Below are 122,571 nucleotides of genomic sequence, written 5' to 3'. Positions count from 1 at the left end.
TGCACCAGGCAATGACCATCCCCCATGAGAAAAATCACATCGCCCCATGACATTCAATGGCATTATCTCCCCACTATCAACATCTGGAGTAACCATTAACCGAACTGGATTAGCCATATAAACACTGGCTATACAAGGTCAGATTCTGGGAATTCTGTTCCGAGTAACTCACCTCCTGACTCCCCAAAGCCTGTCCACCATCGACAAGGCATGAGTCAGGAGTATGATGGAATACTCTCCCCTTGCTTGGATGAGTGCAGCTCCAACACTGAAGATCAACACCATCCAGGACAAAGCAGCTCCACTTGATTGGAGCCCCATCCACAAACATTCACTCCCCTCCCCCATCACTGATGCACAGTCACAACAATGTGCACCATCCACAAAATACATTGCAGGAATTCACCAAGGCTCCTTAGACACCATCTTCCAAACCTACAGCTGCTACCCTCGAGAAGGTTAAGGGTAGCAGATTCATGGGAACATTAATAACTGCAAGCTCCCCTCCAAGTCACTCTCAATCCTGACTTGGAAATATATTGTCATTCCTTCACTGTCAAAATCCTGAAGCTCCTTCCCAAATAGCACTGTGGGTATACCTGCACAACATGGCAGTTCAAGGTATGAGCTCACCACCTTCTCAAGAGCAGTAAATGCTGGCCTATTTAAGAGGATAACTACACAGTATTCCAGTCTGGTTTCACTAACATCCTGTACAGTTGCAGAAAGACTTCTCTCTTATACTCCACCCACCGTGCAGTAAAACCCAACATTCAATTTGCTTTCCTAACTACCTGCACACTGACTTTTGTGATTCATGGACAAGAACACCCAGATTCTTTTATCATTCTGCTTCCCTCCCCACACAATGTACTCCATCTGCCTATTGTTTTTCCATTAACAGAAACCATCCACATCCATTTGTGGGTCTTTGCAACCTCCCAACTTGATACAAAGGTAGGAAAGCATCAGCAAATTTGGCTACAGTACATTCTGTTCCTTTGTCCAAGTCACTCACATCCGTGGTAAATTGTCGAGTACCGTCCACTGATCCCTGTGACGGTCCACTCAGTTTGCCAACCCAAAAACAATCGAGGTGTGAAAGACCAGAATGAGGAGTGGAGATCTCAGAACATTGTAGGACTGGGAGTGTTGAGAGCAGCAAGACAGGCACATAGCGTTAGGGCCTGCCCACATGAACAGACTGGCTGGGTCCAACGGTGTTTCTATGTAATTCTATGATTTATTTTGTAATCAGTAAACTTTACTTGGATCATGCAAGTCAATGTCTTCTAAGGAATTAATGAATACATACAAAATAAAAAGAAGAAAATGTGGAGGAAAATGTGCCATTAGCATTTTATTTAGAATGAGTAAAAATAAATTTGAATTAAATCACCCTTAACCATGCTTAAAATATTTTAATTAAATTGTTTCAAATTATATGGGTCCCTAAACTAGTCCTAGAAAATGAAATGGTTAGCATGCCTGATATACTGTAACTGTTTACGAAACTTTCTGGAGAAAAGAACAACCCACCAGCATCCAGATGCACAGTTTCTAAAAATCCACAAAAATAAATGAAATTCACTTGTAAAAATGTCACCTGTTTCGAGCACCTCTTCAATGAGCAATGTCTCTGTGCTCACATACGCAGTTTATAAATACAAGCCATTTTCCAAGGCAAATGGGAATCGTAACAACCAGTGATCTACATATTGAAAACTGTCATCCACAACCAAATCTACATTGAGATACAACAAATGAGATATATGCAGAATAAATAATTAAGACATTTAAAGCTCTGCAGCAGTTTAGCCCACTTTGCCTTGCAGACCATGAAGCTCTGTGTGTGGACCATTCTGTGCCACCATGTTAGTTCTAAGTAATTCTAGCAAGTACAATATTCATTAAACATTTCTTCAGTTGTTTAATGTTACATATGTGCAACAAGTTACAATATCCTGCAGCCACAAGTTATATGCAGAGAATATGAAGGTAATGCAGTGTAATTCTCTCGTATCTGCACAAAGTACTGGGAAAATCAGGTCTGACACATAACATTTCACTAAACTTTATTGATGTCAATGAACATGACAAAACACTTGTGCTGCTTGATGCAAAATGGCTAAACTTCATCTTCAGAGGAGATCCAATGTTGACATTTAAAACATGCCATTATAAACAAAATCAATTTTTATAATAAACCGACCGCAGGAAAATCTGATAACGGGTATGAGATTTATGCACATTATTAATGACCTGCGCGCTTTAAAGTTTAAAACCGTTCTGAAAATGAAGTTAGTCTCAAGTTGGAAATTGTAGCCAAGAGTGGCTTTTTCAGTCCCCGATTGTGTGTCTGGAAGGGAGCAGGAAAGGGGCGAGTCTGTAGTAGTGTGGCTACATACAGTACAATTCAGGCAACGTTTCTTACTTTTGGGCCTATTAAATCAAATTTATTAGGAGAATGTGAAAACTTTAGCAGCAGCCCCCGCTGGATGGCTTCACTGGTGTGCTCTGGATATTTACATTTGACTTTTCAGAACCACCAGATGTGGCTCCAGGACCCATTCGCTTTTTAATCTCAGCAGCCATTGTCATGAAGGCTTGTTCTACATTTGTTGCATTCTTTGCACTGGTTTCCAAAAATGGAATCCCAAGGGAGTCCGCAAATTCCTGTTGACCAATAAAAGAAGAATTAATCAGCAAGAATAATACACACCAGGTGCTTCAAGCTTCTCTTGTGTAATTTACTACCTTAATCAAAGTTTTTCTGTAACCGAAATGTGTTAACACACATTGTAAGTAGTCACAACACCAGGTTAAAGTCCAACAGGTTTATTTGGTAGCACGAGCTTTCGGAGCCTGATGAAGGAGCAGCGCTCCGAAAACTCGTGCTACCAAATAAACCTGTTGGACTTTAACCTGGTGTTGAGAGACTTCTTACTGTGCTTACCCCAGTCCAATGCCGTCAACTCCACATCATGGTTAACACACATTGGTCAAGAATATACAACGGCATTATAACCCAGTTTTGGATTAGTGTTGCTCAGAGCTACAAATGTCCACAGAATCATAAATATTGCCTTCAGGTTGCAGTTTACACCAGTTGCTACTGCCTAACCACAAGTTTTCTATTCATTTACTGCAAGGACAACTACCATGTAGGAATGAAAGCTATTAAATGACGTAAAAGGGAGGGTGGGAAGGCACTCCTTACCTGCATCAATAAGCCAACTGTTTTGAAATACAACTTGTGTTTTTTTTTAAAAACTGCTTTTAACAGTTAGGTAAACAGTGGAGCATTAACAATTTGACACTAAGCCAAGTAAGGAGATACCAGGAGAGGAGGGCTTTAAGGAACTTTTTAAAAGGAAGACAGTGAAGTGTGATATTTAGGAGTTAGACAATGGAAGGTATGGCAAGATGCTAATTCAATACTTTGCCTCAGTTTTCACGGTGGAGGACACTAGTATCATTCCTATAGGAACGGGCAAGTCAGAGGTAATAGAAAGGATAAAACTTAGAATAATCAACATCGATAGTGAAAAGCTACTCAGCAAACTATTGGGATTGAGGCAGACAAGTCCCCCGGGCCTGATGGCCGACATCATAGGGTATTAAAGGAAGTGGCAGCAGAGATAGTAGATCCATTGGTTATAATATTCCAAAATTCCCTGGACACAGGAAAGGTTCCAATGGATTGGAAAAATGCTAATGTAACGCTCTTATTCAAAAAGGGTGGGGGGATGGGGCAGGGGGAAAAATGTGGGAAATTACAGACCAGTTAGTTTAACATCTGCTGTTGGGAAAGTGTTAGAATCATTCAAGGAAGCAATATCAAAGTCAAAACACTATCCAGAGGCAGCATGGGTTTATGAAAGGCCAATCATGTTTGACTAACTCGCTGGAGTTCTTCGAGGATGTAACAAGCAAAGTGGATAATGGGGATCCTGTAGATGTAGTATATCTGGACTTCCGGAAGGAGTTTGATAAGGTGCCGCACAAAAGGTTAATTCACAAGGTTAGATCACATGGGATTTGGAGTAATTTATTAGCTTGGATAGGTGACTGGCTGATGGGACAGAAGAGAGTCAGGATAAATGGTTTTTTTTCTGGATGGCAAGTAGTAACTAATGGGGTGTCACAGGGTTCGGTCCCTGGGCCCCAGCTATTTATAATCTACATTAATGACTTGGATACTGGGATAGAAGGCTCTATAGTCAAATTTGCAGATGACAAAAATAGGCAGGACAGTAAGTTGCAATAAGGAAATAAGAACCTTACAAATGGATGTATATAGGTTAGGGGAGTGGGCCACAATGTGGCAGATAGAGTTTAACGTGGATAAGTGTGAGATCGTAAATTTTGGTCACAAAAATGTGAAGGCGAATTATCTAAATGGAGAGAGACTTCGGGGTGTTCCAGTGCAGAGGGATCTGGGGTCCTCGTTCATGAGTGACAGAAAACTAGCATGGGGGTACAGCAGATAATAAAGCAAATGGAATGTTGGCATTTACAGCTAAAGGAATAGAATATAAAGGTGAGGAAGTATTGTTGCAACTATACAAGGCATTGGTGAGGCCACACCTGGAGTATTGTGCAGAGTTTTGGTCCCCGTATTTGAGGAAGGATGCGGTGGAATTGGAGGCAGTTCAGAGAAGGTTCATGGAGATTGATTCCAGAGATGAGGGGTTTGTCGTATGAAGAGATTGAACAGTTTAGGCCCATACTCTGGAATTTAGAAGAATGAGGGGAGATCAAATTGAGGTTTACATGATGATAAAAGGTCTGGATAAAGTAGATGTGGAGCGGATGCTTCCTCTTGTGGGGCATTCTGAGACGAGAGGTCATAGTCTTAGGATAAGGGGCAGCAAATTTAAAACAGTTGAGGAGAAACTACTTCTCCCAAAGGGTTGTGAATCTGTGGAATTCGCTACCCCAAAGTGTGGTGGATGCTGGGACAGTGAGTAAATTTGAGGAGGAGTTAGAGATTTTTAATTGGTAATGGGTTGAAGGGTTATGGGGAGAAGGCAGAAAAATGGGGATGAGGAGCATATCAGCCATGATCGAATGGCAGAGCGGACTCGATGGGCCGAATGGCCTAATTCTGCTCCTATATCTTATGAACTTACAAATGCCAATGGTGGAGTGAGTGAAATCGCGGAGTGCCAGGGGCTAGAACTGGGACGTAAATGTCAGAGGGCCGTGGGGCTGGAGGTGGTTACAGAGGTCGGGAGGCCAGGCCTTAGAGTGATTTGAAGATGAGGATTTTAAAACTGAGGCAATGTCAGCCCAGGAGCTAACACAGTGCATCGAGCACAGGGGTGGATGTGCGAATAGGACTTGGGCAGCAGAGGTTTTGGATGAGCTCAGCTTAATGGCGTCAAAGCCTTAACCACAAAAGGCCGATGTTTAAAAACGACACAGCAATCATAACTGCACATTAGCATGAGTGATGATCACATTTGCAGAAATACTTCACCAAAATGCTTTAATTTCACACTGATACAAGTTTAACGCTCACTGAAAACCTTGATGGAGAAAAGTTTAAATTAAGCACTTTAACTTTTTAAACAGTATTTGTGCTCAAAAAGGAAATTCAACAACCCTACATCACAAATGAAGATCTTGCCCACAGGCTTGCAGGTTGCTTCTGCAACAAGCACCAGACAAATGTGGCCTAAAGATGGATCTGCCTGGAACCTCCCAGCGCACACACGCAGCTGGCACAGACACAGAAAATGCAAGTCTAGGAATGGATCACTGTGCTCCAACTAAACTCCGGAAATTCAAAAATATCTCTCCATATAAATCCCAGGCAGGTTTGTCCCCACCTGAACATAACAGCAGACAGGTGGCAACCTCAAAAAATAACGAAAAAACAAACCATGATATATTTAAGTTTTCACTCATTTAAAACATATTTTCATAGAATCCCTACAGTACAGGAGGCCATTCGGCCCATTGAATCCCACTCAGGCCCTATTCCCGCAACTCCACACATTTACCCTGCTATTCTCCCCGAGACTAGGATTAATTTAGCATGGCCAATTCACCTAAACCGCACATCGGTGGACTGTGATTTTAAACAAGTATTTATACTTGTGAATTTTGCTTTTGATTTTTTTTTTCTATATGCCTAAAACTGCCAACATTCTTTTCCTCATTAACATTTGTGGATACACAAGAACATAAGAAATAGGAGCAGGAGTAGGAATGGACGAATTGGAATGTTTCCCATCACCAGTTCTGGGAAAGACAAGTACATTAGAGTTTGACATTCACACAACATACCTTTGCTGTTGTATAGTCCACCACTTTCTTTGTTGTCAGGTCACATTTGTTCCCTACCAATAACTTGTTAACATTTTCACTGGCATAACGATCTATCTCCTGGAGCCACTGTTTTACATTGTTGAACGACTCCTGGAGGGAAAGAAACAGGTAAGATTCAAACTGTGGTCTACCCACCCCTTCCTTCCTCCTCTAAAGATATTCCGGAAGTTTTAGAAAGGGTAATTATTCTCCAGTCTCCACACCCCAGCCCTGGTTTCCAGCCTGAGCAGCCAACGCCTGCAGGCTTCAGCTGGCAGCAGTGTAAATCTATCACCAGCAGGCATCCCATTTGATAAGTTTCTCCAGTAAAGATTCAGGGAGGGATACGCATTCCAAACTCATTTTTAAACAGAAGCTAAACAAAACCAAAGATGCAAAGCTCAAAAGGGGAAATCAAAGATGTTATCTGCAGAGAGCAGCAGGTCATGGCACACAAGGATCATGTGAAAGCAAGTCACATCTACTTTAATCTGTTGTTTGGGGCTAAAAAGATGAAGGGATGAGAGAGGAGAAGGTGGGATCGGGATATTGAATTTGATCAGCCCTGATCATAATGAAATGGTAGAGCAGGCTCAAAGGGCCGAGTTTCTATTTATGTTTATTTGAAAGGAATATTGGCCTGGACACTGTCCTTCTTGAAGTGCCACGGGATCGGTACATCCAGTTCAACGGGTAGATTTGGACCCGAAAGGATACCACCTCAGACAATCAAGTAGTTAAATGTCCGAGATTATATCCTCAAATCCCAGAGTGGGATTTAAATCCTTATTTTGACTCTGGTAGCAACTGCATCACTAACCAGGCTGAGGGCCAAGCTGATGTCATGTCCTGTAGAGGTCAAACAGGAAGCAGGGGACTGCCCATTGAAACATATCGTCCCAGAGTGGTAAGGAAAGGTGGATGAAACTAACTGTAGTGACTGTACTGGTGCCAATTAACTCTACACAGACCTAGAACCTACCCATTACCTTCCCTGAACACCATGCCTATTTATCCACCGAATCACCAGGGAGTGTTGCAGTATTGTTACCCTACATTTAATTAATTATCACCACATACAGCAGTACTTCCAAACCCTACACTAGAAACAGCAAAGCATTATTGGGGCCATTATTAGTTTTTAAAAATTTAGTTATTAGTGTCACAAGTAGGCTTACATTAACACTGCAATGAAGTTACTCTGAAAATCCCCGAGTCGCCCACACTCCGGCACCTGTTCTGGTACACAGAATTTAGCACGGCCAATGCACCTAACCAGCACGTCTTTCAGACTGTGGGAGGAAACCAGAGCACCTGGAGGAAACCCAAGCAGACACGGGGAGAACGTGCAAGCTCACACAGACAGCGACCCAAGTCCAGAGTTGAACCCAGGTCCCTGGTGCTGTGAGGCAGTGCTAATCAGTGCACCAGCCACACTTTTACACTTGGACGATTGACATGACTAACAGGTTCTAACTATATATATTTCCCGTGTTAACTTCTTTCACATACATTCCCATTTATAACAGAAACTAGCCTCGTTAACTTATCAAACTGATCGCATACTCCCATCAGCTTGCCTTTGTTTTACAACACCCAGTACCACAATCCATGCTTTAAGAAAAGCTTATATGTCCCCAAAATGATAAAATAGACTTCTGTAAAATACTGCAGTGCAAACCAGCTTTGCAAATTAGACAATTAAATAGAATGGGGGGGACGGCAAAATAGCCATATCTGTATTTCTATTTACCTGCATCTGTCTATAAACATCGCTGGACAACAATAGCTAATCATTTCGGGGAGTAGATTTGGTTTTAATTGTGTAACTATATCTGCTCTATGTGCTCTCCTTCCCCACACCGCCATTGTGTTGTGTTTAGGTTCACAGTACCTGGTCTGTAACATCGTACACAACTATGATGCCATGCGCTCCTCTGTAATAACTGGACGTGATTGTTCGAAACCTCTCTTGACCAGCTGTGTCCCACTGGAAGCAAGGAAAAAAAAGAGAAATTCCCTTCAAATCAGGGTTGATGCAGTCATAGCGTGCACGGCACTTCAATCTCAAAACAGACAGCTAATGGCCCCAGAGCTTGTGTGTGTTGCTCTCCATCTCCCAGTTCAATCCATAGCTTTTGGATCATTTAAGAATGAGTAGTTGGAGCTAAAACAGTGCATATATATATTTTTAAAAGACACTATTTTGTTCAAGTTCTGTTAACAACTGCATTTCCACAGCACCCTTAATGTTGTAAAACACCCCAAAGCTCTTCAGAGGAGCAATCATACACATTCTGATACACAGCCACGCAAGCAGATATTAGGCAAAGTGACCAAAAGCTTGGGGAGAGGTAGGTTTTATGGAGATGGACCAAATGGCCTCCTCCTGCACCCCGTAGGGATTCTATGGATGATATCTCAAATGGAGGCAGGTTCACAAATTGATGTTTTTAAAAAAAAATAAAACAATGTTGGAAATTTCCAGCTTTTTAACTTTATAATCAAGTCTGGATTTTCCCATTTCAATGCTGCAGCATTTATAAACACTTACAATTTGGAGTTTTATGGTCTTGCCGTCTAACTCTATAGTTCTGATTTTGAAGTCCACACCAATTGTACTGATATAGCTTTCTGTGTACGTATCATCCTGGAAATGAACAGAAAATTCAAGTTTTACATTAAGTACAGTAGAACACAACATTACAGCGCAGTACAGGCTCTTCAGCCCTCGATGTTGCGCCGACCAGTGAAACCCATCTAAAGCCCCTCTAATCTACACTATTCCAATATCATCCATATGTTTATCCAATAACCATTTGAATGCTCTTAATGTTGACGAGTCCAATACTGCTGCAGGCAGGGCATTCCACATCCTTACTATTCTGAGTAAAGAACCTACCTCTAACATCTGTCCTATATCTATCACCCCTCAATTTAAAGCTATGTCCCCTCATGCTAGCCATCACCATCAGAGGAAAAAGGCTCACTATCCATCCTATCTAATCCTCTGATCATCTTGTATGCCTCTATTAAGTCACCTCTTAACCTTCTTCTCTCTAACGAAAACAACCTCAAGTCCCTCAGCCTTTCCTCATACGATCTTCCCACCATACCAGGCAACATCCTGGTAAATCTCCTCTGCACCCTTTCCAACGTTTCCACATCTTTCCTATAATGCGGCGACCAGAACTGTACGCAATACTCCAAATGCGGCCGCACCAGAGTTTTGTACAGTTGCAGCATGACCTCATGGCTCCGAAACTCAATCCCTCTACTAAAAGCTAACACACCATATGCCTTCTTAACAACCCTATCAACCTGGGTGCCAACTTTCAGGGATCTTATGCACATGGACACCCAGATCCCCCTGTTCATCCACACTACCAAGTATCTTTCCATTAGCCCAGTACGCTCTATTCCTGTTACTCCTTCCAAAGTGAGTCATTCACACTTTTCCGCATTAAACTCCATTTGCCGCCTCTCAGCCCAGCTCTGCATAGGGAATTCCCATTGTAAATCTGTCACAGTGAGGGCTTTACATTGGGAATTCCCATTGTAGATCTGTCACAGTGCTGCGTTTACACAGCAAATTTCCTCAGCTAACCATTGTGTCACCCTGTCTGACTTGGAACATCATAGATAGCTAGCTGTTAATATTTGTACAGTATGAGGTTTGAATCTTATTGGTAAATGTTATTCTCATTCTTTTTATTATATTCCAACTGTCTTCTTAAACAAACTTAGTTTGATAAAAGCTCCCTAGTGGGTCACTGGAATCATACCCGGACTGAAACATCTCAGGCGCACCCTAATGCCAAAATCAAATGTAAAACGTAGCGTCTAGGCTAACTTCCAAAACACCTTGGAGTTTCCGGCCGAGGTCAGAACACTCGGCCCCAATTCCCCTCGGATACTCACTGTCTTCGGAGGGCTTGATATCGACTTTCAGCTGCAGCTGGGCTACTACAGTAGGACCACAATGAAACCATCGACTATTGACACTGACATATTCCCCATCATCCACGATGTGTGGGTTGGCCATGCTAAATTGACCCTTAGTATCAGGAGGGTTAGCTGGGTAAACACGTGTGGTGATGGGACTAGGGCTTGGGTGGGATTGCTGTCGGTGCAGGCTCGATGGGCCGAATGGCCTCCTTTTGCACTGCAGAGATTTTATGATCCTATTCTATGAACCTGAAACATTCTTAATACTGAGATGGTGTCCATCTGCTGGGCGGTAATGTCTGTACAACCCAGCTTTGAATGTGTTTCTTTTAAAACTTCTGCAATACCGAGGAATTTATGCTAATCAGCCACTGCCCAAAAGTGCATACATCAGTTGTAATAGAGTTTTTTTTAATGCTGCTCTTCTTTAATTGGAATACTTATACACATTAGCTTTAATTTTTAATTGTACCGCCTTCTGCAGTTTGCATTAAATGAATTGAAAACTTGCCCATGAGCAGAAATGTAATCAGTTTGAATCAGGGATTGAAAATGACTCCTGGGTTATAATCAGAGTGTAATACATGACTCAGGAAGCAATCCCAGATGTTGCTCATGCTGAATACAGAATGACAATCTGACAATCACATGAAACCATGACACATGCATTGCTCAGCATCCATCTGCCATTTACAAGCAGTGCTCATATGGGTGGCACAGTCGCACAGTGGTTAGCACTGCTGCCTTACAACGCCACGGACCCAGGTTCAATTCCCGACTTGGGTCACTGTGTTGAGTTTGCATGTTCTCCCCCCCTGGCTGCGTGATGCTCCGGTTTCCTCCCACAGTCCAAAGATGTGCGGGTTAGGTGGATTGCCTATGCTAAATTGCCCCTTAGTACTAGGGTAAATACATGGGGTTGTGGGGATAGGGTCTGGGTGGGATTGTTATTGGTTCAGGCTCAATGGGCTGAATGGCCTCCTTCTGCACTAGGAATGTGAGAAAATATTTCCAGAAACAATCCTGATAACTATTCTTGGCTATTAGGTTGCTCCTGGTAGTTTTTAAACTGGGTCAGCATCACCCCAAAGTCAAGCCATATGCTTTGGTCACGGGGACAGGAAAGCGAAGATCAGAAAATTACAAAATGTAAAACTTATGAACTGCTGCTGTGTGAATCAGCTCATCGTCACAGAACGGTCCACTCAGGAAAACAGCTACTCATTGTTTAACACCAATGGTGTTAATCAGTAGGCAGTTTCTAAAGAAGTTTCATTCCCATTCATATTACTCTGAAGAAAGCACCAATGTAAGGCAACAGTTATGCAGCAAATTAATTTCCAGAAACAATGCCTGTTATATTGCAAGGTGGTTTATAAGCAGATTGATTCAGTTTAAAATTGAGAAGTGTGATGGGGGCAGGGGGAAGAGGAGAGAGAGAGACTGAACATTAGCATCTCTGGGTGTGGTAACTTTGCTTCATCTTCCTGTGACAGCTTGGTTAAGTGATCAGTTCAAACTTGCCTCCCTCTAAGGCAAGGAGAATGGTGAGACAAGTTAGCACAATACGCTTCCACTCTGCCTGCCATCAATAAGTATATGGATTTGTCATACCAAGAACTGTAAAAAGATCACCTCTCCCTCTGGTCTTATCTGGTATATATGTTATGACTTGTAATATTCTTTGTTTCTTTCTAATGCAGTTGAACAAAATAACCTTTATTTTCCAGTACTGGAACTCTGAGGAACACTCAAGTACAATATTCTAAATGGATTCAGGACACAATGTTCTGTAATCAATGTTATGCATGGACAGGCTCATCTACTTTCAACTAGTACTGAATGATTGCAGGAATTCATCACAACTCCTATTATGAATACAGAAGAGTCTGCTCGCTGGCCTGAGTTTTAGATTTTATTTTCACAGGACTGTATGCTGCAAATAGGCTAACAAGGTCAAGCCACCATTTTGTATCAACATCTTATCTAAAAGAAGCCATTTTGTATTTGACCACTTCCTGCCAGACAATGCAATATTTTAGTACACTAGCTAGTAAAGTAGCAATTGACCAACAGTTAAGTATTAGAAGTACTAAATTGCTCCAATTGAAGTTACTCATCTGGAGTTGGATTCTACACATTTCTGTTTTCAACTAACATTATTCATATTTTAAACATGCTGAGAGTGTCTGTGGGAAGTAACTGCACTATTCCTTCAATGCTCCTATCAAAACAAACTTACCACTTGTCTGGTAAGTGCCCCTAATGAACGAGTATGCTCATTTTAAGCTAAAGAATACACCTTGTAATTGCCCCAGTCAGAAGACAATGGGTTATGCGCAAAACTGGCCAACTCCAATGAAATAAACTTATACAACACTGACCAATAGGCTTCGAACAACAACTTTGGGTCAAGGCGATGTGATGCGAGAATTAGGTATAAAACAAGGTTATGAACTATCTTGCTCTGTGTACACTTTTTAAATTCTTCATTCATTCATTCGTGGGATGTGGGCGTCACTGGCAATGTCAGAATTTGCTGCTCATCCCTAATCGCTCTTGAACTGGACGGCTTGCTTGGCCATTTCAGAGGGCAATCAAGAGTTACATCTAGGGTTGGAGCCTCATGGAGGTCAGACCAGGTAAGGACTGCAGATTTCCTTCACTAAAGATGAGTTTTTACAGAATCGACAATGGTTTCACGGTCATCTTTTACTTCCAGATTTTTGTTTTTAAAATGGTGGGATTCGAACCTGGCTCCCTGGAGCATTACCCTGGGTCTCTGGATTCCTCCCCCAGTGACAATACCACCACATCAACTCCCTTCCCTCATACTGAGCAAAGGGACCATGCATTGTATTTTCTCATGGCAGAGGTAGAATTCATGTCAGCACGAGATGGAATAGTATAGCACTGAGCCCAGAGGCACAGGCAGAATTCCTGTTAGCACGGACCTTGGATAGTACAGGTCCTTCTGAGATAGAGGCAGAATTCCTGTCAGCAAGAAGGGTTCGGCAGCTTCCTGCTTGGGCCATCCATTAAGTCTGCAGTGTACCTTTTTGTGCTTTTCATTGAGTTAATTGATCAGTGCATTGCTTATTTCATCTTTTGTTCAGTAAGCTTTGATACTACTAGTTAATTCAGTGTCTGAGTCTTTGCCTAATTGGTCTGTCTGTTGAACTAAGGGTTGTGATCCAATAATTAAACTGCATGCAATTAAATCAAGTTTAAATTTAACACCTTGTTTTAAAAAACACATACTTCCCTCTGCCCCCCCCCCTCCCCCGCAACCTACGCCTGTAGGTTGCCCTGTTATTGTACAGTACAATGCCCAAGTGATGCTCGATCTAAACAAGCAAAGACAACGATTTCCAATTGAACCACAGTTCTGTTCAGAATACAACTTCACACCAGACCATCGCTATTGACATCAAAAGTTTGAACTGACTGTAAAAGGGAGAAGCTTTCATATTCAAACTTTGTAATGCCACTCAGGCCTGAACAAACATTCCTGTACGTTTAGCAGCAGCAGAAACAGCACTTTTGTGGCAACACAGAAAACTCCAATTCCCACTTTGCTTTACTATTGTTGCTGATGATTGACTACATTTCGGGTGATGTTGCCTGACCACAGAAGATTTAGCACAGGAAGGAAGGTGTGGCAACGTGTTCGCATCAGAGCTACATCCACATTTAACCATGTACTCCAATTCTGCCAGCATCTCTTCATTTGGTCACCTTGATGAAATACTGCTGAATGTTTTAGCAGCCATCTGTCATATCCTTCACAAAATTGAAATGTGCCAGTCTCCATTTGTACACTTTCATGACCAATGCTCGGTTTAGTACACTATTCTGAAATTAGCTAGTGGAAATAGACTCAGCAGCTGCACAAAGCTTTTTCAACACATCTGAACTTGACAACGCTTCTCACTTATAGGTGCTGTTTCTGGCATGTAGAAAATAAAATTCCAAAAATGTATACTAAAAACAAAAGTACACCTGTAACTGAGGGGGTGGGGGGGTGGTAAGAATGTGGAAAACCGGTCTTGAAAGCCAAAATGCACACATTAAAACAGACAAATGAACACGAATCTGAAGGATCTCACTAAGATGTTATCGACAATACAATCTACCTATACTTCATCATTTCAAACTATTAGCAAACTAGATCATTTTCCCAGAAACACACAATTAGGAAATTACAATTCTGCAATGACTACCTCCCACATGATCAGTGAGTTTTATCATTCTAAGAACATGCTGCTCCAATGCCATCATCAACATTTTGTCTCTATTAGGAACCAAATCATTCACATCAAAAGGTAGAAACAAGAATTGAAGTGTGACTACAGGCCACAGACCTGTTTGCAACAATTCAAAAGACAACCGTTGTAATTTAACAGATCGAGCTAACAAATAGATTTGTTCCACTGTTTTTGTAGAGGTATTTGTCGTCTTTTGCACCATTTACTGCAGACCTTGGGGAATCTGAAAATTCAAGTTTGCTCTTTAGCTGGAGAGATCAGTATGCATAAAACTGCACATCAGCAAATACGTACAACTAACAGGCTCAGAGCAATGCTATAATTTCAAAATGCAACTTCACTACTATCTGTTTAAACTGAATTGCAAAAGTGTCTCTTGTGAAAAGTGAATTGAACATTCTAGATTTTTGCACTGGGTAGTATATCGAAAAGGTGGTTAGCAGGCATAAAGACCAAATTAACTTCGCTTCCAACCTGCGAAACAAAGACACAATCATGAAAAATCATTGGCCAGCAAGATTAAGGAAAATCCCAAAGTTCTTCATACATATATAAAGAGCAAGAGGGTAGCTAGGGAGAGGGTTGGCCCACTCAAGGACAAGAGAGGGAATCTATGCGTGGAGCCAGAGGAAATGGGCGAGGTATTAAATGAGTACTTTGCATCAGTATTCACCAGAGGAGGACTTGGAGGATGAAGAATCCAGGAAAGGATGTGTAGATAGTTTGAGTCATGTTGAGATCAAAAAGGTGGTGGTATTGGGGTTCTTGAGAAACATTAAGGTAGACAAGTCCCCAGGGCCTGATGGGATATACCCCAGAATACTGAAAGAGGCGAGGGAGGAAATTGTTGGGGCCTTGAGAGAAATCTTTGTATCCTCACTGGCTACAGGAGAAGTCATGATGTGGAGATGCCGGCGTTGGACTGGGGTAAACACAGTAAGAAGTTTAACAACACCAGGTTAAAGTCCAACAGGTTTGTTTGGTAGCAAATGTTTATTTTGCTACCAAATAAACCTGTTGGACTTTAACCTGGTGTTGTTAAACTTCTTACAGGAGAAGTCCCAGAGGATTGGAGGATAGCCAATGTTGTTCTTTTGTTTAAGGGTAGCAAGACTAATCCAGGTAATTACGGGCCGGTGAACCTTATGTCAGTGGTAGAGAAGTTATTGGAGAGGATTCTTCAGACAGGATTTATTCCCACTTGGAAACAAGTGGACGTATTAGTGAGAGGCAACATGGTTTTACGTTTCACTAATTGAGTTTTTCGAGGAAGTGACAAAGATGATTAATGAGGGTAGGGCAGTGGGTGTTGGCTACATGGACTTCAGTAAGGCCTTCGACAAGGTCCCTCATGGCAGACTGGTGCAGAAGGTAAAGTCGCATGCGATCAGAGGTGAGCTGGCAAATTGGATACAGAACTGTTTCGGTCATAGAAGACAGAGGGTAGCAGCGGAAGGGTGCGTTTCTGAATGGAGGACTGCACTTGGAATATATAGTGTTCAATTCTGGTCGCCACACTACCAGAAGGATGTGGAGGTTTTGGAGAGGGTACAGAAAAGATTTACCAGGATGTTGCCTGGTATGAAGGGCATTAGCTACGAGGAGAGGTTGGGGAAACTTGGTTTGTTCTCACTGGAACGACAGAGGTTGAGGGGCGACCTGATAGAAGTCTACAAGATTATGAGAGGCATGGACAGAGTGGATAGTCAGAAGCTTTTTTCCAGGGTGGAAGAGTCATTTACTAGGGGGCGTAGGTTTAAGGTGCGAGGGGCAAGGTTTAAAGGAGATGTACGAGAAAGTTTTTTTTTTTTTTACACAGAGGGTGGTGGGTGCCTGGAACTCGCTGCCGGGGCAGGTAGCGGATACGATAGTGACTTTTAAGGGGCGTCTGGACAAATACATGAATAGGATGGGAATGGAGGGATATGGTCCCCGGAACGGTAGGGGGTTTTAGTTCAATCGGGCAGCATGGTCAGTGCAGGGTTGGAGGGCCTGCTCCTGTGCTGTAATTTTCTTTGTTAATTGACAACTCAAAGCCAAATGTGAACAGTTTTCAAACACTTGTGTGGTGTTGAACTGTTTAAAAAAAATTAGATGGACAAGAGGAACTTCTCAGAGGTGAGAATTCTGATCAGCAAGGACAATGGGCATCACAGCATGATCCCGTTTTCACCCACAAATATTTCCTATCTGATCAGTAACTAGCAAATTGGATGCAGAAACCATGGATACGACCCTATCCTCCAGAGTACAGAAAGGTAAATTTCTCATGTCCTTACTCTCCCCATATCCACTGCCCCAAACATCATCCTGACTGAGGGGCAGCAAATATCAAGGTCCAAAGCAGAGTTGCACCACCATGACATTCAGGGCAGTAACTATGACAAAATATAGACCCACGCTTTTCATTTATGCAATTCTCTACTACTTAGCAAAGGCTTATGACTCTTTAGTTAAAAGAGGGAGGAGTACGAATATCTAGATGGAATCACTTCAACAGCTATCCCATTCAAATATATCCACTCAATGTCTCCCTTATTTAGAGGTGAACAGGCTGAAGTTTTCAACTCCTGCCCTGGTCATCAGCTGACCAAAGTTGAAGGGTAATTTCTACCTTGCACGCTCAATCTAATCCTAACCATGCTTCTTCTCAGGCTTCATCTCAACAAAAACACCCACTGGCATGAACAATGCAACAGATTGGAGTGTTTTCATTTTGGAAGATTGGTGAGATTACAATATGAAACAGATAATCTGCTACTTCATGGAACAATTTAAGCATTGTGCAGAATGTTTCTGCTCCCACCTAAGTATCATAAAATCATTAAACTAGCAGTCAGCAGTATAAATTGGTCGGACTAGATATTGCCAGATAATAGGTATGTTTGCACTAGTGAGCAAATTACACTGAAGATTGCTTCTTTTCCAAAGAGTATCAAGTATCAAAACATTTTTACAAGCTGCACATTTTGAATTTAATTAATAGCCGATGATTCATACAAACCATGTATGTTTCAAAGGGCAATGGTAATTGCTTAACTTCTTACTAAAATAGACATGAGCACGTTTATCAGGGTTTGCTGGGTTGCGAAAGAAGATAGCCAATCCCACTGCAGAGTAGACTGCACCATTTTAGAGTCATCTAGGTTTAAGTTAGACCTGGCAGCCAACTGGCCACGTCACCACCCTCCCTCGCACGATTAGAGACTGGTCAAATAATTTTAATTTCTGATCTCACGGGCCAGTTATTTTTCTGGACACTGTTCCCAAACGGATAGCAGGACACAAACACCTGAACAGGACTACACTAAACCCCAGCTTAGGGTTGTGGGTGGCTCTCCAGTTCTGGGAATTAGCATATTTGTTTGGCCGGGGGGGTTGGGGGGGGGGGGGGGGGTGCGTGCTAGAGCAGTGGATTCATTTTATGCACACTGCCAAGACCCTTCACTCCGAATCAGAAAGTAGGAAACTGCCCTGCACCTCAGTATACAAGTACCAATACCCTATCTGGAAATTTACACAAGACAACACACTTCAATATGATACTCTTATTCTTCACCTTAATAACCTCCTCTTGGTGGTGAGAAATCTTAATACCAAAACTCCAAACTAGTGACATATCATTCATAATACCCTCCTCAGGCACAACCCAAATTTGGAAGTTCAAGATGTTATATACCTTGTGCTTTTTCCACTCGAAATTTCATTTGCTCACCCTAACTGCCTGCATGTGTGTATAGCACACACCACTCATTACCCGCAATGGCTCATCCTTGCGGCAACAATGGGAAAGGCAAATTTGGATTTTGGTGTGCCATTGTGAAAATATTCGAGACCATGAGTAACGCCGCAAGTAACGAAGTAGCCTGTCTTCATGGCAATTATAAAGCTGGCATAAAGATTGGCGTGGAGATGCCGGCTCAATAAAGATTGACATCAGGGTTACCATTTCAATAAGTGAATGTTGTACTTACTGCAAATCTGAGGAGGAGACAAGATTTCCCAACACCAGAATCTCCAATCAGCAGCAGCTTGAATAAATAGTCACTGAAATAGATAAAAGTTAGAGAAGTTATCAAACATTTGAATGAGGTACTTCATGCTCTTTATCAATACATGACGACAGAGTCACCTTTCATTATTGTGGCTGTATGAATACAGAGCTCTCTCCTCGCCTGAAAACAACTGCGCTCCTGTGGGCACCAACAATCCTCTGTTGCCTCGCCCAAATGATCATTCTTCATGGGAGCTTGGCAGCTTCCCACAATGGGGTTGAGTGAATAGACTTAACTGAAGTCAGTACTGGACACCGATACCCATATTTAACAATGTGCCAACCTTGTACATTTCCTCCCAATGCAGGGAGGTAAACTGTATCAAAAACTTCCATTTATATTGTGCCTTTAATATAATATTCCAGGGTGCTTTGTGGGAGCGTTACAGAACAGAATATGCCACTGAGCCACACAAGTTATTAGGTCAGGTGACCAAAATCAGGGTTGAAGAGGGAGTTTTTAAGCAGCGCCTTAAAGCAGGAAAATGAGAGAGATAGGCAGAGAGGAGAGAGATAGGCGGAGAGGAGAGAGATAGGCAGAGAGGAGAGAGATAGGCGGAGAGGAGAGAGATAGGCGGAGAGGAGAGAGATAGGCAGAGAGGAGAGAGATAGGCGGAGAAGCGTCACAGAAGTGAAATCAAACAAAAAATGTATGTCAAGCCAGAGATGAGTTCAGGAGGAATAAACAAAAGCTTGGTCCTGGAGGTGGGTTTTAAGGATGGCCCTGAAACAAAAAGGCTGGAGGAAAGTTGGAAGAGTTTACAGGGAACACTCCAGAATGTTGGGTCCAAATAGCTGAAGATACTGCCAGCAATGCTGAGTTGGGCGTGGGGGATACATGAGAGACCATTGCAACAAGAATGCAGAGCATATGAATATAGGAGCAGTGGGCCATTCAACCTCTTGAGCCTGCTCCGTCATTCTGATTGTGTCCTCAATTCCACATACCCCCAATAACATTGGACTCCCTTGTTAGTCAAGAATCTATCTACTTTTGCCTTAATATTCAATGACCCTGTCTCCATCACTCTTTGGAGAAGAGAACTCCAAATTCTCACTATCCTCAAAAGAATTCTCATCTCCATCTTGTATGGGAGACTCATTTTTAAACTGTGTCCCCTAGTCCTAGTCTCTTCCACAAGGGGAAAACATCCTCAGCATCCACCCTGTCAAATCTCCTCAGGATCTTGTCCGTTTCAATAAGATCACACCTCAAGTCTCCTAAACTCCAATGGATACAGGTCCAATCTTTTCTCAGAACACTCACCAGCCCAGTTGAGTTAATCTTCTCTGAACTGCTTCTAACATCTCTAGATCCTTTGTTAATTAAGATATCAAACCTACACAGATGTGGTCTCACCAATGCCCTGCTAAACGGTAGCAAAACAGGCTTCCCTTCATTCCCCTTACAATGAACAACAACAACATTCTATTTGCCTCCCTAATCACTCGCTGGCTTAAACACAAGAATAAAAATATAAATTTGGGAGGTGACCAGGTGGGGAAGATAAGTCGGCACGAGAGGAGTGATGGGACGGCAGGAAAGTGCACAACTTGTACTGACAGCTTCAAGGTAGTAAACTGTCCAAAGTGCTGTACAGAAAGAAGCATAATCAAACAAAATACAAGATGGAGCCACCAAGGCAGATGGTCACAAGTTTGGACAGTGGTCGGCAGGCTCTAAGGAATTCCAGCTCAGGGCCCAGGAAGCCTAAAACACCGCCAGCAATGGTGAAGTGATTAAAATCAGATGTTCATGAGCCCAGGACTGGAGCAGCGCGGAAATCTAGATGAGTTTTGGGATTAGACTGGGAGGGGCCGAGGCCACAAAGGAATTTGAAAATAAGGATGATCATGGCATTGCTTAATCAGAAACCGTTCTAGGCGCGGGATGAAGACAACTTGGACAAGCTAGCTTCAGCAGCAAAGGGGCAAGGGCACGGACTGAATGTGACAATGGTGGTGGTTTTTACTGGAGCGCGTAACTGAGCTCTGTTACAATCAAACAATGTCGATGCTGCTGACAGCACAAAACACTGGCTGAAGAGTTCTATGGAATCAGAGTCAAGGATCAAAAATCATACTTTCCGATGCTTAAATGGGGGAAATGGAGACTCACAGTACTCAAAGACAGGCAAGTAGACAATGGAATTGTCAAATAAATTCTTAAAAGATAAGGTAAATCAAACAGAAGTACAGGGTATCAGAACATTCCAGTATTAGTACCAGGGTTTGTAAAACAGTTGCAAAAGCTTTTTATTTGGGTTGAGGGAGGGGCTGGAGAAAGGAAGAGGATGTAGTGACAAAAAGGAAATAGAAAATAAGTTGTTGGCTACATTATACTGGAACTGAGTGACTAGCCCACAGGATAGCTATGATGCTCCACTCTGCTCCCGAGGCCCTTTTGAATATTTAGCCTCATTAGCCACTATTCTCAAGCACATCTTTCACCATCCTCTGCAAAACTGAGGCATCTCCGCTACTTCACTCAAGTACAAGATAATCACTCCAACCCCAGTGGCTCAAACAACAGACGTATATTCTAACACAAACCGGCATCAATTAGAAAATAATTAATGGGAACAGGAGTAGGTCATTCAGCCCTTCGCGTCTGCTCCATTTGATAAAATCATGACTCACTGAGTCCACTTTCCTGCCTTCTCTCTGCAACCCTTAAATTTCCGACTGCTTAAAATCCTCTTAATTTCAGCGTAGAAATGTTCAAGGACTCAGCCTCCACAGCTTCCTAGGATAAAAAATTCTAAAGATTCACCACTCAGAAGAAATTATGCCTCAAATGTGTCTTAAATGAACACCGCCCCATTCTGTGACTATAACCTCTGGTCTGCACTATATCGAGCGGGAACATCCTCCATTTACCCTAACCTTCTAAGAATCTTATATGTTTCAATTATATCACCTCTCGCTCTTCTGAACTCCAAGGAGTATGGACGCAATCTGTTTAATCTTTGCTCAAACAGCAGTCCCTCCCTACCCAAGATCATCTTAGTAAAGTAGAGTGGCACGGTGACACAGTGGTTAGCACTACTGCCTCACAGCGGCAGGGACCCAGGTTCGATTCCCGGCTTGGGTGACTGTCTGTGCAGAGTCTGCACGTTCCCCCCGTGTCTACGTGAGTTTCCTCCCAGTCCGAAAGATGTGTTGGTTAGATGCATTGGCCATGCTAAATTCTCCCTCAGTGTACCTGAGTGTGGCAACTAGCACATTTTCACAGTAACTTCATTGCAGTGTTAATGGAAGCCTACTTGTGACTAATAAACTTTAAACCTCATCTGTACTGCCTCCAGTGATAATATACCTTTATTTAAATAAGGGGACCAAAACTGTACACAGTATTCCAAGAGTGATCTCATTAGTACCTTGTATAGTTGCAGAATTTTATACTCCAGCACCTTTGAAATAAAAGCCAACATTCCATTCTTAAGGGCCCATATTGGCTTATCACAAGTCCAGGAGTGAAGAGTGTCCAAACAATTGAAATAGGAACATATGAATTAGGAGTCGGCCACTTGGTCCCTTGAGCCTGCTCTATCATTCAATAAGATCTGATTGTAACCCTAATGCCACATTCCCATCTACCCTCAATAACCCTTCACCCTTTTGCTCATTAAGAATCTATCTACCTCAGCATTAAAGCACTTAAATGTCGAGTATGCAAAACTATAGCAGTGTTTAACTTAGTGATGACTGAAAAGGCAGTTTGGTTCTGTCACAGCAATTCAGCTGTAACTGGAGATTATAAACGCACAGGTGAGTTCAGCACCTGAGTTGGTATGAATTGCTGTTAACTCAGGATTAGGTTCTGTAGATAGTCAGTCTGTGCTAACCATGGACATACAGGGGACGATTCTCCCATCCCGGTGTGGAAGTCTCCAGGCCTGCTGGCGTCTTTCCCCCGGCAGTAGCTCCCCACTTGTGGGAACTGGTGACCCGACACCACTGGAGTGAAGGGGAGTAATTGAGGCCCCCAGAGGGTCGGACGTTGAAGTGGTGCCCCCTGGCATTGCCAGCCTGGGACCCCTGGCACTGCCCAAAGGGCAAAATGCCAATGCCCAGGAGGCATCTTTGCACTGCCCATCGGCCATGGGCAGTGCCAAGGGAGTCGAGGCTACAGGGGCTGTGACTGGTCCAGACATGTCCGGGAGACCAGCGATCGGACCGTTGGGATGACACATGGCTGGCATTGCAGGGGTTGCGAAGCTGGCCAGCCATCGGGAGGCTGGCAGACAGGGGCCACTGCACATGCGCCGATCTCGGCACTGACAGATCAACACATGCAATGGCCCACTCAGTGCTGTGCTGCAGGCCTCTCCAGTGGGAATAGGCCACGTCCAATTTTTAGAGTGATTCACGCTAGTGCACTCTGCAGTGCACTGAGTGTGGGAGATTCTTTTTTAAATTCCTGCTGAAAAAAACCCAGCGTGATTTACTCCAGTTTTCACACTTAGAAATTTTTTGGTAGAATCGCCCCCATAGATTGTTTCCAGAACTGATGCAAGTTTATATTAATGAACCGGTGGGGGTGAACTGGTTACCTTTTCTTCTGGGAGACTGATGCTAGTCTACGACCTCTTGACTAGCGTGACATAGTTAGATCGTGCAACATCCAGACACGAACTAGCTAAAATTCCCAACAATGATGGGATCAAATAAATTGTCTTTAATCTCCACCACACCATTCCCTCACCAACTCCATCCTCTTCCCAAGCCACTGAACCAGATTGTTTACAACCCAATACATCCGACATGAACCCGATCCTCTTCATCTCAAAGCCTGCCTCTGTAAACTCTTACACTTACCTTTATGCTAGACTTTCCTTACTGACTTCCCAGCTTCCACTGGAAGTTCACCAATCTGAGTGCAATTTTGTGTTGTGTTACAAATATTACATTTAGCCATGTCAACAAGCCTGGGGAAAAAAAAGACTGGTGGCCACCAAGCAATCTGAAAATTATAGGTGCGTGAATTTTCTGGTTCTAGATTGTTAGGTCTGGAATAAAAGGTTTTTGCTGATGCTCCTTACTTGATTAATGATCCCATCTGTTTAGAGAACAAACACCATTTAGCCAAAGAAATATCTTAACCAGCTAACATGTTTAAGGGTTGTAGAAATTTGAGCCAACTGTCTTTTTGTCTCAAACTCACTTTAAAAGCTTGGGCGCTATTGAAATCATATCTCACTGCTCAAAGCTGTATAGTCGGTGGAAAGGAGACACGAATGATTGTGGTGGAATCATTAATAAATAACCCATGGTCAATATCACAATTTACTAATGTAATTTCTTTATATTCTCCCTCGTAGACAACACAATTTGTATTTTTCATTTCAAATCTTTTTTGCTTAACTTTTACCATTGTCCCTTATCTTTTTTCCATGCCCTTTGTACAAAAAAAACTTTCAGGGACAAAACATTGAATCAGTGCTAAAATCAGAGAAAATGAAAGGTCAAAAGATAATTTGGAAGCTGTGCAGAATCATTGACACCAGAGCTAACTTGATGTTAGCATATCCCATCAGGGGACCGTATCAGTAGATACTTTCCAATTAGGCCCAGACTGCCTAGATTAAGATGCACCAACTCTTCATCACATAATTCCAAAATCAGTTTAGTAATTTAATCTCCCTCCTGGAAATGAGATATACATTTTATTCCACGGCACAGATGGAAACTACACGGTCTAGCGTGCCCCTTTGAAAGAGTAATCCCTCTGTTACAGGGTATACCTGAGAAAACACAAGGGGATTGAGAGAAGTAGGCAAAACTACAAACCCTAATCACACACAACAACAACAATTACCGACACACAACTGCAGTATTTAATCCCCAAAATCCTTTTTGCATTCATATCCATCAACTACCTTTGGGGAGTAACTAAACATCAGCTTTTTGCGAGCTTTATTATTCTAACTACTCCAAGCACTCTGCTCCTTCTTGTAGTTTACAATGTTTAGAATTACACCAAGCAGCTAGGAGAGAGTATATACACGTAACTCAGTAAAATGCCTTGCCCAATATACCCTTTAAAACCAATCATGGACATTGGCTAATTACTTGCGTATTAGATCCTCAAAAGTTATTGAAATACAACCTCCTTAAGTCACAATAAAATCATTCAGCCCCCAGGTTAACACCAACTTCACAAGATAAGGCAATGATTGGGCATTGCAGACAAATCTTGTGATATCTGTTAGGATGTGAATATGTGCACAAGGTCAAACACTAAAACAGCAGCTTTCTGGTAATAAGAGTTCTATCCGCACTTACACCAGGGTTTCAATATTCAACATTTTCACTGAAGACCTTTTAGAGGAATCATTTTAATGTACATAATACTTTGTTCAGATGGAATTTAGATGCAAGAATTATTGTGTTTGTTTAAAAAGATTACAATGTTTCCCCAGTGGAACTTCTGGAAATAGTTTGCTACAAATAAACATAATTAGATTGAGTTTTGAAATGACAGTGCCTTTTTGTTGAATTTAACCAGTAACAGGTCAAAGCTGAATTAACTGAACAGCTTGTATAGCACATGACAACCATTTCCTGCAGTTCCACATACAAAGTCTCCAAAATATACACATTGGGAGCAGTGCCAGATATCAGATAGTAGAAAGCAGAAAACAGTAGGTCAATTTAACTTGTTTGATTTGTCACATTACTAGACAGTGAAAAATTTTGTTTCTTGCCCACTGTACAGACAAAACATACCGTTCATAAAGAGAGGGTGCAGAATGTAGTGTTACAGTCATAGCTAGGGTGTAGAGAAAGATCAACTTAATGCAAGGTAAGTCCATTCAAAAGTCTGATGGCAGCAGGGAAGAAGCTGTTCTTGAGTTGGTTGATATGTGACCTCAGACTTGGGTATCTTTTTCCCAATGGAAGAAGGTGGAAGAGAGCATGTCCAGGGCGTGTGGGGTCCTTGATGATGCTGGCTGCTTTTTTGGGGCAGCGGGAAGTGTAGGCAAAGTCAATGGATAGGAGACTGGTTTGAGTGATGGATTGGGCTTCATTCACGGCCCTTTGTAGTTTTTTGCGGTTTTGGGCAGAGCAGAAGCCATACCAAGCTGTGATACAACCAGAAAGAAAGCTTTCCATGGTGCATCTGTACTAGTTGGAGAGTGTTGTAGCGGACATGCCAAATTTCCTGAGTCTTCTGAGAAAGTAGAGGCGTTGGTGGGCTTATCTATAGTGTCAGCATGGAGGGACCAGGGCAGGTTGTTGGTGACCTGAACACCTAAAAACTTGAAGATCTCGACCATTTCTACTTCGCCCCCATTGATGCAGACAGGGGCATGCCCTCCACTACGCTTCCTGAAGTCGATGACTATCTCCTTAGTTTTGTTGACATTGAGCCTGAATACATGGGGAGGCGATGACCTAATGGTATTATTGCTAAACTATTAATCCAGAAACTCAGCTCATGTTCTGGGCACCCAGGTTCAAATCTTGCCACAGCAAATGTGGAATTTGAATTCAACAAAAAAAAATTTTTTTTTAAAAAAGTTTTTATTTATTAGGGTCACAAGTAGGCTTGTAATGAAGTTACTGTGAAAATCCCCGAGTTGCAACACTCCGGCGTCTGTTCGGATACACTGAGGGAGAATTTAGGATGACCAATGCACCAAACCTTTCGGACTGTGGGAGGAACCCACACAGACACCATTGTCGATTGTAGTAAAAACCCATCTGGGTCACTGACGCCCTTTAGGGAAGGAAATTTGCTGTCCTCACCTGATCTAGCCTCCATGTGACTCCAGACCCAGAGCATGTGTGGTTGACTGCTCTGTGAACCAGGGATGGGCAATAAATGCCGGAAAGCCAGTGACACCCTTGAATGAATAAAAAAACCTCTCACCAGTGTGTGAATAAGGAGAATAAAACTGGTCGCCTGTCCCCATCTCACCATTGAAGGCAAAATCTAATCCAAACTGAGGGAAAGTGCTAGGTTGAATACCTAGTCAATAGTTTGCTCTCAATATAGTGTTTCAGTCACGCCCAGTTCACAACACCCAGCACTGCTCAATAAAGCAATGTCCATTGTTTGAATCATGAAGCATGGGGATAAAGAGTTGTCAGAAACAGGTCGGGGAAACGCAGATGGAAAGGATGGAAAGTTCCTGATCTCGAAAGTTATCTGAAAACACAAACACCATCTGAGCATCACTCATTACCAATCTGCACAGTTCTCTTTTGCTGGTACATTGATGACGATATTGGTGCAGTTTCCTGCTCTCTTCCCAAACTGGAAAATTTAATCAACTTTGTTTCCAATTTCCACCTTCTCCTAAACTTCACATGATCCAACTCTCCTTCCCATGCCTAACTTTGAGCTCTGGGAACAGGCGAACAACTAACATTCTCTATAAAGCCCATTGATTCTTACAAAAACCTTGATTACACTTCCTCCCATCCTGCTTCCTGCAAGAATCCTATTTCACTCACAGTTTCCCTGCCTTTGCTGCAACTTTCCGAACATACTTTCTATATTTATGCTGCTGACATTTTTTTCCCTTGAGGATTTCCTTCCAATGTGGTTGATAGGGTCCTTCAATCAAGTTTGTCCCATTTCCTGCACTTGCGTTCGAACCCTTTCCCCTTTGTCCCACAAAGAGTTCACTGTATACCACATTCCACCCATCAGCCTCCAATACATCACCCTCTGCTATTTCCACCAATGGCACAATGCCAATACTAAACACATCCTCCCCCCCCCCAGATTCCGAATGGATCATCGCACCTGAAAGTCCCTCGACCACTTTCCAATCACCCTGAAAATGTCTCTTTACTAGCACAGTGCTCTTTCAGCCCGACCCATTCCATCGTTTAGCACCAGTCCAGAATCACCTCCCAGGTAAATTTGCCACTGACTGCATTTACTGCTTACAATGTGGAATCTCTGCACTACAAAGTCCAAAGAAGATCAGATGGTTGCTTTGTAGAACATCTTCACTCATTCTGCCCAAGCTTCCACTATTCAGTATGGTCAGCGTTAACCTTCAGCTTCAACTCCACTTTCCCACCCATTCCCCATATCCCAATTCCCGAAGAGGCCAAAAATCTGTCCACCCCAGCCTTAAATAGTGTAGAATCTCTGGGGCAGAGAATCGCAAAGATTTTCAAATCTCAAAACTGGAAAAGAAATGTCTCCTCATTCTAGCACTAGTTGATCAGTCCCTAATCCTGACACTGTGCCCTCATGCTGCAGATTCCCCAGACAGGGAAAAAAATCCATCTATCCTGTCAAGCCCCTTCAGAGAGTATTCGCTCTCCACTGACACTGCTGGATCCAAGCGCTTCCAGCATTTGTTTTTACTGCATGGAGTACATTAAATTCCAAACTGGAGTGTATAGGTAAAGCAGCTAACTGGGACCAAACTTGGCCCTTGTTTCACTAACCCAGAGTTCACAGCCATTAGAAATATTCAGTAGTCTAAGGAACAACCTAATGTATATTTGGGGAAGGGGGCTGGAGGACAGAAAGCAAATCAGATCAACACTGAATCCTAAGCACAGATTGACCTAAATCTCAAGATAAAAGCACAATACTGCGGATGCTGGAATCGGAAACAAAAACAAAATTCTAGAAAATCTCAGCAGGTCTGACAACATCTGTGGAGAGAGAATAGAGCCAACGTTGCGAGTCTGGATTAAATCTCAATTCATTGCCCTCCTCCAAAATCCAGAGCTGATCAATAGAAAGAAATCCGAAAATATCCCTTAGCCGGTTCCTGGCAGCAAATCAGTAAAGGTGCCAAAACCTTCAAGGGCAACAACGGATGGACAATAAATGGTGGCCAGCCAGCGACACCCATATCCCACAAGTGAACAAAAAAAATTAATCTTCAGGAAATGATTGGCAGGTTAAAATTAAAATAAATATTCCACACTATTAAATGACATGATTGAACCCTATTTACGCCCACTCTGGCAGTATCTCTCCAGTTCCCAGTTCCTATTTGTCATTGTGTATTGCTCAATTGCTTTAACAACTTTGCCAACACAGCAAAAATTGTGGCAGAAATAGAATTCCCACTTCTATTGTCTGCTCAGACTTGAAACATGTTGTCCTCTCTCCTTCCAGTTGTGTGATTGGGTAAATAACCTGTGTACAGCTGACATCATGCCTACTCTTCATTTAAACACATCCTTCTATTCGAGGCTTTCAATAACTCAGTCATGCTTACCTGCAAATCTCAGCACCAAATCCCAAAAGCACTCTCAATCCTCATCTAAATCTCACCAAACCCATTCCAGAATACCAAGTGCCCAAATATTCCAAATGCAGCCTGCTAGAATATGGTTGGTTCAGGCAAATCCGATGTAACATATAATCAAGTGTCCTTGACCTCCATCTCAGCAACTGATGATTGCAGCTTCAGACTGGATACATTAGTAAACAAACACAAATAAATCTTTTTCCAACACTGTCAAAGATATCCATCCACTGTGCAGGGGTTTCATGTTACATCATAAATCTACATTACAATATTTCCTAATCTTGCCAGGGCATTAGCTTCAACATATGGGTCAAATCTTTCTGCGTTCTCTCAGAAGACTTGGACTGTACTTTGGAGCTTATAAACACAATCCGCCAGCACACCATACCAGCTCCATGTGGCACACAGGTCTCTTATGAATATAGTATAGTAGCAACTGGCATGATTAAACCCCTCAGCTCAGAGTAAACGCAATTGTCTCTATTACTTAATTTCTCAGGTCCAATACTAATGTAAAGGTTTGTCGTTATCATACAAAAAATATGGCACATTAATTTAAATTACAAACAAATTAATTGCCCAAATTTTAACTGGCTGTCTTGATTTCCTGCACGATCTATTACTTACAAGTTATTGTCTCAATTTTTTAACAGCATTACTTTATTAAATACAACATTTACATTTTGCTTCACATACATAAGACAATTCCGTGAAATTGTTCCAAACTGCATATGTTGAATGAACAACTTGCATTTATATAGCACCTTACATTGAGCAAGATTTTTCAATGTTGTTCATAGGAGTGCAACCAGACAAATACTGACACTACCAAAGGAGGAAAGGTTTGGTTAAAGAGGCAGACTGAGGCTGATGGAAGGAGGTGGAGGGGATTAGGGAGGGAATTCCAAAGATTAGGGCGCAGACAATTAAAAGCACAGTGGGGAGGAGGAATGCACAGGAGGCCAGAGTTGAAGGAATGTAGAACTCTCTTTGGGCTGCAGGTGGTGACTGAGATGGGGACGGGCATGGGCAGAGAGAGATTTGTACATGGGGATGAGATTTTTAAAATGGAGGTTTTTGTAAATCAGGAATGCATAGCAAAGTGGTGATGGGTAAATGGGACCAGGTACAGGTTGGGATGCAGGCAGAGTTTTGGCTGAGCACAGATCCACATCGTGAAAGTTGGGAGGTCAGTCAGGAAAGCACTGGAATAGTCAAGGTAACAAAAGAATGGATGAGGGTTTCAGCAGCAGATGGACAGAACTGGGGTGGAGATGGTGATGTTATAGAAAAAGGTTAGGATAGATTCTTCAATAAGTTTAATTACACACTTTCCACACAGCTGCACACTCCATCCCGCTGCACTACTTCAAACCAAGTGTGAGCATAACTCCACTGGTAACTGATGAATCAGAAAGTTACAGCTCCAAGCCCTGCCAACTGCATCAAGCACAACCCAAGCTGACAGTTTAGTGCACGGCAGAGAGCGCTACCATAGTCAAAAGTGCCAGAAATAAAATCAGCCTCAACTGGGAATGTTTGCTGATAGGTAGTGTAGCGTGTTTTAATTTGCATTAATTGATGTAATTACAGAAACACAGAACATTTTCAAACCTCAACGCTTAAGCTGCCATTGTTTCACCATGAACTGAACCATATCAACTAACTCAAAGGCCTCAGTTCAAATCTACATTAACTGTCAAACTACTGTCTCATTGTAGGAGACAGTTGATGCAAAATCAGACAAAGCGCTACACTGTAAAGTCACTCAAGGATAGAGGTAAAGATGAGCTCATCTCTCTCACTCATCACTGGCATGAACATTTTATAAGCTCTGCATTTCCCTACAAGGTTGCCTTGTTGTAAATACAAAATGTGAACTATAAATTGACTGATATTTTGGGGCCCAACTCATTTTGAATTAGTAGGCTACCAAAAAGCACCGACAGGACTGGCATTCCAGAGTTGCTTATGCTGTGTGTTCAGTATTTAGCAAAGTCCACGTAATCTACACCTGCCACATCCTGGATGGATCACACTGACTGGGTCAGGAAAGTCTGCTGAAAAACATTCACAGGCAGCTCAAAACGAAAGAAACAGCTATCAAAGTCCTGGAGCCAGGAAGCAGTTCATGCAAATTCAGGCATGAAAGGAGATGGACACAACTGGGGTAGTCAGCAGTTAAACTATCACCGGAGCCAGCCTGGGAGCAGCTTCTTCACTACACACACACAGACACACATAGGACAAGAGGCCAATCAGTCCCTTCTAACCTGTTAAACTGGGACAGGAGGAGGCAAAACAACCTCCTGACCCTGTTACAAAGGGGCAAAAGGTGGTCATTCAGTCCCTTCCAGCCTGGGGCAGGAGGGGGCTTTGGAAGGGGCCTTTCAGCCCCCTTCAGTCTGCGGTAGGAGACCACCATTCAACATCTTGAACCAGTTCCAAAGGGGCAGGAGGAGGAAGCCACTCAGCACCTTCCAGCTTGTTGTGCCACTCAAGGACTGGGACGCTGCTGATGTGTATCGCCATTCCACTTGCCCAGTTTAGCGGGTAACCCTTCACCTCACTGGGCAGAGGGTTGGGAAATGTCCCCCTGTAGCCCCAGCGGGACGGGGTGGGTGGGTGGGGACCCAGATGCCCACTGCCCCTCTCCATGGGGGTGAGGAGCTGCTGCCCTCCAAAGCGGGAAGGCCTGAAGACGGTGCCCTGCCTGCCTCCGGGTGACTGTCACAGACAGAAGGCCGGGGGGGAGGGAGGGAGAGGGCGCTAGGCCCGGGGCCCAGGCCGGGCCGGGGAGCGGCTTCACCTCCAGCCGGCAGAGAAAGGAAAGAGAAAGGAGGCACTTACTACTCGGGATTCATGGTTGACATCTCAGTCTTCACCCCCCGCGCAGTTGGCTGTGTGTTTGTTGTTGTGCTGTCGCTCTGGGGGGATCGCGCTCTCTCTCTCTGGGTTGGATTGTCAGGCACTCCGCTCCCTCCCCTCCCCCTCACTGACTGACCAAAATGGCGGCCCCACCAACCCGGAAATAACAAGCCGCCGCGCGCCGCCCGCCGGGAATTGGAGGCCCCGTGACGTCACTCGTCCCGGCCCCCGCCGCCGGTCAGGCCCCGGACTACAACCCCCGGCGGCCACCGCGCCCGCCCGCCGCATGCGCACTGGCCCCCGCCCCGCCGGCCGCGCCTCTGCGCCGGCGCGCTGGCCGCCGCCCCGCCGGCCGCGCCTCTGCGCAGGCGCACTTCCTCTCTCCGACCCGCCACCCTCCGGATGACGTCACCAATGAACACGTGGCAGCCTGGCTGAGCTGGGACTCAGTGTGTGTGTATTGGGCAATCAGGAAGCCAGGGCTTGCACAAGGGCAGTGTGAGTGTAAAGGGCAGTGAGTGTTTGTGACCACTGGTAACTGAAGAGGCATGTCATGAGACATTCCCAGAGAACTACTTTGTCAATAATAATATTGCAATCATTCATCGCTCATGGGGGGAACAGCAACTTTCAGCTTTGGAACTGAACTTGTATGGGATAAAGTTGCAGTGTTGTGGGAAGAACAACATACAATCCCTACACTGCAAAAGGAGGCCATTCAGCCCATCACGTCTGCACTGACTCTCCAGAAGAGTGTTAGCTAGCCTGTCCCGCCCTATCCCCATAAACCCACACATTTACTGTGCCCAATCCACCCAACCTACACACCTTTAGACACTAAAGGACAATTTAGAATCATAGAATCCCTACAGTGCAGGAGGCGGCCATTTGGCCCATTGAGTCTGCACCGACCACATTCCCTCCCAGCCCTATCCCTGTAACCCCATGTATTTACCTTGCTAATCATCCTGACACTAAGGGGCAATTTAACAGGGCCAAAGCACCAAATTTTTTATAATTCATTCACGGGACATGGGTGTCGCTAGCTAGGCCAGCATTTATTGCCCATCCCTAGTTGCCCTTGAGAATTTTTTTTATTTTATTAGTGTCACAAGTAGGTTTACATTAACACTGCAATGAAGTTATTGTGAAAATCCCCTCAAAATGGTGGTGGTGAGTTGCCGTCTATAATCGCTGCAGTCTGTACTGTGGATTGACCCACAATGCCGCTCACATGGCCAATCCACCCAATTTACACATCAGTGGACACTAAGGGGCAGTTTAGCACGGCCAATCCACGTAACCAGTACATCTTTGGAGTGTGGGAGGAAACTGGAACACCTGGGGGAAACCCACACAGGCATGGGGAGAATGTGCAGACTCCGCACAGAGTGACTCAAGCTGGGAATCGAACCTGGGTCCCTGGCACCATGAGTGCTAACCACTGTGCCACAGGGAGTGGAGGTAATTGGATAGGTCTTTTTAAAGGGTACAGCAGATACCCTGAATGGCCCTCCTTCTGTGCTCTATGATTCTATGATGTAAGATCAGTGCTGACGATTTCAACCTCTGATCAATCTTGCAACATGAGTGTTACACCATGTTCCACTCTCAGCAACTCACTATTCTTAAAAGTTTATTATTAACCAGATGGTGCAAGGAAGCAAGTGCACGTTATCAGCATCACCTGCACGTTTGCTTTCGTATCACATACCACACTGACTGGGAAATATATTCAGCATTTCTTCATTGTCACTGGGTCAAAATGTTGTAACTTCCTCCCCGTAGAGATTACAGTAATTTTCAAAGGTAGCTTACCGCCACCTTTTCAACTCGGGTAATTAGGATTGGGTAATAAATGCTGGCTTTAATAGTGACACCCACATCATGTGAAAGATTGTTTCTTACATGCTATACCGACAAAACATACCGTTCATATAGAAGGAAATGAGAGAGTGCAGAATGTAGTGTTACAATCCTAGCTAGGGGTGGCACGGTAGCACAGTGGTTAGCACTGCTGCTTCATAGTGCTAGGGACCCAGGTTCGATTCCCGACTTAGGTCACTGTCTGTGCAGAATTTGCACCTTCTCCCTGTGTCTGCGTGGGTTTCCTCCCACATTCTGAAAGATGTGCTGGTTAGGTGCATTGACCCGGACAGGTGCTGGATTGTGGCAACTGGTGGAATTTCACAGTAACTTCATTTTGCAGTGTTAATGTAAGCCTTACTTGTGACTAATAAATAAACTTTAACTTTAGGGTGCAGAGAAAGATCAACTTAATGCGAGGTGGGTCCATTTAAAATTCTGATAGCAGCAGGGAAGAAGCTGTTCTTGAGTCAGTTGGTATGTGACCTCAGACTTTTGTATCTTTTTCCCGATGGGAGAAGTTGGAAGAGAGAATGTCGGGTGCGTGCGGTTCTTAATTATGCTGGCTGCATTCCGAGGCAGTGGGAAGTGTAGACAGAGTCAATGGATGGGAGGCTGGTTTGCATGATGGATTGGGCTACATTCACGACCTTTTGTAGTTTCTTGCAGTCTTTGGCAGAGCAGGAGCCAGACCAAGCAATGATACAACCAGAAAGAATGCTTTTGATTGTGGGAGGAAACAGGAGCACTCGGAGGAAACTCACGCAGACCCGGGTAATGTGCAAACTCCACACAGTCACCCAAGGCTGGAATTGAATCCTGGCATCATGAGGCAGCAGTGCTAACCACTGTGTCACTGTGGCACAGGGAGTGGAGGTAATTGGATAGGTCTTTGTAAAGGGTACAGCAGATACCCTGAATGGCCCTCCTTCTGTGCTCTATGATGTAAGATCAGTGCTGACGATTTCAAACTCTGATCAATCTTGCAACATGAGTGTTACACCATGTTCCACTCTCAGCAACTCACTATTCTTAAAAGTTTATTATTAACCAGATGGTGCAAGGAAGGAAGTGCACGTTATCAGCATCACCTGCACGTTTGCTTTCGCATCACATACCACACTGACTGGGAAATATATTCAGCATTTCTTCATTGTCACTGGGTCAAAATGTTGTAACTTCCTCCCCATAGAGATTACAGTAATTTTAGAAGGTAGCTTACCGCCATCTTTTCAACTCGGGTAATTAGGATTGGGTAATAAGTGTTGGCCTTAATAGTGACACTCACATCATGTGAAAGAATAAGAAGAAAATTGCTCCTTCCCATATTTATAATCTGAAATGCATGAGATGCACCTATTGCTTCGGTCAAGTGTTATCTCAATAGGATGGCCAATGGCAGCAACATGACCACGTTCTATAGTTATTGTAACATTCACTTGATCTCCAGTGTTATTGTTGAGAATGGTTTCTGGATCTGATCACGCTTTTTTAAATTACCTCCTGCATTTCAAACATTTAAAATTCTTGTCATTGAGGTTTACAGCATGGAAACAGGCCCTTCGGCTCAACTTGTCCATGCCATCCAGTTTTTACCATTAAGCTAGTCCCAATTAGGGCAGCACGGTAGCTAGCACTGCTGCTTCACAGCTCCAGGGACCTCGGTTCGATTCCCGGCTTGGGTCACTGTCTGTGTGGAGTTTGCACATTCTCCTCATGTCTGCGTGGGTTTCCTCCGGGTGCTCCGGTTTCCTCCCACAGTCCTAAAGATGTGCGGGTTAGGTTGATTGGCTATGCTAAAATTGCCCCATTAGTGTCCTGCGATGCGTAGCTTAGAGGGATTAGTGGATAAAATATGTAGGGATATGGGGGTAGGGCCTGGGTGGGATTGTGGTCGGTGCAGACTCGATGGGCCGAATGGCCTCTTTCTGTACTGTAGGGTTTCTATGATTTCTATGAATTGCCCATATCCCTCTATACACATCTTACCCACGTAACTGTCTAAACGCTTTTGTAAAAGACAAAATTATATCCAGCTCTATTACTGCCTCTGGCAGTTTGTTCCAGACACTCACCACTCTCTGGAAAAAATTGCCCCTCTGGACCCTTTTGTATCTCTTCCCTCTCACCTTAAACTTATGCCCTCTCGTTTTAGACTCCCCTACCTTTGGGAAAAGATGTTGACTATCTACTCATCTATGCCCCTCATTATCTTACAGACCTCTATAAGATCACCCCAAGCCTCCTACATTCCAGGGAAAAAAGTCCCAGTCTATCCAGCTTCTCCTTATAACTCAAACCACCAAGTCCCAGTAGCATCCTAGTAAATCTTTTCTGCACTCTTTCCAGTTTAATAATATCCTTCCTATAATAGGGTGACCAGAACTGTACACAGTATTCCAAGTGTGGCCGTACCAATATCTTGTACAACTTCAATAAGATGTCCCAACTCCTGTATTCAATGTTCTGACCAATGAAATCACCACCTTGTCCACCTGTGACTCCACTTTCAAGGAGTTATGAACCTGTACTCCAAGATCTCTTTATTCTATAACTCTCCCCAACGCCCTACCATTAATTGAGTAAGCCTTGCCCCAATTCTATCTCCCAAAATGCATCACCTCACATTTATCTAAATTAAACTCCATCTGCCATTCGTCAGCCCACTGGCCCAATTGATCAAGATCCTGTTACAGTCCTAGATAACCTTATTCACTGTCCAATATGCCACCAATCTTGGTGTCATCTGCAAACTTACTAACCATGCCTCCTAAATTTTCACCCAAATCATTAACATAAATAACAAATAACAGTGGACCCAGCACCGATCCCTGAGGCACACCGCTGGTCACAGACCTCCAGTTTGAAAAACAACCCTCGACAAGCACCCTCTGTCTTCTGTCATCAAGCCAATTTTGTATCCAATTGGCTATCTCATCCTGGATCCCGTGAGATTTAACCTTATGCAACAACCTACCATATGGTACCTTGTCAAAGGCCTTGCTAAAGTCCATGTAGACAATGTTGACTGCACTGCCCTCATCTACCTTCTTGGTTATCCGCAATTCATGAGACATGATTTTCCACTCACCAAGTCGTGCTAATTGTCCCTAATCGATCCTTGCGATTCTAAATGCCCATAGATTCTGTCTCTCAGAATACCTTCCATCAACTTACCCACTACAAATGTGAGGCTCACTGGCCTGTAGTTCCCAGGCTTTTCCCTGCAGCCCTTCTAAACAAAGGCACAACATTTGCCACCCTCCAATTTTCAGGCACCTCACCTGTGGCTGTCGATGATTCAAATATCTCTGCGAGGGGACCCACAATTTCCTCCCTAGCATCCCACAGTGTCCTGGGATACATTTCATCGGGTCCCGGGGATTTATCGACCTTGATGCACTTTAAGACTTCCAGCACCTCCTTCTCTGTAATATGTACACTCCTCAAGACATCACAATTTATTTCCTCAAGTTCCCTAACATCCATGCCTTTCTCAACAGTAAATACTGATGAAAAATATTCATTTAGGATCTCACCCGTCTCTTTTGGCTCCGCACATTGATGACCTTGTTAATCCTTAAGAAGCCCTACTCTCTCCCTAGTTACTCTTTTGCCCTTTATGTATTTGTAGAAGCTCTTTGGATTCTCCTTTGCCTTACCTGCCAAAGCAATCTTGTGTCCCCTTTTTGTGAAGCCACCCTGAAATGACTTGTTCCTCAATTAGGCTTCTAATGTCGGAAACTTTCATGATTGGCCTGACTAGTGACTCGATTTCAGTCTCACGAAGAAATCTCATTGAGTTTGTGAAGAGCAAAATGATGTAGAATCTACAACATAGGCATTCGCAGAAATAAAGACATCACAAATGGGACTTTTAAACAATCCATATTATTTGGACACAAAAATATTTTTTTAATTTGAATTTTAAATGTAATCTCACATCTACAGGTACCTTAAGATGTCCAAAATTCTCAGCAACTATTATCAGTCCAATGCATCGACAAGGGAGAGAGGCACTGCCGTAGATTAGGCTTTGGCATGACCCCAGTACGAAAGAAAGACTTGCATTTCCATAGTGTCTTTCACAACCTCGACATTCCAAAGTGTCTGCCAATTAAATATTTTTTTATATGTTTCCCATCCAAGTACATCCACATTCAAGAGGTTTAGGCTGGAGGATATTTGATGCACAGCTGGTTCAGACATCTGTTGAACAGATTTGGATTGGTCATATCAAATGCTGTCAGTGCACTCTGACCTCCCAAAACTGCAACATTTTCTAGGATCATCCTGGAAGACAAAGATAACCATGAGATTCTTTTCTCCACCACCAACAGTCTATACACATAAACCTTCACCCCCAAGTACAAGGTTGCAAAAGATAAGAAGCTTGTACACTACCAGAAGGATGTGGAGGCTTTGGAGAGGGTACAGAAAAGATTTACCAGGATGTTGCCTGGTATGGAGGGCATTAGCTATGAGGAGAGGTTGGAGAAACTTGGTTTGTTCTCACTGGAACGATGGAGGTTGAGGGGTGACCTGGTAGAGGTCTACAAGATTATGAGGGGCATGGACAGAGTGGATAGTCAGAAGCTTTTTCCCAGGGTGGAAGAGTCAATTACTAGGGGGCATAGGTTTAAGGTGCGAGGGGCAAGGTTTAAAGGAGATGTACGAGGCAAGTTTTTTTACACAGAGGGTGGTGGGTGCCTGGAGCTCGCTGATGGGAAGCAGATATGATAGTGACTTTTAAGAGGCGTCTGGACAAATACATGAATAGGATGGGAATGGAGGGATATGATCCCCGGAAGGGTAGGGGGTTTTAGTTCAGTTGGGCAGTATGGTCGGTGCAGACTTGGAGGGCCGAAGAGCCTGTTTCTGTAATTTTCTTTGTTCTTTGTAAGTGTTGATGTTCAAAGAGAATTGGGTGTGCTCATACAAGGAAAAGAAGTTAGCGTTCAGGTCCAGCAAGCAATTAGGGAGGCAAATGACATGTTGGTCTTTATTTCAAGGTGATTGAGATAGAGGAATGAAGAAGTCTTGCTGGAGTTGTACACGGTTTTGGTGAGGCCACATCTGGAATACTGTGTGCAGTTTTAGAATCATAGAGTTATACAGTGCAGAAGGAAGCCATTCGGCCCATCAACTCTGCACCAACGATAATCCCTCCCAGGCCCGATCCCCATACATTTTACCCTAGTTAGTTTGCCTGACACTTAAGGGCAATTTAGCGAGGCCAATCCACCTAACCCGCACATCTTTGGACTGTGGGAGGAAACTGGAGCACCCGGAGGAAACCCACGCAGACACGAGGAGAATGTACAAACTCTGCACAGGCAGTGACCCAAGCCGGGAATCGAACCCGGGTCCCTGGTGCTGTGAGGCAACAGTGCTAACCACTGTTCCACCGTGCCACCCATTTTAGAACAGATGTACTTGTACTGGAGGCGGCTCCGTGAAGGTTCACTAAATTGCTCCCTGAGATACAAGAGGCTGAGCCAATTGGGTCTGTTTTCTTTGGAGTTTAGAGTCTCATTGAAATGTACAAAATTCTGAAGAGGTTTGATACTGAGAGATTGATTGGGGAATCTCAAACACGGGGGACACAATCTCAGGATAAGGGACTAATCATTTAGACCGGAGTTGAGGGGAAATTACTTCACACAAAGGGTTGTGAATCTTTGGAGTTCTCTCCCCGAGAGGCTTGAGGTTGTTCCATTGTTGAACACATTTAAGGCTGGGATAGACAGATTTTCGGTCTCTCATGGAATTGAGGGATATAGGAAGTGGATTGAAGCCCAAGATCAGCCATGATCGTATTGAATAGTGCAGCAGGCTCGATGGGCCGAATGGTCCACTCCTGCTCCTACTTCTTATCTTCTCATGGACTTCCTTATTACGATGAGCGGGGTGATCTTTCAGCTGCTTCTCTACTTCCTCGTGGTCATCAACCTCCCGTTTACCTTCATCCTGAATCCACATCTCCCTCCACTTTCTCTCTCATCATGACTTCTTTCAGGTCTTGCTGCTTTTCCCTTAAAAGATAGAGCAGTCCCTACCCCAAACACTCTCTGCGACAAAGCATTCCATACTAAACACCCTGTGGAAAGAAATGTTTCCAAGCCTCACTCTGCTCTGTCTGAGTGACTATCTAAATTGATGCCCCCTTGTCACTGACTTCCCAACTACAGGGAATAATCTTCCTTTATTCACTCCTTCACCTGAGCAGCAATGAACTGCCAGTGTAAGTCAGTCTTCATCCTCAGCCAAGAACATCCCATAATTTCCCCAAGATTACTGTGCGATCATAACCCAGCACATGAACAGGAGTTATATACCAAGTGTCTCTCAGCATAGTGTTCTGTATTCATTCCCAAATCAAGCTGAGGTTATCCCGTGTGAAGCTGCAATGACGGAAGGACTATGTACAAAGGAAAGAAAAGAGTCGATTTCCAAGCATTTTCCAGTCAAGCACAAAGTTGAGTTCAACAAGCCTTGATTCTAAACCCAATGTTTCACTTGATGGCACAGGGCACTAACCTATAAGAAGTGTAGGTTTTTCAATCGTTGCAGTGATACTAATCAATGGAAGTGTGTACTAGGATTGCTCCATCTCTGTTCTGCTGCTTCCATTCCATGAGCCCAGAAGGTATACGGAAAAGAAACAGTTGAAGCCGCTCCAACTTCACCCTGTGTAAAGAATCAAACAATTTAGTATGTCGCTTCTCAGAATATCCCACTCTTCAAAAATTACTTGTCTGTACGTTGGCTGCATATCGCAAATGTAGGTACGCCCTGAGGCTGTGAAAGTTCATTCTTTCCTTTCAATTGTCCTTCCAAGAGTGACCAGATCGATAATAAACAGAATACATTGCTCTGATGTAGCTTACTGGTGATGAACATATAACATATTGTGAAGCTGCAAATACATCACTGAGATTCTGCCTGGTTCAGTTGCTTCTCTGCATCAGAAACTAGTAGATTCAAGCTGCACGGTGGCACAGTGGTTAGCACTGCTGCCTCACAGCACCAGGGACTCTGATTCGATTCCCGGCTTGGGTCACTGTCTGTGCGGAGTCTGCATGTTCTCCCTGTGTCTGCGTGGGTTTCCTCCCACAGTCCAAAAATGTGCAGGTTAGGTGGATTGGCCATGCTACATTGCCCCTTAGTGTCAGGAGCACTAGCTAGGGTAAATATGTGGAGTTATGGGGATAGACCTGGGTGGGGTTGTAGTCGGTGCAGACTCGATGGGCCGAATGGCCTCCTCTGCACTGCAGGATTCTATGATTCAAGCCCATTTCTCACATTTAAACACATCATCTAGGATGACACGGAGGGGTGGGGGTGCTACATTGTCAGAGGCTGTGCTTTTCGAGATGAGACATTAAACAGAGTTGACCCTGTCTGGTGGTTTCCTGTGGTTTGGTAGTTTGGACGTGAAGATGTGGAACTCTCTACCAAAGCCTCCTTGCCTCTCTCTGCCTTTAATACGCTTCTTAAAGTCTATCTTTCTCATCGAGCTTTTGGCCTCCTGTCCAAATAGCTCAATGTTTGCTAATTGCTCCTGTGAAATGCCTTCAGACAATTTTACTATGTTAAGGATGCTGTACAAATGCAAGTTGTTGCTGTGCATGAAGTAACATAGTCCCATAGCACTATTCAAGGAGCATGGGAGTTCACCATGCCTTGCCAGGGTAAACTGCATTGCTGTCCTTTGGGAGAGAGCCGCAGAGAGAACGAAACAGGGTGCGGTGATGCACTTTCACTGGCTTTATTTGCAAACACAAAAATAATTTATTAATAAGTAAACAGCAGTCTCATGGCCTCACCTCGCCCCCTATAGGTCTCCAGCCAAAGAGAGCAGTCCACCGACCTGAGTTTCAATTGGTCCTCCAAACCAGGTGACCCTTACTCTGCTGTGTTGCCCTTAAAGGGACAATCACCACAAGTCACCACATAGGGACACTCTTCAGAAACCACCCCAAATAGCATCAGCCTTCACGAACAGGCACCAAGAGTGCTCAAGTACTGCGTGTACAGAGACTCCTTTCCTTTCCTCCACATTTATCTTATAGGGCACGAGATTCTGGCAACCCCTCCTCCCAGCAACCCCCAGAGCCTCATGAAAAATTGTTCAAAACATTTCAAATATTTGCAGATTTTTCAGAGGCAAACAAAACATGTGACCACTGCCTGTCAAATACTCCTGTCAATTCTTGTTCTTTAGCTCTCACAGGGCTACTCAGAAACAGTCTCCCTCTCTTCCTGTGGTAAAGTAAATCTGATAAATGGTCCGTTAATAACTTTGCAACCGGTGAAGCATTTTCTACTATCAGAGAACATCAAAACAAAATGAAAACTGCAAGTGATGAGAAGATAAAAACATTAACCCAATGCTCCTGCCCAAAGTAATCCTTATGCAAAAACAATATTTGTATCCCGTGGTTAACAATAAAAGTAATCTTTGCGTTAAATAACCATCACACCACCACTGAAGAAAGCTAACAATTTTTTCATACAGAATCAAATGTGCAGTTCTGGGTGCTAGTCTTGAGAAAGATGTGAAGGTTTTAGAGATGGTGCAGGAAAGATTCACAAGAATGGTTCGAGGGATGAGGAACTTCAGTGATGAAGTGTGATTGGAGAAGGTGGGACTGTTTTCCTTGAAGAGCAGGCAGAGAGGGGGATTTGACAGAGGCATTCAAAATCATGAGGGGGTCTGGACAGAGTAGGCAGGGAGAAACCGTTCCCAAGGCAGAAGGATTGAGAACCAGAGGACACAGGTGGCAAAAGCATCAATGGATATGTGAGGAAAAACCTCTTCAAGCAGCGAGTGATTAGGATCTGGAATACGGAGAGTGTAATAGAGGCAGGGTGAATGGAGGCTTTCAACAGGAAATTGCATTATTATCCAAAAAGGAGGAATGTGCAAGGTTATGAGGAGAAGGTGGGGGGGTGAATTGCTCCTACAGAGAACCGACACAAATATGATGGTCCAAGGCCCCCTTCGGTGCTGTAACCATTCTGTGGTTCCAAGAACACCTCCATCATTTTTTTTGCATTTCCTGCTTCTACTTACAACTGTTAACAATGTTAGAATAAGTGAATATTTTGTTTTGGACTTGCTGAATATTGCATTCATTTAGCAGTTTGCAGTGTGACACTGTGCATTGCAGAGGACAATCATATAGAACAATAATATATAATGTTGACATGAAAGGCCATCTGGATATTACAGTGTTCTGCATGTACATATTCTAACTATAAGGTTTTCAGTCAGTGCTGTTTGTGATGGATTAGATTTCAGCAATGTGTTCATGTCATTTCAAAGGGAATTGCCTGGCAGTTACATAGTACATTCATAACGATTGCCCCGATCATTTAAAATATATGCGATTGCTACAGAATGAACAGGAATCTCGATTCAATCTGCAGCCACTCAGAGTTTAAATTCAATCTTGTGGAAGCATTCTCACTTGCTCATCCAGAAACGCACTGCTGTCCACCTGACTGAAGACAGAAAGGGAAGGTTCAGAGCTTTGATCTCCAGTCTGTGCTGAGCTTGGAAGGGTGGGATTAAGCGTGATCCTTCATCACCCTGAGACACGAGAGGAAAATACCAAGCAGCCTGAGCTCTCACTCCAGTCACTAGTCTGTGAGCTTGTTATGCAAACTTTAAAACATGAAGCAGCTATAATAGGTACCTTCATATTCAATGCAATGAGGCCAATTTCAAAGATGCCTTTCTTTCCCACTCTGTGGCAAATATCCTCAATTACAGCCTGACAGGCGTCCGAGGGAGAAAGACCCTGTGAAGATTGAGAGGCAAAGTTAATTCCCACAGAATGGAATATCGTTAGGAATTTTCAATCCTGAAAGCAGTCATTCCGAAGGTTTCAAATCAATGCAAATGATGCCAACATTGGGTAACTGACAGGTTTTAATGAGATGTATGCAAAATTACAATTGGATGCAACTGAATTATATTAATGAAGAGAAAAGATGATTTGTTTGCTCGAAATTAGTAGCAAACTCAGGCAACAATGTTTGCTGAGAGAAACCCACCATGAGGTAGCGTGCTATTAAAAATGTGAATAGTAAACATGAACAGAACAATGCAATGAAGTTAAGGGCAGAACTTTTGCGAATGGGTAGATGTTCGATACGAGCAGGCAGTGCGTGTCACGGGAATGTTCCAACCATTATTCTGTAAATTGAGTTTGTGTCTATATATGCCCTGTTTGTGAACAGAACTCCCACACACCTGATGAAGGAGCAGAGCTCCGAAAGCTAGTGGCTTTTGCTACCAAATAAACCTGTTGGACTTTAACCTGGTGTTGTGAGACTTCATGCTGTGTTTACCCCCTCACATAGCAGAGGGTAAATACGTTGTTAGTACTTGACAAAATGCTGGTGGGCATGAGCCTTTACATATCCAAATTCAAGAACAAAGAACAATACAGCACAGGGACAGGCCTTTCGGCCCACAAAGGTGGTGCTGATGTGTGGTTTCTATCCCTCTGTTCTCTTCCTGTTTATGTGTCTAACAAGATACGCCTTGAATGGTGCTAATGTGCCTGCTTCCACCACCTCCACTGGCAGCGCGTTCCAGGCACCCACCACCCACATGTCTCCTGCAAACTTACCCGTCCTCACCTTAAACCTGTGCCCTCTTGTAGTTGACCTTTCTACTCTGGGAAAAAGCCTCTGACGATCCACCCTATCTACGCCTCTCCTAATTCTGTTGACCTCTTATCAGGTCGACCTTCGGCCTTTGTCTTTCCAGTGAGAACAATCGGAGTTTATCCAACCTCTGCTCCAACCTATCCAACCTAACGAACTGCCCACCTCCTTGGAGCAGGTGACCTGTCAGATTCTGGTCTCAGCCTTTGTAAAACTTCCTGATGGTGGGACATGGTTATGTCCCCCAGCTCTCACCCCCTCCCAAGAGTCAGTAAAATTCAGCCCAAAGTAAACAGATGGCATGAATTCAGTCTGCTGACACTCTGAAAGGTTGCAACATCCTGGAGGCGGCTGGACTGAATTCTTACCATTTAGTGAAGACACAAAAACAAACTCGCATCAAACTTTCAAATATGTCCCCAAACACATTACCTGCTTCATGAGTTGAACAACATGGAAACAAGGGCAGAAGCACATGGTTTTATCGCCATCACCAGTGGCTCCAATGAAAAAAAAGATATTTACTTTAGAATGGCATCTTGAGAACATTAACATACACCATCATTTCGACTCAAACTTTTAACATCATCATCCTGCAGCTGGAAAACCAAGAAAGGGTGAAATATCACCGTGGATCTTCTCAAACTGCTGTTTCAGTTGTTATTCGTTACCAATGGAAGCAAAACATCTTCTTCAGGGGGGCAGGAACTGAGCCGAGTGTGAGACAGAAGATCAAGTACTCATGTTACTGTTATAACTTCAACACATCATCTAGGCCGAGAGTTCAGTGCAATGCTGAGGGAGAGCTGCGTTGGCAAAGGAGCTACCTTTTGGGTGAAATGCTAAACAATAGGCGGAATGTTACAGTCCCTCCTGCCGGCAGGATTTACCAGTCCCGTCGAAGTCAATGGATTTTTGAACAGCTCGTCGCGTTTTTACAGAGCCGTGCCCATCACAATAGGACGGTAGAATTCCACCCCAGGTCTCCATCACACGTTGCAGGTGGATGTGAAAGAACCCAGACCACCACATGAAGTGGAGCAAAGGTTCTCCCGTGCACAAGTGATGCCTAAAGTAGATTGAACGGTTATTCGATTCATTTGCCCTTTGTGGGGTTGGCTGTTGATTTTGCCAGCATAACAACAATGACAACACTCCAAAACTAATTCACCGGGGGGGGGGGGGGGGGGGGGAGCGGCATCAACATTGAAATCACTGAGAAAATTATAAAAAGCTAAAGACAAGTCAAAAACCTGAAAGGTCACAGGAATTAACCTGAGCACAGAGACTGCCATCTCTGCTCACACATCTGACGCCTGGAGTGTTGTCTGATAGATTGTTTCACATGTCTGAAATAATGTCATGTGATTGAAAGGAAGACATGGTTTGCACTGAATAATAATAGGGGAATTTCACAATAACTTCATTGCAGTGTTAATGTCAGCCTTACTTGTGACTAACAAATAAACTTTTCTTTTAAAACTTTAATTATCCCAATTATGGGCAGGGGGAATTTGAACAAGAATAACCAAAATTGATATCATTATTCCAAACGATTAAAAACATGCTTCCGCTCAGTGCTATATATCCAACCACTTAATGAAATACTGCAGATTATAGAACAAAGAACAGTACAGCACAGAACAGGCCCTTCGGCCCACGATGTTGTGCCAAGCTTTATCTGAAACCAAGATCAAGCTATCCCACTCCCTATCATCCTGGTGTGCTCCATGTGCCTATCCAATAACCACTTAAATGTTCCTAAAGTGTCTGACTCCACTATCACTGCAGGCAGTCCATTCCACACCCCAACCACTCTCTGCGTAAAGAACCTACCTCTGATATCCTTCCTATATCTCCCACCACAAACCCTATGCCCCCTTGTAATAGCTCCATCCACCCGAGGAAATAGTCTTTGAACGTTCACTCTATCTATCCCCTTCATCATTTTATAAACCTCTATTAAGTCTCCCCTCAGCCTCCTCCGCTCCAGAGAGAACAGCCCTAGCTCCCGCAACCTTTCCTCATAAGACCTACCCTCCAAACCAGGCAGCATCCTGGTAAATCTCCTCTGCACTCTTTCCAGCGCTTCCACATCCTTCTTATAGTGAGGTGACCAGAACTGCACACAATATTCCAAATGTGGTCTCACCAAGGTCCTGTACAGTTGCAGCATAACCCCACGGCTCTTAAACTCCAACCCCCGTTAATAAAAGCTAACACACTATAGGCCTTCTTCACAGCTCTATCCACTTGAGTGGCAACCTTTAGAGATCTGTGGATATAGACCTCAAGATCTCTCTGTTCCTCAACAGTCTTCAGAACCCTACCTTTGACCCTGTAATCCACATTTAAATTAGTCCTACCAAAATGAATCACCTCACATTTATCAGGGTTAAACTCCATTTGCCATTTTTCAGTCCAGCTTTGCATCCTATCTATGTCTCTTTGCAGCCTACAACAGCCCTCCACCTCATCCACTACTCCCACCAATCTTGGTGTCATCAGCAAATTTACTGATCCACCCTTCAGCCCCCTCCTCTAAGTCATTAATAAAAATCACAAAGAGCAGAGGACCAAGCACTGATCCCTGTGGCACTCCGCTAGCAACCTGCCTCCAGTCCAAAAATTTTCCATCTACCACCACCCTCTGTCTTCGATCAGACAGCCAGTTACCTATCCAATTGGCCAACTTTCCCTCTATCCCACACCTCCTCACTTTCATCATAAGCCGACCATGGGGGACCTTATCAAACGCCTTACTAAAATCCATGTATATGACATCAACTGCCCTACCTTCATCAACACACTTAGTTACCTCCTCAAAAAATTCAATCAAATTTGTGAGGCACGACTTGCCCTTCACGAATCCGTGCTGACTATCCCGGATTAATCCGCATCTTTCTAAATGGTCGTAAATCCCATCCCTAAGGACCTTTTCCATCAATTTGCCAACCACCGAAGTAAGACTAACCGGTCTATAATTACCAGGGTCATTTCTATTCCCTTTCTTAAACAGGGGAACAACATTCGCCATTCTCCAGTCCTCTGGCACCATCCCTGTGGACAGCGAGGACCCAAAGATCAAAGCCAAAGGCTCTGCAATCTCATCCCTTGCCTCCCAAAGAATCCTCAGATATATTTCATCAGGCCCAGGGGACTTATCGACCTTCAGTTTATTCAAAACTGCCAGGACACCCTCCCTCCAAACATCTATTTCCTCCAGCCTATTAGCCTGCAACACCTTCTCTTCCTCAATAACATGGCCCCTCTCCTTGGTGAACACTGAAGAAAAGTATTCATTCATCACCTCGCCTATCTCTACTGACTCCATACACAAGTTCCCACTACTGTCCTTGACCGGCCCTAACCTCACCCTGGTCATTCTTTTATTCCTCACATAAGAGTGAAAGGTCTTGGGGTTTTCCTTGATCCGACCCGCCAAGGACTTCTCATGTCCCCTCCTAGCTCTCCTAAGCCCCTTTTTCAGCTCGTTCCTTGCTAACTTGTAACCCTCAATCGAGCCATCTGAACCTTGTTTCCTCATCCCTACATAAGCTTCCCTCTTCCTTTTCACAAGACATTCCACCTCTTTCGTGAACCATGGTTCCCTCACTCGGCCATTTCCTCCCTGCCTGACAGGGACATACCTATCAAGGACACCCAGTATTTGTTCCTTGAAAAAGTTCCACTTTTCATTAGTGCCTTTTCCTGACAGTTTCTGTTCCCAACTTATGCCCCCTAATTCTTGCCTAATCGCATCATAATTACCTCTCCCCCAATTGTAAACCTTGCCCTGCCGTACGGCCCTATCCCTCTCCATTGCAATAACAAAAGACACCGAATTGTGGTCACTATCTCCAAAGTGCTCTCCCACAACCAAATCTAACACTTGGCCCGGTTCATTTCCCAGTACCAAATCCAATGTGGCCTCACCTCTTGTTGGCCTATCCACATATTGTGTCAGGAAACCCTCCTGCACACACTGCACAAAAACTGCCCCATCCGAACTATTTGCCCTACAAAGGTTCCAATCAATATTTGGAAAGTTAAAGTCCCCCATGACAACTACCCTGTGACTCCCACACATATCCATAATCTGCTTAGCAATTTCTTCCTCCACATCTCTATTACTATTTGGGGGCCTATAGTAAACTCCTAGCAACATGACCGCTCCTTTCCTATTTCTAACCTCAGCCCATATTACCTCAGTGTGCAGATCCCCCTCGAAGTGCCTTTCCGCAGCTGTTAAACTATCCTTGATTAACAATGCTACTCCTCCACCTCTTTTACCAGCTTCCCTACACTTACTGAAACATCTATACCCCGGAACGTCCAACAACCATTCCTGTCCTTGTTCTACCCACGTCTCCGTAATGGCCACAACATCGTAGTCCCAAGTACCAATCCAGGCTCCAAGTTCATCTACCTTGTTCCGGATGCTCCTTGCATTGAAGTAGACACACTTCAACCCACCTTCCTGTCTACCGGTACCCACCCTTGACCCTAATACCTTCCCCAATACCTCACCACCCTCAACACTGACTTCTGGACTACAACTCCTTTTCCCACTCCCCTGACAAATTAGTTTAAACCCCCCTGAAGAGCCTTATCAAATTTCCCTCCCAGGATATTGGTGCCCCTCTGGTTCAGGTGCACCCCATCCTGTTTGTACAGGTCCCACCTTCCCCAGAATGTGTTCCAATTATCCACTTATCTGAAACCCTCCCTCCCACACCATCCCTGTAACCACATGTTTAACTGCACTCTCTCCCTGTTCCTCAACTCGCTATCACGTGGCACCGGCAACGTACCAGAGATGACCACATGTTTTGTCTTGGCTCTCAGCTTCCAGCCCAGCTCCCGAAATTCCTGTTTTAAATCCCCGTCCCTTCTCTTACCTATGTCGTTGGTACCAATGTGTACCACGACTTGTGACTGTTTCCCCTCCCCCTTAAGAATCCGGAAAACACGGTCCGAGACGTCACGAATCTTGGCATCCGGTAGGCAACATACCATCCGTGAGTCTCTTTTGCTGCCACAGAACCTCCCTCTAACTAACGAGTCCCCAATAACTATTGCCCTCCCGCTCTGCCCCTTACCCTCCCGAGCCACAGAGACGGACACAGTGCTGGAGATCCTCTCACTGCGGCTCACCACTGGTATGTCGTCCCCCTCAACCGTATCCAAAGCGGAATACTTGTTGCCAAGGGGAACGACCACAGGGGATCCCTGCACGGACTGCTTCCTCCCAGCCCCTCTCACCGTCACCCGTCTGTTTTCATTCCTTGGAGTAACTGTATCCCTAAAGCTTCTGTCTATGGCCACCTCTGCGTCCCTAATGATCCTAAGTTCATCCAACTCTAGCTCCAGTTCCCTAACACTGTTTTGGAGGAGCTGCAGATGGGTGCGCTTCCCACAGGTGTAATCAGCAGGGACACTGACGGAGTCCCTCACCTCATAGTGCAAGAGGAACATAGCACTGCCTGCACACCCATCCCCTCTAGATATCTTGCCAGTACCAGGTAGAAACAACAAAAATGAATTAAACTCACCCCTGCTCGCCCTATCTGCCTAAGCCCTGTGAGCCAAAGCCCTTATAGCTCACACTCTGCTTCCCACACACTCCACTGCCCACTCCCGACGCTGCCCGCTGTATACTGCAGCCTACCTTTTATACTTCGCGCGCTTAAAAAACCCTTCCCAGACTCCTTAGCAGCCCACTTCCGGTTTTTACTTTAAACTTAAGAAAAATACTACTACAAAAGTAAAGGCCAAAAAAACACACACACTAACTGACTAATTAAATAAATAAATAATTCAATCAATCTCTCACCAGCACTCCTGCCTCCAATCACTCCCTCTCTGCTTGCTCCAGTGGAACAATGAATAAAGACAAACATACCACAAGCTATTAACAATTCCAGTGGAATGATGTAACTGTCCTGACAAATAAAGGAGTGTCAGGATAAAGAAGTTAGCACGAACTACCATAGCTTATACTACATGTTTGTAGCTTATCCCGTATAACACAGACCTATTGTAAACTTGTCTTTTGTTTTTAAGACAAGAATTAAGCTTAGAAGTGCAAACCCTGATAGAGGATAACAGCTTATTTCTGATTCCCCAAAGCCACCGGTTTGAGATCTCTGTCAGACATAGCATTGTGAACAGTTTGTAAGTTCAATGCAAAAATTACTTGAAGAGGTCTCATATCTGATCCAACCTGGATGACCAGAAATGAACCATGCAACTTATTCCCTGAAACACATACCAGCGGCAGCTCCTGCCTGTAAGAATAACAGCTGTCACAAGCCTGTAATCGAGTCACCTTGAACATAGAAACAAACCAGTAAACAATCACAGTAATAATTAGAGAAATACTGTCATTTAAAAAATAATTTTCCATCCCATTTTTAAATTCCTGAATCAGAGTTCTCCAATCGAAAGGGGGAGCAGGTAATCTTGTCTTAGAACAATTCCTAATCTGTAAATTCCATGTAAAAACCAGTCACTAACGGCTACTCAAAAAACAGTCACTAATTTACCCTCCCTCACAGAAAGTCTGCGATTCAAGAGTTAAGAATCCGACAAGGCAGAAGGAGGCCATTTGGCCCATCAAGTCTGCATTGACCACAATCCCACCCAGGCCCTATTCCCATAACCTCACTTATCCACCCTGCTAGTCCCCCTGACACTAAGGGGCAATTTACCATGACCAACCAACCTAACCTGCACATCTTTGGAGTGTGGGAGGAACCGGAGTACCCGGAGGAAACCCACGCAGACACGGGGAGAACGTGCAAACTCCGCACAGACAGTCGCCCAAGGCCAGAATTGAACCCGGGTCCCCGGCGCTGTGAGGCAGCAGTTCTCACCACTGTGCCGCCCAATAAATGCTGGCCCAGCCAGCAACATCCACATCCCAAGAAGGAATTTTTAAAAAAGACGCCCAGATTTGTATCAAAGTCACGCTGGCACCATTTTAATCGGTTTATTCGGGGAATGAGGTTGTAGCCAGACTCTCCATGCCCGCCACCAAACCCCCCCGTGAGCTGTTTAGGGGGGGAATTCCACCCAAGGTTTCAGATCCATGACCTGCTCCCTTCACAGATGCTGCCTGAGCTGCTAAAGCATTTCCAGCACATTCTATTTCCTGATTCCAATCCCACAATAATTTGCTTTGCTTTGGGGAGGCGATGGCCCAGTGGTATTATCGCCAGACTATCAACTCAGCTAATGTTCTGGGGAGCCGGGATCGAATCCCGCCACGGCAGATGGTGGAATTTGAATTCAATAAAAAATGTCTGGAATTAAGAATCTACTGATCACCATGAGACCATTGTCGATTGTTGGAAAAACCCTTCTGGTTCAGTAATGTCCTTTAGGGAAGGAAATCTGCCGTCCTTACCTGGTCTGGCCTACTTGTGACTCCAGAGCCACAGCAATGTGGTTGACTCTCAACTGCCCTCCAAGGGCAACTAGGGATGGGCAATAAATGCTGGCCCAGCCAGCGACGCCCATGTCCCACGAATGAACAACCCCGCACCTTTACCATAGCCAATCCACCTAACCTGCACATCTTTGGACTGTGGGAGGAAACCAGGAGCACCTGGAGGAAACCCACGCAGACACGGGGAGAACGTGCAAACTCCACACAGTCACCCAAGGCCAGAATTGAACCCGAGTCCCTGGCGCTGAGGCAGCAGTGCTAACCACCGTCCGAGATGGATCAAGCCACTATCTCTCCCAATCAAAAGTAAACCAATAAATTCAGTAACAGAAACATTGTCAAATATTTGTCAATGTGTAAACGAGTGATATGACTCTTCTCAGTCGGCATCTTAGAATTAAATGGTGCAAGGTACTCGCCCGGTTGTCTGCATACAGCCCACACCCAGGTAAAGGCGAGTCACCAACACGCCCAGGGTCTTTGAATGGAGCTCCGGAAGTAGATGCACCTAAAGAATTCAAAGCAAACCCCACGGAAAGAAGATTTAGAAACCAATGGAAACTCCTGATCAGGCCAAACTACGATTGACTCTAACTGCTTCAGAATTGTACATACCTACAGTTATATTGCCCAGACGATCCAAAACAATCAGACCTGAGAACAAAGTAGAGAATATCATTCACTGAACAAGTGGCTTTGTGAATTAGAAGTTTTATCTATCGCAGCTGATTGCTGCAAATGCTACACTTCCTTAAATATTCATTAGGAAACTACAAAGGATCATGAATGAAAAACTAGAACCAGAGGGCACGAACTCAGGCTAAAGGGATGATCCTTTAAAACAGAGATGAGGAGAAATTTCTTCAGCCAGAGAGTGGTGAATCTGTGGAACTCTTTGCTGCAGAAGGCTGTGGAGGCCAAGTCATTGAGTGTCTTTAAGACAGAGATAGATAGGTTCTGGATTAATAAGGAGATCAGGAGTTATGGGAAAAGGCAGGAGAATGGGAATGGGAAAAATATCAGCCATGATTGAATGGCGGACCAGACTCGATGGGCCGAGTGGCCTAATTCTATTTCTATGCCTTATGAAGCCCGGTACATCACGCAAACCAGCCGCCCATCCATTGACTCTGTCTACACTTCCCGCTGCCTCGGAAAAGCAGCCAGCATAATTAAGGACCCCACGCACCCCGGATATTCTCTCTTCCACCTTCTTCCGTCGGGAAAAAGATACAAAAGTCTGAAGTCACGTACCAACCGACTCAAGAACAGCTTCTTCCCTGCTGCCATCAGACTTCTGAATGAACCTACCTCGCATTAAGTTGATCTTTCTCTGCACCCTAGCTATGACTGTAACACCACATTCTGCACTCTCTCCTTTCCTTTTCTATGAACGGTATGCTTTGTCTGTATAGCGCGCAAGAAACAATACTTTTCACTGTATCCCAATACATGTGACAATAATAAATCCGATCAGAGTTGTTAGCCAGTTTATTCTCCTGGTGTAAGAGATCTTTCACTCAACTGACCTCAATTTCACCTGCCATAGTTTTATTCAATTTAAGTGTTGATTTGGACCTCCTGTCGTTCCTCAGCTGCTTTCCCAGCCTCTATTTACTGGCAAGCACCCAGCTGCACCCACCCCCCCTCCCCCGCCCGCACCCACCTCCCCAGCCGCACCCACCCCCCCCGCACCCACCTCCAGCCGCACCCACCCCCCCCCACCCCCAGCCGCACCCAGCCACTGCCCCCCCCCCTCCACCCCCCCCCCCCCATGAACCCCAACCTCCCAAATTTACATTTGAGTCATTGAATCGGAGTCATTTACATTGATCAGCACTAAGCAATGGGGAATGGATACCCCTGGTCTGGTGACACTGAAATAATACTGAATTGCTTTCTCTCATTCAGCAGTTCTTCATCCACATCCAAGTGTTAGGATACGCAGAGCATTACTTAGGATTACCAGTGCATTCACTTGTGAGAAGTCTTTAATGTGGAACGTTATTGACAAATTTCCAGGAGACTGGATGCACCATATGATTGATCTTTCCAATATCCATTTGACATGTATCCATCCCCAAAATGTCAAGGAGGTTGGCAAGGCAGGGTTTGCCCCTTTGAAAGCATGCTGGTTGCCATTTACTAAGTTATTTTCACATAGGTAGCTGGTTTTATTTTCTTCACTAACTTGTTTTGTTATTCTTTCATGGGATATAGGTATCACTGACAAAACCAGCATTTGTTGCCATCCCTAACTGCCCTTGAACGGAATCAGCCGCACACTGTAGTGGGTTTGAAGTGACATGTAGGCCAGACCGGCTAAGGACAACAGATTTTCTTCCCAGAAGGACACTTGTGAACCAGATGTTTTCAGAGTATTAGCCCGGGCCCCTGGAATACGAGTCCAACGACATTACCACTATCCCACCGTCTCCCCTATTTATCGCATTTACTGAAACAATGACTGGGTGTATCGCTGTCCAGGCTTGTTACACTGGCTTCATCGGATGGAATTCTCCATGTTTGAGACTGTGCGATGGCAGGTTGCTCCAATGGTGCCTTCCCCTCTGGCCAGAATAGCAAGATGCCACGTCAGATGCTGCACTTGGAACCTCATTAATTACGCACAGTGCATTCCCCTTCGACTCTCCTCACAGACTGGCCGTTGATTCATCCACCCGCCATCAGCTGCTGGGTTCGAAAATCCCAGTGCCATATTTAAATGCCAGTCCCGCACAATCATATCGCTCTCTCCAGCCCACCTGTCTTCACAGTCCGTGCAGGATGTCAGCAGCCCCGAGAGAAAAGACTCGCAGCCTCAAGAAGAATTATGTTCCTCAATTCAATCACCCTCCCACTGTGCCCATCATCTCTGAGACGACCATCCCCCAATTGGATCTCTATCCATCACATCTGAAGTTTTCATCTATCCCTGTCCAGTAAATGATGTGATTTCTCTTTGACCCCCTTGTTTATGAGCTCTTCATGCAGCCTTGTTGGGATCCAGCTTCCCTCCCCTCAGTCTTCCCCCTGCCTTCCATTATTCATCATCCTCATCCCCCTCCTTGCCCCTCTGTCTGTCACCGTGAGCCCTTCCCCCCACTTCGCCCCCCTTGTCTTCATCAGTTCCCACCGGCCTCATTTCACACTCCACCCCTGGTCGAACTACAGTCGTGTATCGCAGTGGTACATGAGTCTCACATCACAGTCCTGTCCAGATAGACACTGGTGTGTGGCACCAGGGGGAAGGAGACCCCTGTGCCCCCCAGCACCAGGTACCATACTGATCCGACTGGGTGATGCAGGAGGATGCACGGGTCCAGCAGCACGGTGCTGTCCATGGAGACCAGCTCAGTGTGGAGACAGAGGGCAGGAACTGGTCTGCCCCGGCAGAATGGTGTTCAGCGTATCAGAAGCAGTGTAGCGCTGTGGCAGAAAGTTATTGCCCTCACCTCGAAGTCTCTGGTGCAGTGAGGACCGCCTTGTGCAGCCACTCACTGGAAATCGGGTTTGACACCGACATAAATTCCCGCTGGTGTGATGCAAGATTGGAAGCCCTGACTGGATACCGACGGGCAGCTGTTTTAATGAGCATTCATGAGATGCAAATGAATGCAAATAGCATTCCCCTCACCAGCCAAAGGGAATGACCAACCCATCATTAACCTGCCATCGGGAGAATTGAAATGGGATTTGATGCCAGTGGGTTTCTGACTTTTTGGCTCCTGCCAGATTCACCAGGCTACCAAAGGAAATGCAGGCGGGATGGGAGAGTTCTGCCCATTGAAACTCGGTACCATATTGGCTTTGGTACTAGATTAACTGGGATCTCCTTTAATGAGGACAATACACATTGCATTAAAAAAGTCACATGGGATGTATTTGCCTGTTTTTTGCATGTGTCAGAATCTTTATTGTGGACACCTGGATGCAATTGAGTTTCATGATAACAAGGGGCCATTTTGACTACCTGCATTGTTAAAGTAAAGTTTATTTATTAGTGTCACATGCAGGCTTACACTAACAAGGCAATGAAGTTACTGTGAAACTCCCCTACTCGCCACACTCCGGCGCCTGTTTGGGTACGCTGAGGGAAAATTTAGCATGGCCAATGCATCCATCCAGCACGTCTTTCGGACTGTGGGAGGAAACCAGAGCACCCGGAGGAAACCCACGCAGGCACAGGGAGAATGTGCAAACTCCACACAGACCCAAGCCGGGAATCAAACCCGGGTCCCTGCCGTTGTGAAGCAGCAGTGCTAACCACTGTGTCACCGTGTCGCTCCATTAAGGGTTTATTAAAAATTGAGGTCTGGTGTAGATACCTTCTTGTGTTTAGTCTGTAACGCGAAAAGCCTTATTCAGAATGAGGGGTTTTGAAACATGTCCCAGGCAAAAATAACCAGGTCCCTTTGATAACAATCGATGTAACTAAACAGAATTCACTGCAAGTTGTAAACACTAGTACTTCTTTTCGATGTGCAAGATATTTCTTACCTAAAGTGTCATGACTTTTTGAAGTACTCTTGCGATTTTCTAAAAATTTCTAAACAAATTGAAACAGTTAAGAACCTCCAAATATAAAATAAACAGGAAAAACATAACACGTGTCAACACTCAACCATGAGAAAGATGGAAAGTGTAAATTTGAATGTATTTGGAAAATTTGTAGAAGGTGTAACCACCTAGGAATGCCGTTTGGCTAAATGCATAGCAAATAAATTTGACAATTATACACAATTATATTAATTTTTAATATCTATATATAAGTGCTTTGAAAGTTAGGCACAGGAGTGTGAATCCAAAGTATGTCAGGTTTGCTGGGGAATTTTCATAAATACTGGAGTATGAGAATCCATTACATCACGCAAACCAGCCTCCCATCCACTGACTCTGTCTACACTTCCCGCTGCCTCGGCAAAGCAGCCAGCATAATGAAGGACCCCACGCACCCCGGACATTCTCTCTTCCACTTTCTTCCATCGGGAAAAAGATACAAAAGTCTGAGGTCACGTACCAACCGACTCAAGAACAGCTTCTTCCCTGCTGCCATCAGACTTTTGCATAGACCTACCTTGCATTAAGTTGATCTTTCTCTACACCCTAGCTATGACTGTAACATTATATTCTGCACTCTCTCGTTTCCTTCTCTATGAACGGTATGCTTTGTATAGCGCGCAAGAAACAATACTTTTCACTGTATGTTAATTCATGTGACAATAATAAATCAAATCAAATCATCGCATTTTGTTAGGCTCTCCCTTGGTTAAAAGCATAATGATCTTGAATTATGTAATACTAAGCCGCACAGAGGAGGGAATTTGCAGGTTGAATCTCATATGGAAGGATGTGATGATAGAATAAAGAGGTTTAGGATGAGGCTCAAAATGGGGCAGAAGCACCACTTTAGATCAGAAGGGTTGAACAGTGTTGTAAACTTGATATAGATCTGCTGGTCACAGCCATGGCACTGGTGAAGGGGCTACAACTGTCTTATACAAACCCATGCTAAAGATGGTGATCAAGATTACTCGTATTAATAACTCCTGACTGCCCTCCAGTGCATGCGTTTGGATGTGGGGAAAGCAATCAGAGAAGGCTAAGAGGTCTTTCCTCTTGGCCGAGACCATTCTCACACTCACTTGAAGAATATATACAAAGTGAAGGATATACATACTGAAGGATTACTGGGGGTTATGGAACTGAACGCCAACTAGTCTTCAAAAGACAAGTAAAATACATTTTTAAAATTTAAAAACTGTTTTATTCATATATCAGGAAACTCTCATTTTGGACCTTAAAAACACATGATCATTTTCTAAATGGTAAGAAGCTAGGAACTTTGTGGGAAAAGAGCGATCCATGAAGGAATTTCTTCAGCCAGAATGTGGTGAATCTGTGGAACTCTTTGCCGCAGAAGGCTGTGGAGGCCAGGTTATTGAGTGTCTTTAAGACAGAGATAGATAGGTTCTTGATAATAAGGGGATCAGGAGTTATGGGGAAAAGGCAGGAGAATGGGGATGAGAAAAATATCAGCTATGATTGAATGGCGGAGCAGACTCAATGGGCCGAGTGGCCTAATTCTGCTCCTATGTCTCATGGTCTTATGTACAGAAATCTCTGAAAACTTGTGCAGAGAGACAAAAAACAATTGAAAAGGAGAATGGAATGTTGGCCTTTATTTCAAGTGGGATGGAACACAAAGTTAGCTTCGAGTTAATAAAGTTCTGGTCAGACCATATCCTGGAATACAGAGTTTAACTCTGGGCACCACACCTCAGGAAGGTTAGATTGGTTTTGGAGGAGGTGCCAGGGCAGATTCACCAGAATAATACAAGGGTCGAAGTGGGTTAAACTAGGTTTTATAGACTGGGGTGGAATTTTCTGGTCATTCACGCCTGCAAGATTCTCTGGTCCCACTGCAGCGAACAGAGATTCGGCCGAGCACCAAATTCTCCGTCCTCGCTGAATGACCGGAAAATTCCGGCCGAGGTTTCTATTCCCTTGTGTACAGCAGACTGAGGGGAAATCTAATTGAGGTATTTTGAGAAGAATAAAGAAGTTGATACCATCGACAGAGAGGAACAACTTCCCTTCATGGGAGAATGTAAAACATGGGGTCATTCAAAGGACAATGAACGTGAGCATTTGTTCACACAAAGGAGAGCAATTTCAGAACTTTCCCCCCTGAAAAGCTGCTGAGGCAAGCGGCCAACTGAAAGTTTCAAAACTTTGTGTTTGATAGATTTTTGTTTAGGTCACGATATTACTTGAATGATTAGAGGTTAAAGTCAGATGGTTGAAGTTAAGACAATGATCAGCTATGATTTAACTAAATGGACAGGTTCGAGGGGGTGAATGTTCTGCTCCTGTTCCAGTGTTCCTAGCTGCGTACAGATACACAATTGAGCAAGAAAGCTGCAGAGCGGTGACTTTTATTAGGTCAGCAATGGGAATGGAAGTGAATGAATCTCTGTTCACTGCAGCAGGACCAGTAAACCCTGCCGGCATGAACTGCCGGAAAATTCCACCGCTATCCCATGAAACCTTCTAATTGGCGGCACATTGGTTAGCACTGCTGCCTCACAGCATGATACACGGTCGTGTCAACCACTAGTATTTATTAACTGCTGTTTGATTACCTCATACGCAGCCAAGCTTGCCTCGGTCATCATGTCACTGTTATCTTCAATACCGAATCCCTGCTCTTTGGCGAAGGTTACTGCTCCCTCTCCAACGAGCATGTTATGTGCATTCTTATCCATCACCATTCGAGCTACTGTCAGTGGAGTACCAACACTATTGCAAAACACATTGATAGACATAAAACAGAGTCATAAAAGAAACTTGCCATGTTAACGATTAGAAACTTGTGCTTTACTTAAGTTCCATGTGTGCACTTAGAATCATAGAATCCCCACAGTACAGGAGGCCATTTGGCCTAACAAGTCTGCACTGACCACAATCCCACCCAGGCCCTATTCCCGCAACCCCAAGCATTTATCCTGCTAATCCCCCTGACACGAGGGTCAATTTATCACGGCCAATCAACCTAACCTGCACATCTTTGGAAACCGGAGCACATGGAGGAAACCCACGCAGACACGGGGAGAATGTGCAAACTCCACACAGACAGTGACCCGAGGCCGGAATTAAACTTGGGAGCCGGGCGCTGTGAGGCAACAGTGCTAACCACTATGCCACCGTGCCACCCACTTCAACAAAGCACAGCTGCACCAAGTTCAGAATAGCGTTTTCACAAAGTGAAAAGTGATGAGTTATACTTGGTGCTGCGTTAAAGATTGTCGGCACTGAACACATTTAACTGACTTGAATTATTTTTCTGCATGCACTAGAGCATGGTCCCAACCCCCAGATAAATCAAATGTCTGGGGAACCCCAAACGCGGGGAAATGTTAACTCAACAATATATGTGAATCAATCAACTCAGATAAACAAAATTTGGGCCAGCAATTATTTAAGACTTCAGTGCAGTTTCAAATCCCCCCCTTAAAGATGGACTTTTGAGAAGAATCCCTGATAGTTAAGTTGATAGACCAGGAGGATACAACACAGGAGGCCATTTAGCCCTTCTTTTATCTTCCATAATTCTGGTGAAGATGTGAACACCGACTCACAGTAACAAGGACAACAACCAAGAGCCAGCACATACCCGGGCAAGGCTGCAACTGCTCCAAAACGGCCGGGCAGGCCTTCCATGATTGCAGCATCACACTGAACCACTCCAGCTTTGTTTGGGAAGCCCCCGCGGCCCACCACAAAGCAGCCTGTCTCTTTATCATTCTCTACTCCTGTAAGTCAAAACAGAAAGAAACTTCCAATTATTAACCTGCTTTATCTCTGTGTGCGATCCTGCAATATTGCCGAAAATCTGCCACACTCGGAAGCGGCCTGGAAGAAACAGAAGAGATGATAAGAAATGGGAGCAGGAGTAAGGCCATTCAGCCACTCAAGCTGCTGCACCATTCAATAAGATCATGGCTGATTGAGTTGTGGCCTTAACTCCACTTTCCTATCCGACCCCCGTAACCCTTGACTCCCTTGTCAATACAAAATCTGTCTAACTCAAACTTGATTGAATATATTCAATGACCCAGTCTCCGCTGCCCTCTGGGGAACAGAATTCAACAGGATAACAACCCTCAGGGAGAAGGAATTCCTCCTCATTTTCATTTTAAATGGGAGACCTCTTATTCACAAACTGTGCACCTTGGTTCTCGATTCTCTACATCCTTTCAACATCTACCCTGTCAAGCTCCCTCATCAGTATCATATTTTTCAACAGGTACACCTCTCATTCTGCAGTCTCTCTCCACTTCAATAAAATTCTGCTTTTCTATTCTTCCCACCAAAGTGGACATTCACATTTTCCCAACGGGTGGATACCCAGGGGGAACAGATTTAAGGCGACTGGCAAATTTAATTAAGTTGTGGAGATGCCGGCGTTGGACTGGGGTAAACACAGTAAGGAGTCTAACAACACCAGGTTAAAGTCCAACAGGTTTATTTGGTAGCAAAAGCCACTAGCTTTCGGAGCGCTGCCCCTTCGTCAGGTGGGTGGAAGTTCTGATTTAATTTAATTAACCCCAAGGAAAAACATTTTTTGCACCACAAGTATTTGGAATGAGCTGCCTGATGGGATGGTACATACAGATGCAGTGGTCACTTTCAAAGGAGAGTTGGATAAATACACAAAGGAAAAAGTTGCCGGGTTTGAGACAGAGCCGAGGGAGTGGGATTATTTGGACTTTTCTTCAAAGGAGCTGGCAAAGACTCCAGGGACAAAATGACATCTTCTTTGTTGTACTGCTGATAGGTCCGAAGATGCGCGGGTTAGGCAGATTGGCCATGCTAAATTGCCCCTTTGTGCCAGGGGGACTAGCTAGCATGGGGTTATGGTGATAGGGCCTGGGTGGGATTGTGATTGGTGCAGACTCGATGGACCGAATGGCCTCCTTCTGCAGTGTATGATTCTATATCCCTTCAGTTCCAGTTTTGTGAGAAGCGCTCAGTGTCACACTGCTCACAATGTTAATCTACTGCTGGAACTATGTTACCTTAAGTCCTGACTCTTTAACCACATTGCGTAGTTGTTAACAGTGCAAACAGCTGACCGGAGCCTCCCCTAAACTTCCATAGGCTGTTGACAGTGTTAACAATCACAGGAAGCAGGCACACAGTGGAGATTGCAGGCAACTTTGGGAATTATTTCATTCCTATAACCTGGCCTGGACTAATGATCCCGAAAAATGTGTACACAAATCCCATCCCAGCAGCTGAGGAATTTCATTTCAATTAATTCAGGGCATCTGGAATTTTTAAAAGTCTCGTCTCAGTGACGGTGATCATGAACCTATTGGACTGTTGTGAAAACCCATCTGGTTCACTAACGTTCTTTGGGGAAGAAAATCTGTTAGAACAAAGAACAATGCAGCACAGGAACAGGCCCTTCGGCCCTCCAAGCCCGTGCCGCTCCCTGGTCCAAACTAGACCATTCTTTTGTATCCCTCCATTCCCACTCCGTTCATATGGCTGTCTAGATAAGTCTTAAACGCTCCCAGTGTGTCCGCATCCACCACCTTGCCTGGCAGTGCATTCCAGGCCCCCACCACCCTGTGTAAAATATGTCCTTCTGATATCTGTGTTAAACCTCCCCCCCTTCACCTTGAACCGATGACCCCTCGTGAACACCTCCTGACTCGGTCTGGTCTATCTGTGACTCCAGACGCACACTGAAATATGACAAAATGCCTTTTTAGAAAACTAATTCCAAACAAACCCCTTCATAACGAGAAATAAAATGAACCAAGTGTCCTTTCTTGTTTAAGTGTGTATAATGTTCTTGTTACGTTTGGAAGGTGCTTCTTTCTGGTACCAACCAAATAAACAAACTCAAATTAACTCAGGACGTTTGGAAGGTATTTTTGAATCATTGCAAACATCCTGAATGATGGGCCGTGCGGAGATATGAAGGACATTCTCCAGTAGATCGACCTGTTTCCCATCTGGATTTGGAGGACAGAGCTCAGGAAATGGTTTCAGAATTTACCCACAGAGGAAGCTAGCCAACCACTGCCATCTACAGGCACGAGTGTTTTTTATTCAATCATGGGCTGTGGCGAGTCACTGGCAAGACTGGCATTTGTTTCCCATCCCTAATTGCCCTTGAGAGGGAGACAGTGACACAGCAAAGTGGCTCGCCAGTTCATTTCGGAAAGCAGTTAAAAATAGACCACATTGCTGTGGCTCTAGTCACATATAGAATAGATCAGTCAGGTTTCCTTCCCTTTACCTCCTCCTTTAGCCAGCTTCTCTCATTGGGATTGCCACGCTGTTTGATTACTCTTCCCCGTCTCCCGTCAGTCATCCATCCCATTTCCAATCCTGCTGAGTTTAAATCTCTCACCACTGCATCTTCCCATCTAGTCTTAGACATTCCTTTTCTTCTTGGGTGGCACGGTGGCACAGTGGTTAGCACTGTTGCCTCACAGCACCAGGGACCCGGGTTCAATTCCCGGCTTGGGTCACTGTGCGGAGTCTGCATGTCCTCCCCTTGCCTGCATGGGTTTCCTCCGGTTTCCTCCCACAGTCCAAAAGACACGCTGGTTAGGTGCATTGGTCATGCTAATTTCTCCCTCAGTGTCCCGGAACAGGCGCTGGAGTGTGGCGACTAGGGGATTTTCACAGTAACTTCATTGCAGTGTTAATGTAAGCCTACTTGTGACAATAATAAATAAACTTTAAAAATTCTTTCTGGCAGCCCCATCTCCACCACTCACCTCACCACATTCCCCCTCTCTTGCTCTCCGTAACAGCTGACTATAACATTTCAATCTCTTCCCAGCTACTTTCTTTGATGCTCCCACAATCTTCACTGACCCTCTGGATGGACTGGTTCCTGATCTTGTTCTCTCTCGTTACCTCACACACATCCACCTCAGCATCAACAGCTGCTTAGGATCCAGTCCCTGTTCCTCTCTTCCTGACATTGCCAGGGATTTCTGCGCTTCGAAATGAGGCCTGTCTCACAGCTCTCTCGTAGATTCTTCCTTTTGTTTTCAGTGATACTTTTCAATTACAGAACACTCCGCTGCACTTCTCCCAATTACTCCAACCAGAGCTAATCCATTGCTTAATTTCCATTTTCCATATACCTTCTACCATGTACTTGAAACTATCCACTTTCTCCCGAGTCTTCACCGAGAACCTTCACACCTTCATTCTGTTCCTCTTCCCTCGGTTCAAATTGACAGTCTAGAAATTGGATAAATTGAAAGGATTTCCTTCCTCAAAGGACATTAATGAGCCTGATGGATCGATCTGACCATTGAGCTTGATGGTCACCATTACTGATTGTAACTTCCTTCAATTAATTAATGAAAGTTAAATTCTCCAAGGTGTGAGTCTACAGTCCTGTCCCAGGCATCATTAGTGTTTGTCTCTGGAATACTAGTCCAGTAACATTACTATTGGGTCACTGTTGCCCCCAGCAGACCGCCAAATAAAAAGGTTATCTGCAGCGAGCGGTGCACAGAAACTCAACCAGCCAGTGTAAACAACAACCTTCCACAAAACTGTGCTGACTGATTCACAAGCAGTAACTTTGACAACCTTCATTACATTATGAGCACGCTATCAGCTCTCATGCACATGGATCACAGAATCCATAGAATCCCTACAGTGCAGAAGGAGGCCATTCAGCCCATCAAGTCTGCAAGACTCTCCGACAGAGCATTTTACCTAGGCCCACCCCCTGCTCTATACCCATAACCCCACACATGTATTCCACTAATCGCCCTAATTTACACATTTTTGGACACCAAGGTATCCTCAAACCAGCTTTGAAAATAAATTTCCCAAAGAGCACACACTATCCAGCTCTGGCTTCAGAATAGTTCTGGATAAAAACCTTTATGTCCAACTCACCCTCTGCTGAATATACTGTTACCTTGTCTCTTCTTGGAGCCTCCCCATGGCACAACAGCAGCGCACAGGCACACACCAGACTGGGCAAATTAAAAATTACTTCTGTACAAGACTGAACACGATACTGGATCATGGCATGCAGCGTAACCTCACAGCGAGTGGCATTGGTGCAAATCACCTCAGGCAGTTAAACTTTGTGCTGAATTTCTGCATAATACATTACAGTGAGCATTTTAAAAAGCTACTTCTTAGCTGTAAAGTGCTCTGGCACGTCCCAAGGTCATCAAAGACACTATATAAATACAAATCTTTATTTTACACATCACCAGGCTTGCTATTTGGAGCAAACTGAGATCAATTAATAGTTCACTAAACAAAAAAAAAGAAAAAATTCCATTTAAATATCATTTATGATCTCAAGGATGTGCCTTATTATGGCAGAAGGTCAGCACTGAAGGAGTGCTGCACTGTCAGAGGGTCAGTGCTGAGGGAGTGCCCCGCACTGTCAGAGGGTCAGTGCTGAGGGAGTGCCGCATTGTCAGAGGGTCAGTACTGAGGGAGTGTCGCACTATCAGAGAGTCAGTGCTGAGGGAGTGCCGCACATTCAGAGGGTCAGTGCTGAGGGAGTGCCGCACTGTCAGAGGGTCAGTGCTGAGGGAGTGCCGCACTGTCAGAGGGTCAGTGCTGAGGGAGTGCCGCACTGTCAGAGGGTCAGTACTGAGGGAGTGCCGCACTGTCAGAGGGTCAGTGCTGAGGGAGTGCCGCACTGTCAGAGGGTCAGTACTGAGGGAGTGCCGCACTGTCAGAGGGTCAGTACTGAGGGAGTGCCGCACTGTCAGAGGGTCAGTGCTGAGGGAGTGCCGCACTGTCAGAGGGTCAGTACTGAGGGAGTGCCGCACTGTCAGAGGGTCAGTACTGAGGGAGTGCCGCACTGTCAGAGGGTCAGTACTGAGGGAGTGCCGCACTGTCAGAGGGTCAGTGCTGAGGGAGTGCCGCACTGTCAGAGGGTCAGTGCTGAGGGAGTGCCGCACTGTCAGAGGGTCAGTGCTGAGGGAGTGCCGCACTGTCAGAGGGTCAGTGCTGAGGGAGTGCCGCACTGTCAGAGGGTCAGTGCTGAGGGAGTGCCGCACTGTCGGTGTGATGGGGGGGATCACCTGCCATAGCCTCCTGGACACAGTCGGTGGCCCCGCTCCCCGCCTCCAGCAGCCGCCGCGCTCCCTCAACCGCCGCGCGGGAGAAAGGCCATGTCCCCACCGCCGCCATGGCAACCCGATCCCCCGCTCGCTGATTGGCCCCTGTCCCCACCGCCGCCATGGCAACCCGATCCCCCGCTCGCTGATTGGTGAATCCGGTTGAGCGGCCGGCAGAGCGACCCGATCCCTTGCGACCAATTGAAAAATGATAATTAGTGATGGGGGATCGCTGACAGGATGATAACCGCCCCGGATTCAACACAGATTCAATATAATTTAAACAGATTGATTCGGACTTTCCCCTCAGCCTCGCCCCATCTGTCCGCACGCTATTGGTCGGCTGGACTGTCAATCACATGACGTTGGGTCGATCCTCCCAATCAGGGTGCGCTCGCCCACAGCCCCCGCCCCGCCTCCATCTGCCCGCAGACTATTGGCTACCGCCACCGCCAATCACCTGACGTAATAACTCTCCTCGCCAATCAGAGCGCGGCCCTCTCCAGACCCCGCCCCCACCGGAAGCGGGGAGGTCACGTGCCGCCGCGCCCCGGGGAGCGGGAGGCGCTGGTTTCCGGTGCGGGGAGAGGTCCAGTTCCAGCGGCGGCACCATGGACAGCCAGGGCAGGAAGGTGGTGGTGTGCGACAACGGCACCGGGGTAGGTGTGGGAAGGAGGGGGGAGAGGCGCCGAGGGGAGGCCCCGGGGACCCCGGGGACCCCGCCTCACTGCCTTTGTATAGCGCCCTGGGACACAGTGCCACTTGCCCTCCTGGCCGACGTGAGGCCACTCGGCCCTGTGGGGCCCTGTTGTCCACCTCTCTCCTCAGTGGGGAACCCTCTGGCTCAGCAGATTGTGGGTTCGGGGCCTTTCCCCACAGACTGGAGCATGAGAAAGCCAGACAGGCTCTGCCAGGGCAGTGCTGAAGGGCTGCTGCCCGGTTGGTGGTACCCTCAGACCTTAAAACTGAGGCTTCATCTCTCTCTTCCGTGACTGTGGAAAGTCTCTGTTGCTTGAAGAGGAGCAGGGGGGTTGCTGTGATATCCTGAATAAGCCCCTCATCAATCCGCATCACAGGAATATCTGGTCATTTTCATACTGCTGTTTGTGGGAGCTTGCTTAGCCCTAATATTATGGTGTTTCCAATGTTATGGAAACTACCCTTCAGTAGTAATACCTTTTAAAGTTCTTTGCAATGTATAGCAAGTACATGTCTTTTCTATTCATAATGTTACTTTCAACATTATGCATTTTGCGAGCTTCCCTTTAAGTACATTTAGACTGTTCACTTCAGCCACTTCCTGTGGTAGCAAGTTCCACATTCTCTCTCTCTCTGAAGTTTCTTCTGAATTTTGACTGAATTTATAAGTGACCATCTTGTATGTATGATAAAAACAAATTACTGCAGATGCTGGAACCTGAAACCAAAATAGAAAATGCTGGAAAATCTCAGGTCTGGCAGCATCTGTAAGGAGACATCTTACGTTTATGGTTATGGATCTTGTATTTATGGTTGAAATTCTTCCCCATGAATGGGAACACCTCAATGCCAACTCTCAAATAATTTCAAAATGAGGTTACCCCTCATTCTTTTATGGAGGAAGTGCACCGGCCTGTTCAGGTTTCCTCTCACGGTTATCACCAGCCAGATCTGGTATCGTTTTTGTGTACCTTTTTACACCAGCAGTGCTTCCATATCCTTTTCATAATTTTGAGACTAGAACTATGCACAGTACTCGTCTGTGCTTGAACCACAGGTAAAGCAACCCACAACCACTTCATTGGAATGACAGTCAAACACAGTTTAACCCTGAGCCATGAAAGATAATATTGGGATGGGGGAACCTGAGGCTGGATCAAAGCGATCAATTTTAAGGAGCAGATTAAAGAGGAGAGACTGTGTGGTTTAGAACATAGAACATAGAACATTACAGCACAGAACAGGCCCTTCGGCCCACGATGTTGTGCCGACCTTCATCTGAAACCAAGATCAAGCTATCCCACTCCCTACCATCCTGGTGTGCTCCATGTGCCTATCCAATAACCGCTTAAATGTTCCTAAAGTGTCTGACTCCACTATCACTGCAGGCAGTCCATTCCACACCCCAACCACTCTCTGCGTGAAGAACCTACCTCTGATATCCTTCCTATATCTCCCACCATGAACCCTATAGTTATGCCCCCTTGTAATAGCTCCATCCACCCGAGGAAATAGTCTTTGAACGTTTAAGGAGACAATTTCAGAGCTTGGATGGCTGAAAGCATGCCTACCAATGACAATGGAAAATGCAAACCATAGATGTCAAGTTGGAGAAGTATATGATTTTTGGAAGGTGTTCACTCACTGGGTCAAAATCCTGGTAAACTCTTCCTTATGGCACTGTGGAGGTACCTAGGCCGCATTGACTCACCAGCAACTCAGCAAGGTGGCTCACCACCTCGAGGGCAATTGAGGACGGGCAACAAATGCTGGCCTAACCAGAGATGCCCATATCCTGTGAAAAAGATAAGCATGGAGGAGATTATGGCGAGAAAGCATGACAGCATTGACTGTCCCAACTGCCTGTCATTGGTCAGCACTGGGAGTGGCTGAGCCACTTCATTACTGCCAGGTATCTGAACCAGACTGAGTTCAGATCTGGAATGTGCTGCATGAGGGAGGTGGAAACACATGCAATAGTAACTTTCAAAAAGCGACTGGATAAATACTTGATATGGAAAAAACTACAGGACTATAGAGAAAGACGAGAGGAGTGGGACTAATTTGAAGAGCCCTATGAAACAGACAGCACTGGGCCAAATGGCCCTCTGTATCATTCTATGACTAGAAGGGAAAAAGTTAGAACAGACAAACTTCCCTTTTTTAAAAGTGAAGTTGGGCCTTCTCTTGTAGGTTTGACTGTTGGTTGCTATTCTTTGTAATTGCGAAGCTCAAAGTTTGATCGCTTTGAATCTGGTCTTTGGGAATGCTTCTGTAGATTTGAGTGTGCAGTTTGATGGCCAAATTAGGAGACTTTACAAAGTGTATGCCTTGAGAAGGCTTGTGCATACCACTTGAGCAAAACTTGTGGTATATTAAAATAATTTCAAAATGTATTATGTCCTCGGATGTTAATCATTCCAGATCATGTGTGGAACTTTCTACACTTGCCCTGCTAGCTTTTGCGAACAGTTTGTTTGGGCTTTCTGACGAATGGTAAGAGGCACTTGGGCTCCTCTTGGTCAAACTGGGATTTGAGCTGCATGACGCTTTTGAGTGCGAAAAGCTGCCTTCCATTTCCGAAACCACTTCATAGAATCCCTGCAGTGTAGAAGTGGCCATTCGGCCCATCACGTCTGCACCAACTCTGAGTGTATCTCACTCAGGCCCCCTCCCCTGTCCTATCCCTGTAACCTCACACATTTACCATCCGTCTAACCTACACATCTCGGGACAGTAAGGGGCAATTTATCATGGCCAATGCACCTAACCATCACATCTTTGGACTGGGAGGAAACTGGAGCACCCGGAGGAAACCCACGCAGACACGGGGAGAACATGCAGACTCCACATAGACAGTCATCCAAGGGCAGAATCAAACCTGGATCCCTGACACTGAGGCAGCAGAGCTGACCACTGTGCCGCCAGGCCGCCCCCAAATTTCACTATTACTGAGACTACTGAATTACTGAGCTAGTTAGGTGCATTGACCCGAACAGGTGCCGGAGTGTGGTGACTGGGGGAATTTCACAGTAATTTCATTGCAGTGTTAATGTAAGCCTTAATTGTGACTAAAACTTTATCTTTGAATTCTATATTTATTCATTGAATTTAAATTTCACCAGCTGCCATGGTGGGATTTGAACCTGTGTCCCCAGAAGATTAACCTGGGCCTCAGGATTACTGGGTCCAGTGACATTACCATTGCACCATCTCCCCAATATTTCAGATCTCAAGAATTGATTCATATTAGGAATTGAAGCAAATGCTGTTTGAGCCAGAACAGTTTTCCTTTCCAGTATAATTATAACTGAATAAACGGAGCTCTGACCTCCGGATTAATGAAATACAGAGAGCTGAATAACTGCTTCCTGTGCTAAAATCTCTCTGCTGACTAGTAAACACCCTCTGGGAGAAAACTGCAAGCCTCAACTGACAGGAAGTGTATGTTCTGGCCCCAAGCCACATTCTTCAATGTGGTTATGAGCTGCTACATACCTTAGAGCATGTACAGACTTTGGTATGTTGGGAAAGGGTGGAGGTGATGTCTGAAAATGTAGTTTGCTCATTGATTAGTGCTTCTGGGGGAAGAAAATGCTAAATAGGTGATTGCATTATTTGGGCGGCATGACACAGTGGTTCGCACTGCTGCTTATAGCACCTGGGACTTGGGTTTGATTTCGGCCTTGGATTGTCTGTGTGCAGTTTGCACATTCTCCCTGTGCGTGGGTTTCCTCCGGGTGCTTTGATTTCCTCCCACAGTTCAAAGGTGTGCGGGGTAGGTTGATTGGCCATGATAAATTGCCCCTTAGTGTTAGGGGGATTAGCAGGGTAAATATGTGGGGTTACGGAGATGGGGCCAGGGTGGGATTGTGGTTGGTACAGACTCGATGGGGCCGAATGGCCTCCTTATGCATTATAGGGATTCTATGGTGTTAGTCAACCTGTTTAATCCACGCAATGAACTCAGGTAATTGATTTCAGCAGAACAGGAGTTGTGGAATTGCATTTGGCCACGCGGTCTTGAATGAAAAAGATGGAAATGGACAAAGGGTCCACTCTTTATGCTGTCAGCTGTCCGATTGCAGCTGGTGAGGATGTGCCTGTTGATGTCAGGTGGGAGCAGTAACAGGACTAGACTCAGCTATGATATGCTCCTGAGGTGACAAGTGTGCCGATTCTCAGACCGCTCCTCACTCAATACCTTCGTAGCTTCCCTGGAACTGGAGTTAATACTTTGAAGAAACAGAAATCAGGAGATAGTGAGCAGCAGCTTGCTCAGAGACAGGTTTTAAGGAGCAAAGAGATGTAGATAATCGAGAAATGGAGCCTTATAGAGGAAGTAGTTGACATCCTAAAATAAAATTCTCGGTTAAGTGGAGGAACAGAGTTCAGATCTTTCTGGCTTAGATAGGATGGACGTACGGAAGTTGTTTCCATTAACAGGGGAGACTAGGACGCGGGGGCACAGCCTTAGAATAAAAGGGAGTCACTTTAGAACAGAGATGAGGAGAAATTTCTTCAGCCAGAGAGTGGTGGGTCTGTGGAATTCATTGCCACAGAGGGCTGTGGAGGCCGAGACGTTGAGCGTCTTCAAGACAGAAATTGATAAATTCTTGATTTCTCGAGGAATTAAGGGCTATGGGGAGAGAGCGGGTAAATGGAGTTGAAATCAACCATGATTGAATGGTGGAGTGGACTCGATGGGCCGAATGGCCTTACTTCCGCTCCTATGTCTTATGGTCTTATGCTCTTAAAGCATGATTGCAGATTAATGTCGCAATTACTGCACCAATAGCTTGCATTTAACAGATTCTTGGTCTTTTGGATAGATCCAGTGTTGGATCAAGCCCAAGATGGGATGCAATGCTTTTATCTTGTCATCTTGTTGGAGGATCCTGAAGGCTCACAGGCTGAACGAGGTTTTCAGAGATAGAGGGGTCAGCCCAGAGTGTGATTTGAAAGCAGCAATGATCATTTTCAATTTGAATTTTAAAATTAAAGCAACCAATCAATGTTAAACTATATGCGGTAGAAGTTGGAGGAAGTTGCCCTTAAATTGTACTGTGCTCTGCTGGTAACAGCAATACTGAGTTCAGCTCTGGTTACTGAGACCAGGAAGATTTTGAGGAACTTCTGGAAATAGTAGGAGAGCTATTTGATGAGCTCCTGTGATCCAGACTTTAGTGTTTGTGAAGATTAGAGAAACCTCTGTTTTTCAGCCATGAAAGTTGGTGACTAAGTGTTGGAGGTACTGAAAATCTATTGGTAACGGAAAACTTCGAAAATACTGCTGAAACCATAACTGTAGAGGAAGTGGTGGGGGAGGGAAGGCTCAGGCAACCAAGACAAATGTAGCACTGACATCAGGAAGTTCTTCAATGACTGATGCATGAAATGGACTTCTGCATTGGTTAGTGAAGGTGCAAAACACTGGAGTCTTTTCTCAAATGCTTGTATCCTGGTCTGGGGGTTTTCTGGATGAACACCTACAATGTCAACGTTCACTTAATGAAAAGAACAATGGTTCCGCCAAAAGCTGAAAGCGTTCTGTGACACTGCCTTATGGAAATTGGATTTTCTATCTGGAGTAAGGGGAAATATGAAGCCATCAGGCGGGAGATTAGAGGCGTTGATTGGAAGGAGGTATTCTCGAGGAAAAGTACCGAAGTAAGGTGGCAGATTTTCAAGGAATGTTTGTCTGGAGTTCTGCATGACAACGTTTCGATGAGACAGGGAGGTTTTGGTAGGTTACGGGAACCGTGGTGCACGAAAGCTGTGATGAACCTAGTCAAAAAGAAAAGGAAAGCGTACAAAAGGTTCAGAGAGCGAGGCGATGATGGGGATCTAGATGAGTATACGGTTTGTAGGAAGGGACTTAAGGAAGTTAGGAGAGCCAGAAGGGGTCACGAGAAGGACTTGGCAGGTCAGATTAAGGAGAACCCTAAGGCGTTCTATAAATATGTGAAGAGTAAAAGGATGAGATGTGAAGGTATAGGACCTATAAAATGTGAAGGTGAGAGAGTCTGTACAGAACCGGAAGAAATAGCAGAGGTGCTTAATGAACTTTACCTCGGTATTCACGGTGGAAAAAGACCTGGGTGGTTGTACTACAGGATTGAGGCGGACTGAAAAGATTGAGTTTGTGGACATTAAGAAAGAGGATGTGTTGGATATTTTGAATAGTATCAGGATAGATAAGTCGCCGGGACCGGATGGGATGTACCCCAGGTTACTGTGGGAGGCGAGGGAACAGATTGCAGAGCCTCTGGCGATGATCTTTGCATCGTCGATGGAGACGGGAGAGGTTCCGGAGGATTGCGGATGTAGTTCCTATATTCAAGAAAGGGAATAGGGATAGCCCAGGAAATTACTGACCGGTGATTCTAACCTCAGTGGTTGCTAAGTTGATGAAGATCCTGAGGGATAGGATTTATGAACATTTAGAGAAGTTTAGTATGCTCAAAAGTAGTCAGCACGGCTTTGTCAAAGGCAAATCGTGCCTTACCAGCCTGGTGGAGTTCTTTGAAACTGTGACTAAACACATTGATGAAGGAAAAGCGGTAGATGTGGTTTACATGGACTTCAGCAAGGTGTTCGATAAGGTCCCCCATGCAAGACTTCTCGAGAAAGTGAGAGGGCATGGGATCCAAGGGGCTGTTGCCTTGTGGATCCAGAACTGGCTTGCCTGCAGGAGGCAGAGGGTGGTTGTGGATGGGTCTTTTTCTGAATGGAGGTTGGTCACCAGTGGAGTGCCCCAGGGATCTGTTCTGGGACCCTTGCTGTTTTGTCATCTTCATAAATGTCCTGGATGAGGAAGTGGAGGGATGGGTTGGTAAGTTTGCCGACGACATGAAGGTTGGTGGTGTTGTGGAAAGTTTGGAGGGATGTCAGAAGCTGCAGAGTGACATAGATAGGATGCAAGACTGGGTGGAGAAGTGGCAGGTGGACTTCAACCCAGATAAATGTGTAGTGGTCCATTTTGGCAGGTCAAATGGAATGAAGGAGTATAATATCAGGGGTAAGACTCTTAGCAGTGTAGAGAATGAGAAGGACCTTGGGGTCCGGGTCCATAGGACTCTTAAATCGACTTCGCAGGTGGAGGAGGTGGTTAAGAAGGCGTATGGTGTGCTGGCCTTCATCAATCGAGGGATTGAGTTTAGGAGTTGGGGGATAATGATGCAGCTTTATAAGACCTTTGTCAGACCCCACCTGGAGTTCTGTGCCCAGTTCTAGTCGCCTCATTACAGAAAGGATGTGGAAGCCATAGAAAGGGTGCAGAGAAGATTTACAAGGATGTTGCCTGGATTGGGTGGCATGCCTTATGAGGATAGGTTGAGGGAGCTCGGTCTTTTCTCCTTGGAGAGACGAAGGATGAGAGGTGACCTGATAGAGGTGTACAAGATGTTGAGAGGTATAGATTGGGTGGATTCTGAGGATTTTTCCCAGGGCTGAAATGGCTGCTACGAGAGGACACAAGTTTAAGGTGCTGGGGAGTAGGTACAGAAGAAATGTCAGGGGTAAGTTTTTCACACAGAGGGTGGTGGGTGAGTGGAATCGGCTGCCGTCAGTGGTGGTGGAGGTAAACTCGATAGGGTCTTTTAAGAGACTTCTGGATGAGTACATGGGACTTAATAGGATTGAGGTTTATAGGTAAGTCTATTTATAAGCCTAGGTAGGTAGGGACACGACCGGTGCAACTTGAGGGCCGAAGGGCCTGTTTGTGCTGTAGTTTTTCTATGTTCTATGTATCTGCCCCGGTGAATCGCTACCATTTTAAACATGATTAGATCACTCGACCTTCAACTGAGAGAATGCAAACAATGTTTACCAGGTTATCAACAATATAGTCATTGAAACTGTGATGGCTTCTCCAGTCTTTCTAAAACTGAAAACCATAGTTAAGATTGTTCAGACGAAGGCTCTGTGGCATCACCCTTTAAACTTATATTGGCCTTTATTGTAAGGGAACTTAACCATGAGCTTTGTGGCTTATGTGCAAAGCTTGGGCTTGCACAGCTCCTAGTGAGAAATAAGCAATTGTTCTAACTTGTCTTTCTAAGATGACTTTCCACATTGAGCTTCATCCACCATAGTTTCATTCTCACCTATTCTATGTCCCTTTGCAACTTCCTGCTTCTATTTACATAATCTGCAACTTTGATATACAACTTTATTCCTTCACCCAAGTCACAAATATACATAATGAAAAGCTGACTGCTGTACAAATCCCCAGGGGTTGGGGAGGGAGGTGTCACAGGTCAAATTCCACGAATCGGAATGAGCTTTTTATCCCTAGTCTCTCTCTCTCCTACCTTCCAACCTGTGTCACCTGGGAATGACCTTCTAGCCATTAGAGAGACATGCTTACAAGGAGATCAAAGCTGGGAACTAAATATTCATGGGTAAGGACAGCAGAAAGGGAAGAGTGGTAAGGGTAGATTTGTTAGTACGAGATGGAATAAGTACAACAGCAAGCAGTGATCTTGGATTGGAAGATGTGGAATCCATATGGGTGGAGGTAAGAAACAAGGGGAAGAAGGCACTGATGGGAATAGTCTGTAGGCCACCTAGTTATGCTCTAGGATGGAGAATAAAGCAGCAAATAATGAGAGCATGTAAAAGAGACAGTACATTAATCATGGGTGACTTTAATTTTCACGTGGATTGGTAAAATCAAATTGGCAAAGGTAACCATGAGGAAGAATTCGGGACAGTTTCCTGGAACAATATGTTGTGGATCCAACCAGGGATACGGCTATTTTGGATCTGGTGATGTGTGTTGAGGCAGATTTAGTGAGCAATCTCAGTAAAAGATCCCCGAGGAAACAGCGACCATAATATGGTAGAATTTAGCATTCGGTTTGAATGAAAAACTTGGGTCAGAAAAAACTGCTGAACTTGTTTAAGGGTTTTAGCAAAGAGGGTAGAGTTGGCTGGAGTGGACTGGGAAAGGAGCTTAGCAGAAAAGACGGTTGATCGGGGATATTAACCAAGCAAGTTAAGGGCAGTATTAAACTGAAGGAAAAAACATACAATGTGGCAAAGATTAGTGGTAAACCAGAGGATTGGGCAAGTTTTAAAAACCAACAAAAGATGTCCAAAAAATAGAGGGTGAAGGTAAACTAGCGAGCAATAAAATAATGGATAGTAAGGGCTTTAAATATGTGAAAAGGAAAGATTGGCCAAAGAGAACAGAGCCCCCCTTAGAGAATGAGACTGGGGAAATGATCTGGAAATGTCAGAGGAGTTAAATACTTTGCGTCAGTCTTCACAGTAGAAGACAATAATAGCATTCCAAAAATACAAAATAATCGAGGGACAAAAGTGGGGGAGGAAATAAATACAATAACTATCATGAGAAAAAGTACAAGGGGCTAAAGGTCAAGAAGTCCCGTGGACCTGATGGGTTGGATCCTGGGATATTCCAGGAAGTAGGTACAGAGATAATGGATGCACTAGCAGTAATCTTGCAAGAATCCTTAAATTCTGGAAAAGTCCCAGAGGATTGGAAGACTGCACCCTTAATCAAAAAGGGAGACAAAAAACAAGTAACTATAGGCAGTTAGCTGGAAAATGTTAGAGTTCATTATAAAGGATGTAATAGCAGAGCATTTAGAAATATATAATATAATCAAGCAGACTCAGCATGGCTTCATGAAGGGGAAGTCATGCCTGACAAGTTTATTAGAATTCTTTGAGGTGGTAATGAGCAGGATAGATGAAGGGGAACCTGTAGATGTATTATACTTGGATTTCCAAAAAGCATTTCATAGAAACCCTACAGTGCAGAAGGAGGCCATTCGGCCCATCGAGTCTGCACCGACCACAATCCCACCCAGGCCCTACCCCCACATATCCACATATTTACCCGCTAATCCCTCTAACCTACGCATCTCGGGACTCTAGGGGGAATTTTTAACCTGGCCCATCAACCTAACCCGCACATCTTTGGATGTGAAAAGGTAGTGCACAAAAGGCTACTTAAGATGAGAGCCCATGGTGTTGGGGGTAGTCTATTAGCATGGATAGAGGATTGGCTAAGTGAAAGACGTAAGTGAATTGGGATAAGAGGGGCACTTTCAGGATGGCAACCTGTAACTAGCGGAGTGTCACAGGGATCAGTGCTGGGCCACAGTTATTTACAATATGTATATTAATAACTTGGATGAGGTAAGTGAATGTACTGTTGCCAAGTTTGCAGATGACACTGAAGTAGGTGGGAAGGAAGTGGTGAGGATGGCGCAGTCTGTGGAGGGATATGGACTGTTTGTGAGTGGGCAAAAACTTGGCAGATGGAATATAATGTAGGAAAATGTGAAGTTATGCACTTTGATAGGAAGAATAAAGGAGCTGAATATTTAAATGGAGAAAAATTGCAGCAAGTTGCAGCACGGGGATTTGGGGGTCTTTGTCCATCATTAAAGCTGGCATGCAAGCTCAGCAGGTAATAGGGAAGGCAAATGAGATGTTGGCCTTTATTTCAAATGGAATAGAGTGTAAAAATAGGGAAGTCTCGTGAAAACTGTACAAGGCGTTGGTTTAACCCACCTGGAATACTGTGAACAGTTTTGGTCTCTTTATCTAAGATAAGATACTGGCATCGGAGGCAGTCCAGAGAAGGTTCACTAGGTTGATTCTAGCTATGGAGGGATTTTCTTAGGAGAGGTTAAGTAGATTGGGCCTGGACTCATTGGAGTTTAGAATAATTAGGTGAACTTAGTGATGCACATAGGATTCTTGGGGCACTTGACAGTGTAGATGCCGAGAAGTTTTTTTCCCTTTGAGAGAGTCTCGGACCAGAGGGCATAATCGAATAAAGGGTCACCCATTGAAGATAGATGAGGTGGAATTTCTTCTTGAGGCTCGTGAATCTGTGGAATTCTTTTCTGCTCATGACCTGACAAAAGCTTCCATCAAAAGCAAGATTGATATTTGTCAAAGTGTTCGGTTACTGCGTCTGATAGGTTCCTGCAACACTCAGAGCTGGCAAACTGACTGTTTCACCAAAGGTTACTCGCGAATGGAATGCAATACTACAGTAGGCAATTGAAACTCAGTCAATTAATCACACCTACATTTTCCCATTGCAAAGTCATTCATGTAATAGTTGGCTTTCTGGCCTCTTGCATTTCTCTAATTTTCATTGCTCCAAAATTGTTTGTACCTTTAGCTGGCAAGGTGCTTAAGCTGTAGAATTCCCTCAATAAGCCTCTCTGTCCCTTTCCTCTCATCCTATAAGACATTCCTTCAAAGCCAAGCTCTTTAGTCAAGCTATTGGTCGTCGCTCCCTCACATTTCCTTCTGTGGCTTAGTGTTGAATTTTGTTTGATACTTGATTCTATGAGGTGCCTTGGGATGTTTCACTCCATTGCATATGCTGTAAAAACGCTTATTATTTGTCAGGATCAATTTGGTTGACTGTTAACTCTTCTGAAATGATCTAGCAAACCATTACGTTGAAGTCAGAAGGTGGTTAACCATCACCGTCTCTCGGGCGATTGGAGATGGGAAAACGCTGGCCTTGCCATAGACCCCACATATCAGTGAATGAGAAAAAGACAGATTTGTGGTTGCTTGGCATTTTGATGTTTTAAAAGTTATTTATGAAGTTAATCCGAAGACATTTGAGAAATAACTTGAGTGGCCATGCTGCTGACTCTACCAGTGCATGTGTTGGTACATATTTTATAGTAAAAGGGAAATGTGGAAAGCATAGAATCATACAGTGCAGAAGGAGGCCATTCAGCCCATCGAGTCTGCACCGACCCAATCCCACCTAGGCCATATCCCCTTAACCCCATGCATTTATATAAGAACTAGGTGCAGGAGTAGGCCATCTGGTCCGCTCCGCCACTCAGTAAGATCACGGCTGATCTTTTCGTGGACTCAGCTCCACTTAACCGCCCGCTCACCATAACCCTTAATTCCTTTACTGTTCAAAAATGTATCTTCCCCTGCCTTAAAAACATTCAATGAGGTAGCCTCAACTGCTTCACTGGGCAGGGAATTCCACAGATTCACAACCCTTTGGGTGAAGAAGTTCTTCCTCAACTCAGTCCTAAATCTGCTTCCCCTTATTTTGAGGCTATGCCCCCTAGTTCTAGTTTCACCCACCAGTGGAAACAACTTCCCCTGCTTCTATCTTATCTATTCCCTTCATAATATGTTTCTAAAGGATCTCCCCTCATTCTTCTGAATTCCAATGAGTATAGCCCCAGTCTACTCGGTCTCTCCTCATAAGCCAACCCTCTCAACTCTGGAATCAGTTACCCTGACACTAAGGAACAATTTAGCATGGTCAATCTACCTAACTCGCACATCTTTGGAGTGTGGGGGGAAAATCAGAGCACCTGGAGGAAACCCACGCAGACACGGGGAGAACATGCAAACTCCACACAGACAGTGCCCCAAGTCGGGAATTGAACCCAGGTCCCTAGTGCTGTGCCACCATGTCGCCCAATGCTAATCTTCAAGAGATTAAAGTTTATTTATTAGTGTCACAAGTGGGCTCACATTAACACTACAATGAAGTTACTGTGAAAAAATTGCAAGTGCTCAAAAGAAATCCAAATAGTTGTGGGTGAAGTGTCTTTTTTTCAGTCTGTTTTTCCTGTGATGGATAATTGACTACAAAATGACGACTGTAAGAAACTAAGTGATTTTTTCCTATTTGTCCCACTTTATAGTTTGTGAAATGTGGCTATGCTGGTTCCAACTTTCCGGAGCACATCTTTCCGGCGCTGGTGGGCCGCCCCATCATCCGTTCCACTGCCAAAGTTGGGAATATTGAGATCAAGGTAAGAAACGGTCTCCAGAGCTTTGCTGGTGCTGGTTCAGTGTGACTGCGGCTTTTCGTAACCATTTTGTTCCAGTGTGTTGGCATGTTTTTGACCATTCCTTTTGTATTACAAACTGAAGGGGGTGGGGGGGGGGCCACACACACCCTCTTAATGACACATGCCTTAAAAAACCAGGAGGAGCTTCTCAAGATGCTTGCAAGAGTGGTCAGTTAATCTTTAAAAGTCTAAATATTTAAAGCGTCTGATTGTTCTGCAAAGGCTTTTTAGGTCCACAGGCTTGGTAATAAATCAAATGTTAATAAAGCCAAATTAATGTGCCTTTATGTTTTGACCTCTGGCATTAGTTGCTGCTCTTGGCTATCCTTGGTACAATGGAAATGATTTGCAGTGCAATTTCAAATTTATAGAGAGATGAAGATCTTTAAGACAAAGATGGATAGGTTCTTGATAAGGGGATCAGGGGCTATGGGGAAAAGGCAGGAGAATGGGGATGAGAAAAATATCAGCCATGATTGAATGGCGGAGCAGACTTGATGGGCCGAGTGGCCTAATTCATAGAACATTACAGCGCAGAACAGGCCCTTCGGCCCACGATGTTGCACCGACCAGTTAAAAAAAAACTGTGACCCTCCAACCTAAACCAATTTCTTTTCGTCCATGAACCTATCTACGGATCTCTTAAACGCCCCCAAACTAGGCGCATTTACTACTGATGCTGGCAGGGCATTCCAATCCCTCACCACCCTCTGGGTAAAGAACCTACCCCTGACATCGGTTCTATAACTACCCCCCCTCAATTTAAAGCCATGCCCCCTCGTGCTGGATTTCTCCATCAGAGGAAAAAGGCTATCACTATCCACCCTATCTAAACCTCTCATCATCTTATATGTTTCAATAAGATCCCCTCTTAGCCGCCGCCTTTCCAGCGAAAACAATCCCAAATCCCTCAGCCTCTCCTCATAGGATCTCCCCTCCATACCAGGCAACATCCTGGTAAACCTCCTCTGCACCCTCTCCAAAGCCTCCACATCCTTCCTGTAATGTGGGGACCAGAACTGCACACAGTACTCCAAGTGCGGCCGCACCAGAGTTGTGTACAGTTGCAACATAACGCTACGACTCCTAAATTCAATCCCCCTACCAATAAACGCCAAGACACCATATGCCTTCTTAACAACCTTATCTACTTGATTCCCAACTTTCAGGGATCTATGCACACATACACCTAGATCCCTCTGCTCCTCCACACTATTCAAAGTCCTCCCGTTAGCCCTATACTCAACACATCTGTTATTCCTACCAAAGTGAATTACCTCACACTTCTCCGCATTAAACTCCATCCGCCACCTCTCGGCCCAACTTTGCAACCTGTCTAAGTCTTCCTGCAAACTACGACACCCTTCCTCACTGTCTACCACACCACCGACTTTGGTGTCATCAGCAAATTTGCTAATCCACCCAACTATACCCTCATCCAGATCATTAATAAATATTACAAACAGCAGTGGCCCCAAAACAGATCCCTGAGGTACACCACTTGTAACCGCACTCCATGATGAATATTTACTATCAACCACCACCCTCTGTTTCCTATCCGCTAGCCAATTCCTGATCCAATTTCCTAGATCACCCCCAATCCCATACATCTGCATTTTCTGCAGAAGCCTACCATGGTGAACCTTATCAAACGCCTTACTAAAATCCATATATACCACGTCCACTGCCTTGCCCCCATCCACCTCCTTGGTCACTTTCTCAAAAAACTCAATAAGGTTAGTAAGGCACGACCTACCTGCCACAAAACCATTCTGCTCCTATGTCTTATAAGAACGAAAGAACTAGGAGCAGGAGTTAGGCCATCTGGCCTCTCGAGCCTGCTCCGCCATTCAATAAGATCATGGCTGATCTTTTTGTGGACTCAGCTCCACTTACCTGCCCGCTCACCATAACCCTTAATTACTTGACTGTTCAAAAATTGATCTTTCCTTGCCTTAAAAACATTCAATGAGGTAGCCTCAACTGCTTCACTGGGCAGGGAATTCCACAGATTCACAACCCTTTGGGTGAAGAAGTTCCTCCTCAGCTCAGTCCTAAATCTGCTTCCCCTTATTTTGAGGCCATGCGCCCTTGTTCTAGTTTCACCCGCCAGTGGAAACAACTTTCCTGCTTCTATCTTATCTATTTCCTTCATAATCTTATATGTTTCTATAAGATCTCCCCTCATTCTTCTGAACTCCAATGAGTATAGCCCCAATCTACCCAGTCTCTCCTCATAAGCCAACCCTCTCAACTCCGGAATCAACCTCGTGAATCTCCTCTGCACCCCCTCCAGTGCCAGTATATCCTTTCTCAAGTAAGGAGACCAAAACTGTACACAGAACTCCAGGTGTGGCCTCACCAGCACCTTATACAGCTGCAACATAATATCGTTTTTAAACTCCATCCCTCTAGCAATGAAGGACAAAATTCCATTTGCCTTCTTACCTGCTGCACCTGCAAACCAACTCCTTGAGATTCCTGCACAAGGACCCCCAAGTCCCTCTGCACAGCAGCATGCTGCAATTTTTTACCATTTAAATAGTCCATTTTGCTGTTGTTCCTACCAAAATGGATGACCTCACATTTACCAACATTGTACTCCATCTGCCAGACCCTTGCCCACCCACTTAGACTATCTGTATCCTTTTGCAGACTTTCAGCGTCCTCTGCACACTTTGCTCTTCCACCCATCTTAGTGTCATCTGCGAATTTTGACGCACTACACTTGGTCCCCAACTCCAAATAATCTATGTAAATCGTAAACAATTGCGGTCCCAACACTGATCCCTGAGGCACTCACTAGTCACTGATCGCCAACCAGAAAAACACCCATTTACCCCCACTCTTTGCTTTCTGTTAGTTAACCAATCCTCTATGCATGCTAATACATTACCCGTAACACCGTGCACCTTTATCTTATGTAGCAGTCTTTGGTACAGCACCTTGTCAAATGCCTTCTGGAAATCCAGATATACCACATCCACAGGTTCTCCATTGTCCACTGCACATGGAATGTTCTCAAAGAATTCCACCAGATTAGTCAAACAATGACCTTCCTTTCGTGAACCCATGCTGCGTCTTACCAATGGGACAATTTATATCCAGATGTCTCGCTATTTCTTCCTTGATGATAGATTCAAGCATTTTCCCTACTACAGAAGTTAAGTTTACCGGCCTATAGTTACCCACCTTTTGTCCACCTTTTTTAAACTGTGGCATCACATTTGCTGTTTTCCAATCTGCGGGAACCACCCCGGAGTCCAGCGAATTTTGGTAAATTACCACTAGTGCATTTGCTATTTCTCCCGCCATCTCTTTTAGTACCCTGGGGTGCATTCCATCAGGACCAGGAGACTTGTCTACCTTTAGCCCCATTAACTTGCCCAACACTACCTCTTTCGTGATAATAGTTTCTAGGTTCTCACCTGCCATAGTCTTCCTGTCATCAATTTATGGCATGTTATTTGTGTCTTCCACTGTGAAGACCGACACAAAATACCTGTTCAATGGTCTTATTAAATACTGATGACCTAAGCTGCAGTGTAGTCTTGAATAAAAGAGAGATTTTTTCAACGAGGCCAAACATCTCTCTCTCCCACCTTCCTCCATTCCCTCTTCCCTCCAAATATTTTCAAAATTCAATCAGCATCCTAACAAAACTTTTTATTCTGAAAGGATTTTCTATTTTTTGGCAGCTGAAATGCACACACGTTTAATGGAGATGTTTGCAAACAACAAAATGTTGTCCAGATCGTCATCGGTGAAAAGGGTTAGAAAGTTGGGTAATCTGCCCATAAGATTCGTACAAAACGTGAGAAACATTGGCTTCTGACTGAAATAATTCTAAATGGTTGCCCGGAGGCTAACTCAGATGCTGTGTTTTCGCCTCGCAGTGTCCAATAAGATGATGAAAAGATTATTGTGTTGAGCACAATGTAGTTAACTTCAGTTATAAGGCAAATTCTACACAAATTGAGAGAAACAGTTTAGTGTGACATTGATGGTATTGATTCCGTAACACTTTAGGTAACCTGTTTCTTTTTCTCATTGCAGAGCTAGCGTGCTTCTGAAATACAAAACTCAAAATATGTCTTGAGTAACTTGCTTTATAAGGAATGACACTGAGCAAAGCCATAGATTTTAGCTGCACGTTAGACGCTTCACACAACTGATGGGGAGGTTTCTCAAAATGCTGCCATTTTCTTTTAATTTTGGAAGGCATTTTGGATCTTTGAGTTCCGGGAGTGATGTTTTCACTCAGACCTTTTCTGACCTTTGTTTTTACCTTCTTTCTCTCTTTCTCTCTCTTCACCTGTTGAAGTAGAATAACAAAAAGATGGTAAGTAAGTTGTCGGAGTGTGGTGTGTTCCATCTTTTCATTTCATTTTATTTTGGTATTGCAATCAAAACATCCAAAACTTTGCATTTAAATGATTCCTTTTTGTTAACATTTTGCAGCTTTTTTAACATATAACAAGACAGCATTTTTGTCGATTGCCGTTCCCTCTGATGCTAGGAAGTTAACTTATCGGTTCTATTCACATTCTTAAAAGCATGGATTAGACAGATTTTGCATTGGCATGTTGTTGGACTGGTGCATTGCACCAGAGTGATAAGAGCACAGGATCAAGTGTTACTCACACAGCGAATTGCTGATCTTTTCCAGGCTATTGGGGGCAGGTGTTGGGTAAAGATCATGTACAAGTTGTAGGAAAAATCAAGGAGATGCCCCCCCCCCACCCGCCTATTGAAGAGATAAATTACAGAATAGTTATGGTGCAGGAGGAGGCCATTTGGCCCGTTTGTGTCTGCACTGGCTCTCCAAACAAGCATCCTGACTTAATGCCATTCCCCTGCCCTTTCCCTGTATTCCTGCGTAGGTAAAGGGGCCTGAGATCAGGCTGCATGATTAGTCACTCAACTGTGCAACGCTGTGTTGGGATTTGGCAGGGAGTGTGGTGAGCACCTGGAGGAAAGTCGCACCAATTTTCCTAAAGTTGAAAACTACTTTCTCAAACTCAGTTGTATAACCCAAGATTAATTTGAGAACTGTTTGTGCAATTGATCTGAATTACAGTTCAGGTAAGATATTCTTCAAGGAAAGGTGCCTGTTAAGGATATGAGTATTTATTGATTTATATATGTAATATATATAAATATGAAAGTGGTAGACAGGGATAGGTGCCTGCACAACCTTTTATAACCTGCCCAGTAAGTTTCAGGGATCTGATCAGCTTATCAAAACAGTTAGGAAAAATAGAACGGCTAGTCATTGAGTTAAATCCGTCCTCTTGACCATTTGGAGGCCAGTAACCCAAGGATCAGCAATAGTGATTGGAACAGGTTAGCCTACAAGAAGAAGAAAGTGGCGGTTGATAAATGAAACACCTCTACAATAAGTCTCTCTCTCTCTCTCTTGCGTCAAGAACATTTGTTCCTGCCCCGATTTCACGCTGTTAAAACATTAAATTCCATTTTGGTTGGGCTCCTGAATAAAATAAGTAATAATTTTCTGTTTTTTAAAAATTGCAATAAGCCTGTTTAGGTTTTTTGTGTTTCTCACTGCAGCATGAATTTGCCACAATGCCTTTATTTTGCTTTGAAGCATGTATTTAAACTGAATTTATCGATGTTTTTATGTGTGTAAGTAATAACATTTGGTTGTTTGGGGCTTAAAGTTAATATTCCACTAGACACAAATACCATGCCCACTTTTTCAGTGACAATGGAATGCTGGCTGCTGAGGTGCAGCAGTTGATGCATTCCTGTGTAAATGCTAATTCTCCTGCTGTGAACCGACTAGCAAGAAGCATGTGTATCTATTTTATCCAAAACTCCTGCTACACATTTCGTGTACGCCGTGTTTGAGACTTGGATCGCTGATCTTTACCTTTTTTTAAAAGGTAGTTTACTGCTGTTGCTTTTTGGGCAGTTCTGCTGACTAATTTCCACAATTGAGTATCTTTGTCTGTCTAAAACTGATTGCATGCACTGAATGGATCACTTCAAAAGTTGACGCATTTCATCATCTTTTGTCAGAATCCAAGTTGAAATCTGGCTAGGTTTGTCTACTCATTTTGTGGCCATGAGGTGCTTTCTGCTTTGCACTAGTCAGTTTTTGGACATCCAGTGAACTGCCCGAGCATGACTGATTATTACTTTGTGCTTCCTGTAATGTGCTTACGTGCAGAACCCTTTTGTACAGGCATTCTGCAAACTGCCTTCAGCAAATATCAATGTATCAATAAGTACTTTTATCAAGTTTGTGTAAGTTTGGTTGAAGCAATACTGTGCATAGCCTGCATTTCAGGTCCTTTGGACAGAAAATGAGGAATTTGAATAGAAGGACAGTTCTTTATGAAATTCTTTTGTCCAAGAACTTTTGTTGTGGAATAGCTCTGAGAAGTTGGCTTGCATTTTCACACTCCATCGATCAAGTATCAGTAAGCCCATTCCCATCCACCCAGATGTGAAGGTGTGCAATCATGTAGGATGTAACATGTTCAATGAAAAGTACCGTGTCAAAGCCATGCCCTGCTCCCACCCACAACCACTGCCTGCCTTTACCGTGCAGTTGGTTTCTATGCATTTGCACTTTGGAACAAAACGACTCGTCCCAGTTTGTAGGAGCTTATAAACTGGTTGAGACTACTGGCATTTCACGGCAAGGTTTCCTTAAAATGTGAGAGACATCTCATCAGTGTTGTTGTGTAGAAGGATTGGTAATCTCCATCAGGACAGCAGTGGGAGGATTGGAGTTGGTCTCCGAACCTTGGTCAGGGATGGAGAGCAATAGGCTAGCGTTTTCCCATTTGTTACTCGCAAACAATGGCTGAATTGTTATGGACACAGAGATGGTAGCAACTTTTGTTTTGATAGTCCTTACACTGTTAATGTAAACCATTTCCTCTGAAATGGAAAAAAAACACTTCTGGGTATTGTGGGAGACGGTGGTGTCGTGGTATTGTCACTGGACTAGTAATCCAGAGACCTGGGATAATGTTCTGGGGACCTGGGTTCGAATCCCACCATGGCAGATGTGGAATTTGGATTCTATAAAAATTTGGAATTAAAAGTCTACTGATGACCATGAAGCCATTGTTGATTGTCATAAAAACCCATCTGGTTCACTAATGTCCTTTAGGGAAGGAAACCTGTTGTCCTTACCTGGTCTGACCTACATGTGACTCCAGAGCCACAGCAACGTGATTGACTTTTAAATGTCTACCCTCAGGGATGTGCAATAAATGCTGGCCCAGCCAGCGACACCCACATCCTGGGAATGAATATAAAAAATGTAATATAAATCAGTGTCCTTGGGTGAAAAGGGAAAATTAATTGGAAATAAACCATAAAGGTTTTCAATATACCCGCTGAGGTTCATACGAAGAATTAAAATATTTTGTGCATGAGTATTTTGCTTAATGAGCCCTTTGATTAATCAATGTTTTGGAAATATTTTGGTTTGATTTGCAACTTGTTTGAGTTTAGTGCAGGTGTAGCCATCAACTAATGGATTTTCTGAAGTCATACCTTCCCCTCTTCCGTTATATACACTGTGACCCATTGCCATCTTCAATGGTAGCTCTGTTCGTGATCTCTATCATAGACCAGGCTGCCTTCAGCCATTATCGTGCATCACTCACCACCCACGACCCTATTTCCTGCTGCGCCCAAACTCTTTGAAACAAATTCCCCATGTGCCACCCCTCATTCTTCAAAACTGCATTCATCTATTTCCCTGTCCCAGGGAAAGCTTTCCAGACCCGCACGCCGCCCCCCCCATCTTCTCACAAATGAGCACAATGTTTCCCCTCCAAAATGTGGAAAAGTTTGTTGGTTTTTAAGGGGTAATTATCCAGCTAAGTACTTTACTAAACAAGTTCATTCAACCAATCACCTGCCCAGTGCAGGTTTATTTTGCTGTATTTCCTTAAAATTACTGTTCCTAGAATATCCTGGTTGTTTTATTTCATTTTTTTAAAAAAATCGGGCTTTGTTGGACAATGTTGATGGTGACCTCTGTCCGGAGTTTATCATCTTTAGTTTTCTTTTTGCAGGATCTGATGGTGGGCGATGAAGCCAGTGAACTGCGTTCTATGTTAGAGGTGAACTACCCGATGGAAAATGGCATCGTTCGAAACTGGGATGACATGAAGCATCTGTGGGACTATACATTTGGCCCTGAGAAATTAGACGTAGACTCCAAGAATTGCAAGATTCTCCTAACTGAACCACCAATGAACCCCACAAAGAATAGGGAGAAGATAATAGAGGTAAGAATATTGGTTGAGGAAAGCTGATTTTTGGTGTAAACTTGGATTTCAGAAGATGGGGGGAAGGGGGGGAAACTGACTTGTTTCACGCGCTCTTTTTCGACCCCTCTTGTGGCTGTCTGGGCAATAATTATCTTGCCTAACTGGGACACGCTAGGCTCTACTTAGACGTAGGACTTTCTCACCTCAAAATATATCTCCATGTTGGCCAATTATATTTCCATTGAGGCAAAAAGGAAGATCAGATGTTGACTGCACAGTCAGTTCATAGCTTCAGAAAAGTGCTGCTGTGTTTCGCAGCTTACAGATTCAAACATCTAAACTAGCAGGGTCAAATTATTTCTCAACTCCACTCAAATGGGTTAACCTTTTTCCAAAGCCCTGTTTATGTGCTAACTTTAAAAAAAGGGAACTGCTTAAAATAAATTTTAAAATGTTTGTGCACTTGGGGTGGGGGTGGGGATTGGTGGTGAAGTGAAGCTACTGGAGTGGAAGAGCCATTGGACAGAAGGAATTTGGGACGAGGATTGCAATAACTGTGACTATTGGGTATGAGTCTCAGCTGGAACCCCTGGAAACAAGCATCTGACATGGCCTCATTCATTCATTGAAAACAGGATTTCTTTCCATGTTCAGGTTGGTGCAGTCCATGTGAGCTTGTGGATATGAAATTTGTGCTAATTGGGTCCATGTGGAAGATTGTGACACGGGTAATCTGTGCGTAGACAGTTAATCCAGGAGGGTGCTTATTGTCTGAGAATCTGGGAAGCAATTTAGCTGGTTTATCCTGGTATCTCCCATGACTGGGACTTTAGGAATGGTCTTGGTCCTGCCACTGTGGACTCTGTTTATTTATCAAAACAAAAATAGTTTGGAATTCTTCGAAATTTGATCTATGTTTGTACAGTAATCTGCACAAGTTTACCAGTCTCTTGTCTTAAGCTTGAGAGCAGTGTACTATGGTGTTGTTAACCTTTGTGCATTTGCCCAGATAACATGCTATTGATTTCATGATGTATTAATTGGTACAAAACTGTACAGCGCTGGGGTTCCCAAAACACAGGTTACGGCCCCAGATGAGGTCGTGGGCCGGTTGTTTGGTGTTGTTAGTGACCGACTGTCGAGACGAGGCTTCTACTGGGCCAATAATTTTTCAAAGGCCAGCCGTCAAAAGAAATTCATCAAGGTCCTCTGACTCCTCCACGACGAGATGTCAGCAACAGTCCACGTGGCGGGAATAAGGCTCCATGGTCAAGGCTGGAGTTGAGCAGGTAATGTGTCATCCCCCACCTCCCCACTCTTTTCTCCATCTTAATCACCACCATCCTACAGCTTGTCAAGAACAAACTTCCCAGTGGAGTGGACATTGTCTACAGGATGGACGGAAAACTTTTCAATCTCAATCAGTTGAAATCTAAGAACAAAACGACACTGATGTCACCCGTGGAACTTCAGTGTGTGGATGGCATTTCCATCTCCGCTCTCTTGGAAGAACATCTCCAAGTCAGACTTGACACCTTCGTGGAAGCATACTGAGGAATGGATCCCAGCCTCAACCTCAAGAAGACAGAAGTCCTTTACCAGCCCATGTTTTAAAATTCTCACTCAGGACAAGATCCAGTCTCTCCCTCCTTCAGGATCAACTGAGAAATGCTCCCAAATGGGGAGCATTTCTCCTACCTGGGGAGTCAACCCTCATCCAAGGCTGGCATTGATGCAGAGATCCACCATCGTATCCAATCCAAGTGCCACTTTCAGGCGCTGAATGACGAGAGCCTTAGACCATGACATTTGATGTTGATACCAGGATCCTCGTGCGATTGATTGCATAATAATTGTCCATTATGTATTCATTGGAACAAAACCGTACAGTGCTGGCGTTCCCAAAACACAAGTTACAACCCAGAGGGGGCCGACGGTCTGCTGTCAGCTCGGAGCGATTGTTGAGATGCGGTGGTCGGTAGGTTGATGGAAAAGGTCCTTAGGGATAGGATTTACGACCATTTAGAAAGATGCAGCTTAATCCAGGATAGTCAGCACGGATTCGTGAAGGGCAAGTCTTGCCTCACAAATTTGATAGAATGTTTTGAGGAGGTAACTAAGTGTGTTGATAAAGGTAGGGCAGTTGATGTCATATACATGGATTTTAGTAAGGCGTTTGATAAAGTCCCCCATGGTCGGCTTATGAAGAAAGTAAGGATGTGTGGGATAGAGGGAAAGTTGGCCGATTGGATAGGTAACTGGCTATCTAACAGAAGACAGAGGAGGGTGGTGGATGGAAAATTTTCAGACTGGAAACCGGTTACCAGCGGAGTGCCACAGGGATCAGTGCTTGGTCCTCTGCTATTTGTAATTTTTATAAATGACTTGGAGGAGGGGGCTGAAGGGTGGATCAGTAACTTTGCTGATGACACCAAAATTGGAGGAGTAGTGGATGAGGTGGAGGGCTGTTGTAGGCTGCAAAGAGACATAGATAGGATGCAGAGCTGGGCTGAAAAATGGCAAATGGAGTTTAACCCTGATAAATGCGAGGTGATTAATTTTGGTAGGACAAATTTGAATGTGGATTACAGGGTCAAAGGTAGGGTTCTGAAGAATGTGGAGGAACAGAGAGATCTTGGGGTTCATATCCACAGATCTCTAAAGGCTGCCACTCAAGTGGATAGAGCTGTGAAGAAGGCCTATAGTGTGTTGACGTTCATTAACAGGGGGTTTGAGTTTAAGAGCCGTGGGGTTATGCTGCAACTGTATAAGACCTTGGTGAGACCACATTTGGAATACTGTGTGCAGTTCTGGTCACCTCACTATAAGAAGGATGTGGAGACACTGGAAAGAGTGCAAAGGAGATTTACCAGGATGCTGCCTGGTTTGGACGGTAGGTCTTATGAGGAAAGGTTGAGGGAGCTAGGGCTGTTCTCTCTGGAGCGGAGGAGGTTGAGGGGAGACTTAATAGAGGTTTATAAAATGATGAAGGGGATAGATAGAGTGAACGTTCAAAGACTATTTCCTCGGGTAAATGGAGCGGTAACTAAGGGGCATAACTATAGGGTTCATGGTGGGAGATATAGGAAGGATGTCCAAGGGAGGTTTTTTACTCAGTGGTTGGGGTGTGGAATGGACTGCCTGCAGGGATAGTGGAGTCAGAAACTTTAGGAACATTTAAGCGGCTATTGGATAGGCACATGGAGCACTTCGGGATGATAGGGAGGAAATAGCTTGATCTGGCTTTCAGACAAAGCTCGGCACAACATCGTGTGCCGAAGGGCCTGGTCTGTGCTGTACTGTTCTATGTTCTATGACTCTTGATGCCCCAAACAGCTAGCCAACATAACTGCTTGTTGCTTTGTTGATTGGGGGTTTCCGTGATGTGCTCGGAGGTGGCCTTAATGTGTGTGGGAGTAGGTGGAAGGGGGCAGTCCTGGAATTGGCAGGAAGACTCCATTACAGATTCTCACACGATTCTTCGAGGTCCCATCAACCCCTTCAAAGTGGTTGTGAATGTGGTGCTGGACTTTTGCCTGACTGTTCTGAATATTGATTGGGGGAGGGTTTGCCTGTTTGATTTGTTCCATGAATGCTTAACTTGTGCACCAAAAATAGCTTTCATGCTTCAGAAAAATAGCAATGGTATGGCTCTTGTGTATATATAAAAAAATCAATAATAAAGAATTATTAATCTGAATTTGTGCTGTTTCACTTTGGGTGAAAGTACACTTGCCTTACTTTGATAGGCTGTTAGATTTTCATCTCTGACTTGGAATGCTGAGGTTTGTTAGATTTACACTTGCAGCAAGTTCTGTTCCCCCATCACCCCCATGTTCACTGACCTTCATTGGCTCCTGGGCAAGCAATGTCTTGATTTTAAAATTCACATCCTTGCTTTCCAATACCTCCGTGACCTCATCCCTCTCTCTCTCTCTAATCTCATCCAGCCCCCCCCCCCCAAACTCACTTTCCACAAGACACTGTAAAACCTTCCTCTTTGACTGAGCTTTTGGTCACCTGACCTAATATAGAACCTAATATGGTGTCATAGAATCTCTACAGTGCAGAAGGAGGCCATTCAGCCCATCAGGTATGCACCGACCACAGTCCCACCCAGGCCCTACTCTGTAACCCCACATATTTACCCTGTTAATCCCCTGACACTAGGGTCAATCCACCTAACCTGCACATCTTTGGACTGTGGGAGGAAACCGGGAGAATGTGCAGACACCACGTACAGTGACCCAAGACCAGAACTGAACCGGTCCCTGGCAGCAGTGCCAACCACTGTGCCGTTGTGCCGCCCACACATCATCGTATGTGGCTCAGTATCTAAATATGCTCAATAATTATTTCTAGAGGCTTTGGGATGTTTTACTGCGATTTAGAAATGTAAGTTAAGCTCTTCTATTCGTTGCTTCAGGTATCATTGTTACGAAAAATGTGACTGGTTCGATAAAAGACTTGTTAAAGAAAATGCACTTGGTATAGATTCTCCACATTGCTGCCCACTGATCCATGTCTTGAGCAGCCTGTCAAATAGGTGGTGAAAAAGCAGCGAATTTCGGGTGAAATCTAGGCATGTGCTTTTCAAGATCTCCTTTTGTACAGGGTGACCCTGACAGACAGTCCCCTGGGCCAGAGCAATCCTGCCCCAGACTCTGAACTGTGGCACCTTTCTGGCTACCCAGGGCTGAGGTGAAAGGTGACAGCCCCAGATATAAACACTGATCACTTCTCTCATCACCCTTGTCCAAAATGTCTCAGAGCTCTCCTAACATGTCTCCTCAATCATTGCCCTATGGAGTTGGGAATTCGATCAGTTTGCTGAAAATCTTGAGCTCTCTCAACAGCACCTCCTTCCCCAAGAAATGGTTGGATCAGACCAGCTTTCCTGAGAGACAACTGAACAGGGATTTGTTCAGGAAAGCAGCATGGCACAATGGTTAACACTGCTGCTTCACAGCGCCAGGGACCCAGGTTCAATTCTGGCCTCGGATCACTGTCTGTGTGAAGTCTGCACGTTCTCCCCGTGTCTGTGTGGGTTTCCGGGTGCTCCAGTTTCCTCCCACAATCCAAATATGTGTGGGTTAGGTTGATTGGCTGTGAAAATTGCCCCTTAGTGTCAGGTGGGATTGGGGGGTAAATATATGGGTTACAGGGATAGTCATGATGTGGAGATGCTGGCGTTGGACTGGGGTAAACACAGTAAGAAGTCTCAACACCAGGTTACAGTCCAACCTTTAACCTGGACTTTAACCTGGTGTTGTGAGACTTCTCACTGTGTTTATAGGGGTAGACACAGTAAGAAGTTCAACAACACCAGGTTAAAGTCCAACAGGTTTATTTGGTAGCAAATGCCACTTGCTTTCGGAGCGCTGCCCCTTCGTCAGGTGGAGTGGAGATCTTCTCACAAACATCTCCACTCCACCTGACAAAGGAGCAGCGCTGCGAAAGCTAGTGGCATTTGCTACCAAATAAACCTGTTGGACTTTAACCTGGTGTTGTTAAAACTCGTACTGTGTTTACCCCAGTCCAACGCCGGCATCTCCACATCTTTACAGAGATAGGACAGGACCTGGGTGGGACAGGCTCGATGGGCCAAATGGCCGCCTCCTGCACTGGCGATTCTATGACATAATTTGTGTAAGACTAGTTCACCAGAAGGACATCGGAGGCTGTGACCCCGATAAAGGTTTGTTCTCAGCTGCATCCACTTGTCCATCCAGTTTCAAATCCACTATCCTGGCGAAGGAAGCGGACGCTTCGCTAATCAGTAGGCTGTTGTTGCAGGCGGCCTTTTTTTTTGGAGGAACTTGGAGCTGAGGAAAGGTTTGCTGCACCAACGCTTCCTGGTGACAAATCTCATTTCCCGGATTGAAACCTGCGCATCGTTCATGTGGAAAACCTGTTCAATGAACAGTGGCAAAATATGGAAGCTGGACCTAATCATTCTGCAGCCTGCCATGTTAATAAACACGTGTATTTACCGAGAATAATTCAGTATTTGTTGATGAGGGAATTTGTTCAGCTAATTTAAGGCTGGTATGAGCTGTTCCTGAACGTTTTGTAAACCAGCTTGATGACAACACTCGACATTGAGCTACATGGCCAGGGAGGTTTTAAGCAGCGTCTTAAAGATGGCGAGGCTTAGGGATGGAAATCCAGAGCTTGGGGCCAAGGCAACTTGAGACACAGACACGAACGGTGGAGCAGTGAAAATTGGCAATGCACAAGAGGCCAGAACTGGAGGAGAGTAGTCTCTGAAATAGCTGCTGCTGTTGACGTTGCTATTTTTGTCACTTCAGAAGGTCCACACACCCTGTACTTGGGACTGGCTGACACTGCAATGTATCATTTCTCGCCAACTCGTGCATTCAACTGAGAATTTTTTCCTGCTGTTTAACATGGATATGAGAACTCCAGTTTGTGCTTGAGCAATTTCTTTTCTGTTGCCAAGCCGACTTCCTTCCTTAGCATCCCAGCTTGCTGTGCACGATCCTCCATGACGATGCATTATTCTGTGCAGATGGCAGTCCCTGAGCCTTGCAGGCGTGCCAGATCAGCAGGGACAGGGACTGGCTTGCAGAGCTTTTGACCTGCTTGAGGAACTTCATGTTGTTTGGACGGTTGATAAACCTTCAGTGTTGAAGGCGGAACTTACCAAACTCCTGGGGGTGACAGCCGTAATGTATCAGAGTCTGATCTGTGATTGTCCTGTGCAATTTCCACTTGGCTTTGAGATTAATCCCATGCTGGTTCCAGGTGTGGTAAAGTGGTCTTCCACTCATAGAGCTAGTTAAGATAATTGCATTTCCAGTTTGTGCATTATTTAACTGTTACATTAACGAGTAAACAACCTAACTCTTATCGCGGTGTTATCAATAGTGAAGGTCGAATCATGATGGATCTGGACAGAGTGGAAAGGACAAAACTATTCACACAGAATGAGAAGGCACAGATTTTAAAATCATTGAGAAAAGCAAAATGCAAAATAGTTTCACACAATGATTAAGATCTAGAATGTACGGTCTGAGAGCGGCAGAGGCAGGTTCAACTGAAGCATTCAAAAGGGAATCAGACTGATCTGAAAAGGGATGTGCAGCGTCACGGGGAGGAGGTGGGAGAACTGCTTCAAGGGAATCTCTCATTTGGAGAGCCAGTGCAGACACGATGGGCTGAATGGTAGCCTTTTGGCCCTGTAACAATTGTTTGCTGCAGCCACCTCGTATATGATCTTACCTGTCGGTATATTATTGTACTGCACGTATAGGCTGCGGTCTTACCGGCCGTTCATGCCATGCTCCCACTGCAGCCAAGTTGGAGAATTTGGCGCCCAGTCCAATCCCGTTAACAGCAGTGGGATGGGAAAATCCTGCCGGCGTGAACAGCCGGAGTATTCCAGCCATAATATTTGGCGTTCAGTTAGTGTTTTATAGAATCAACGTAAACTTTGAAAGGAATGTTGATTTTAGTCTTACTTGCCGGCCATAGCATAGGGTTGCTAATTCTGATTGGGTACATTCCTGGCTGTTCATCTGACCTGCCTCCAACAACCTGTCCCGTTATATATTTAAAAGAGTTGCATATTTGCTTTGAACTGATCACATGATTTGTTGTCATTAGGGTGTTTGTAGAGGTTGTTACTTGCAGTTTGTACTCTGAGCAGAGAACATCTCCTAGAATAAATCTGTTATTTTGAATCCACGTGTAAACCACATTCTTTTTTTTTTGTTAAAACCCACAACCCCTAACACGTTAGGACATTACAGAAAGAGTGCAGAAAAGATTTACTAGGATGCTACCGGAACTTGATGGTTTGAGTTATAAGGAGAGGCTGGATAGACTGGGACTTTTTTCTCTGGAGCGTAGGAGGCTGAGGAGTGATCTTATAGAGGTCTATAAAATAATGAGGGGCACAGATCAGTGAGATAGTCAACATATTTTCCCAAAGGTAGGGGAGTCTAAAACTAGAGGGCATAGGTTTAAGGTGAGAGGGGAGAGATACGAAAGGGTCCAGAGAGGCAATTTTTTTTCTCAGGGTATTGCGTCTGGAACAAGCTGCCAGAGATAGTAGAGGTGGGTACAATTTTGTCTTTTAAAAAGCGTTTAGACCGTTGCATGGGTAAGATGGGTATAGAGGGATATGGGCCAAATGCGGGCAATTGGGACTAGCTTAGTAGTTAAAGGGGCGGCATGGACAAGTTGGGCCAAAGGCCTGTACCCATGCTGTAAACCTCTGACTCTATGACCACTCAAACTGGAGACTGGGGATTTTATTTCATTGCGAAGATCCAGAAAATATTTTTGTGGGTCCTCACAGTTTGAATGTTAGAAATTGAGGGAAAAGTCATCTATATAAAGTATCGGTGCCAGTAAGAAAAAGCTCTGTGGTTTTAAGAGAGGATTTTTTTCTGCTCTGAAAAGGGTGAGATACCAGGCAGCATCTGGCATATTTGAAAAGAAGGAATGCTTTGCTGTTCAACTGGGGTGGTTTGGAAAAAAAATACACCAGGTCAACAATCTCCAGGGCTAAAAACAAGTACTTTATGACAGAGAGGGACAAAAAGAGCAGTCTCAAATCACTGGTGCTTGCAAGAGAAATGCCGTATCAATTAGGATCAATTGGGCCTTTCAATAAAGGAAATAAATCATGTTCCAATACAGACTTTTCAGTACTTTGTACAAGTGAATATAATTGCTGACGAGTTGCTCGTACCATCTTTTCTCAGTACAATTGGAAGTAAAACCTACGCTCTAGAGCGTGGTTCATTCAGCAAAACCAGGAACCGAAGCTTAAATGACTTGACAGTGATCCTTGAAGAGCATTACTCTCCAAAGCCATTGATCATCGCGGAACTGTCCAGGTTCCACCAAAGGAATCAAATGGAAGGCGAAACCATTGCTCTGTTTGGGGTAACTTTTTAAAAGGCTGGCACAAAATTGAATTTGGCGAGTCATTAAAAGATTCTCTTCAAGATCGTCTAGTTTGAGTTCTTCAGATAACCTCGCTTGGGAAAAGATTACTTACTGAACATGCTTTGACTTTAAAGACAGCAGTAGAAATCGCAGTGTCGATGGAACTGGCTGCTAAAGAGGCTTCACAATTTGGTGCCGGAATGAAGAATCACAAGTTGGGAATTGCGTATAAGAAGTCAAAACAGCAACAAGCGTATCTCAGATATGCTAAAATGGGCTATTCAGCGAGTGAATACTAGAGTCAGGATAATCAATGCAAGAATTATGGCAAAATGGGTCACATTGCAAAAGCTTGTTGGGTACTCCAGCTTCCCCTGAGAAGAATATTCAGAAGAATCTGGGTATCTTCAAGAAGAAGCACAAGTTGCATTTTACAAAGAATTTGCAATATAGAAGAAAATAATTCCATCTGAAGAAGAGAATGTCCAGCAATATGAAAAACATCTCTGGCAATGTCTTACCCATACAGGCAGATTCTGGGCGATTCAGCAGTTAAGTGAACAGCCTATTAAGGTGGAGGCTGATTTCTGGTGCTGCTGTACCTTTAATTCCTGAGACCACAGAGCAAGAAAAGCTAAAGCATCAACTTTTAAAGCCAGCTGATGTGATTTTAAGGACATACACGGAAGTGATCATGCTGTTAAAAGGTTACATTATGGTCAATGTAGAGTTGAGTGGACAAACAGCGCAGTTATCTCTCCGTGTGGTCCATGGTAATTTTCCACCTCTGTTTGCGAGATCATAGTTGGAGAAGATAAAGCTTAACTGGAGTGCTGTTAACAGATTGGTCGATGCCAAAACAGACCCACAGCACCTTCTGAATAAAACAAGTGTACTTGAAGAGAGAATGCCAATCAATAGCTTTTGCTTTGCGTACTGACGAGTGCTGAATCTAACTAGCTTCGGCTAGAAAAAGAAGCATTGAGTATAATTTTTGGTATCTGTAGGTTTCATTGTTTGTTACATGGTTATCATTTCATATTATTGACCAACCCATAGCTATATTTTTGGGTCGTGTGAAAGCATTCCGTCATTAGCTGCTAGCCGATTGCAAAGGTGGTCACTGATCTTAGCTGCACACTCCTACAACATCAAGTATCATCAAGCAGAGTGCCATGCGGATGCATTATCACGCTTTATCGATAGAGCAGATGCAACCAACTAATTTTGCTAATATTCTTTATATCAGTGGTTGGGAATGGATGTTCAGATTTAAGTGGGACAATCCGTGTACAAATAAGAAATACATTATTGTTGTCTCCTTTGCACCCTTTTGGAGGGGCCTAAAGTGCCATGGCAAAGTTTGCATGTAGATTTTGCTGGTCCGTTTGAGGGTTGCATGTTCTTAGTTATAATTGATGCACACTCAGAGTGGCCAGAAGTTAACATGAGATCTACAACCAAATAAATCATTGAAAACGTGATGAAATCATAGAATTCCTACAGTGCAGAAGGAGGCCATTCGGCCCATCAAGTCTGCACCGACCACAATCCCACCCCCAGGCCCTACCCCCACATATTTTACCCGCTAATCCCTCTAACCTAGACATCTCAGGACTCTAAGGGGCAATTTTTAACCTGGCCAATCAACCTAACCCGCACATCTTTGGACTGTGGGAGGAAACCGGAGCACCCGGAGGAAACCCACGCAGACACGAGGAGAATGTGCAAACTCCACACAGACAGTGACCCAAGCCGGGAATCGAACCCAGGTCCCTGGAGCTGTAAAGCAGCAGTGCTAACCACTGTGTCACCGTGCCGCCCCAGAAATCTGCAAGGTTTGGAAAACTGGAACAGATTGTTCGTGATAATGATTCACAGTCTGCTTCACAAGAGTTTGAGAATTATCCTAAAGTAAATGATATTCAGCATATGAAATCCACGTCTTACTATCCATCAACCAATGGAGTTGGTGAAAGATTCATACAATCCTTGAAACATTCTTTAAAGCTTCAAAAGAGCAAGATTCGTTATCACTGAGTAGCTTTTTGGCATCTTAGAGAAACACCAGTCATGAGACTAGCCAAAGTTTACTCCCATTACTACCCTTATGGTGAAAGTTGAAAACTACATTTGATTTGTTATTGTCTCCAGAAACTTCAGAGACGAAGCATCAACAATCTCAAGTTCCTAAATGAGAAGTAAGGGCAAAACAACGCTCCTTTCAACAAGGAGGTCGAGTGTTAGTGTGTAATTAAGTCACTGGTGAGAAATGGGCACCAGCCATAGTTGGAGCAAAAAGCAGATCCAATTTCTTAGACAGCTCAAACTGAAGATGAAGTAGTTTGGCGACACTGCGCTGACCAATTGTTATCATCTCCAAAATGATTTCTCAGAATCGTCTCCAGAGGTACCAATTTTAATCCCTAATGCTGTGAATACTACTGTGGAAGACTTAATCTGAGTTGCCTGATGATTGTATCTGTGCAACTATATTATGTGAGAATGGTGCAGAGTTAGTTCCAAGAGAAGTGACTACTGAAGTTCCAAATCATACTTCTGGGGTCAAGGACAGCCAATCCCAGAACATTGTCTATCCCTCTGTTTGTACACATCCTCCTGGTCGTCTTCCTTATTGACTGTGTAATGATTAATGATGCATCGTACTGTCTATAGAGTATTATTGATCCGATGAATAACAACATTTACTGTCACAGAAGTAAAAGGGGAGGGATGTTGTATATTTAAAAAGGTTGCGTGTTTCTTCAAGAGCTTGATTTGATGTCATGAAGGTCTTTGCAGAGGCTGCTGTTTTCCTTCCAGTTTGTACTCTGTGCAGAGGACATCTAGAATAAATCTGTAACTTTCAATTCATGTGTAAACCATGTTCTTGTTAAAACCTACAACCCCTAATGTAGTTGGGACATTACACCCCACACTACCATCGCTGATCTATCCTTCAGTCTCACTGCGTCCTCACATTCAGAAAGTGAAGAAACTCTTCCTTAGTCAATTGGGTTAATCTTACCTGTTAGTGAAAGTCATTTTCCCCTTCTCCCTTGAAATATTTTTACAACTAACGAGTTAAAATGTTCAAAGAAAATTAAGAAAGAAAGCACCTTATTAAAGGTCCTAGGATTTTGTTTTCCTCCCAAGTTGTTGCTCGCAGCACTATTCTGGAAATGAACCTCTCATTCCCGGTGAGACAATCCTGAAAAGTCAGCGACTCTAACCAGGCAATGGCCCAATCTGATTCCTGCTGGGGTAAAATTACCATCTGAACAGACTTGACAATTCAGTTTGCCTGTTCTGAAGAACTTAACCCTGACAAGTGGACAGCAAAGTGAGGGGGATTGGGGGAGGGGAAATGAGGTAGACTCCTGTTTTCCCATGTTGTACTGTGATATCGGAACATGTGTTCCATCTATCTCCTCTGTAGCTTTGCCCAGTAAACAGATTGTGTAGAGAGCAGTGGTGGGTTTTGTTTAGCTTTTCCTTTCATTGTTTGGAAGGGTTCCGAACTCTGCACATTGAGGGATAAAAACCACAGTCTAATGTTGAATTGTACTCCGACTATGGGCTCTTGCAGACACTGTGTGGTTAAGCACTATAAAAGTTGAAGCCCCCAAGTATTCAATCGACTAAAATAAAAGAATCTGACATATTCACCAAATTCCTGCGGACTGCTGCTTTATCAGAATTCACAATTTACCGACTGACCTCTGAATTTGAACACAGGGAGTCATCATCAAGGGTTAAAGAATGAGGGATAATTGGACCAGGTGGGTAGACATAATTTAGTCTACATTTGTACATGTAACAGCTTTAAGACACTGGCTTTGACTCATTTGTCTGCTTAAGGAAGTGTTGTAGAAAGCCGAAACTGAGGATGAAATTATTTTTTAATCAAAAATGGGATGTCATTGTGTGATAATTAATGCTAACTTCATTTAATTCTGCAAATTAAAAACACCCAAAAATGCGCACTGATGTATGGAAGGGAGTTCTCGTTGGTTAAGTTGTATTCTCAACATTGTGCTCTGCTCCTCTGTCTGATCAGGCAGGTCATCCTGTGGGGAAAACAGGAATGCTCACGTTCTTTAAGGTTGGACTGGGATGAGCTCGACTCGTAGCAAGCCAAACATGAATATTGGGAGATGCTAGTTGGCAGTGGATGTTGAAAGCTCTCACCTCCAACAAGTGATGACAAAATCCTGTGGTGTATACGAGTCCTGCCTGTCTGTCTCCTCTCAACTCCTGGAATAACTCCTCCCCCGTAACATACTCTGTAAAACAGATGAAATGTGAGTCAGAACCAGTGTATTAATGCTTCAACAAGTATGCAAGTGGACTGAACTATATCTGCCCAAACAGTGTTACAGGGAGGAGTTTGTGTCTCCCAGTATTCATGTTTGGCTTGCTACGAGTTGAGCTCATCCCAGTCCAACCTTAAAGAACGTGAGCATTCCTGTTTTCCCCACAGGATGACCCGTCTGATCAGATAATGATTTGAGCTCAGCAGGGAAAGTGAACCTCCTTCCTTCAAATGCATCTCCAAGCAGACCCAGAGTGGATTTCTCTGCATGCGTATGGGTTCATAATAGTTAATGGCCATTTGTCAATTTGTTTAAAATGTAAGAGGGGATAAGATGGATGGAAAGGTGAGGCCGGCTAACTTACAAATTCTTCTCTTTGTTTCAGGTGATGTTTGAAACGTACCAGTTTAGTGGAGTCTACATTGCTATTCAGGCTGTACTCACACTGTATGCTCAAGGTATGTGCGCCTGTTACCCAGCTGAATTGGGAGCAATGCTGAAGTTAAACCAAGATGAAATGTAACGTGTAGCTTGAGGCTTAATGGACCAAAGTTGTTTGAAAATTACAACAACATTGATCAGACCAATCTCATCTGTAAAACTTTGCTAGCAGATCCCTGGTGGAATTTGAGAAAGTTGGGGAGTGCAGTCTAACGCTCAGCTGTGTTGCTGCCACTGCACTGTGTCTGATGAATATGATCGGTTGTAATCAGTCTGGAGTCCCATAATTTACCCTTTCTCACATTCTAAAGTGCCACAATGGATGGAAGACATCCTCCAGAATGAATAAACACAATAAAAATGACAATTTATCTAATCTCAGCTTCAATCCTGATTTGAGTATTTTACTATATAGGCAGGTTAATACCACACGAAAGTAAATGAATCATCCCATGTAGCTGTGAAAATGGTTTAATGAGCAGCATTTTGGAAGTATATATGTGTTTTTCACTATTCTTGCTGACTTTCTAGGTCAGCAAATATGATCATCTGTAGATGTGAAAATGAACTTAACCTGGCATTAACAATCTGGATTCCGGAGTTGAATGCGAACTGGTTACATAAGTTCATAAGATATAGGAGCAGAATTAGGCCATTCGGCCCATCGAGTCCACTCTGCCATTCGATCGTGGCTGATATGCTCCTCACCCCCATTTTTCTGCCTTCTCCCCATAACCCTTCAACCCATTACCAATTAAAAATCTGTCTAACTCCTCCTCAAATTTACTCACTGTCCCAGCATCCACCGCACTTTGGGACAGCGAATTCCACAGATTCACAACCCTTTGGGAGAAGTAGTTTCTCCTCAGCTCGGTTTTAAATTTGCTACCCCTTATCCTTTCGATCGAGAATGCCCCACCAGCAGAAGCTACCACTCCATGCTTACTTTATCCGCACCTTTTATCATCTTGAATATCTCAATTTGATCTCCCCTCAATTCTTCTAAATTCCAAAGAGTATAGGCCTAAACTGTTCAATCACTCTTCATAAACTTGTTATGTCAAACAAAGACTTCAAGGCCTTGGGGTACTGAGGGGGTTTTCCAGGATATTATCCCGGATGAGGGAATGTTGGAAAAGTTTGTTTGTTTTTGGTTGCAACAGAGGAGGTTCTGAGGTGGATGAATAGGGGTGTGAAACCCTACTCTAGCTCGGGAATGGAGGCAAAACCCTGAAGTCATGAATGAAGTGTGAGGCTCCTTCACGGTGAATGGGCTTAGTCGGGGTAAATTAATGTCATCACCCATATTAGTATGTTACTTCGTGTTTTTAATGAAGGCTAAATTCCACCTAAGATTTGGACAACGTTTATATTTAAAAATAACCCATCCTTGCAAACAAATACTGATTGTGTTGCTTGCCAGTGGGTGCAGAATGTTAAAAGCAAGGTTCTTCACCTGGCTTCCTCGAACTCAAGCACAGAAGAAAATTACAATGACCCATGTTGCTCTGCTCCATCACCATAGACTGGGGTTTGACACTCAAATAATTACTTTAAATTGGGCTAGAGATAACTTTAACATGAAAGAGAACTGGGTTAGGTTTATTTCAGATGGGTGCTATGAAGTGGGTCAAACCAGACCTTGATTCTTTCAAAGTCATGTACCGGTGAAGCAGAGTTCTGACAGTCATATCGTCACTGCTTTTGGGTTAGTGGTTGAAGATTTACAATCTCTCTGGTTGGTGAAACAGCAGCATTGACTATAGCGCCACTCGGTAAAACGGGAGAGAAATTGCTGCTGCCCCCAATGTGTTGGACTGATTTTTACACCTGTCCCTAACACAAGGCTGATTCCTGGGATGGCAGGTCTGTCATGTGAGGAGAGACTAAGTCGGTTTGGATTATATTCACTGGAGTTTAGAAGAGTGAGAGGGGATCTCATAGAAACTTATAAAATTCTAACAGGGTTAGACAGGGTAGATTCAGAAAGAATGTTCCCGATGGTGGGGGAGTCCAGAACTAGGGGTCATAGTTTGAGGATAAGGGGTAAATCTTTTAGAACTGAGGGGAGGAGAAATTTCTTCACCCAGAGGGTGGTGAATGTGTGGAATTCACTCCCACAGAATGTTGTTGAGGCCAAAACGTTGTGTGATTTCAAGAAGAAATTAGATATCGCTCTTGGGCTAAAGGGATATGGGGGGGAAGGGGAGATCAGGATATTGAATTTGATGGTCAGCCATGAAATAGAATGAATGGTGGAGCAGGCTCGAGGGGCCGAATGGCCGCCTCCTCCTCATTTCTGTTTCTATGTAAAACACCAATTTACAGTTCTCGTCACGGTTTTAATATAGACTGTTTCCAGCAGCTTTGTGGGGCAGTGGTAGATAATCCACTGAACCATGTTGTGAAAGTTAGAGGTGGTTCTAAGCTTGGCTGGGAGGTTTGAGTTTGAGGAGGGGCTAGGGTGGCTCGAGCATTGGCATGGAGAGAAATGCCAAAAGGATGAGGGTCAGTGGATCCAAAGCTTGGGCACAGAGACTGGAGTTGGGTTTATGGGTGCCTGGGGGCATGGAGCCAGAGTGGCCCCATGACAGGGCTGCTGTTTTGGTCGTGTGAATTAATCAATTGAAATGGGGAAGGAGTGGTGCCCACTCCCGGGAGTTCTGTGGAGTTTGGGAATGGGAGTCGGTCTTGGTGCTGGCGCGAGTGAAATGGGAGCAATGTTGGGAAATAATGGTGAGAGCTCGATGTGGGATTTGAATCTGGAGACAGGGTCATGGCATTGCCAAATCCCCACATTAATCTGATTGGGAATGAGTGGCAGGGAGTGAGGTGGGGTTTGAGGGAGTGGGGTTTATATCAGTGAAAAGAAACCACAACTCCAGTCTTCAGGTGTTCAGATTCCAGACATTTTGACTTGTTTCCGATTTATCAGACACCGTCTCTGACAGCAGACATACCTGGGGTGACCGTAATGGTACTGTGCTGGGAGTTGAGCTACTGCCAAGGGTGTTTGCACTCTTGTCACATCTGATTGTGGCAACGTACTGTGTACAGCATCACCCAACCCTGGGATTGTCAAAAAATACTGAATAAAAGCAAATTACTGCGGATGCTGGAATCTGAAACCAAAAGAGAGAATGCTGGAAAATCTCAGCAGGTCTGGCAGCATCTATAAGGAGAGAAAAGTCCAGATGACCCTTTGTCAGAGCTTTGACAAAGGGTCGTCAGCCCCTTTCTCTCCTTACAGATGCTGCCAGACCTGCTGAGATTTTCCAGCATTTTCTCTTTTGGTGAGTTTGTCAGATGTCTCCCTGTGCATTGTGCTTCCAGTAACAATGCTTTTGCATTCATTCACAAGTCTCATGTTGCGAGTTGTTCTGTCCTGATGAACTCTTTGTCCTTCCTATTTCAGGTTTACTGACTGGTGTGGTTGTGGACTCAGGTGATGGCGTGACACACATCTGCCCTGTATATGAAGGGTTCTCACTGCCACACCTAACGCGGAGACTCGATATTGCCGGCAGGGACATCACCCGATACCTCATTAAGGTGACGAGAAGAGTTTGATCGTATTACTTAGCGGCAGTGTGAAATAGTCGCACGGTCTTTCACTGCCTTTCTGCACTCACTGCTGCTCAATTATTACGCTTCTAAACTTGCTGACGTTCTGCCGGGGAGACCGGATATCGGTTCCTCTTGGGGAAAGCCTGAAAATAATTTGCTCCTGTTAATTAGAGAAGAATGCAAAATCAGTGTGTCTGCAGTTTAGAAAAACAGTTTTCAGTTGCGGGTTTTATGGGCTTGTTAGTCGGTGCCACTGAGAAGTGGTCCTAACTAATGGTTGAAAGGTTGTTGAATGATAAAAGAATATCAGTTGAATTGGGCAGTTAGATTTGGTGAACCTTTTGAGATGATTGTACATTGCTCCAGACTCTGCAGACTGGGACCACAGAAGACTGGCTCAGTGCAGAATGGCTGCCAGTAATCATAGAATGTGACAGTGCAGAAGGAGGCCATTCGGCCCATCAGGGCGGCACGGTAGCACAGTGGTGAGCACTGCTGCTTCACAGCTCCAGGGTCCTGGGTTCGATTCCCGGCTCGGGTCACTGTCTGTGTGGAGTTTGCACATTCTCCTCATGTTTGCGTGGGTTTCCTCCGGGTGCTCCGATTTCCTCCCACAGTCCAAAGATGTGTGGGTTAGGTTGATTGGCCAGGTTAAAATTGTCCCTGAGATGCGTAGGTTAGAGGGATTAGCGGGTAAATATGTGGGGGTAGGGCCTGGGTGGGATTGTGGTCGGTGCAGACGCGATGGGCCGAATGGCCTCCTTCTGCACTGTAGGGTTTCTATGATTTCTAAGTTTGCACTGACCACAATCCCACCCAGGCCCTATCCCCATAATCTCGTGCATTTACCCTAGCTAGTCCCCTGGCACTAAGGGGCAGTTTAGCACGGTCAATCCACCTAACCCGTACATCTTTGGAGTGTGGAGGAAATCCGGAGTACCCGGAGGAAACCCACGCAGACACGGGGAGAACGTGCAGACTCCGCACAGTGACCCAAGCCGGGAATCGAACCCGGGTACCTGGCACTGTGAGGCAGCAGTGCTAGCCACTGTACCACCCCAAGTTCACCAAGACTGGAGCTGGAAGGCAGCTTGTTGTGAACTGAGTCTTTCAGAAATTCAGTCCCAGTAATTCCTGGCAGTGACCAGTATGATTAGCTGCAGAAACACTGGGGAAACATAGAAGATAGGAGGAGGCCATTCAGCCCTTCGACACTGCTGCCCCATTCATCATCATGGCTGATCGTCCAATCAATAGCCTAATCCTGCTTTCTCCCCATAACCTTTGATCCCATTCACCCCAGGTGCCAAGTCCAGCCGCCTCTTGAATACATTCAATGTTTTGGCATCAACTACTTCCTGTGGTAATGAATTCCACAGACTCACCACTCTTTGGGTGAAGAAATATCTCCTCATCTGCGTCCTAAATGGTCTACCCTGAATCCTCAGACTGTGACCCCTGGTTCTGGACTCCCCCACCATCGGGAACATCCTCCCTGCATCTACCCTGTCTAGTCCTGTTAGAATTTTATAAGTCTGAGATTCTCCCCTCATTTGTTTGAACTCCAGCGAAAACAACCCTAACCTAGTCAACCTCTCCTCACACATCAGTCCCGCCATCCCAGGAATCAGCCTGGTAAACCTTCGCTGCTCTTCCTCGAGAGCAAGAACATTCCGGAATCAGCCTGGTAAACCTTCGCTGCACTCCCTCGAGCAAGAACATCCTTCCTCAGAAAAGGGAGACCAAAACTGCACATATTATTCTAGACTATTCTCCACTATTCATGGAGCCCCACTGGGACAAATTTTGTGCAACATAAAAATGCTAAAATTAAATAACCATTACACCAGCTCTAACAATCCTGCAAGATGCTGCCTCATTGTCGGAAATCTCCAAGTAGAATGGAATCTGTTTGAAGGGTTCGTTTCGCCTGCCTTGCACTTGAATTTTGAAATCACATTGGAGACAACACTGTACCTGTGAGTTGCATTGATATCACTATTTTAATTAGATTGGCGAGAGCTTCCAACACAGGAACTTACTATTGGACCAGCCACTGCAAGCTGCACTGTTTCACATCCGCCTTTTCTAAAAGCTTCGCTCTAACCCGCGTCTTTATCTGCTGCCCCTTGAAAAGCATCTCACCCTGTTCCCCTCCCTACTCCCTGCGGAATTAGCTCTACATTCTCCGATGAGAAGCTTCTTCTCCGTTCCCTGCCGGTTTTCTAGTTGACCATCTCTGGCTTTGCAGCCCCGCCTCTCCCCCCCCCCCCACCCCCTCCCAACAAATGGAGGTGATGTTTTCCCTCAATCCGGGCCTTTCATGATGAGAATCTGAGTCTGTAATAAAGTGCTTGGAAAAGTCTAGTCTGGCAGCATCTGGGGAGAGAGAAACGGTTAACGTTCTGAACCTGATGTGACCCCTTCTCTGAAATGGTCTACAGAAAACTGTGTAAATGTCAGGCTGGCCAGCCTGTGCAGTGTGGAGGAAGGTTAATATTTTTAAAAAGCGGTGATGGTTCCACGAGCTGTGAGCACTGTGCGGCCGGAATAGATTGCAGTACGGTTTTGTGGGCGCGCGCTCTGTGCTGGGCCCACAGGCAGTGCTCACATTGGAACTCCTCGTGCCAGTTAGTGCAGCATGGATTGACTGAGGCCAGCCAATACCTGTGAACAGGAGCTGATGCGTTCAGTACATACTCCTCTCGATTAGTCCCAGGGCTGCCTTGGCGGGCTGCATCAACTGCTGTACCGGAAAGGGTAGCCCTGTTCACCCTGATCTTTGTGTTGGGCAGCTGCTGGTAAAGACAACATGTAATCGGCACTTTATCTTGTGCTTTCTATTGCCTTCTACCAGCAATCAACGGTGAGGTAAATACAGGCCATCGGTGAACATGGCTGAAAGCTTGTGAAGGTGGGGTGGCCTTTGAGGAGGGGGAGGGTGAGAGAGGCGTCATTCTAGTTATGGGATTATGCGATGGTGGCGGTAAAACACTAGGTTCTCGATGTATGTGTGGAGTTGGAGTCTGCCGCTTTGATATCGGTGTGGGGCTAAACGAAGATGGGGTCCAGACAAAGCGCACGCCCTCGGGAACTCTGGATGTTAGCTCTGGCTGGGGTTGAACTGGAGTCGCAATGGACAGGTCCACAGAGCTGGACAGTCAAGGAGAACGGTCTTACCTTGCCAAGGATTGCAGAGTGGGCAATGAGAAGGGATAATCTCGCTCAGTGTGGTTTAGTGCATAGAAACATAGAAAAACTACAGCACAAAACAGGCCCTTCGGCCCCACAAGTTGTGCTGAACATATCCCTACCTTTTAGGCCTACCTATAACCCTCCATCCTATTAAGTCCCATGTACTCATCCAGGAGTCTCTTAAAATACCCTATTGAGTTTGCCTCCACCACCACTGACGGCAGCCGATTCCACTCGCCCACCACCCTCTGTGTGAAACACTTCCCCCTAACATCTCCCCTGTACCTACCCCCCAGCACCTTAAACCTGTGTCCTCTCGTAGCAGCCATTTCCACCCTGGGAAAAAGCCTCAGAGTCCACCCGATCTATGCCTCTCAACATCTTATACACCTCTATTAGATCTCCTCATCCTATGTCTCTCCAAGGAGAAAAGACCGAGCTCCCTCAACCTATCCTCATAAGGCATGCCACTCAATCCAGGCAACATCCTTGTAAATCTCCTCTGCACCCTTTCAATCTTTTCCACATCCTTCCTGTAATGAGGCGACCAGAACTGAGCACAGTACTCCAAGTGGGGTCTGACGAGGGTCTTATAAAGCTGCATCATTATCTCCCGACTCCTAAACTCAATCCCTCGATTGATAAAGGCCAGCACACCTTCTTAACCACCACCTCCACCTGAGGGGCCGATTTTAGAGTCCTATGGACCAGGACCCCAAGGTCCTTCTGATCCTCTACCGTACGAAGAGTCTTTCCCTTTATATTGTACCCCTTCATCCCATTCGACCTGCCAAAATGGACCACTACACATTTATCTGGGTTAAAGTCCATCTGCCACTTCTCTGCCCAGTCTTGCATCCTATCTATGTCCCTCTAACTTCTGACATCCCTCCAGACTATCCACAACCCCACCAACCTTCGTGTTGTCGGCAAACTTACCAACCCAAACCTCCGTTTCCTCATCCAGGTCATTCATGAAAATGACAAACAGCAAGAGTCCCAGAACAGATCCCTGGGGCACACCACTGGTGACCGACCTCCATTCAGAAAAAGACCCATCTATACCCACTCTCTGCCTCTCTGACCCATCTATACCTCCTCTCTGCATGTTTACAGCTGACAGTGTACTGAATTGTAGCATTGTTTCTCGAACACAGGCCACTGAAACTTCAACCGTGGTTACTAAATCAAACTTTAATTCCTGTAGTTTGCCTATCAGAGTGGCTCGTGTTCCATTAGAGAACACTTTTATAAAGAACATGACCTTTTGCTGCAGGAACATTCCCTTTGTGGTTAGTGGGTAAATGTCCCACACCCAGCATCCTGAGTAAGTCCACTCCCCCCTTTGATTAAGAATTCAATCTGGTGAACTGTGATCAGTGTTCATTGTGTCGGCCCTGCCCATCTCCCTCTGATCCCTCATCGGGTCTGCATTTCGTTGCAGGGCCTGCACCCCTGCCCCATCCTCCTGGCAGGACCTGCACCCCTGCCCCATCCTCCTGGCAGGACCTGCACTCCTGGCAGGACCTGCACCCCTGCCCCATCCTCCTGGCAGGACCTGCACCCCTGCCCCATCCTCCTGGCAGGACCTGCACCCCTGCCCCTTCCTCCTGGCAGGACCTGCACCCCTGCCCCATCCTCCTGGCAGGACCTGCACCCCTGCCCCATCCTCCTGGCAGGACCTGCACCCCTGCCCCATCCTCCTGGCAGGACCTGCACCCCTGCCCCATCCTCCTGGCAGGACCTGCACCCCTGCCCCATCCTCCTGGCAGGACCTGCACCCCTGCCCCTTATGCACAAACCTTGGAAAGAATCTCCAGACTGTTCTCAGCCTGATATTTATTGTACAGCGTTAGGTGGAGGAGAAATAAGAACTCAAAATGCTGGAACTACTCAGCAGGTTGGACAGGGCCTGTTCCGTGGGGTGGGGGGTAAAATGCTTCTGGAGTTCTCCAAATTTTCCACCTACCTTTCTGCATTTGTGAAGACAGTAACTGAAGTCTGCGTGTCCTGCTCACCATTCTGTTATTACTCAACTTGTTCCTCCAAATATTGGCGAGTTATTGCACAATCCTCACCTGATAGCTGGATGGTGAAATCCGTAATGGGAACTCTGACATACAAAATAAGAGTTGGCAGAGGCCATTCAGCCCCTGGAGCCTCTGCTGACCCATTCAATAAGATCCTGGCCGCTCTGATTGTGTCGTCCTCCTCTCATTTCCTGTCCTGCCGTCCCCAGCTCCCTTTCAATCAAAAATCTAACTTGACCCTGAATAAACTCCCAGCCTCTGCTTTCGGGGGAAGAAAATGCCACAGAGTAACAACTCTCAAAGAAATTCTCCACACCTCCATCTTAAATTGTTTTCTCGTTCTGGTGACCCCCCACAAGGGAAGGTATCCTCTCTGCATCCACCCTGTCAACTCCTCTTGATGTTTGTTCCAATAAGATCACCCCTCACTCTTCCAAACTCCAATGGGTACCGGGCCAACGTTACCTCTTGAAAATAATCTCTTCATCCCAGGAATTAATTGAGTCAAACTTCCTGCTTGGAAAGCAATTTTATCCTTAATATATTACTCCATACCCCACTCGCATTGTTTAGAATTTCATGTGGCGTCTAATCCAATGCCTTTTGGCAAAGTACACCACATCGGGGCACGGGCGGCACGGTAGCACAGTGGTTAGCACTGCTGCTTCACAGCTCCAGGGTCCTGGGTTCGATTCCCGGCTCGGGTCACTGTCTGTGTGGAGTTTGCACATTCTCCTCGTGTCTGCGTGGGTTTCCTCCGGGTGCTCCGGTTTCCTCCCACAGTCCAAAGATGTGCGGGTTAGGTTGATTGGCCAGGTTAAAAATTGCCCCTTAGAGTCCTGAGATGCGTAGGTTAGAGGGATTAGCAAGTAAATATGTGGGTGGGATTGTGGTCGGTGCAGACTCGATGGGCCGAATGGCCTCCTTCCGCACTGTAGGGTTTCTATGATTTCTATGATCTACAGATTCCCCTTCATCCACATTTTTACCAACCTCAAAGGCCTCTAATAAATTAGCGAAACACTGTTTTTCTTTTGTAAAACCATGTTGACTCTGCCTGACTTTTGAGTGACCTCGGTCATGGATTCCAGCCTTAGACAGATGTCCGGCTAACTGGCCTGTAGTTTCCTACTTCCTGCCATCTCCTTTCTTGAACAGAGCAGTGACATTGGCTCTTGCCTGATCTGATGGGACATATCCACAATCTAGGGAATTTGGGCATTTAAAACTAATGCCCCGATAATCTCAGCAGCCACTTCTGTTAAATCCCGAGGATGAAGTACATCAGGACCTGGGGACTTGTCAGCTTTTGGTTCTAGTGGTTTTCTAAGTGCCCTTTTACCTGTGGCACAGTGGTTAGCACTGCTGCCTCATAGCGCCAGGGACCTGGGTTCAATTCCCAGCTTGGGACACTGTCTGTGTGGAGTTTGCACGTTCTCCCCGTGTCTGCGTGGGTTTCCTCCGGGTGTTCCAGTTTTTCCCCTCAGTCCGAAAGACGTGCTGGTTAGGGTGCATTGGCCGAGCTAAATTCTCCCTCAGTGTACCCAAACAGGCGCCGGAGTGTGGCAACCAGGGGATTTTCACAGTAACTTCATTGCAGTGTTAATGTCAGCCTACTTATGACACTAAAACTTTTAAACCCTGGTGATTGTAATTGTTTAAGGTCTTCCTGTCCTTCGTCTCCTGATACAATTAATTCTGGGATATTGTTTGTCTTCTACAGTGAATACAGACTCGATGTATGTTTAGTACTTCCGTCATTTTCTTATTAATTCCCCGTTCTCTGTCTAGAATTCTTCTCCTGTACTTGTGGAAAGATGTCTCAGTATCTAAAGTGCAGAAGGAGGCCGTTGTTACTAATTGTTTTCATATTGCTAGCGAGCTTGCTCTCGTGCTCTGATTTCTCCCGCCTGATCTGTTTTCTGTTCTAGACCATTTCCCGCCCCTCTCCTTGTTGCCTCTTACCCTAGACAGGATGGGGGTCTGGATGCTCTTGGAGGTTAGTTTGTCTGGGCCTGTTTTACAGGAGTCCAAGGGGTGGACGATGTTGGCCCACTCTTGCCTTGTTGACCCCATGCTGGCCCTTGGGAGTCCAGTCATTATCGTTTTCCTCAACACCTTTTGTTTTGGCTTTTAATTTTGCGTAATGGTTCTGAACTTTATCAGAATGTTGTAGTTCACAGTTCCACCACCAGGTGGTGCTGTAGTGCCATCTGGTGACAATAATTGGAACTGCAGGAGTGACTTGTAAAAACAGGGAAAATCCTGCAGATGCTGGAATCTGAAACGCACAAAATGCTGGAAAATCTCAGCAGGTCTGACAGCCTCTGTGCAGAGAGAACAGAGCCAAAGTTTCGATCCTGGCTGACCTTTTGTCAGAATGACTGGTGTTATTCGGAAGGATTTACAGAGTAGTAACTCAAACAGGGCAGGCGAAAGATCAAACGATGGGGTTACTGAATTAAACCATCACGGTGCCACTCTGTCTCTTGTCTCTTTGCGGCCAGTTAGAATTGTGAATAATGCTGAAGACTGAGCAGTTTGATTAACTAACCTTAAATAGGAGCATGAGTAGGCCATTCAGCCCATTGAGAGATGGGTGGTGCGGTGGCACAGTGGTTAGCACTGCCCACTCTCAGTATCAGGGACCTGGATTCGATTCCCGTCCTCGGATCACGGAATCTGCACATTCTCTCTCTTTCCTCCGGGTGCTCCAGTTTCTTCCCACATCCCAAAAATGTATGGTTTAGGTGGATTGGCCATGCTAAATGGACCCTTAGTGTCATGGGGACTAGCTAGGGTTAATATGTGAGGTTACGGGAAATTGGGGCTGGGTGGGATTGTGGTCAGTGCAGGCTCGATGGGCCGAATGGCCTCCTTCTGCACTGTAGAGATTTGATCTGTGGCCTAATTCCATATACCCGTCTTCGGCCCATGTTCCTTAGATACATTTTTGTTAAGCAAATGTATCTATCTGAGATTTAAAGATGGCAACTGATCTAGCATCAACTGTGGAAGAGAATTCCAAACCTCTCCCACCCTTTGTGTGTAGAAGTTGTTTCGTAACATCTCCTGAACCGTCTGACCCTAATTTTTAGACACTGTCCCCTAGTTCCAGAATCTCCAACCAGTGGGAATAGTTTATTTTTTTCGACTGTCTTTTCCCTTATTTTATTTATGTTAGTCACAAGTCGTCTTATATTAACACTGCAATTAAGTTACTGTGAAAATCCCCGAGTCGCCACCCTCTGGCGCCTGTTCGGGTACACTGAGGGAGAATTTAGCACGACCAATGGATCTAACCAGCACGTCTTTCGGACTGTGGGAGGAAACCAGAGCACCCGGAGGAAACCCATGCAGACACGGGAAGAATGTGCAGACTCTACACAGTGACCAGAACCGGGAATCGAACCCGGGTCCCTTTTAGTGTCTTGAAAACTTCAATCAAATCACTCCTTAACCTTCCTTGTGGATTGAATTAAAATGGCCTGTCAGCGTATTGTTCCGGCGGCTCATTGACACAATAATGTTTGCTGATCAGAATGTTTGATTTGAATTATTGATGGGCCATTTGCTCTGTCCGTAAATCAATTCCTTCCTTTTATAAAACCTTGTTTCCTTAAACATCGATTATTGCTGAGCTGCTGTGCCGGTAGTTTAAAGTTCTCGATGAATAAATAGCTACAAAAGACGATTCAGTTGCATTATTGAAGTGTCTGCGTGTTTAATCCATGGCAGGCAGCTTTTAATGATGGGGAAAATGCAGTCTGTTATATCAGCAACAGCATCAGTGCAATGAAGTTTACAGTGTGACTCATCAATCTCAGCATTGCTACAAAACCCGGGGCCCAACATCTGATCTGACAGCACAGTGAGACGGAGAGGGAGGGAGGGGGGATCGACCAGGCAGCAGAAGTGTGTTCAGTGTTCCAGGAAAAATGGATTTCTCCAGATCTGTTATTGAAGCTGAAAGGATGCAATGTCAGAAACCCTTGGAGAATTGAAGCTATTAAAATCGGGCTCTGTTAAAGTATTTCTGCTGACCAGAGTTAGTCTGCTCTAGTTACCTGAATAGCCGCCACACTCCAATCTAATTTCAAAGCCCACATCGTGACTGGAGCTTGTAACCCAGGCTGAGGGTCTCGGAATTCTCGTGACATTCTTCAAGTGAAACATCCCGCTATTTCTTGGCGATGTGGGGTTTGTTTTCCCTCCGGAGAGAGGATTGGGATGTGTTCTCCTGGTATCCTGGCCAGACTGGTCACCATGTGGAGATGCCGGCGTTGGACTGGGGTTGTGAACACGAGTCCTCACTCACCTGAAGAAGGGGCTTGGGGCTCCGAAAGCTTGTGGCTTTTGCTACCAAATAAACCTGTCAGACTGGTCACCAGCAGAAACACGATCTCTCCCCCTCCCTGCTGGGGGATCGAGTCGTGCGCAAAGCAATTGCTGCGCTGCTCACTTTTTCAAAACCAATGAATTGTCTTGATGGTTCGACCGTGATGTGAATCCCTTGCTGGGAATCGCTGAACTGCCTCACCGCATCTAGTGCTGCTGCCTCACAGCGCCAGGGACCTGGGTTCAATTCCTGCCTTGGGTCACTGTCTGTGCAAAGTCTGCCCGTTCTCCCCGTGTCTGCGTGGGTTTCCACCCAAGTCCAAAGATGTGTGGGTTAGGTGGATTGGCCATGCTAAATTCACCCTTAGTGTGAGGGGGATTAACAGGGTAAATGAGGGATGTGGGAATAGGGCCTGGGTGGGATTGTGGTCGGTACAGACTCGATGGGCCGAATGGCCTCCTCCTGTACTGTGGGGATTCTATGGATTCTATTGATATTGAATCAGACAGTTGTAGAAAAGGCCCTCAGCCCATCAAAGGGTTAGGGTGATGCTCAAAGTTGGGAAGATTTGAGTTATTCGTACCCAGGTTGTGGTGATATTGTTGACAGCTTGCACAGTAATTCGTCACAATGTCCGAATTTAGAAACTTAGTGGAACCAAGTTTCAAAACCGTTTTCTCATCATCTCTTGACAATGGGGGAGTATTGTGTGTTTTAGCATTCTGTCGCGATTCTAACAGTATATATGTCATTGCTGAGAAGTTCTTTGCGGATGTTACAGTTTGGAATGTTGGTGACTGGTCTGAATCAGACTGCCTGGTTTGAAAGTGCAGAGTATCTCTCGCTGTGCACTGACTGCCGGTATTGAACCATCTTTATCTTGACAGCTGCTGCTCCTGCGTGGTTATGCCTTCAACCACTCGGCTGATTTTGAGACGGTTCGCATGATGAAGGAGAAGTTGTGCTATGTGGGATACAACATTGAACAGGAGCAGAAACTAGCACTGGAAACAACTGTCTTGGTGGAGTCGTACACGGTGCGTATCGCCAGGGGCTCCAGTTAGACCCAGAATCTGAAACCACTCCATTCTGAAAGTGTCAACGTGTTCATGATTTGTTCAGTCGTCAGCAAGAAGTAGAGATAGTCACTGTACGTACTAGATGCGTGTAATCCCTCCCCAGATAATTTCTACGTCTATCTGCTATCCTCCCCTTTGCAATGCCCCCCAAAAACCACCTTCCTCTATTCAAATTCTCTCCAACCTCTCTATAACCCTCTTTTCTCTCTCTCTCTCTCTCTATAACCCTCCCCTCTCTCTTTCTCTCTCTCTCCAACCGCCCCCCTACTCTGTCTCTCCAACCACTCCCTCTTTCTCTCTCTCCCCCACCAGGACCTCCTCTCCAATCTGTTGCAAGTATCTGAGATGTGTGAAACTCCATGGAACCAGTCAGTGCTGAAAGCATACCTCTGCGTCTGAATCCCCTTTTCGATAGGCCAGTTTTCTTTTGGGTCAGGGTCCGTATTTGGAGAACAGTTAGGTTGTCTTTCTATATCTGTGTGTGTGCCTCATCGCTGTTTTTGAGTTGCTCAAGCCTGTATATTTGCAGCTTCCAGATGGCCGTGTTATAAAAGTTGGCGGAGAGCGGTTTGAGGCAGCAGAGGCCTTGTTTCAGCCTCATCTCATCAACGTTGAGGGTGTCGGTGTTGCGGAATTACTTTTCAATACAATCCAGGCAGCTGACATTGACACCAGGTGTGTGTGGGGAATGGAGAGCGGGCTTGCGGACTGAATCCACGCTACTGTCCGGAGGTTCTAAGCCGTGGCTTCAGTCTGGGTGTGTTTTTGGAGATTGCGTTTTGCGACAAGCTTGTTTGCCCTTTAGTTTCTCAATGTGTTTGAGTTTGTACTTTAGGCAGCGAGTCTTTCTCCACATTCCCTGTGTGATTCATTGCTGTCTCTGATTGCTCCCCCTCAGGTCAGAGTTCTACAAACACATTGTCCTGTCTGGTGGCTCCACCATGTACCCTGGTTTACCGTCTCGCCTGGAACGGGAACTCAAACAGCTTTACCTTGAGCGTGTACTGAAAGGAGATGTTGAGAAACTTTCCGTAAGTCCAGCTTTGCAGTTACAAATATTCTAGACATTTCTCCACTCACGTCCTGGATAAGAGCCTGGTGTTGGTGAAATGACACAGTTCAGTTTACTTCGATCCAATATCCAGAGAAACTTGATCTAATGTTGCAGCAGTGAGTTCCATCCCCCCCCCCCCCCCCCCCCACTCTTTCCCCCCTCCCCCCTCCACTCGGCCCCCCACTCCTCCTCTCCCCCCCCCCCCCCCCCCCTTTTTGATCTTGTTTTAAACATTTGTTTTTAATCTATCGGAAACTCACCTTCCTCGTCCTGTTCCTGCACCGTTATCTCTGGTTCCCCCTCCTGTTCCTCCATCCAGTAGCTGTCCTTGGTGACATTATCCAGAATCGCTGTTAATTTTCTCTCATGGGTTGACAATGTCCGACTCCAGCTCACCCCCTCCTCTCTCTCGATTCCTCCACTGTCGCTAAATAATCAGACTGGTTTATTTGACGTCCAGTTTTGTGTCAGGAGAGTTTTCCTCTAAGTACTGGGAAAACCCAGAGTCGGTGTTGTCAATTCCAGCCACAAACTCTGTCCCCCTCCTTGACAGCTCTGAGACTGAACCAGACTCTGTGCGACTTTAGTGTGGTACTGGAACCTGAGGTGAGCTGATCCCACACCTGAGCCCTCAACAGGAGCTTTCCACCTCTAGCATCATCTGACTCCACCCTGCATCAGCCTGTGGTGTGACCCTTGCCCCCATGCATTTTATTACCCCTCGACTTAACCATTCCGATGTCCTAGAATCCCGACAGAGTGGAAGGAGGCCACTTGACCCATTGAACCTGCACCGACTCTTACTCGTAACCCATGTATTTACCCCGTTAATCCCCCTAACCTGCACATCTTGGGACACTAAGGAACAATTTAGCATGGCCAATCCACCTAACCTACACATCTTTGAACTCCTGTTTTCTATCCTCCATAAACTTGAACCCATCCAAAGCTGCCTATATCCTAACTTGCAGCAGGTTCCCATTCATCCTTCACCCCTGAGTTTTCTGACCATCACTCACTCCCAGCCCAGCGACAGCTCCAAGTTTTGTTTTTTCCAATCTCCCAAGGCCTCGTCCCCCTCGATCCCTGAACCTCCTTTAACCTCCAGGTCTCTGCTTTGGCCTTTGATTTCCAACACTCCACCATTGATAGCCGTGCCTTTGCTGCCTGGGGGCCTCAGGCTCCCCTCCCTCAAACCTCGCTCCCTCTTCAAGCTATTGTCTGAGACCCCAGGTTCCTGGGCAATTTCCCCAATATCAGATTCTGTCCCGAGAGCTTTCAAAGGACAAAGAAAATTACAGCACAGGAACAGGCCCTTCGCCCCTCCAAGCCTGCACCGACCATGCTGCCCGACTGAACTAAAACCCCCTACCCTTCCGGGGATCACATCCTTTCCTGTGACCTACCTTGGGGATGTGAAAGATGCTATATAAATGCAGGTGGTGGCTGTAGTAGTAATGTGCCCCCCTCCTCCCAGGGTGGCAGAGACTGAACCTACACACTCATCTCGAGTTCTCTTTCATACCCCCCCCCCCCCCCCCCGTCTCTGTTTATTCCCTTTAATCTTCTCTCCGTCGTGCTTGGTGCCTAATGCTGCTGGTTATAAATTGCCTGTGATGTTTGTAACATAGTATGGCTGTATTCGATTGCTCACCATGTAGGGGGAGCTTGCGGATTAATCCCTGCAGCAGCATTGCCTCCGTGAGTTCAGGCAGTCCCGTACAGATCACTCTGAGATAGCTGAGTCACCTCTGTCCTGCACGGGGCGCAATGGGGCAGCAGCTTCATTACTGACCACCTCACTCCAGTTCAAATCTCAGCTCGAGTTCAGTTCCCTTTTAAACAAAATCTGGAAATTAAAATCTGGTTGTAGTAAACACAGCCATGTGTTTATTGGTTTGTTGCAAAAACACTAAACGGCGCGGTAGCACGGTGGTTAGCACTGCTGCCTCACAGTGCCAGGGACCCGGGGCAGCACGGTGGCACAGTGGTTAGCACTTCTGCCTCACAGCACCAGGGACCCGGGCAGCACGGTGGCAGAGTGGTTAGCACTGCTGCCTCACAGTGCCAGGGACCCGGGGTAGCACGGTGGCACAGTGGTTAGCACTGCTGCCTCACAGCACCAGGGACCCGGGGCAGCACGGTGGCACAGTGGTTAGCACTGCTGCCTCACAGCGCCAGGGACCCGGGTTCAATTCCGGCCTCGGGTCACTGTCTGTGCGGAGTCTGCAGATTCTCCCCGTGTCTGCGTGGGTTTCCTCCGGGTGCTCCGGTTTCCTCCCACAGCCCATAGATGTGCGGGTTAGGTGGATTGGCCATGATCATTTGCCCCTTAGTATCAGGGGGACTAGGAGGGTAAGTGTGTGGGGTTGCGGGGATTGGGTCTGGGTGGGACTGTTCGTGCAGGCTCATTGGGCCAAATGGCCGCCCCCTGCACTGTTGGGATTCTATGAATCCCTGCCCTTGTAGAGAAGGGAATTGGCCATCATTCCCTGGCCTGGATGCTTATGTGACTCCAGTCCCACTGCAACAATTTCCCTCAAGTGACCGAGCAGCCTGTCTGCTTCAGGGCAGCGTGGCATGGGTGATAAATGCCCACCTTAAGAGCAGCTCCAAAAATGAATCAAAATTAAAATAGTTCCTTCCTGTGGCTGGCTCTCCTTACTCCTGGCATGTGGATCTCATTTAAAAGACACACCATACAGCTACCCCCCCCCCCCCCTCTCCCCCCCCCCCCCCCCTCCCCCGCCCGCTCCCCAGTGCAGACTGCTCTGTGTATCACCGCATAGGGTCTGTCTGGGACTGTGAAATCCGTGGCTTTAGTCTCCGGTTTAATCTCCGCTTTGATACAATGCTGAATTGTCAGAGATGTTGTTCTCTGGTTGCCATGAAGCCAAGGCAGGTGCATAGTGAAGATTACAGGGTGAGAGAGACAAATACAAAGGGAGATAGTTCCTTGATCAACACCAAAACGGGGTAAATCTTTTGGGGAATATGAAATAATTTCCCGAATAGGTTTTTAAAATCAATTTTCTTTAGTCCAAAGATGTGCGGGTTAGGTTGATTGGCCATGCTAAAATTGCCCCTTAGTGTCCTGGGATGCGTAGATTAGAGGGTAAAATATGTAGGGATATGGGGGTGGGGCCTGGGTGGCATTGTGGTTGGTGCAGACTCGATGGGCCGAATGGCCTCTTTCTGCACTGTAGGGTTTCTATGATTTCTATGTCATTGCCTTGTCAAGTTGTATTTTGATCCAGTTCCATAGGCTGTGGTTAAGACTTGGCCAAAGTGAACACTCTGCATAGGTGACCTATGATGGGGAATGTTTGTGAGCTGACCCTGATTCTGTCCCCCCCCTGCCCCCATCCTCCCCTACCCCCCTCCCTGCCCATGGAGTTACTGAGAATTGGGAGCCTGGCTGATTCAGCGCTGTTTGTTTTTCTCCTGAGATTGAAGATTTCCTCAGCTGTTGGGAGTTGTGCAGAAGCTGCTTTTTGAGATATCTTTGCTGTTACATAAAGCTGAGATGTGACTCGATGTCCGTTAGAATGTTCCGGTGGAGCGTAATCAGCATTAAAATGATGCGACTGACAAATCTCCGAGTTAAATGTGGGCGTACAGTCCCGCAGATCCCAAAATGATTGCCACAAATTTTACTAAAGGGGGAAACAGACATTGGAATCTGTTAGCCAGTTGTATTGAAAGAGATAATTCAAGTGACTGAACAGGGTTTTGTTTTTATGTTGGTCTGGAGGGAGAAATTAAAGGATGTGGAGGCTTTGGAGGGAGTACAGAACAGGTTTACCAGGATGTTACCCAGTACGGAGGGTATTAGCTATGAGGAGAGATTGAATAAACTGGGATTGTTCTCCCTGGAAAGACGGAGGCTGAGGGGGTGACCTGATAGAAGTTTATAAAATTATGAGGGGTGTGGATAGGGTGAACAGTTGGAAGCTTTTTCCCCAGGGCAGGAATGACAATTGCAAGGGGGCACAAGTTCAGGGTAAGGGGGAAAAGTGGAGATGTGCGGGGGAAGTGTTTTACACGGAGGTTGAGGGCCTGGAATGCACTGCCCAGTGAGGTGGTTGAGGCAGATACGTTAGTCACATTTAAGACTTGCCTTGATAGGCATATGAATAAATGGGGAATAGAGGGATACAGACGATTGATCTAGGTGGGAGAATGTGATCGGCACAGGCTTGGAGGGCCGAAGGGCCTGTTGCTGTGCTGTACTGTTCTTTGTTTAAACCTTGTTTATAAAATTCACTTTACGATGTGGCTGTCTCTGACATTTGCTGATTCTTTGTTCCCCGTGTGTAGAAATTCAAGATTCGCATTGAAGACCCGCCGCGGCGCAAGCACATGGTGTTTCTGGGAGGGGCTGTCCTGGCGGACATCATGAAAGACAAGGATAGCTTCTGGCTGACCCGGCAGGAGTATCAGGAGAAGGGAGTGCGCGTGCTGGAGAAACTCGGAGTGACTGTTCGATAGACTAACACACTCGTTCCAATGGTTCTTGCTGCTTTTTTTTTTTCCTTGCTCATCTTTAAATCATTTGACTGTCTGACGTGACTAGGCTTCTGCCCTCTGGCTCCTGGGATCAGCTTTTGCTCACTGGGTACTGCTGACTTTCCTGGGAGGGCTCGGTTTAATGTCTGTCAACCACCCTACATTTCAAAGCAATTTACCATTTCCTTACAAACAGATAGAAAAGGGGCAAAGTGGGGGTGGGTTGGAGAAGGGTCCTGTCTGCCACACCCGACAGGCACTTGGCAAACTCCTCTTGGCTTTATTCGCATCAGTTGCGTTGGATTGCCTCTAACCGTGCGTCTGTTGAACAGCAGGTGGCTTGATGCTCTGGCTAAGAGGAACAACTGCATCCATTTAAAGAAAGCAGCTTTCATGGCCACTAGATTGCAGTGGTTAGCACTATTGACTTAATGATTTTTTAACATAGGTTCACCTTCAGGAAGTGGGGCTAGAGAATGATGTTAGTGTTGTCGTTTTTTTAAAACAAGCCTTCATTGTAGTGTCCAGGGGTGGGTTGTGGTAGTGGATTATTACATTCGGTGAGATTTATTTCTGTTGTGGGGGTGGGGGGGGGGGGGGGGGGGGGGTGGGGGGGCTGGTGTTTAAAAGGACAGCTAGCCTGATTTAACTATGTATGTTGCTTCCTTTTTGAAATAGCGATATGCAGTGATCCACATTTCTGATACTCACTCTGAAGAGAGGAAATGTGGCAATGGGCGTACCAAACACTCTTCATTTGGCACGAGGCTACAGCGTAAGAAAAAAACTTGTGAAACCAAAAGGGACTGGGTTCCCTTGTGTTCGGTTTTAAAGTTTGTAGCTGTGTTGACTAAAATTAAAACCTATATTATATAAATATATATAAAATATCAAAAACTAGAAATGTTAGAGCTGATATTTAAGTTGATCAGCGCTCAGTTGTGTCTGAAGCGCTTTACGTTGGAACTCATGAAATATTTTTAAAAAATATTTTAAACATTGCCGCCTATACGGTTACCCAGTGCCAGAAGAGTTATTATAACTGGATCTCTCTCTTCATAAACTGCATCAAACAAAATAAAGCAAAGTGATTTGTAGATAATTGTGCATACATTGTTTAGATTGGTGTCATTGTGTTGGGTGAGAAGGGGCACATAATGTTTCAGACAGTCATAGAATTGGGGATCTGGGTGGAGGCCGCTCAGCCCATCTTGCTTCTGCTGGTACTAATCTGCTGATCTGAACTATCCACTGCACTTTACCTGTTAACTTTTAATATTTGTTTTTTTCCTTCCTAGTTGCTTATCCAACCTGCCTCTTAAAAATGCAATCGACTTGGCTTCAGTAGTTACCTGTAAAATGCATTCCATCTTCTATTGACCTTATTGTGTGTGTGTGTGGGAGGGGGGGGAGGGGGGGTGGGGGGGGGAAGAGGCCCTTTATACTAAATTTCTATAGAGCTGAACAGAGTAAATGTCAGTGCCAAACTTCTCAATCTGTTGTTATCTGCCAAATTTCCCATATAAAAGTTGCAGCCTCAGATCCATATCAGAAATGTTGAAAAGCTTGGTGTGCCTGTCTGTAACACACAACATAATATGTGAGAGGGTGTGATCTTATTTTTTTAACAAGCTCTTTGGAAGTCTGTAAGAAAACGCAAAGCCTTTCAGATTTCCCTTCAACTTGTTTTAAAGAGATGTTACCTGACCTGGCAGTACGACATGGCTGAATTAGCAAGGATCATACCTGCATAACATTCTTGGATCTTTAATAAAGTTTAATTATGGGTTACCCTCATTATCCTCCTCGCTTGAACCAGCGTCGTGTTTAAGAATGAGTAAACTGGTGAGAGTGTTGTGTGAACTTCAGTTTTTAATGGTCGCTCTGTTTCTTAAAAATGTATTGTGCAACTTTCAGAACGAAAAGTTGAGCAAACAACTTGTGTAAACGGTTGCTATTAAAATAGTGCAAAGTTGGCCAC

The 122,571-nt window shown here is 45.0% G+C and overlaps 3 protein-coding genes across 6 annotated transcripts; 1 reads left to right on the top strand and 2 right to left on the bottom strand.

Moving 5' to 3' along the window:
• Positions 1–1,335: 1,335 nt before the first annotated feature.
• Positions 1,336–31,856, bottom strand: rab1ab (RAB1A, member RAS oncogene family b). Its single transcript, XM_078230415.1, has 6 exons — positions 31,680–31,856; positions 18,509–18,581; positions 8,873–8,968; positions 8,213–8,308; positions 6,298–6,429; positions 1,336–2,676 (listed from the first exon to the last, which is right to left on the bottom strand). The coding sequence occupies exons 1-6, from the start codon at positions 31,700–31,702 to the stop codon at positions 2,479–2,481; spliced, it is 618 nt and encodes a 205-aa protein (XP_078086541.1). The 5' UTR covers positions 31,703–31,856; the 3' UTR covers positions 1,336–2,478.
• A 5,578-nt stretch (positions 31,857–37,434) lies between these two features.
• On the bottom strand, positions 37,435–65,584 carry LOC144504691 (N(4)-(beta-N-acetylglucosaminyl)-L-asparaginase). Of its 3 annotated transcripts, none has more exons than XM_078230409.1 (11): positions 65,304–65,584; positions 59,876–60,014; positions 58,845–59,001; positions 56,200–56,248; positions 52,315–52,353; positions 52,115–52,207; positions 50,521–50,532; positions 44,679–44,746; positions 43,268–43,372; positions 40,104–40,253; positions 37,435–37,856 (listed from the first exon to the last, which is right to left on the bottom strand). In XM_078230409.1, the coding sequence occupies exons 1-10, from the start codon at positions 65,461–65,463 to the stop codon at positions 40,146–40,148; spliced, it is 930 nt and encodes a 309-aa protein (XP_078086535.1). In that variant the 5' UTR covers positions 65,464–65,584; the 3' UTR covers positions 37,435–37,856; positions 40,104–40,145. The 3 variants fall into 3 exon arrangements, 2 of the variants coding, with proteins under 2 accessions (XP_078086535.1, XP_078086536.1); XR_013499693.1 differs by having other exon boundaries at positions 37,436–37,856; positions 50,521–50,577; positions 52,119–52,207; XM_078230410.1 differs by lacking the exon at positions 44,679–44,746 and having other exon boundaries at positions 50,521–50,577; positions 52,119–52,207.
• Positions 65,585–65,869: 285 nt separating this feature from the next.
• Positions 65,870–121,692, top strand: LOC144504690 (actin-related protein 2). Of its 2 annotated transcripts, XM_078230407.1 has the most exons (10): positions 65,870–65,998; positions 78,728–78,838; positions 83,205–83,219; positions 86,941–87,156; positions 100,762–100,834; positions 104,233–104,369; positions 114,836–114,985; positions 115,557–115,702; positions 115,926–116,058; positions 120,402–121,692. In XM_078230407.1, the coding sequence occupies exons 1-10, from the start codon at positions 65,951–65,953 to the stop codon at positions 120,570–120,572; spliced, it is 1,200 nt and encodes a 399-aa protein (XP_078086533.1). In that variant the 5' UTR covers positions 65,870–65,950; the 3' UTR covers positions 120,573–121,692. The 2 variants fall into 2 exon arrangements, with proteins under 2 accessions (XP_078086533.1, XP_078086534.1); XM_078230408.1 differs by lacking the exon at positions 83,205–83,219.
• The last annotated feature ends 879 nt before the right edge of the window (positions 121,693–122,571 follow it).

Source organism: Mustelus asterias, chromosome 15 (genome assembly GCF_964213995.1).
Source record: "Mustelus asterias chromosome 15, sMusAst1.hap1.1, whole genome shotgun sequence".
Taxonomy (NCBI): Eukaryota; Metazoa; Chordata; class Chondrichthyes; order Carcharhiniformes; family Triakidae; genus Mustelus; species Mustelus asterias.
Note: the sequence above shows the minus strand (reverse complement) of the source record. Positions and strands in the feature narration are given on the sequence as shown.

What these genes read in the sequence shown, in the direction of transcription:
- LOC144504690 (XM_078230407.1), top strand. Translation starts at nt 65,951, where the DNA reads ATGGACAGCCAGGGCAGGAAGGTGGTGGTGTGCGACAACGGCACCGGG. An exon ending in TCTTGGTGGAGTCGTACACG is followed by an intron (nt 114,986 to 115,556) that starts GTGCGTATCGCC and finishes GTATATTTGCAG; the next exon opens with CTTCCAGATGGCCGTGTTAT. An exon ending in GAGATGTTGAGAAACTTTCC is followed by an intron (nt 116,059 to 120,401) that starts GTAAGTCCAGCT and finishes CCCCGTGTGTAG; the next exon opens with AAATTCAAGATTCGCATTGA.
- rab1ab (XM_078230415.1), bottom strand. Translation starts at nt 31,702, where the DNA reads ATGTCAACCATGAATCCCGAGTA. An exon ending in AGACCATAAAACTCCAAATT is followed by an intron (nt 8,309 to 8,872) that starts GTAAGTGTTTAT and finishes CCTTGCTTCCAG; the next exon opens with TGGGACACAGCTGGTCAAGA. An exon ending in TGTACGATGTTACAGACCAG is followed by an intron (nt 6,430 to 8,212) that starts GTACTGTGAACC and finishes CTTTCCCTCCAG; the next exon opens with GAGTCGTTCAACAATGTAAA.
- LOC144504691 (XM_078230409.1), bottom strand. Translation starts at nt 65,463, where the DNA reads ATGGCGGCGGTGGGGACAGGGGCCAATCAGCGAGCGGGGGATCGGGTT. An exon ending in TGTCCAGGAGGCTATGGCAG is followed by an intron (nt 60,015 to 65,303) that starts GTGATCCCCCCC and finishes TTTGACTTACAG; the next exon opens with GAGTAGAGAATGATAAAGAG. An exon ending in CAAGCTTGGCTGCGTATGAG is followed by an intron (nt 56,249 to 58,844) that starts GTAATCAAACAG and finishes CAATTTGTTTAG; the next exon opens with AAATTTTTAGAAAATCGCAA.